Here is a 144,179-nt window from a genome sequence, read left to right on the forward strand (position 1 = left end):
CATTGGAAGTTCAAAAAACGAAACAAGTATATATCCAGTTGTATTTGCTCTCTTGCCAAACAAAAGAAAAGAAACATATATTCGGCCTTTTCGACTTCGTATTTAGGCCATTCCAGAGTGGAATCCAGCGAGAGTGAAGGTCGATTTTGAATCGGCAGCAATTTCGGTCATTAAAGTTTTTCCATCAGTTGAGGTAAAAGGATGCTACTTCCACATATAAAAATGCATCTAGAGTAAAACGTTCAAGATTTGGGACTTGCTTGTAAGTATATGAAGAACGAAGAAGTGAGAAATCATCCGCATGTGTGCTTCTTTAGCGTTTCTTCGACCTGATGATGTTTCCGATGGCTGGTTGGAATTACATTCCAGAGTACCTGACAATGAAAAACTTTCTGCATTTCTGGACTATTTCGTAGAAAGGTGGATGGAGAATGAAGAAGTTCCATTTGAGATTTGGAGTTGTTGCGGCAGGCGTCATCGAACCACCAGCTCCGTCGAGGGATGGCACAACAAAATTAACGCCGAACTTGGAGGACCAAATCCTCGAACTAAAGATGTCATCAAATGTTTAAAGAAGGGAGCAGAGAGCTCTACATGTGCACTGATAAGGGTCCAGCTCAATATGGAAGGTAAACGAAGAAAGACCGCTTACATCGCTCTAGATGACAGATTGGAAAGAGCAGTTAAATATATGAAGAAAGTGGTGATTTTGTCGCTTGTTTGAAAACAATTTCCCATCTCCAAAAACTTCGAAGAGTTGCTATGAAATCCAGAATGTTCATCGTTGATTGACGAGAGTAAATACTGTATTTAAATAGTGTAAATAGGATCAGGGAGAAATGTAAATACAGTAAATGTCCATGCTTACAACTGACGGAGCTTAATTTTAGCACAAAGTAACTGACGAAGCCAGTAGATGATTTTAAACACGCCTATATACAAAAGATATTGTGTATAGCCAGTACAAAGCCTGTATAAATTATAATGGGAGTCAGTTAGTCGTCCTAAACGCAACTGATGGTCACGCACAGTCAGTGTAACACTTGCCCGTACGTAGCTGGCCTCTCCCTGTGTGGTGGGGCGGTAGAATAACACCCACGTCATCCCCTGCTTGTCGTAAGAGGCGACTAAAGGGGGCCCATGGGGTTCTGAACTTGGAAGCGTGGGATGGCGACCACGGGGCCTTTAATTGAGTCCTGGAATTGCTTCCATTTACTTGTGCCAGGATCCTCACTTTCATCTATCCTATCCGACCCCCTGCTGGATTTAAATAGTGAAGAGATTTGTGGGGAAAACCCTCAGGAATACTCCTTAATGAGAACGGCCCTTCTGGGAGCGATTTCCAAGGTGAACGGCTGGACCGGACTGGGAGCAATTGTCACACATTTTACGCTGGGAGCGATTGACAGCACACCGGTTGAGAAGGGGTGAACATGAATGTACAGTAAATATAACGGAGATTATAGATGTATGTGGGTTTGTTCCAGAATAGCTCTCAACGAAATTTGGTACACATATGACTTACCATCTGAAAAAACTAATACTATGGAGATGAAAAATCTGACGTGTAAAAATAATGGAAAATAACCGATATTAATGTCGAAATCCATTGTTTATGTGTCTCTGATACGAACTGTGATGCTGTGGATGCCGTTCAAGTCCACGTTCAGCCTCCATTGGGGCAGGAACTGAGAAGGGCTTAAAAGTATACAGTATAAAATGACCGAGATTAGTGCTGAATCCACTGCTTTTGGGATCACAAGGCTGATTGTGACGTCACAATGGCAGTTGAAATCATGTACATCATATGTATAGTTCGACAGGTAAATACATATAGTTATCACTTATTATTTTTTGAAAGAATCAAATACTCCCCAATCAATTCTAGTTTCCACAAGGAGAAAGTTTTACTCGAAAATGAAATAATCTAAAACTTGATATCACATACATCTAAATAACTCTAAAACTATATAATAGGTCGTAAAATCCCCTGTCCTTGAATCTTAAACTTAAACACTACAATACCGTAGTAAGACCATCTGTACTGTACGCCTCAGAATGCCTAAACATGACCCGGAAATGACAACTCAGAAAACTTGAACTGAAAGAGCGAAAGATCCTCAGAAGGATTATGGGTCCCATTAAAGAATGAGATAGGTACAGAATCAGGCACAACAAGGAACTGTACAGTAAAATAGAGAGCATTACAACAGCTATGAGGAAGAGAAGACTAATGTTCTATGGTCACGTAGTCAGGATGGACAGCCAAAGACTCACTTCAGGGATCTTCAACACTGTATCTAGAGGGAAAGCAAGAAATGCCAAATGGACAAATTTAATTGGAAAGATCCACAATACCTAAACATTGATCACATTGACATTTACAACCGAAATAAGTTCAGAAAGTTAGTTAGACTCTCTCCAGTCACTAACAACTAAATCACTGCGTCCAAGAGTCGGAGTGAAATGGACTCAAGAAAGAATAGACATCCATAGCGCCATAATGAATGAATACTGGGCTAAGAGGAAGAAAAGAGCTCACCAGAGTTAAGAACCACGTGGTCCATCGTAGGCCTAAACGAAGAAGAAGAAGAAGAAGAAGAAGAAGAAGAAGGTCATAAAATCAAGAAGAATTGTATAAGCATTCACTTCACACTGAACCAACAAAAACTATCCGGGCAACGCCGGGTACTACAGCTAGTATATAATTATTAAACACAATGTGCGCATAGTAATATCATGAAGAATTAAACCACACATATTTATAGTCTTTGAGAAGGTCTTTCCATTCGTATGATGACGAAGGGGTACTATAGGGTTAGGACTAGGAAAGAAGCGACCACGTCCTTAATTAAGTTAATGCCCCAACATCTACCTGTGTAAAAATGGCGAGCCACCTTAAACCACTATCAGAACTGCTGGCAGTGGGGTTTGAACCCATCTTCTTCCGATGGCAAGTCAGCGTCTTCACAGCCCGAAGTGCGCAACCACTTCGAGATCTTAGTGGGGGCAAACTTTTCCATATAGTTGTCACATGAATGTGTTATTGGCATATGATAGTGAGTTGAACATTTGAAAGTGAACAAAGTACAAAAGTATAAATGTGGCGCCGTTTGGAAGTTGGGGCCTTTCCATACATTTGTTATAATGGCTTCGGTGTCCGGCTCCATGGCTAAATGGTTAGCTTGCTGGCCTTTGGTCACAGGGGTCCCGTCATTGGTTAATTTCGCTGGCATGAGGGCTGGGTGTATGTGTCGTCTTCATCATAATTTCATCCTCATCACGACGCGCAGGTCGCCTACGGGAGTCAAATCAAAAGACCTGCAACTGGCGAGCCGAACTTGTCCTCGGACACTCCCGGCATTAAAAGACATACCCCATTTCATTTTATTTTCAATGGTTTCGGTACAGTATAATTCCATTGGTATTTGGATGGGGTGTTACGAACGTCGAAGGATGACTTTATGCCTCCCAGGATGAATGTTTTGTTAGCCATTATATAAGCCAACCCACTTTCAGTGAGATTAGAAATCTTCAAATATAATTTTTAATTTTTTCTAATCTTCTTAGGTTCACCTCGGATAATATGTATCATATTAGCTACATGCTGTACGATGAAACCGGTGCTGCTGTCAGTTTGAAGAGTGCCTTATCTGTGCCCGTAGACAGGTGTTGCGGTTTTCGTACTCCGCACATTGATATTTCCTTTACGTGTTGAGTGAAGGTGGACATGTAGCCTGGAGTATGATTCCTAAATATTTGAAGCAGGGAAGCAATTCAAGTGTAGTTACGCCACATATTAATTTGTTGTTCTTTGAGAATCTTCCTCCCCTTCGTTTTGGCATTGTTGATGTTTAATGAATTGCTGCATGCCCAGGTTCTGGAACCTTTTAGTGCTATCTGCAGATCAAGACGACTCCTTGGTAGTGATCCCAAATCGTTAAGATGCATTAGATGTTTCATGTTCATAGTGTTAACAGAGCGCACTACTTCTTGTCATTAGTTTGAAGAGTAAGACGCTCATGTGATGTCTTGGACACTTTTTGTCTACTTGCAATCCTAATTAGTATTTCGTAAAGTTGTGAATTGGCCATGACAAAGAAATTTTGATGACTTATTGGACTTAGAATATATATGTTAACAAAATCAATTTCTCATAAACTTGAAATTTGTAAGGCTCAGATTAATCCATATTATCTTTAAAGGTAGGTAATTGTGCCATTTGACACTGTAGCGTGTGTTACAGTTTGATGGGGTTATTTCTTTACTGAGCCGCACCCTCCTAGCTCCGTGCTCCCTGAGGGAGCTGTCGGTCGTGCCACTCCCACTCCGAAATACTACGCCGTCCAAAAGTCGTAAACGAGGTTGAATGGCCCAGCTGCACAGCCCATTATCGGGCCGTCAATATTTCATTGAACAACTGAGATCTCTCGCTGTGATCACAAGGGGCCGCCCGGAGAAGGTAAATACACTCTCTACTTCCAGTTAGTAGTGCTGATCCTTGCCTTGTACAGCTAGTGGAATACTTACGGAATCCTGATCGATTTGTGCTTGGATTTTAAGGAAAATAATTTCTAGGTTGTCAACCTGAACAAAGACATAGACGAACAATCATGAAAGACAAATAGACAAATGAGATGTGGAAGACAGTACGTCCTTTAATTTCTCTTCCCTGGATCAAAGGTTACAGTACTAAACAACAGGCTCAACATTCGGTTGCCAGCTATTTTTAAGCTTCGATAGAAGATATTTCAACCAGTTTTTGGTTAAAATGGTTTTCTCGCAATATATGATTTTTTGAATACAGTACTATCGTTTTGAATGCATCTTTTCTCTACCCTATCCTCTTTACCGCAGCGAAGTTTTACGGAGTTCAATATTGAAAAAAAATATTCCTAAACTAAATTTTTCATTTTAATAGTGAACGATACTCTGCGTTTTGGAGAAAAAGTTATGCAGCGAACGTTGGATATGCTAAATACCGTAATACTCCCACTCGTATATTTCTTACGAATTTTTCGTTTTGATTGCCATCCTTTCCTGTCATTGCTTCTCCTTTACCTTTCTTTCCATTGATACGTTATCTTCTACTTCGGCATCGCTTTGAACCATTTGAATTTTAACTAAGGCTGAATGGAAATAAGCCGGAGTTGGCGAGGGGGTGGGGGGGTGGAGGAGATAATGTGTCCCAAGCTGGAGTTTTGGAATCTTGTTCGTCAGGAATTTCATACATTAATAATAATAATTTCGTGTGGCTATTTCTAGCCGAGTGCAGCCCTTGTAAGGCAGACCCTCCGATGAGGGTGGCCGGCATCTGCCATGTGTAGGCAACTGCGTGTTATTGTGGTGGAGGATAGTGTTATGTGTGGTGTGTGAGTTGCAGAGATGTTGGGGACAGCACAAACACCCAGCCCCAGGACCACTGGAATTAACCAATGAAGGTTAAAATTCCCGACCCTTCCTCTGAACGGAAGGTCAGTACGCTGACGATTCAGCCAACAAGTCGGACATTTCATACATTGATTTCCCTATTTGAAACATTGCATTAATTATAGATATAAAATAAGTCCGTTAGTTTTATTAGATGTATGTCCATTTTCCCCCTAAGGAATACCTCAAACTGGTGCTTTCAGGTAACAAACAGAGGAAGAAAAAGAATCTCTTGTTAAGTTAGACCAGAAGTGCCAATATTGTAGTTTAAGATACCATCGATGAAAGACTTTTAAGCCTACTTTTCACGACTTCTGTGTGCATTTATTTTCAGTTAAGTATAGTAAAGACTAATGACTGATGAATACCCTTTAAAAAAATATCACTTCTCTTGTTTTAATTACGGCAATAGTTTGTTCAGTACGACTTCCCACCAACTTTCTATTCCCAGGTATACCTTCAAATTCGGTACGAACTATATGGAATGATTTGACCAGTGTTTGTGCTTGAAGAGGAAATCATCGGGATTGCCAGCTGTGGAAACATGTGTTTCGCTAGAAATTACAAAAATATAGGCTTTTTGGGCTTATGCTGTGTGAAAAATAAGGTAAAATTCTGTACGTTTCGCAGATAACTTTTCTCTGAGTTTTAAGAAAAAAAATATCCACTGTTCACGAGGAAAACTTCTCCAAGAATGAAAGTTTGAATTTAGACGTTACTACGAGGGGAGATCAACAAATAAGTTGCACTTCCCAGTTATGGCCATTTATTACACCACCTATACAACAACAACACGACTGTAACGACATACACTGTAACGTCACTTTTCCACATAGTTTGCAAGAGTCTCCAAACACTTCTGCGAACGCACAACCAAATGTTCGATGCCGGATGCATAGAAATTTCCTCCAACGTTCTGCAACCACTCGGAGACAGCGGCCTTCACCTCCTCATCGGTCTGGAAACGTCGACCACCGAACTCCGTTTTGAGCTTACCGACCAGATGAAAGTCACATGGCGCTAGGTCGGGACTGTAGGGTGGATGTTGCCAGACCTCCCACTTGAAACGCTGCAGCAGTTTTCTCGTTTGGCGGGCCTTGTGAGGTGTTGCGTTATCGTGCAAAAGAATCACACCGGCGCTTCTCTTTAATCGCTTTACGCAACCGGTGCAACGTTTGACAATACGACGCCACGTTGATCGTCGTTCCTTTCGGCATGAATTCCACGTGCAGCAAACCCTCCATGTCAAAGAACACCGTCGCCATAACCTTACCGGCTGAAGGTTGAACCTTGGCCTTCTTTCGTTGTGGTGATGAGGGTTGCACCCATTCCAATGATGTTTGCTTCGTTTCGGGGGTTGAAGTGGTGGACCCACGTTTCGTCCCCTGTGACGATTCGCCGCAGAAACCCGTTGCCGTCTGCGGCATAGCGTTACAAAAGTGGGACCCATCTTTGACACAGCTTACGATATCCAAGGTCCTCGTGAACAATAGCGAACACACTGCCATACGACATGTTCATCTGCGTCGCGATTTCCCTCAGTTTAATGCGCCGGTTCTGTCTAATGATCGCATTCACACTGTTGACCTTTGCACGGGTCCTGGACGTTGCGGGCATGCCTTCGCGATGGTTGTCCGTGATATCCGTGCGTCCGGCTTCTAATTGCTGACACCACTTTACGATACCTTGCCGGGAAATGGTCCGCTCCCCATACACAGCACTAATTTCACGATGAATGTCCGTGCAATTCTTCCTTTTTGCCCATAGGAATCGGATTGTCGCGCCCACCTCATATTTGGAGTGAACGTCCAGTTGACGCGCCATTGCATTTGGCCGCTATTCACACAATACTAGACGAGACACCACAGCGACCTGCCTAACAGACGTGTGGGCAGTGTCTGTCCCTTTCTCCGCTGTGCCCACGTTTGCAACACACAGCGCGCTGCTGCGGTGCGTTAGTGCAACTAACGTTTTGATCGACCTACGTACTAGAAGTGTAAGTGGTACGTTCATTCTTCACCCGGATAATTCTTTCACCATCTCGCCGTGGACAGGTGTCATATGTCCAGTAGCACTCACCTGTGTAAGGTTCACCTGCAAGGGCCTAATTCTACACCACCGTGCAACCGTTGGCTTGACGATGGCCCTTGTTGATCCAGTGTCGATTAGCATGCTCCGTACTATCCCGTCGACGACTCTGTTTGCAGTCAGGCTGCTACCGTCGGAGCGTAGTCTCGTTACACGGGCGTAGGCTACTGTAGCCTGATGACATTCCTGAGCCAATCTTCGCCCCTTAGCTAATTGTCGCTTTCCTGACCGGTGGGTTCTCGGTCGGCCTGTTGTCAGCTGGATCTCTCGTCTTCGATGTACTGTGCAGTTTCGGTTTATGTGCCCCTGTTTGAAAAACAAAGAAGAAAGGAAATAGTGTATGCCTTTTAGCGCCGGGAATATCCGAGGACAAGATTGCTTCGCCAGATGCAGGTCTTTTGATTTGACGCCCGTAGACGACCTGCGAGAAGTGATTAGGATGAAATGATATTGAAGACGACACATAGACCTACACCCAGTCCCCGCGCCAGAGGAATTAACCAATTATGGTTAAAATTCCTGACTCTGCCAGAAATCGAACCCGGGACCCCTGTGACCAAAGGCCACTTCACTAACCATTTAGCCATGGAGCCAGACTGGCCCCTATTAGCAGCTGGTGACAGAAACTCGGGGCATCCACTGGCTCGAACTTCATTCCGTTGCTTCGTTACCTGAGTTTCACTTGTCTTCACTGAAACTTCCTGCGGCTTCAAGGAATAGGATTTGGGACTTATCTTCCTTTGGTCGCGGATTGCGGCTTCGTACTCCAACGCAAGGCCGAGTCTCCTATGGTCTTGTCGCGGGCGAGGCGAAGAGCCTGTTAGGTACCTTCTCATTCAATTAGAGAGTTCGGAAACGAGTTTTTCTAATTGTCCATAGGCTAAACGTAGTTAGAAATGTAATAATAATAATAATAATAATAATAATAATAATAATAATAATAATAATAATAATAATAATAATAATAATAATATTTACAATATGCTTTATGTCGCAGTGATACAGATAGGTCTTATGGTGACGATGGGATAGAAAAAGGCTAGGAATTGGGAGGAATAGACCGTGGCCTTAATTAAGGTACAGCCCTAATATTTGCCTGGTGTGAAAACTGAAAACCACGTAAAACATCTTCAGGGCTGCACTATCTACCGAATACAAGCTGATAGCTACGTAATAGAAAGTAATACAAATGTCTATATTAAGTGAAATGCGTACTGCTATCCGTAGGGTCTATTTCCTCATGTCGAGAACGGTATATTATTTTACAAGATTGTTGATATTTTGGTATTTACAGTGACACTGTCGTTTTTTAACTAAAAATATGAAATATTTGTACTTTAACGGTTAATACCGTATCTTTCAATACAATGTTTTGTCAACTAAACAATAACTGAAAATAGGAAGTTTGACAAGGTTTAAAAACGGAACAGTCGTGACAAATTGGACAATTCTGAGACACTTTTATTGCAATTTGGAGGAATGTGTTCATAGTACGTATGTTTATGGAATATGAGACATGAATGTGTCAAATAGGTTATAACAGAATTGGGATAGAAGATTTACAATGAGATGAGAGGGTTGAAAAATTGTAATTGTACAAGTTTGTAACTACAACAAACAAAACCTACAAATCCGTAGTACATACTGTCCACTGAAGTCCTTCCTTTGCAAACATGACTGTTTTCAGCCAGATGGCCAGCAGAAACTGGGACTATAACTGGTCAGCGTAACGACATCAGCAGCTGTATGGGATGGGTTTCGTTACCAATTGCACAGCCTCTCCTACTAGTAAAATTCACGAAACTGAGATAAGCCCGTTCCAACCCTAATCCCAGGATCTAAACCCTTGGTCGAGCTAGGATGCGAACCCGAAATCCTCCACCCCCGGTCCATACATATCTCCTTTCGTAGCATTTCTAAGTTACTTGGAGCGAAGACTAAATCTGATAGTGACTACTTCTGGATCAGTATCGGTATTCATTCATTCTATTATACACTAATGATTGAACTCTCCCTTCTAAAATGCCTGTGCCATGAATGCTGACCAAGGAATAAGATTGATGGTCGTTGTGATGTTGCAAAACACATCCACACACAATTTCAATTAATTAATGATACCTATAAAAATATGCTTTCGGCACAACTGAAAGTTTAAGCAGGCAGTAAAATGTTTCTATCACTCCCATTGTGTAAGAGTATTAACTTTTAGAGCTGATATGTATCTAAAGTATGTCCTCAAGGCAGGATATACTTTATCCAGCCCACGCGCCTTAATAATATTCATCCTACACTCGTAGCGAGACGTTTTAATTTACTGCAACACCTCAAGGATAGAAAAGCTCATTCAGGTAAGTGAATTAGGTCTCTTTCCATTTTAATGTCACCCACACGCCTTGGTAGGCTTTAAAATATATTTGGGTGACGGGAATATAGTTCTTCATGAAATAATCTTCATATAAAACACAACTTTTTGTACAAGTCTGGTTGAGAGTGTAGACTGAACTGCTGTGTACGACATGTGTGGTCTTAATTTCAGTATTTTAATTTCCGTCTCAACATCTTGACTGAGGTCTTTGCTGAGGGTTGTTATATTCCATTGCCCAACGAAAATTGCCTAACCCTTTCACTCTCAAATGTTATTTTCATCACAGGTTTTCTGGACGGTTTGACAATGGCTGAAACCATTCATCACCATCTTCTTCTTCTGGCTCTATCCCCTCACAAAACGTTGCGATCATTATGGAGTAATTTGTCCTTTATTGTGTTTCTCGTATTAGGATTGCCATATTGTGCATGTCAACCACGGTTGGAGGTGAGTATATCCCTCCACATAGTGTTTGCTCCAAGACCAGGACCAGCAAATATGAATAATCACCTCAAGAAGAATCCAGACCTTTTATTCACTCTTATGGTTATCCTACCCCTGATTCTCTGAATTTCGAGAATGGCTGACTCAGATTGGCAAACTGTTTATAATTACAGACGTTTATAAAATTTGTACTCATCAATCATAGAAAGAAAACATTGCAACACTTATCTCTGAGCTGTATTTGCGGAACTTAAGAAATATCTGGTAAATTTCTTGAATAATATTTCAAATTCGCTCGTAACTTCCTTGCTAGTGAATTTAGGGAACTCAAGCTATATTTCTTTGACCACTTTGCGAATAATTTAAAAAGTAAGTAACCGGGCGAGTTGGCCGTGCGCGTAGAGGCGCGCGGCTGTGAGCTTCCATCCGGGAGATAGTAGGTTCGAATCCCACTATCGGCAGCCCTGAAGATGGTTTTCCGTGGTTTCCCATTTTCACACCAGGCAAATGCTGGGGCTGTACCTGAATTAAGGCCACGGCCGCTTCCTTCCAACTCCTAGGCCTTTCCCATCCCATCGTCGCCATAAGACCTATCTGTGTCGGTGCGACGTAAAGCCCCTAGCAAAAAAAAAAGTAAGTAAAAGTGCATCAACTTAAAACAAATGAAACACGTGGGTGTTTATAACAGGTATAGAGAAAAAAGAGATTCAGCATGCAATAAACTGTTTTATTTATCCATTTACGTTCTTCAAGATACTAATATTTCGGCTGTCAGCTTCATCATAATAACACAGATCCGTCTTGGTTGATTGTGCGGTCTGTGGTCAAATATTTTATTGAAGATGTTTCTGTGCGCTATTCTGTTGAATTTACTTAAAAAACAAGTGTACGCAGGTGCGATGAAATGAAGGTGATAGCACGAAACGATAAACGTTTGGTGATATAGATAGCTGTTGATTGAAGTTCCTGCTCTTCTTATACTGGGTTGGACGGTACAGCGATGTATCGAATCGACTGTCCTCTTCAGAGAACACTGTGAGGTAATAACAAGTCTTGTTGATAAACATATGGGTAGCTGCCTGCCTCTCACCCAGACGCCCCAAGTTCGATTCCCGGCCAGGACAAGTTTTTTTTTTACTTGGGCCTGGAAGTTGGCTCGAGGTCCACTCAGCCTACGTGATTACAACTGAAGAGCTATTTAACGGTGAAATGGTAATCCTGGTCTAGAAAACCAAAGATAACGGCCGAGAAGATTCGTCGCACTGCCCGAGCGTCACCTCGTAATCTGCAGGTCATCGTGCTAAGCAGCGGTCACTTGGCGGGACAAGGCCTATCAGGGCAGTAGCGCCATGGGGTTTGTTTGTTTGTTTGTTTGTTGAACAGCATAACTACAGTGTCGGACCAAATTCGAGACGGGGAGGTAGCGGGACATTTGAGTTACCTCGTGGTTGGAACAGTGGAGGAAGTGTTGGCTTTCGAGTTATCATGGGCGTGGTGTGGATAGGACAAGTTCCAGAAAATTTGATTTAGTACGGGGAGATATATTCAAATCTTGTAGCTTCTATAATTTTGATCCTACCTTTATTAACTTCGCACTTTAATTTGGGACATGCTCTATACCAGCGATGGCGAACCTATGCCACGCGTGCCACTAGGTGACACGCGAGCACGATTTCGGTGGCTCACCAGCTGCACATATTAACGTTTTTATGTATGCCTTGTACTGTAGACTATACATATTTATCTCGTGCATCGTATAGTCATAGTATTTTAGGTTTAAGAAATAAATACCGAAAATCTAATTTCTATGGCAACACTGAACACTGCAACAATGATGGGTCCGGAAGTCAAGTGAGATAAATGTCAGATGAGGGCGACGAACCATTCTCTCACCCACATCAGTGTGTGGTTGCCAGCATCGCGTAGTTATTCTTAGTAACTGTTCATTGTTTTGAATTATGTAAGACAAATAGTTGCCAAGAGATTTCCTCAGTTTCGAGACTTGGAGAAACTATCGAACCTGACTTCTAAACCATATATTGCACGAATGAGTAATATTAATGTCAGTTTTCTTGAGTGGTTAGATATTGAACGTTTAAAAATTTCACGAAAGCAGTACGTGGGTGAACAAATTCTTACAACTTAGTGAAGCATTGGTGAAAATCGAGTGTGCTGTTGATGGTGAATACTCTCTCTAAAAGCCGGAAAACTTAATACTTGAACAATGGAACAGACTGCCACAGATGTTTTTGGGCACGAAGAAACTTGCTACAGCGCTACGTACTTTGTTTGGGTCATCATACGCCTGCGAGCAGCTATTTTCAACAATGAACGTCTTGAAGTCAACAGTTAGAAATTGTCTTGGTTCAGGTCTAAGTGCTTATCGTGTGTTACAGAAAACAACAAGTCATAAACCTAAAATAAATGACATGGCTACTAAGTATTTTTTCGGTATTGGCAAAATATGAACACGAACAGTGCAATCAAATGTATGATTTTACAATATATATATAACCTATTAGCTTTACGTCGCACTGACACAGATAGGTCTTATGGCGACGATGGGATAGGAAAAGCTTAGGAATGGGAAGGAAGCGGCCGTGGCCTTAGTTAAGGTACAGTGCCAGCATTTGTCTGGTGTCAAAATGGGAAACCACGGAAAACCATCTTCAGGGCTGCCGACAGTGGCGTTCGAATCCATTATCTCCCAGATGCAAGCTCACAGCTGCGCGCCCCTAACCGCACGACCAACTCGCCCGGCAATCTACATATGTATTAAAATATTATGAAACACAATTTTGAATTAGGAATGGAAGTCGAAAATAACAAGTGGCACAGTGGACAGTTGAGGGGAATAAACCAGACTTAAAATGGCACACTAGTTGCTCTATACTAATTTACTGAGCGAGTTGGCCGTGCGATTGGGAGCGCACAGCTGTGAGCTTGCATTCGGGAGATAGTGGGTTTGAACCCCACTGCCGGCAGGCCCAGGATATGATTTTCTGTGGTTTTCCATTTTCACACCAGGCTGAACTTTTAGGCCATGGTCGCTTCCTTCCCGCTCTTAGCCCTTTCCTGTCCCATCGTTCTATAAGACCTATCTGTGTCGGTGCGATGTAAAGCAACTTGTGAAAGAATATGCCAAACTATGCCTACTTCATTTAGTTCCCATATTACATGTTTTATTACTTGATAATTTGTCTTTGGATTAGAATATATCGTCGTTGCGGTACTAAACTGCGAATGTTACAATGCTATTCTTATCCATTATTTTCCGCAAGACTGATCACGCCTCCCAGCCAAATATTGATTTGCAGTCGATCAGAACCGTTGAGTTCATCACCCTACGATAAAGTGTAAAGGAGAGTGAACTTTAAATTCATCGTACTCTAGGAATGAATAAATATGTCATGCAAACATACTTTCCTACCGTACGGTACAGTAAAGTTCATTTTCCTTTAAACACGCGCATAGGAACATGAACTCAATGAAAATTGTTCTGATGGACTGAATATCAATATGTGGCTGGGAGACGTGAACAGTCTTTAGGGAAATAATGGATAAGAAGAACATTGTCTCATTCGCGGTTTGACACCGCAGCGACGATGTTAGAATGAAAATCTTCAAGGAAGCAGACGAATATTACTACTTATAACTAGTGATACTCGACGGTGTCACGGAAATTTTCTTCTAACTGCCTCTCAAGAGCCACATTCCTCATGTTTCAGAGACGTCGTCGGGGATCGCTTGACTCCGAGGGTAAAAACAGAGACTAACTGAATCGGCAACCTGTAGGAGGACTTCGATATCAAACAATGTGATCTCAACTTCCGAGTTCACTTTGACGGACGCTGTACTTTCGTTCTTCATCACAAGGTGGTATCATCTGAAATGCTCTTCTTAGATGATAGCCGATTCATAAATTTCCTCACCGTATTTTTAAGGTAGTTATGTGCTCTTTGTTCTTTCTGACAACTGTCTTCTGCTTTTCAAGATGGGTGGCAGAAGTGTAACGAAAGCATGAAGCGGTGTTATATTTCATAATTTTAGTGCATGATTATAAGTCTGACTTTTATGAGTATAGTGAAAATGAGTTGAAGTGAATACTGCTGTAGGCATTGATCACACCATTGATTGTTTTTTTTTTTTTTGCTATTTGCTTTACGGCGCACCGACACAGATAGGTCTTATGGCGACGATGGGACAGGGCAGGGCTAGGAGAGGGAATGAAGCGGCCGTGGCCTTAATTAAAGTACAGCCCCAGCATTTGCCTGGTGTGAAAATAGAAAACCACAGAAAACCATCTTCAGGGCTGCCGACAGTGGGGTTCGAACCTACTATCTCCCGAATACTGGATACTGGCCGCACTTAAGCGACTGCAGCTATCGAGCTCGGTACGCCATTGTTAAGTTCTGTAAAAAGAACAAAGAGAAAACTATTGCTAATGTTGTCTTTCCCAGTAGCTGTGTAAGACAATTCCAACCATTGTCGAAACATCACTTAGGAGTGAATATAATAATATACATACTGGGTTTTAGTTTGATGGGATCATTATAAAATTATTCATCTCAAACTTTATGCAAGCTTGTGATTTCTACAATGATATTTATTTACGTGTCTTACTTACTATATTTTTCGTATTTGGTTCACCGAAGAGAGCATGATAATATATACTGTACTGTTTCATCGCTAGGAATGCCACACGACACAGGCAAATACGGAGATTTCCGCTGTCGATCTGCCGTGTGGAGAAAGTTAAACTCGTGTGGGCGTGAAGTGTTGACAGTGTGTTCGATGTTACAAGGACGGGACTAAAGGTTACCGTGGAGGCGACTATGATAATCATACGCCCCCACACACCCCCGCACATCCCACACACCTTGTCCACCTTCAATGGCATACCACTTGATTAACACCTTTAAGTGACTTGTCCTAGCTCTGAACCAACATGTACATTTTTGGTCTCAATGACTTGGAAGTGGATTCATGGGAATTCTTTGCCTGCAGAATAGTCCAGCATTTAGGATGTGGACACTACACACTGCGTGTTTATTTTTTTGGTGGAGGATAGTGTTATGTGTGATTTGTAAGTTGCAAGAATGTTGGAGACAGCACTGCTACCCAGCCCCGGGACCATTGGAATTAACCAATAAAGATTAAAATCCATGCCCGGTCGGGAATCGAACCCGCGACCCTCTGAACCGAAGGTTAGTACGGTTACCATTCGGTCAACGAGTCGGACTTTTTGACTTTGAAGTTCATGCACACACACGATGTGTCATGATACATTTTTATAAAAGGAGCTACGATATCAAAATTACCATCAGAAGGAGATCTTGCAGGGCTGTGAGACCTTAAACTACGTCATACAATGAATAGCTTTATTTAGAATAAAGATGTCAGCAGTGGTCATCACAGTAATGTGTGTGCCGTGGAACTTCCAGATCAAAAAAATATTATTTTTTAAGCTAATTAAAATAGTTTCTGTCATTTTTATTTTTGAACATAGAACAAGTCCGCCTCTGTGATGTAGTTGTTAGTGCGATTAGCTGCCAATCCCGGAGGCCTGGGTTCGATTCCCGGCTCTGCCACGAACTTTGAACAGTGGTACGAGGGCTGGAACGGAGTCCACTCAGCCTCGGCAGGTCAACTGAGTAGAGGTGGGTTCGATTCCCACCTCAGCCATCCTGGAAGTGGTTTTCAGTGGTTTCCCACTTCTCCTCCAGGCAAATGCCGGGATGGTAGCTAACTTCAGGCCACGGCCGCTTCCTTCATCCTTCCTTGTCTATCCCTTCCAATCTTACCATCCCACCCGCAAGGCCCCTGTTCAGCATAGCAGGGGAGGCCGCTTGGGTGAGGTACTGGTCATCCTCCCCAGTTTAACCCGACCCAGAGTCTGAAGCTCCAGGACACTGCCCTTGAGGTGGTAGAGATGGGATCCCTCGCTGAGTCTGAGGGGAAACTGACCCTGGAGGGTAAACTGATGAAGTAGAAGAAAATAGAAAAACATTTCGAAAATTTACTAATTTATTTGTTTTCAATGAAATAATATTCCGATGAGAACTTAGATCTTCTTCTTATTTTATTCGTGTAAGAATGAGAGCAACGTCTGGTTCCTTGTTTCTTTGATTGATTAGCGCCGAAAAGACCCGTTCTTAAAAGCATGTAGTTGAAAAATATAAAAGTGCATTGACTGCTTCCAGTATTATTCTTCTGTAGTCTTTCTTTTTGGGTAGCATCCAGAACTCAAGAGGTGTGATCTCGTTGTGTTTCGGCTGGAGTGTTATGTCTCCCGCAGGGTTTGTCATTTCATAATGTGGTGGACCTCGGAGTTCTCTACAAAAGACAGTATGGCGTAACGAAAAATTGACTGAGAATCCTGGTGCAGTTTTGATTTGACGCCCATAGGAAATCTGAGCGTCGTGATGAGGGTGACATGATTATGAAAACTGCACATACACCCAGTCCCCGTACCAGGAGAATTAACCAATTATGGTTAAAATTCCCGACCTTGCCGGGAATCGAAACCGGGACCGCTCTGACCAAAGACCATCTCGCTAACCATTTAGCCATGAAGCTGGACATTGAACAGATAATAAACAAAAAGAACAAAGAATACAGAAGGTCGTTCGGGATTTCTGGTGACAAGTTTGATGGCCGCTGGAAGCCCTGTTATCAACTTGAGCACATCAAAATGGTTCGTTATGATTCAAGCCAGTACTGGGAAGGTGTGTGTAGAGTTTCATGACATTAGCTACAACGATACCGAAATGGATTGACCCTTGCTGGGAGGGCTACATAACAGCCCTTTCCGATGCTAAATATAGCTATTCTGCAATCCAAGAAATGTGCAAGAAACGTGATTTCTTGATATCAAAGAACGGGTGTATTGAATAAAAAAAAGTCAAAGGCCGACTGGACTAATTCCAGATGCAAGAACAGGCAAATCCAAGACCAGCCACTAGCCGTAGTGCAGAAGTGGTGAGGAAAGTGAAGGCCCTTGTCTCGGGTGGTAACCCTGCCCCCCAAAGGAGTATCGCACGTAAGTTGGGGATGTCACTTTAAACCGTTAACACCATAATCAATAAGGACCTGCAATTAGAAATGCGGTATAAGTTTATAAGCTGTTGCCTCGTCATATTTCGGCACGTCGCACAAACGGAAGAATGCTATATGAGGGCTGTCTGGTAGGAGGCAGATGGTAAAATGTCGCGGCATTAGACGAAGCATACGTGTACCTTAGTGACTATAACAAACCCCCTCCATTTACTACCGCCCTAGAGACAAAAAATCAAACATTGCCTAAAGAATGCCAGGAATGTTTTCCAAGGTGTTTCATGATCATCGCTGGGCACTGCTACAATTGCAAGTTAACCGTTCGCCATGTAGCTGATAATGAGATGGTGAACTCTAAATACATCCATTTACAACATAGATATCCCAGCACTGTACGGGAGGGCGAAAAATCAGGTATGGGTACATGAAGATAAAGAATCGAGCCATACCTCTCGTTCGACTCGTCGGTTGTTAAAAGAGAATGGAGATGGAAACTGGAATCCGTGTAATTCCTTTTACTGACATTCTTGTGAAGGCACCGGATAGGTCACCGCGTGAACCTCTGTCCATTTGGACTCCTAAGAAGGGTCTTAGGAAATAGACGTCCAAGCACTATCAAATGCCTCTAGAAAGCCTATCAGGAGGAATGGGATAAGATAGACATGCTAGCTCTGCGAAAAGGTCTGCTGCAATGCAAATTACGTTGTCGGGCTATAGCTACAAATGTTGGCTTTCCAATTGAGAATGTTCCTTGGTGGAGACACGGCTTTTCAAACAACGTACCCAGAGATCCCGAACGACCTTCTGTACAAGCGTCAACAATAGCGACAAAGCAACGAATGGCGAAACATGAACTAACTAGCAGCGTTCTTGATATCTATCGATTCAGAATCAATCATAGCGTAAGGAGAATTCGAGATTCTTGAGACTTTGGAAGCAGATCACAAACTCTATGACACCGGGATCATTCTCCAGTGCTCTTTATTTTGAAAGTTACTTAAACTTTTTTTGGCTATTTGCTTTACGTCGCACTGACACAGTGGAAGGAAGCGGCCGTGGCCTTAATTAAGGTACATCCCCGGCATTTGCCTGGTGTGAAAATGGGAAACCACGGAAAACCATCTTCAGGGCTGCCGACAGTGGGCCTCGAATCCACTATCTCCCAATTACTGGATACCGGCCGCACTTAAGCGACTGCAGCTATCGAGCTCGGTAAGTTACTTAAACAAAACAGCAAAGAGATTATAAAATTATGTGCACAGAGGGATGCCTTAAATTTTTTCCCAAGTAAATTAAAATATGTACATCTCTCCTCTACATGGAAAAGCATAGAATCGTGGATTTGTTTTTTTGTGCTCAGAAGACGAGAGCGAAAGTACAGATTCTTCGGTTGTTCCACTCTTACTAGCCCTTACGGTATGCAGGGGGCACAGATAATGCATACTTTCACTCCACCTACAGAGGAGAATAAGAATTCCGATAAATCGAAAGAAATATGTGGCATCATGATCTACATCCAACAATATGGCCAATTACGCTTTCCTTTCGAACAAAAGATGGTATGGAGAAATGTCGAACACTGGTTGCCTGGTTACCGTGGTGTCGGTTTTCTGTTCACGAGAAAAGTGTCTACGACTACATTTTTTGACGCTAAATTCAGATAGACCCGCAGCCCAAAAATATATCCATGTTCAAATTCAGGCCGGACATATTTTTCGAAACCAACGTTCAGAAAATCCCTCATTGCAACCTTACTCAACTCTTTAAATGTTAGAGATATCGAGTTGGAGTCTTTCTTATTCGATCCCATGATCCAGAGAATTAGGGACTTTCTGATTTAAAACGTAAATTCTATAAAGTTTATCATATCATTTATAAAATTATATTGAATCGGCAATGGTCAGTTTGAAGAAAGCTCCTTAAAGCGCTCCATCTACTATCAATTGGCAGCAGAACCAACCATCACGAAAGCCACGTCGAGCGACTTAAAATGATATAGTATTTGGTAACGTAACATCACGTGATTTGGTATTACAGACAATTATTCAGTCTGTATTATTATGGTCTAATCTGTGTAGTGTGGTTCCAGCTCTGATTTGCAGGCCTTACAATTTAAAGGGCTGCAAGGTTAAAAATGTCATAAAATCGAACATATTACTTTAAAATAGGAAGTGACTGTCGAACAGGGTTCTATATCTCTTTCCCGTATTAGAAAAACCAACCAACACTTGGGAATTATTTTCGGTTTTCTATCTATCTTAATCTGTTTACCCTCCAGGGTTGGCTTTTCCCTGGGACTCAGCGAGGGATCCCACATCTACCGCCTCAAGGGCAGTGTCCTGGAGCTTCAGACTTTGGGTCGGGGGTTACAACTGGGGAGGATGACCAGTACCTCGCCCAGGCGCCCTCACCTGCTATGCTGAACAGGGGCCTTGTGGAGGGATGGAAAGATTAGAAGAGATAGACAAGGAAGAGGGAAGGAAGCGGCCGTGGCCTTAAGTGAGGTACCATCCCGGCATTTGCCTGGAGGAGAAGTGGAAAACCACTGAAAACCACTTCCAGGTTGGCTGAGGTGGGAATCGAACCCACCTCTACTCAGTTGACCTCCCGAGGCTGAGTGGACCCCGTTCCAGCCCTCATACCACTTTTCAAATTTCGTGGCAGAGCCGGGAATCGAACCCGGACCTCCGGGGGTGGCAGCTAATCAAGCTAACCACTACACCACAGAGGCGGACATTTTCGGTTTTCAGTTAAATAAATTGCCAATACTAATTTTGCTAGAGCCCGTTGTATATTTCCATGCACCGAACTTTATTTCTTGGTACTATCATAACAGAGACAGCATTTCAGAAGAACTAGATGAATGTTAGATTTTTATCTATTGAACACCAGTGTCAATGTACAAATCTTATTTCAAAAATAAGTTGCTCTAAATTTATGAATTTATTACTGTTTTTGGTGTTAGCTGTACCAATAAATTAGTTTCTGTTATACACAGTAATGACGCTATTTGTAAACTGCTAATAATCAACTCATCTACAAGTTGTTTCCTTAATATTAATGTACTAACAAATGTACCCGTGCTTCGCTACGGTATTCTACATTGTATACGGGTATCGAAGTAAATTACTGTACATGCAGTGAATACGATTTTTTTTAATTGCATGCCTCTTAGCCTTATCCAGAAACAGCAGGGAGAGGTTCCCATACGTTGTTTCCAATGTAAAGTGCGAGGTGCGGATTTGTGATGATAACGGCTGCCTCACTTGCCTACTGCCATTCACAATCGAGTAGGAAAATTTTCATTATAATGGACGGCCCCATTACCTACTGCGTGGTCACAATCGATTTGCGGAGTTTTCGTTGCAATGGCAGGCGCACTTTTCTACTTCCAGACAGATTACAGTTGAGGAGTTTTTATTATAATAGCAGGCACTTTCCCTACTGCCAGTCAAAATATAGTTGTGCTGTTATCATTATTATGACAAGCCTCTTTTATTAATGACAGTCACACCGAGTTGATGAGTTTCCATTATAATAGCAAGGCAACTATGCCTAATACCAGTCACATTTTAAATGGGTAAATATTTTTCATAATGGCGGGCACACTTGCCTACTCCCGAACACAATCGGTTAGGGGGGGGGGTTTGAACAAAATTGCATGCTCCCTTGAATTCTGGTAGTCAAATCGAGGAGGTAATTATTAATTACAATGGTAGTTCCTCCTTATTAATGCTAATTACAAAGGAGTTAGAGAAGGATCCCATTCCTACTACCAGTCAAAGTCGATGTGGAGGGTAATGATTACAATAGGAGCCCCCCCTCCTGCTGAGATTCACAATGGATGTAAAATATTAATTATAATGACGAACACACCCTTTCTACATCGCTACAGATCGACTTCAATGAATATATATAGATCTACAAACGAAGTACATGCATATATACAACATTGCAAACCTTCATTTACAGAGTACCTGCTGCTAAACGGTACGTCACATCGACAAACTAATTGTACTATAAGACGCCTCATTTACGTGTCTAAATGGCTGGTCTTAAGACATATTCTCCTATCTCATCTATTTATGGGTGAATTTGGGTTAGAAACGTTGAATAGGGTGAAATTTGGGTAAGGTTTTCTCACAGTGCATTACTTCCGGGCACTAATATGTCAGGTACGAGCATGGAATTTGTTCGTGTAGAATTATATGATTCTACCTTTCGTACAAGTGATTCGACCTAGGAAATATACGTATACAAAGAGCAAAATATAGGTATAATCTTGAAATAGAGACAAATCTAACATATACGGAATAGAGATACGACGAAACGTCATAGGACCAAAGTTGTAGACTACTCCAAATCGAACTGAGATTGTGCCATCCGTTTTGTGATACGACTTACCGTCTAGACGCAAAATACCGCGAAATGAAAGTCCGCACCGACATTAAAATTGCCTCAATATTCTGATATTTTTCGGGGGTAAAACATGAAATGTTTAATGATCATGGAAGCTTTCCGTCGATTACAGGCTAAGACATATAATGTTTTGCCAAAATTCAGTTTTCTAGCTCGTCTGGCAGATTGTTCCTAAATCGTGCTCTGGAGAAAGGGGGGGGGGGGGCTAAAATGAGGACTTTCAGAAAAGTAAAGCTAACAAATATGCACATGGTTATTATCGCACTTGAAACGGATAACTGTACGAAAATTTAGCCAAAAAGGTCACACTGTCGTTACGATTTTATTTATATAGATAAGGAATCACCTCTAAGTACAATACTTTTTGGGCTATGTCCGCTGGACTTATGCCTGCAAAACCGACCGTTCATGATATCTCCCTTATTAATCCTCCCATCGAAAAAATGTACATGAGAAAAAAGATTTGGAAATAAATTTCCATCAACCTTGGTCTGTTTCCAGTCAGGCTGGTCTTGTATATGTTGTGGAAGAGTAAAATCACTGTTTCGGTTCCCTATAAATCCCCAATCCATTCCGGGAATTTGACATGATATGGATCTGAAACTTACCTTTGGACATGTGAATGCTAAATATGAAGTTTGGTTGAAATATCTCCGGTAGTTGTCATGTTATAAGAAATTAACTTTACACGCAAACGATCTTGAATTATGTCCGGTGGGACTTGTACCGAAAACCGGTCCGTTAATGATATCTCCCTTATTAATCCTCATATCGAAATGATGCACTTGTTAAAAGCTAAAATGTAAACTTTTTCTAATTTCAGTTTTCTAGCTCGTCTGGCATATTGTACCACAATCTTGATTTTGGGCGAGGGGGGCAAAATTTAGGACTTTCAGGAAACTATACCTACAAAATATGCAGATGTTCATTATTATCCTTCAAACGGATAGCTGTACGAAAATTTCGCCAAAATAGTCAATGCAGACACACACGGTCAAACGATTTTATTTATATAGATAAGGAATCTGCTCCAAGTACAACAACTTTTGGACAATGTCCACTGGACTTAGCCTGCATAACCAACCGTTCATGACATCTCCCTTATGAATCCCCCCGTCGAAAAAAAGCAATGGGATAAAAGTTTTAGAACGGATTTCCATCAAGGTTGGTCGATTTCCAGTCAGGTTGGTCTTGTATATATTTTGGTAGAGTAAAATAACTTTTCCGATTCCCTATATATCCCCCGTCCATTAAGAGAATTTGATATGGTATGGACCTAAACACATACCTTAGGACAGGTGTATGCTAAATATTAAGTTTGGTTGTAATATTTCCAGTAGTTTTCAAGTTAGAAGAAATACGCTTTACACGCACCCGCTCTTTTGTTAAGTCCGGTGGGACTTGTACCGAAAACGGGTCCGTTAATGATATCTCCCTTATTAATCCCCGTATCGAAATGAAGCACATGAGAAAAAATGGTTTAGAAATTGATTTACATTAAGGCAGGTAGACTTCCATTAAATTTGTTTGTATATATTTTGTGGGAGTGCAAAATCACGGTTTCGGTTTCATATAAACTCCCAGTCAGTTCAGGGATTTAGAAACAATATTGGCCCCATACACCTACCCAAGGACAGGTGGATTATAAATGTGAAGTTTGGTAGAAATATATCCAGTAGTTTTCAAATTATAAACAAACAGACAGACAAAAAGACACCAAAGCTAAAAAAGTATGCAGATGGTCATTATTACACCTGAAACTGATAACTGTACGGAAATTTCGCCAAAATAGTCAATGTACACGGTGTTACGATTTTATTTACATAGAAGATTGCAGCAGATTCCTTACTTACAACAGTACTAATTATCCAGTTGTTTTCTAATATGTTTCATAGCTTTTCCTTTCGGATTATCCTAAATAAAGCACCTCAAACGAAATAATTTGAGTGACCTCACAAGAAAAAATCGGACATTCTCTTATTAATAGAAAGTGACGAATGGACCCCTATTATGTAAACTATATATTGCTATTCTCAAGGTTTGACGTCCCATTTCCTGTTAGTACTCATATTGCTGTGCTTTCACTAAGAATTCAATTTAAAATATAAGAAGAAATTTGTCTTAAATAGGTTAATGTATTATCCGGTTTGGAACTTACGCAAATGTCTACTTCACGCCTCATTTTCACTCTGTCTGACAAAGGTATCCAAAAATTAAATCTGGTCGTTAAGACGGTAGTAAGTCAAGCTGAACAGGCTGTTAAATGGATAATAGCATGAATGAAACATGCTAACGACGGAGAGCTGGAAGCGATGGAGAAATTGTGAGCAGGTAGCGTTGTACCCAGTAGCAGTGACATAACCTAGATCACTCGCCAATTATCTGACAATTACCGCCACGCTATCTGTCTGGCAGGCAAGAAAACACTTTCAAATGGACGGGCGTACAAGTGCGTAAGCGTTCTATAGAAAACAACGTAAAAAACTGAAGCGAGTGAAATTTGATAACGGGGTAACATTTAATGGTCGCAGTGACAGGTAATCAAAACAAATGACTCTTTTACTTAACCACTTTCGAAGAGGAGAGTGCGACAATTTGTCCACGTATTCTATATGCTTTTCATGAACTGAAAAAGTGAATATTATCTCTTGTTCCCTGTATTTTACTTGAATAAAAAAGGTCCACTGGTCACAACGTACAGTACAGGTCAAAAGTTTATGACTACGGCATGACAGAATTTCTATTTACACAATACTTAATTTCTTAACAACGTATCTTACTAAATAAATAGTTACATAAATAAATACTTTGCTGATGATTCCGTTAAGAAATCACGACAGTGGCTCAATCCAGAAGTGGAGTCGGCAGACTTGTGCAGGCGTTATTATTAATGGCCTTATATTATACTCCTGAGAAATAACGTATTCACATTCTATTGTTGTATCATCCCTCTATGAGAATGCAATTTGTTTTACGTCGCACCGATACAGATAGGTCTTATGGAGACGATGGGATAGGAAAAACCTTGAAAGGAAGCGGCCGTGGCTTTTATTAAGGTATAGACCCAGCATTTGCCTGGTGCGAAAATGGGAAACCACGGGAAACCATCTTCAAAGCTGCCGACATTAGGGTTCGAACCCACTATCTTCCGGATGCAAGCACACAGCTAACCGCACGGCCATCTCGTCCGGTCCTCTATGAGACTATTGCATTTCTTGTTCCGGTAAAGATTTTACACTTGACTTTGACACACTCTTTTCTCCAGAAGTAAGCACAATATCATCCAGTATATGCATGTATTAGGTGCTAAGGCAGAACGCGATAAGACATAAAATATAATTGTCGGTTTTATTGCCAGTATGGTAGGTTTTGGGACCAAGGTTATGATGGCAAAACGCGGTATGATTCTGCTACCCTTAGAATACACTGTTGACAAAATGATGATTCCGATACATTCCTTTCTTTGAAATTGATCGGTGGAAGAACCCAGTAAGTTGTACATACCGGGATCTCACATCTTTTCGCAGCAGCCAAGCGATGGGGAATTCTGATATGCCATGACATTTTTTTTTTTTTTTTTGCTAGTTGCTTTACGTCGCACCGACACAGATAGGTCTTATGGCGACGATGGAACAGGAAAGGGCTAGGAGTGGGAAGGAAGCGGCCGTGGCCTTAATTAAGGTACAGCCCCTGCATTTGCCTCGTGTGAAAATGGGAAACCACGGAAAACCATTTACAGGGCTGCCGACAGTGGGGTTCGAACCTACTATCTCCCGAATACTGGATACTGGCCGCACTTAAGCGACTGCAGCTATCGAGCTCGGTCATGACATTTTTATAAATACTCGAAAGTGGAATAAAATCAAATTTTGGCCACAGGTGTAACAATCTCGAAAAAGAAAAAGTGGCGAAACGAAAGGCGTGGAAAAACAGGTATTAGTTACAACCGGCAAAACCACTGCTCAATTTTCCTTGAAATTAGGCGTGAATATCAAATTGGTTTCAGCCGGGAATCAAATCAGGGGCCCTCTGAACTGAAGAAGAATACGCTGACTATTCAGCCAACGAGATTTTTTTCCAGATAGAAGTGTGTAATGGAAAAATAAGTAAAACAATTTTTGATTCTTAAAAACAATCACCGAAGAGGGTTTCTTAAGTTACTTATTGAGGACTTTAAGGCCGAAAGTGCAATGCCACGAATCAAAGACTTTGGTAGTTGGAATGCCCTTCGGAACTTGACGATTCTCGATCAGCAATACTATGAATTCGATCATTTTAGGTAGATGTAGCTTTATCGCACGCTTCATATAATACGAAGAACAATTTTTTCCGCAGCGTAGCTAAATCCAAGTCCTTTTTAAAGGAAACTCTTCAAATCGTAGGACAATATACCATGTCAGGGCTAGGAAATTACAAGTCAACTTCATTATCGCACGAAAGTATGATGATAAATGTTTAAAAGGAACAAACATTGTGTCATCGACCATATTGTATAAAATAATTTTAACATGTTATCAACAAACATACGAGAACTCAGTACGTACATTGTACATTCGTAGAGAGTAACACAGGTGGTCGGAACAAGTTAACCTGCACTGTGAACTACATGGAGACGGATATTGTCGCCGAGTGGAAGGTATGTACAGTGGTCTGGTTTGCCGTTCATTGACAACTTTTTCTACTGCTAGCTCTCATGTAATGCCCTGAGCAAGTAAGTGGGTGCAGTATACGAGTTCAGCAGCTGCCACAACCGCAACACGCTTGTTGATGTCCGTGCGACACAAGTAAGGTGGAGCTAATGGAATACATATACATTGAAATACAACCAACATTAACATCAGCTTTCTTCTTATTATTATTGACTACGATTACGACCAATGTTCTGTTCTGTTTTGAATACATTTTTCCTTGGTCTACTCTCTTGCCAGAGGGATGGTATTGATATGCAATTCTGCCATATTTGCTTGGGTTCATATATAGCACGTGATCTTCACAATCTGTTCCGTGTTTAAATATCAAGTACAGATTCTACCTGCAGTTCTAGGTGAATGTCTTCATTTCGAATCCTGAGAATATTCGAGGATCCCTTAATCCAATCAATCAATCAATCAATCAATCAATCAATCAATCAATCAATCAATCAATCAATCAATCAATCAATCAATCAATCAATCAATCAATCAATCAATCAATCAATCAATCAATCAATCAATCAATCAATCAATCAATCAATCAATCAATCAATCAATCAATCAATCAATCAATCAATCAATCAATCAATCAATCAATCAATCAATCAATCAATCAATCAATCAATCAACCAATCAATCAATCAATCAATCAATCAATCAATCAATCAATCAATCAATCAATCAATCAATCAATCAATCAATCAATCAATCAATCAATCCTGATCTGCATTTTGGGCAGTTGGCAAGGTGGCAGATTCCCTATCTGTTGTTTTCCTAGTCTTTTCCTAAATTATTGCAAAGGAGTTGGAAATTTATAGAACTCCCTTGGTAAGTTATCCCAATCCCTAATTCCCCTTCCTACATATGAATATTTGCCGCAATTTGTCCTCTTGAATTCCAACTTTATCTTCATATTGTGATCTTTCCTTTTAAAGACACCACTTAAACTTATTCGTCTACTAATGTCATTCCACACCATCTATCAGCTGAAAGCTCGGATCATACCACTTGGTCGAGCATCTCGTCTCCTTACTCCCAAGTCTTCCCAGCCCAAACTTTGCAACACTTCTTTCTTGGAAATCACCCAGAACAAATCGAGCTCCTTTTATTTGGATTTTTTCCAGTTCTCGAATTAAGTAATCCTGATGAGGGTCCCATACACTGGAACCAACCATACTCTATTTGGGGTTTTACCAGATACTTTTATGCTCTCTCCTTTACACCCTCATAACTATGTGCAGTTATCTGTACCCTTTATTTACAATCCCATTTATGTGATTACCCCAATGAAGATCTTTCCTTATATTAACACCTAGGTACTTACAATGATCCCCAAAAGAAACTTCCACCCCATTAACACAGTAAATAAAACTGAGAGGACTTTTCCTATTTGTGAAACTCACAACCTGACTTTTAACCCAGTTCATCATCATACCATTGCCTACTGTCCATTCGCAACATTATCGAGGTCATTTGGAATTTTCTTACGATCTTGTAACTTATTTATTACTCTACACAGAATAATATCACCCGCAAAAGGCCTTAGCTATGATTTCACTTCTTTATTCATATCATGTTTTATATATTATATAAGAAAACATAAGGGTCCAATAATACCGCCTTGAGGAATTCCCCTCTTAAATATTACAGGGTTAGATAAAGCTTCGCGAACTCTAATTCACTGAGATTTATTTCCTAGTTTTCAACTTTTGTACCTTATTGTAAATGTCGTAAGATTACGTTGTGCGTGAGTGGAGAGACATATGAGGAAGTAATGTACAATCCAGGGCAGTTTTAAAGCAAGTTCGTTTCTTAAAACTTTCACCTGAAATTTTCAGAGAATGTTTGAAAATGTAAAAGAATAAGACATAGTTGTGCATTTAATTATCATTTGAATATTACCTTCATATTTTTACTCCTAAAATACGACGAAACTAGATTTTTGTCCACTAAATGAAAAATGAAAAGATGTAAAACGTATATCTCCAATAGTTTTTTACCTGATTTGCAAAACCCTGAGTTTTTCTTAAATATATTAGTATTTTTGACAAGTCTGCCAAATTATAACTTAAGAATATGAAAACTGTGCCGCAAAGAGCATTTTCCATTCAACGTATTTGAGCCCTTGTTGAAGAGCTCATTTAATTAATCAGTTATCTATTAGAGCGTATAAAGAAGATTTTATTTTATTAAGTACTAGTAACTGGCAGGGAATATTTACATTCAGCAGCAGATGTCAAAATCTCTGCAGAGAGCTTGGAGCCCGGGTTTGTTTGCTTGCCAGTTAAGTTTAGAAGAAGGAATTTCGACATCACGCACACAAAGCAGAGCAAGGAAACAACAGAACTCCAACGGCCAGACCAACGGACAACATTTCGGAGGCCCGGCGAGAGGCTAGAGGAGCTGCAAATATACGTTCGAAGTAAGCATGGGGTACGCGATGTGTTGAGCTAATGAAATTATTGAGCCACAGTCAATTTGACTAGGCATTGGTCTATGCGAGTTATGGCCGTGATCGAGGATACAACGGTGTCTTAGAGGACGAGTTGATACAACTGATGAGCGCGTGGTCTAGCTACCAATTATTCGGCGAGATTCTGTGCAAGTAACATCGAGAGAAGTATTATTTATGCGAGTGCGGGTCAGTACTTATGTTTCTTGGTCGTTTGGGGACTTGAACTTTGGTTTAATACGCTCAGTCTGCATTTCAGTTATTCAAGATTTTAAACTTTTGAGAATGGCTTTTACTTTTCGATTTCCGGAGGGAAGAACAGTTTCCAGATAGTTATTCAATGTTTAGTAGCTTGCCGGTGTAAATCGATTTTACGAGGACATCAAACTCAGTAAATTCCACTCCAGCATTTAAATGGGAAATATTTGACCTAGTTACGGGATTAGATAAGAAAAGTTCTTCCGTGATTGAATGGGAACTAGTTTCACGGTCAGTGGAAATTACCCTGGCTGTAGTATTGTAGTAACTGGTGGGTTAATCTTGACCTAGTTTTCGACGTTGTGGTCGAGGGGATGTTTTAAGAACAACATCCAGAATCAGCGAGGGAGACTACAAGATCACCGCTTCAACGCCAGGATAATGGAGATCCAATGACTAATCTGGTTCTTTACTGAAGACACCACTTTCGATATGACTGGCTAAAACGATGGGGTGCCAGCTGTCCCGAAAGGCTGGTGGCGATTAATTGACGAAATAGATGAGTACAGAATTTTTAATGTAATTATGTAAGTGTGGACGTGTTTTAATGTTGCAAAAGGGGATAGGTTAGTTTTAATATTTAATTTCAGTAAATTTTGCTTTGTTTGGAAGGAGTACGTATTATTTGAAGTAAATGTTAGGAAGCTTGTTAATGTAAATATAATTGCAACGTAAATGTGGACCGATTGCATAAGGTCGCAGCTTGCTTTCTTACATTTTTATTCAGAGTTGTTGGCTGAGTGGTTAACACCTTTTTACGAGACTGTTTCTTACTTTTGCCTCATTTATTTGGATTTGTTTTGCTTTGATGTTTGAGATGCAGTGTACGTCTCGGGGCTTAAATGTAAATGTAAATAAGATTTAAATTATAGTCAGGAAGGGACTAGATTAAAGTATCAATGGGAGCTCAAAGTGTACGGAAACATGCCGTCACTTTTTCTGGGATATTCTTGCATGATGTGTGAATGAGTATGTGTGATATGGTGGAGTTTGGATCCAAAACGTTTGATAGCGTCATCTTCGTGATCATTTTGAATATCAAGATGAGCGTAAATTAGTGTTTGACTCACGAGTTCCTCGAACGCATTTTCGTATTTCAAGTTCCGAATAATTAGAACCCGTTTTTTGAAAAATTCATTTATTATTATTTTATTATTATTAATGCGAGTTTCTCGAGTTGTCAGATTGAGATATTTCAGTAAATTTCAGATGTTCAGACATGATTGATTGTCTATGTGGCGATTTCTTAGTGTAAGGGCACACAGGAAGCGGCGCGGCGCGGGGCGGTCCGGGCCGGGCCGGGCCGGGGCGATATGAACAAGTACGTACTAAGCTATGGGACTGCACAAACAAATAGCGATTTGAAGCGAGCCGGAGCGGGGCGACGCGGCGCGGGCTAACTTGGAACAGTCGAGTTTGTTTTCTTGAGGCGGGTAGACGCGGGCTGCACGTTGTACCATGGACGGCGAACTACTTATTAACGAGGTATTTGCTAGACCGCCTATTTGGCAATCGAGGCACAAGCATTATCGCAACAGAGGTGTGATTGAGAAGCTGTGGGATGAAATAGGAAGAGCAATGAATACAACAAGTAAGTACCTAGCTATATTTCGTAAAACAACACAGAATATATGGTTATGTATGTTGATGTTAGACTTTTTTAAAGAAATTCTTTTCAATTCAAGTCAGTTCAGTTCAGTTCAGTTCAGTTCTATTCTGACTATTATAAACCAAAAACAAACAAACCCCATGGCACTACAGCCCTTGAAGGGCCTTGGCCTACCAAGCGACCGCTGCTCAGCCCGAAAGCCTGCAGATTACGAGGTGTCGTGTGGTCAACACGACGAATCCTCTCGGCCGTTATTCTTGGCTTTCTAGACCGGGGCCGCTATCTCACCGTCAGATAGCTCCTCAATTCTAATCACGTAGGCTGAGTAGACCTCGAACCAGCCCTCAGGTCCAGGTAAAAATCCCCGACCTGGCCGGGAATCGAACCCGGGGCCTCCGGGTAAGAGGCAGGCACGCTACCCCTACACCACGGGGGCCGGCTTCTGACTATTATAGTTTATGAAATTATAAAGTTAACCACACTTTTAGACACTATAGTCTCCTTTCAAAAGTCTTTGTGTTTTTAAATAGTTGGCAAATTTATCTCTGATCTCTTGTGCTCGAGATGTGTATCTATTATTTCTCCTATGTTTGTGTAGAGTTGTGGCTGGAATTGCATTAAAACGCACTTCTCTGAATACGGGGTCATTTTCACCGTCTTTGTCCCTCACAACATTGTGGAGAACACAAGCACACTTTATTATTGTTATAGCGTGGGGTACTGTCGTTTCAATGTCTTTCTGAAAAATGCGCCATTTTGAGTAGAGTATGCCGAAAGCACATTCAATACACCTCCGAGCTCGTGACAATCGATAATTAAAGGTTGTTTTTGCAGGAGTCAGATCTTTCCGCGCATATGGCTTCAGCAGGTACGTTTTCAGTGGATATGCTTCATCTGCAATGAGAACGTTTGGTAATATTTCGGAAGAAGTAGGAAGTTCGCAGTCTGGGGGCATGTTGAAAGCGTTGTTTTCGAGGCTTGCGTATAGTGAAGAAGCAGCAAACGTACTGCCATCATTTTGGCTACCTTTCGCACCTACATCAATGGCTAAGAATTTGTATTCCGGATCAGACACACTTTGCAGGACTACTGAGAAAAACTTTTTGTAGTTATAGAATTTCGATCCAGAATGTGGAGGACATTTTATTCTGCAGTGCTTTCCATCAAATGCTCCTACACAATTTGGGAAGTTCCATAAGTCCCAAAACCCCGCTCTTGATTGCTTCAATTTTTCAGTAATGGGCACGGGCATATGATCTTCCACTAGGTTTTTCCACAGTAATTTGCACGTCTCTATCACAATAGACTTCACGGTTGAATATCCCATTCGGAAGGAATAAGCCAGCGTTTTAAACGAAGCACCTGTGGCTAAATACCTAAAACAAAAGCAAATTAATATATTAGCAGCAACAGTTGTAATTTGTTATCAAAATATATGTAAAAATCATTTGGTAGATTTTATAGTAACAGGGTGGCAGCAATTGCCGATTCCCTTAAAAATAAAATAAGTTATGACATTAAATAAAACACTAAGAGATAAGGACACCAACGCTCTACTACATAGTATAAAAATGGGGGTAGTGTCTGTTACTCTTTAACTGAAACCCAGCTTGACCTACTATTTTGGGTCTCTTCCCTTAACATATTACACGCTACTTTCCAAATGCATCCCCCACCACGCTCATACCAAGCTACCGCATTAGCTCAGAAAACGAGTTTGTTGCAGAAATGTTTTTACTTTTTTCAGAGGATGAAGCTCGGAGTAAATGGAAGAACATGAGAGATCATTACAGAAAGGAACTGAAAAAGACGATGCAATACAAATCTGGTGATGCTGGCGGTAAAACGCAACTTTCAACCTGGCCATTTTTGGAGTTGCTCTACTTTTTGAAAGATGAGATGAATCCAAGTATAACTTCTGGAAACCTGAACCCGTCCCCTACGATTTCATCGCCGTCTGGCAACGACATGAACTTCGATGAACTTGATGCTAGCGGCGATGGCACGCAGTCACAAAAACAGGACGGTTTGGAGGAGGTAGAAGGCGAGTGTTCGACTGTTTCATCACGTTCTGAAACTCCCTCAAGTATGTCCCACCCTAGCTCAAGTTTCGGTTCTCAAAATCCCCGTAAGAGAAAAGTAAATGTGCAAGATGTCGTGGCAAAGAAAATGTTACTGGTAGAAGAGCAAAAGGTCGAACTCCTTAGAAAAGGTAGTGAATAGTGTGAAGATTATCACTTTTTAATGAGCTTGCTGCCTCATTTTAAAGATATGTCAGCTTTAGAAAAGTTAACAATGAGAAATAAAATTACGCAGCTTTTCATTGATGCGAAAATGACTAAATCAGATCATGGTGGTGCTTCTGAAACATTTCACTACATCGACGAAGGACGCATACCTTCTAACTATGAGACTTCACAACAGCAGTGGTAAAATATAAAGTAAAATATCTACACGAAAACAGTTTGTGTTGTTTTACATAGTCATTCCAAAATGTATTTTTTTTTTTTGGAGAGGATCTTTAATTCTGATTTCATTTGTTTTATCAAATGACGTAGCTTCAATACATTAAGTATACTTTAAAAAGGATGTACTCTAACCTTTATTTACCACCTCTACCGGCTCATTTATTTTCAAATGCAAAAGTAATGTTAATATAATCCATATGAAACTGACTTACCTCAGACAAACAACTAGTCTCTCCTCTGGACCGATAGGTTTTCTCCAGTTGGTTGTTTGTTTTTCCAGATCGTCTTTAACTTTACTAAGAATATAATCAAATGTTGAAATTGACATTCTTGTGTAATGTACAAAGTGTTCCTCGTGCCTCCTTAAAACTGGAAATAAGTGATGATACTCTCCATAAATAGCTCTCCTCAAACACACTTCATTCACCCACTCTCTCCTCCGCCGTCGTTTCAAAATTGTCAATTTTAAAAAGTTATTTTCACAGAGGATACTTATACGTGCAGCTTTGGACAGCGCCATGTTGTCGACTACCGCCTGTATGTTATCGCGTCCTGTGTGTGCAATACCCGCGCAGACGACGCGCCGCCCCGGCCCGGCACGCCCCGCGCCGCGCCGCGCCGCTTCCTGTGTGTCCTTACACTTAGTTTCAGATTATGATATTATTACTGAGTTGGCCACTTTATTATTCATGTTTAATATTACGGGCGCGAGTGCTTTGATTTGTGATCAGAGCGGCCTTGTTTCTTTTCATGCGAGCGAATGTTAGACGACGTATTTTTATATACATATTCAGTTTCGGCAACTTCAGGACATGATCTGGCTTAGTGTGATTTTGAGTAAGAGGACGCATTCCTCATTTGAAAGGCCTGCATTTTTCATGTTTGTGTGACATGCCTTGGGTAGACTCTTGAGCAGCGTGTGTACAAGGTTGGACCCTGTGTTTTGATGATTGCTGCATTATTTTGGGAGACTGAATCTCCACTTTTGAGTCATATCGCCGTGTGTAAGGGTGATATGTGCGTCTACCGAGGAGAGTTTATTTTAGCGGCCTATACTTCGTGATGATATTATTGCTTTTTGTCCATGTCACTACGTGTTGCAGTAGACGAGATGTTTTTATATCACAACGTTTCGTGTTGTTTTTCTCTCATGATATTACTGCGCTGAGGAACATTTGTATCATGTGATTTAATTAAGAAACCAACATAGAATTATGTGTTGAAAGTTAAACCCTACTCTGTTATTTTTCATGAATTTGTGTAATGTAATTTATTTCCGGAATCCACGTTGATTTGTGCGTGTCGTTGTAAAGTCCACCGGTTGATTGCTTTGGCGCCATGTAATTTATTTCAGGAACCTACGTTGAATAGGATGTTAATTTAAGTGTAAAATTATGTTTCCTTATTTTTTCCATCGAGGCTTTGAGTGAATGAGATTTGCGTGAATGCCGCATGCTATCTTGGTGGGCCCTGGTGGTTTCCGTGGTTTTGCGTGGTTTTACACTTCTCTTCCAGGCAAATGCCGCGATGGTACGTAACTTAAGGCTACGGCCGCTTCCTTCCCTCTTCCTTGTCTATCCCTTCCAATCTTCCCATCCCTCTACAAGGCCCCTGTTCAGCATCGCAGCTGAGGTAGCCTGGGTGAGGTACTGGTCCACCTCTCCAGTGGTATATCCCCGACCCAAAGTCTTGGTCTCTAGGACACTGCCCTTGAGGCGGTAGAGGTGGGATCCCTCGCTGAGTCCGTGGGCAAAACCGAACCTGATTGGTAAACATATTAAGAAAGAAAGAAAGAAAGAAATTTACTCAGTTCATTATATCCTATATCTATGTAATAATCTATTTTTTAACGAAAGATCACCTACCTATGGTTCGGATTTCACATACCGCTCCCTGTATGGATTAGTGGTAGAATATCGGCCTCCGGGCCCGAAGATAGATGGTTCAAACCTGGCAGAGGATGTCGGATTTTTGAACGGTGGAATCAAGTTCATTCGACGCTCCACGTCGTGCGATGTCGGTACGTTAAGATCTCTGGTGACACATTTGGAGTTTATCCCACAGAATTCATTAAAACTCAGCCATAGACGCCCAAGAGAGATTCGGTTTACTCTCCTATCTAGTAGGTCTACAGTAAAACGGAACGTCGAAATTGATGAACAAGCAGCCAGATGGCGTCAAATTAAAATACTTGCGGAGGCCATACAATTATTATTATTGTTATTATCTCCTTAACTTAGAAATTTATTGTTTGTGGCCATAATGTCAAGAACACTGTAACAGCATTTCTTATAGCAGTACCATTTCAGCACGCGACACGGTGTGCAAGAAATGGACCTATAAAGGCTGCTAATTAGCCTTGAAGTTGTTCAGCACAGAAGTAGAAGAATTGCTATTAATGAACGATATAACGAGAATAGGGATTTAATTACATTTAGAGCAGAGATGACGTGCTGAAATGTACTTCAAAACTGTTATGTGAATTGCCTTGCTATGAGGGTAGAATGACTGTTACATAATATACTTGAGCTCTTGTGGTTCACAGAACAAAGCTGACAAGCAAAGTTTTAAAAAACGGAGAGCATTTCCTCAAGTGCCTCGTCTCCTCCTAACATGTTCGTTATTTGACCCTGAGTCTAAGAAATGAAATGGCGTGTGGCTTTTAGTGCCGGGAGTGTCCGAGGATATGATCGCCTCGCCGAGTGCAGGTATTTTGATTTGACTCCCGTAGGCGACCTGCGCGTCGTGATGAGGATGATATGATGATGATGATGATGACGACACATACACCTAGCCCCTGTGACAGTGGAATTAACCAAGGATGGTTAAAATTCTCGACCCTGCCGGGAATCGAACCCGAAACCCCTGTGATCAAAGGCCAGAACGCTAACCATTCAGCCATGGAGCTGGACTGATTCTAAGAAAGTCCTATTCAAAGCCTGTTAGATGACTATTAAAATTCCAACTACCCGCAGGGGCTGTACATTGATCAAGATCTTGGTCGCAAGCTTTCCAATCGTAACCCTTTCGTATCCAATAATTGCTTTTGCGACGTTAAGCATTAAAAAAAAGAAACCACTCAGCCTTTGAATTGCACCCTAAAAAATTAATCTTCTTATTTTTTCTTAGCCAAGTACTATCGTACTACTATGGCTACTCTTCAAGGCGGTCGTGTTTCGAATCCCGATTAGAGCACGTGTGGGTTTTGTAAAGAAAAGGCACGTACCTGTGGTAGATGCAGCTCCATCATCAGCAGCGATCAATGAACATTTCTTGCGATCACGTAAAAAATATTGATATAGGCCTAAATAATGGGATTTTCCGCTCTATGACTCCTTGGTCAAATGGTCAGCGCACCGACCTTTGGTCCGGAGGGACCATGGTTAAAGTTTCCCAGCCGTGTCTTTGATTTAAAAATATTTTGAGATATAAGATCTCAAACTAAATGTAAGGGCGCCATCCAATCAGTACTACAGGGTTGAACGGGACACTCTAATCTTTAACTTTAAGGCTCATCATAAAACACACAAATTATATATATATGATATCTGAAGGTATATATATATATATATTCGGATCAAAGGGAAATTATGAAGGCTCCATCCTAGGGATGGGGAAGGATATTTAAACGGTCACCAAGGGTTTACTATTCTACAAGAACAAGAACCTGGAACTGTTTCCTTGCAAATGCTAAAGGAGCATTTTATTTAAGTAAACAAATTAAATTTTACACACAATCAAAATTTGTTGACCCTTGATTTGCCGGTAATTTGGCAAATTATTCCTGAAAAATGATTACATAATATTTATCACTTTTGTCCACCCTTCCATTTGGGTGGTAGAACCGTTGATATCTGAAGGTATCAGATTTACCTTCGTTAACACCATGACCATATTTGATCATGGACCAATTACCTGTTGGCTAAGTAGGCGCGATCACATGGACCATGTTATCGCCTCCACTTTGATTGAGATGAGACCAACCCGGGAAACTACAAACTCTCCCCGGGTTCCTAACCAAGATATGCTAATCGTTAGTTGAAGGAATACGACAAAGGGACTCTAACCTAATGGTCCAGATGTAGGGATTTGCCTTCATTTTACACATATTAACTTAACTTATTATTTACAACCAATTGACATTATTACGTTAATTCGCCAGCTGACTTCCCTAGTATCATCCATCATCAGCATCCGAAATAATAAGAAAAATAAATAAAATTTAAAAATATTTTATATTATATTATATTATTATTATTATTATATTATTATTATTATTATTATTATTATTATTATTATTATTATTATTATTATTATTATTTGTGGAAATCATGATTATCGTAACCCGTAATCATCCCCGGAATAATATTTCAACTTTTCGCGATTTTTATTTTTATCTGAAATAAATAAAAGTAGCTTCTTTGATTATTCTTCTTCTCCTTCTTCAAATATTCTCATTATTATTATTATTATTATTATTAGTTAAAAAACTCAAAATTTTCATTTCAACTCCCAACATCATTATTATGTCCAAAATATACAAAATGTAAATTCTTCTTCAAAGAAGTAGTTTTTTTATATATTTATTATTATTAATTACCAAAATTAATTTCGCCTGTTACACGGTAGTCCACTCTATATATATGCTTAACACATAACCCCTTTTACAATTCCGATTTATTTTGGCACTAATCACTCCAGATGTGATTTACTTGGAATATTATTATTATTATTATTATTATTATTATTATTATTATTATTATTATTATTATTCTTTCGAGAATATTTATTTTTATTCCCCATCTTTATAATTTACGTTCTCTCCCAAACAGAAATCACCACGATCCGAATTCACATCGGTCGGGACATAATAGTGTTCGAACCCGCAACCTTATTTTCGTACTGTCGTTAATTCATGGAGACCCTATGCTCCTAAGACAATTCTCAAATCCCATAACACCTTGCAGTTGGGCAAATACCTACAATCTGTGCAAGTATTAAATTATTCCTTCCTTTTCCATTTTGAAGTCCATTTGTCCTTTGGAACTCTTCAAAACATTTTCACTAATTAACCCTCGGTGTGTGGACTCTATTCTGCCACTCAATACACCGGTATATAAATACAACCTCTATGTGGGCCTTAAGATCCATCTATTTCTTCATCAACATCAGTACAAGTCACTTTCATTTCGGGCCGGATTTCTGTCCCACAAAACTCCAAATCTCAACTTTTGGCTCAAATCCCTCTGGATCTCAAACATAGCGTGACCATATTATAAAAGTGCCTCTCTCGTTTCTACCAAAATTATTTATGATTATTATGGAGTCCAAAAACGTTAAATCAACAATTAGTGTTAAAACCGGATTCACTGCACAAATTATAATTATTCACGGCACATGTGATCTCCACATTTAAATTACTTTAATTTGCGATCATTCTATCCAACTAGGCCCGTGCCTTTATTCCCAAGATTATTATTAAACACGCCTTTACACATTACCAAATTTTAATGTACTACTTCGACACTTGTGCAGATTATTATTATTTTGTCCACTGGCGAACTTCGCGATATTTACAAACAAAACAATGGACTTCATTCCGTCCCACAACAATTTAAATCACTTGGCAATCCTACCTCTGGATTATCTTAACAACATGCCTTAATATCTATAAAAGTTCCGATAACGGAAAAACACTTTGGAAGCACTTCTAAATGAATATTAACATTATCTTTACGTGAAACGTGCTCCATATCATAGCAAACAACTCAAGCACTTGAATGAACAACTCAACCCTACTATACTCTATTTAATAATCAAAATTATGATGAGTGCTCGATCTAATCATGTACATATTAATTTGTCCCTTTGTCTATCTATCTTTGAATTTATACGAGCCGGAAACGGCTCGTTTCACAATCAAGTTACCATGATAAAATAATATGATTTCCTCCCCCTAACGATAGCAATCTACAAATATTTTAAAAGGTTGCTCATCTCTGCCATTGTACTCTGCTAAAACCGGACGAGAAGCACAGGCCCCGTCCAGTCTTTAGCCCTGCATTCCACTGGTATTCATGCCAGCTTGAAGAATTAATCCTTGACCCTTTTCAACTTTACACATTTTGAATAAAAACAAATAAATTAACTGTTGCACTTTGGAATAATTTCCACCCTAAATTCTACTCACAAATTTTACACTCTCGGCCTTGTATCAAGCCGACTTAATGTAGATATACATTCTTCATTCCTTTCCCGGACGCTAGGAACATGGGATACCTCGGGATCCACTTTACAACGGCCCGTGCGCGCACTTGAATTTCCCGTCTCACGTTCGTGTAGCTGACCAGGTATCAGTTTAGAATCTACTGTTTACTAGGTGACATAAACACTCGTGACCGTTCTCATGTAACGCACTTCCTAATCTGTTGGTAGAATCTCACACTCCGTAAGTTATGCTTTACTGAGTCCTGTCTATTTGAAACACTTCATACTTGTATACTGCTCAAGACTGTAATATGAGCTACATCACGTCATGAATCACTGTACTATGTCACAATATAATACTTCGAACCCTACTCCACGAGTAAGTACACACACGTACCCCTGGCGTGGTGACCGCTCGAACGCTTTGTCAAAAGTAGTTACGCACCACTGGCGTGGTGACCGCCCGAACACTTTGTCAGAAGTAGTTGCCAGTCCTTGTCCACGACCTCATATTTATACTTGTATCCCCTCTCTTCCGAGTTCAACGGAGTTCATCTTGGGACGCGCAGTCCCGATATCTTCATACGACACTTTGCGGTTTGGCCCGTGGCTTTAATATATGATCCAATGATGTAATTATGTTCTCAAATGCTCTATATCAATTCTCAACTATTATCGTTCGCTGGTAATGGATATATTCGCGAATTTAGCTGCCGTATCCCGGCTCGGGATTTCGCGCTCTTTTGTGGCTTCCTTTGCCTTCAGCCAATCAACGAATAGCGTCCATGAATTCTCAGAATTACACCATGCAATCTCCGGCAATTATTAACTTTTTATAAGTTTTATGATATAGTAAGGCTCCTAAATTCCACTTTATTCTGAATTGATAATTCACTTCCTTCTATCAGTTTAATCCACGGAGTTAGCCTCGCTAGTGCTTCTTACAATACGGAGTTGTCGCCTTGCTTTGGTCAAGTGAATTTTTCCATTGGTCCACCTAAACCACGTGACCGGGAAGGCTCACATTTTTTCTTCCAGTGCCAACTCCGCGTTCAACTCCCGCTAGTTACATGGAGATACCCGGCCATCATTTTTCAGAAATTTTCACCCGGCTCTCTGCGCTCTTGTCACTACCTATTCGGCCCGGGGCTATGAAAACCTTCCGCAACTAGTCAACAACTCGTGCCTTTCTCTTTCCCCATCGTCACGATTTCTGAGAATTCTAATTCTGCTGTTCATTGTTTTTGTTAATCTCAATGGAGACAACAGTCTGTGGTATGGTGAAACCTGCCATCTCGGCCTGGCCTGCCCTTACTGTATGTTGATGATGATGATGCTTGTTGTTTTAAGGGGCCTAACATCGAAGGTCATCGGCCCTTACTGTATGTTCAGTAAGATACTATTTATTCTGAATATGAAATATATATTCCTCAATAATTCACCATAATTATAATTGCATGACGCTAATCACACCCCCACCAGGGCGCAATGACTCCTTGGTCAAATGGTCAGCGCACCGACCTTTGGTTCGGAGGGACCATGGTTTAAGTTTCCCAGCCGTGTCTTTGATTTTAAATTCCTCTGGTTCGGGGTCTGTGTGTATGTGTTTATCTCTATACACATCTTCATCTACACTCATCGCACTACGTATACATTACAAGCCACCACAGAACCATGCAATAGTGAATACATGTGAACTCATCCCTACACACAGAGTTAGCGTCGGGAAGAGCATCTGGCCATAAAACTGGGTTGAATCCATACAAAGTGACGATCTCAGGTAAATGAGAAAAGGTAAGAAGAAGGAATAAGGTTATGATTTTCCTTTAATGTTTCTTTCCATGTGAAAGCACCTGCTAAGCCCGCCTTGTGGCTCTGATCGCTAAGCTGTAGAAGTGCAAACAGTCTGGCACCATGGTTAGCCGGTTAGATTTCCGTAGGTCGAAATCATTTTCACCATCAGAATGTTGGTCGGCAGGGCAGGGGAAGTGGTGGTATACAATTTCTAATCACTAGATGAGTAAAACGGAATGTGGAAGTTGACGCGCAGGTAGTCCACATGCGTGAAACCGGAATGCCTGCACACGGTACAGTAGCTGACGCCAAACGATTACTATATTACTAGTACCCAAGGCGTGGATCAAATCCCAAACCTCTCCGCAGTGCTCATATGGAGTGAGGGCATATGACGCTGTTGATGGTATTTCGTCCGTCGGTTGGAGACGTTAAAGCTTTGAGCAGACCCCTTGGTGCTGCTGGACAGGAGTAGGCTATGTGCCAACACAGGGTTTCACCCTCTCCCTTCCTACTATCATATTTCACGCCATTCAATTCATCTTATTAACTCCTCTGATGAGGTTGACGTGAGGAAGGGCATCCGGTCACAAAAACCCGCCACGAGAGATTCATCTCACCGCATACCCGACCCCGTAGAGAAACCAGACAAGGGTTGAACACACAGCAAACAAACGAAACACCTGCTAAGTACCGCAACACAACACACTCTCGAGTATGCAGCTGGTGCGTGTGGCAACTAAAAATTGAGCGGAGTATGTATCTGAAGCACCTGGCACACAGTTTACAGTATATACTCTATTTCTGTATCACGACTGACAAGTGATTTTTAAGCGTTTCCGCACAGACTAATATTTTGCAATTCTTATAATTCCCTCTCCCGTTTCTACTTAGACACCTTCACAATAAGTCGTGACTAATATCTACTCATCATGACTTGCTGATGAGTAACATCCGACATGCACGTCACATATGAAACAGTATAGCACTAATGTGAACCCAAAGCAAGTACACAATGAATTTGCCTTTTTCAACACTGCTGGTCTGATAGATGAAATTTTACTTTTACGAAAACATTCAAAGGTGGTTTATGTATGCCCATTATTCATAATTTCATGGAAGAGGTGAACACATTGCCCACGAGCCTCTTAATACTGTTGAGGAATATGAAAACACTATAAGTTTAATATTTCTGGAGATATATCAGATGTATGTTTCTATCCACTCCCCCTTTATATTTAATACAGAAAACCCCCTGTGTATGGGGAACGCAGACGAAGAAACACCCACCTGTCGTAGAAGGCTACTAAATGGAGCAACCAAGGAATGATGGACTTAGAACCATGAGACTAATTTTGTGATTAGTACAATTACCTGAGGAACACCACGGATCTAGCCGGCGACCGTAATTTGTCCCACTATGTGAGGAACACATTGAGTTTGCGTTCCTTGTGAGTAGTACCCTTATGTGAGGAAAACCATTGGTCTGTGTTACCTGTGAGTGGTGCCGTTATGTGTGACATAGCATGTGTGTACATTACCTGCGATTAGTACCATCATGCGACGAACACCATGAGTCTACTTTACCTGTGATTAGTACCACTATAGGAGGAACACTATGGTTCGGTTTTACCTGGTTTGTACTATCACGAGGACCCGGTGGCCTCGATTTTGGACCCCTCTGGACAAAAAGCATCATCTCAGAAGATCAGGCATTGTGAATTGGATCCATTGATCGTTTTGAATTCACGGTAATTTTTTCATCTACACTCGTTTAATATTCTAGTCAGTCGATAAATTTTGAAGTTTTAATTATCGTTACATTTCGTTGCACCTCTTACCATTGGGGCCGATGACCTAGCTCTTAGGCCCCTTTAAACAACAAACATAATAATTTTTAATACAGAAATGTCCAATTTCTCAAATCAATTTATCACATACATATTTTCTATGTACAGTATACATAGTTTATGACAGAATATGTCTACAGTTTCGGAATCGTGCTAGGACGGTGAGCCTTACAAAAATATAAATGTTTTAAAATCGAAATAATTTTCAGAAAACACGCACAATGACAGTATTCAATGTCTCATTGTAAAGACGAATGACTAAAGCAACCAGCAACAATGATCTGACACACGCGTGTGACGTGATCAGGAGTGGCAATAGCACCGCCATCAGGTTGATTTGAAAATCGCCGTGCCGTGTGAGTTGTCACTTTATTGTTCAGTGAGTTCCACAAGTATACAACAGAAAGATAAAGTAGTAAATATCTGACAAAATGTTTGTGAGTAGAAGTGAGCAAAATGTCCCTCTTTCGAGAAGTGTTGCGACGTTATGAGCAATAAATGGCTTCAAAATTATCGAAGACGCATTCCAAACGACAGAGCGGCTAATCATAATTCCGAGAAGTATAAAATCACCAATTCTGAGAGTCGTAAGCCTTATTGGTAGTGTCTGAGAGTTACGGCGGCCGGACAACTTGAAACAAGTTTCATGCTACTGGAGAACCTGTCGAGTACATCTACTGCCCCAGTGGTGAAAAAATGATTTTGAATTCATGTATGTGGATACTGATCATCTTGTTGTTGTTGAAGTGAACCTGTGCAGGTATATTGGTCAAAATACATATCGTTCATCAAATCTGGAATTAATAAGGGATGTTTGGTGAACATAAATGACCAAGAAAAACACAGATTTGTCTCGGGGTGTGCGTACATTCATCCATTTCTGATTTGTAAATGTTGATGTGCAGAGGAATGATAGCCTATTCCAAGACTATGACGAAAATCAGTGGAAAAATTATAGTCGATGTTCATGTGCCTATCACATTGGATAGAGAGCTCACTCTTGATGCAAAATTGGAAATATTTCTGCAGAGAAGAATGGAGGCCTATTCTAACATTACGAAAAAAATCAGTAGAAAAATGATAGTCTGTACCTAAGTGCCTCTCGTACTGGTCAGACATTTTCATATCGATGCTAAACCGAACTTTCATACTATGAGCATCATGAAAAGGCAATCCAATCTACATTATCTGCCCGTCGAAGCTCCAGTGACTTCTTGCAGTACAAATATAGATTTACCTTTCTCCCGTAATACTGACGTCGATCTTTTATCATATGTATGTTACTTCTCATGCCACAGACCCCATTGCTTCAGTAAGAATATCCACCTCAAATGACCACAACACTTAGCCTACAAGAAGAACAAATCAACGTCATGAAACATTATGTTAGAGTGACTATTGATTAATGAATATAACGTATAATATATATATAACAGATCCTTGAGTGACTCCAGATATCTTAGACTTCCATTCTGTGGTCGACCTGTTTGATTCAACTCGCTTTCGTCTATTTTTGAGATATGAGTCCTAGAGCTGATTAGCAGAGCGAGCTATACTAACTTATCTTACATTACGTCTATATTTAGTGTCAAAAGCATGACTGAAATATGTAAGGTTACGTATAGCCAGTTTCCATTCATTCATTGTCAATCTAATGTAATCCGTGATCTTGATTGTTTTTTGTTCTTTTAATTTTTGCTATGGGCTTTACGTCGCACCGACACAGGTAGGTCTAATGGCGACGAGGGATCTTGATTGGCGTTGTGATATTACAGTGTCCTTTCTTAAAACCAGACTGTAAGAGATCAAGTAAACAATACTTTTCAAAGTATTTAAAGATTTGTTTATACCTTATATTTTCCAATACCCTAGAAAGTGATGTAGGAATGCAAACAGATGGGTAGTCAGATGTATTGCTTGCTGGATATATTTTGTGGACTGGAACAATGAGTGAATCTTTTCATTTAACTGTGAAGTAAGGCATGTATTACATAAGCTGTTCAGAATTAACAAATAAAACGTTAAGATTAAAACTTCAAACCCATAATGACTAAATACTCTACTTCGACAGTACGTATCACGCGTAACGCATTTTAAGTCACACATTTCAGCCGTGACCCCAACACAGCTCCGTTTGATATGTTTCAGTCATAGTTGCTCACTGTGTTTGAAATTTTTCAGTGCTTTTTTTCCCCAATAATTAATTTTATCCAGTTTACTACTCTATGTCTTGTTTTGAAGAAATGAGGCTTTGCTGAAGGTCATCGAGCTGATGTTTCCTTCGCCTAGTGACCACTCAAATAGCAGGCGCAGAGTAAAACATTGTCATAAGAATCGATTAATGGTTCTTGAAGTCATAAAGATAAGTCGACCAGGGCGCAGCTAGGGAGTTAATTGAAAGATATCGATAATTATAGGTTAAACACGTCGAGCCTGTGACTTACAAAGCTTCATCAGTAATTTCTCTTGATTTACTTCGCAGCATGCCTTAATCAATACCTTGGCGCGTCAATAGGCAGTTTAACAAGGACCTTTGCACGCTAATTTCATGCTGATTTATGATGTATCAAAAACAATATCTGGGATGGAGTTTAATGAAACAACCAAGCTATAAGTTAACATTTCTTAAATTGAAGATATAGCAATAACGATGATAATAAAATGTATTAATATAATAATAGTGTTATTGTTTTGACGTCCCGCTAACTACTTTTCTGACGGTTTTCGGAGACGCCGAGGTTCCAGTAAATCCACCGACACGAGGCAAACGTATCTGAGCACCCTCAAATACTAGTGGGCTGAACCGGGACCGAACCTGCCAAGTTGGGGTCAGAAAGGTAGCACCTCAACCGTCCGCAGCACTCAGCCCGGCATTATTATTATTATTATTATTAATTAAGAATATTATTATATTATCCGTTTCAAGCACTAGATCGCATCACCGTAATGAATGCTACAGTTGGTACTAGTGGTTGGGAATTAATGAATTGGAAACTTGATTAGGAGGAAGCTTTGACAAAACATTTCGTTAAAACTATAAACGGCCCTGTGCGTAATGAAAACCCGAAAGCAGGTAATAAGCAAAGTTTTCGATCTGCACTGAAGTAACTCAATTTAACGCATGGTTGCTGGAAGAGCAAGAGTATCTGTGGGCGGGATAACTGTTGGAGGTCCTTTGAAGGTTCAGAATGAATTATGCCGAAATAGGCTAATGAACATTGCGACGAATGTGCCCTTCCCATATTATATTGTAAAATTCAGTCGAACATTTCCATAAGAATCCATCGTTTCCTATTCGGATATTTAATGTGAGAGAAAGTGTGTTTAAACAGTTTAAATCTCGCCAAAATTGATCTCTTTAGTAGGGAACAGGCGCGGCTCCAATTTACAGTAATGCAATTCACCTCAGCATTTCCATAGATTAGAAGCCAAGATGGTATGTAAATTGCTAAGTGGAGACATTAAGTAAAATACTCCACGTTTCATCCTCTAACCGTCCGCTCTTAACAATAGTGTATGTCCGTCTATTTCCTTGTGCTACTAATGGAGTATGCAATCTTACACCCACAATGTAGTGAGAATATTAAAATACCTAATCTACAACACGAAGCTTCAAATAAAGCACCTTGCCTATGAATTCCAATGAGCGGAGACCCATAAACATGGAAAACAACTAAACAACGCAAAACCTAATGTTATTATAACGTAATGGGAGAATAGCCAAAAATTATAACTAGTTGAGGTGCTTCCTCTTTTCTTGAAAATTTCTCTGCAGTTAGACACGACAAATTGGCATATATGATGAGTGTCTGTTCAAAAGGTGCTATTTCCGCTGCAAAACTATTTGTAATATTTCGTCCACTTGAACTGCAGTAGTGCAATGCCATGAGCAATCCAGACCAGAAAGATGTCATTCTTTAAAAGTAATACTATATCCGAGCATAGGCACGTTCTATTTGCCATTTATTATATGTCTCCTTGTGTTTTTCTACAACTTTATTTACGGTGGAAATAGCGCCTATTGAGTAGACACACCTCATATTGAGTTTATGATTCACGTTCACTTCATCCCTATTTTTTCTGATCTTTTTATCCTATTTCATGGGGTCAGCACTTTGTGGATTAAGGCTAGTTTTTCAGTGGATTGAGGCTAGTTTTTCAGTGGATTAAGGCTAATATTTCAGTGGATTAAGGCTAGTTTTTCAGTGGATTAAGGTTAGTTTTTCAGCCTGTGCCTTACCAAATGTCAACTGTACCAGGAGGGAAGTATTCACTTGTGCGTGTTACTGTTGTAGTTGATAGTCTGAGGTGTAGCATGTAAGTGCAGTTGCGTACTAATACGAGAACCAACACCGAGCCCCACAGTGCGATGAATTAAGCAAATATGAGTAAAATCGCCGTCCCGATCAGAAACTGAACTCGGGACCGTATGAACTAAATTCCAATAGCTAGAATTTCGCATTTACTTCTGTCAGATAACATACATTTTCAAGTATCCAATCCCCTTTCTCTGCTCATTTCCAAGAGAATAACATCTCCATCAGAATCAAACCTATTATAAACAATCACAGTGACCGCCACGCAATAGTTAACGGCAAGCACGATGAAAGGCGCATAGTGATCTGACGGAAAGGACAGGATTTATTCTCCCACTCATGGGACGAGCAAGGAGCTGTCTGGTGAGGGACAACAAATTCTTTCTCCCATCCTATGTCTGGAAGGCTCAGTCATTAGTAGAGCTCTGTACTTGTCTTAGCGAGACTCGTGATTTACTTGACGCACTCAGTGATTCTGATTATAATGTGCACAGTATCAGTTATACATCATGGTTAAGTACACGAAGAATAACAGGACGTATATTATTTTATGAAACCCTGGTCCTATCGTAATAATGTCATTTATTTATTTATTTTATTTAGTTTATGGCTAACACATCACATTACATACCGTATAACTACAGTAGTAATACATAATATTTACAGTTTGAAGTATTTACAGGTTCAAGTTATTTATATAGTCAACACACAAAGGTGAGAGCAGAAAAACGTCTCTAGGGTTTCCCTGGTAGGCGGTGAGAGGACACTGCTCCACAATGTGCCGAACTGTTTACTTCACAGCATCACAACTGCACGCTGCCGAACGAAGTATTCCCCATTTATGGAGGGAGTCGGCACGTCTGCCATGGCCAGTGCGTATCCTGTTGATGGTAGTCCAGCTCTTCCGTGGAAGATCAAAACCCTCTGGTTTGTTTTTCAACCATGGTAGATTGTGATATTCTGATGGAGCACTGGATATCCATACTTGCTTCCAGGCCTGAAGCAGATTTAAGTTAGCTTCTGCTAGGTTTCTGACTGTTCTAACGGGTGGGGATGTCTAGATTTTAGCCTGTTAATAAGAGCATCATTCATATCACCATGGATTGGCAACTGACTGTTGTTAGTTATTTTCTTATAATCTCGTAGGAGAGCATTTTACGGACGGAGGTTAGGTGGTGGAATATGGGATAGAACAGGTAGCCAGAAAGTGGGAGTAGATCTAATTGTCCCTGATAGCATACGCATAATGTGATTCAGATGAGTGTCAATTAATTTGGTGTGACTGTTGTGCAGCCATATCGATGAGCTGTATTCTGCAGCAGAGTACACAAGACCAGGAGCTGAAGACCGTAGGGTAGATACTAATGATCCCTAGGTGGTACGCAGTTGCTTCACGTCCGTAGATTTAAGCTCAAAGTGTCCTACACATGACTTCTGGGTAATGCCAAGAAAGTAACAACATTGGCAGCCAGAAAATCCTTCCGATCTCCTGGCTTAAGACATACCACAATAATGTCATTTCTGGGGGCAGTTGAACTCCAGACCTTTCTTGGTAGCGATTAATAAAGTCCCCCGTCGTCATAGCAGTACTGAGTCTCCTGCACCCACACCGCGGCAACCAAACGCTGTTCAACAGAATACGAACTCAGAGAATACGAACCGCCATCACAAACAGATGTTCTAGTTCGTACTGATGCATGCAACTCTTGTAGAGGTGGTGGGGCTAGTGAAGTCAAATGATCCTGAGAGCTATACCTACAATAGCTTGTAGAGTCTACCATGCTGGGTAGCTCCAAGGTGATGATCCAGACTAAATGACATATCCTTGTTCCCAAGGTAGAAAGTTGGGCATAGGGCTAACAACTCATCCCGGAAAAAGTACCCGTTAAGAAACATAACGACAGAAGCCGGACGAATTTTTCGAATATAGCCAGGCAGTGGATAAAGACAAATATTTGAGGGTAGTAAGACTTAGAATTTGTTGAGCCAAACAGAATCGCACCGATGGGGAAGTTTCAGTGTTTTTTTGCGAAAATATGGAGTGAATATGGCTGGTCGGATCTAATGATGGATTGTAAATATCCTTTTCTTTTTAATATAGGTCACATAAACCACATTATTGGCAGAGCATTCATCGTCGAGAAGTAATTGAAACATGCAGGGATCAATTTTGAACCTGTTAATGAGAGAATATGTACACTCGCTCAAAATAATTGGGCATACGGTATTGTAAATTCCTCGTATTTTATATTTTATTGTTCTTAATTTTAATTATTATTAAAATACAATTCCCATCCCATGTAGATACAAACCCTGTGGCTATCCGTAACAAACATTAAATCTACATGTTAAATTTTTCTCTGAAAAGTGTAAATACGTGGAACTTGCGTTCAATAATATGCACTCATTCTACTTTCAGCGGTTGTAGCCTGCATTGAGGATGTAAGGAATATTTTTCAACATCTTTCTAATGCGTGACCATGTGTCCTCTGAAGAAATTTAGCAGATGCAGAAACTGTTTCATTAGAAACAGGAGTGATAATCGACAAACGACCGAAATATGGCGTACACTTATTCTGGGAGACATGGATGCCACGGTAGGGAGAGAAGATATATAAGCCCATTATCGGTAAGTACAGTACACACGAAGAATCGAGCGATAATGGAATCAAGCTGATATATTTTTTGACAAGCAGGGTATGAGTCTTATTCTTCTAGTAATCATTCCTTCACGTTTCACTTCTCATTTCCACAGTAATTTCATTATTTTCCTGATATTTGTACACGAAATATCTTTAAAAATATAAAAATCGGCATTAATTGTATAATCTCTTTGTCAATAATCCAAATTAACCTCAACTCCCTGTAAACTTTTGAAATTTATTTTTGTACAACTAATCATTCACTTAGTCTGTCAGTGTATGCCCGTGTCTGTACATAAATATTTAGATATTTCTCACTCAAAGAATTAAAAGGCATTAATCGTCAACTTAGGTAGAATGTAATCCTAATCTGTACATCGTCATTATGCCTCGAAAAAACCCGTTATGCGACAATGTAGAGGAAAGCAATACTGTCCCGCAGCACATGCATCACTTAGAATGAAAATTATTTGATACAGTTCATGCAATATTGAACCCAAGATAACAAAACCTTTCTGGTCAGAGTTCCAAGTTCTTTGATATAGTTCATGCAATATTGAACCTAAGATAACGGAATCTTCCTGCTCAGAGTTCTAAGTTCTTTTATATAGTTCATGCAATATTGAACCTAATACAATAGAACCTTTCTGGCTAGAGTTCTAAGTTCTTTGACATAGTGCATGCAATATTGAACCTAATACAATAGAACCTTTCTGGCCAGAGTTCTAAGTTCTTTGACATAGTGCATGCAATATTGAACCTAATACAATAAAACCTTCCTGGCCAGAGTTCTAAGTTCTTTGACATAGTGCATGCAATATTGAACCTAAGATAACAGAACCTTTCTGGTCAGAGTTCTAAGTACTTTGACATAGTGCATGCAATATTGAACCAAGATAACAGAACCTTTCTGCTCAGAGTTCTAAGTTCTTTGACATAGTGCATGCAATATTGAACCAAGATAACAGAACCTTTCTGGTCAGAGTTCTAAGTTCTTTGACATAGTGCATGCAATATTGAACCTAAGATAACAGAACCTTTCTGGCCAGAGTTCTAAGTTCTTTGACATAGTGCATGCAATATTGAACCAAGATAACAGAACCTTTCTGCTCAGAGTTCTAAGTTCTTTGACATAGTGCATGCAATATTGAACCTAAGATAACAGAACCTTTCTGGCCAGAGTTCTAAGTTCTTTGACATAGTGTATGCAACATTGAACCTAAATGAAAACCTTTCTGGTCAGAGTTCTAAGTTCTTTGATATAGTTCATGCAACATTGAACCTACATGAAAACCTTTCTGGTCAGAGTTCTAAGTTCTTTGGTATAGTTCATGCAGCATTGAACCTAGGAGAACAGAAGCTTTCTGGTCAGAGTTCTAAGTTCTTTGGTATAGTTCATGCAGCATTGAACCTAGGAGAACAGAAGCTTTCTGGTCAGAGTTCTAAGTTCTTTGGTATAGTTCATGCAGCATTGAACCTAGGAGAACAGAAGCTTTCTGGCCAGAGTTCTAAGGTCTTTGATATAGTTCATGCAATATTGGACCTAATATAACATACCCTTTCTGGTCAGAGTTCTAAGCTCTATTATTATATAGCGGTTTCTATAGACCCAACGACGATACACGAAACATTTTAAAAATCTATTGTTTAATTTTGTGATATTTTCCCGCTTATTTTCATTATAATGGTATACTTTTTAGCCTGTTGTAATTGGAGTGCAACTCTGTTACAGGCATTAATTATAAATAAATACCGGTAAATAAATAAATAAATATGGGCTGATTACTCCGCGATTTTGAACTATATAAAACAATCATGACAGAAACCACCAACATCGCCAATTAACTCTTTACGATGTCGATTGATCAATGTCTCCAAGTTAGCGATAAATGACTTGAACGACATAGCAACAGAAATCCAAATGCGTGAATATCTCCGTTTTCATGGCCCATACGGTAAAACTGTAAAAGTCAGGGAGGTTCAGAAATAAAATAGAATTAATAAGTTATATCGAGAATTTGTGAAGAGTATCATATATTATTTTGCACCGAGCAAGTGGCTGCGGGGTTTGGGTCATGAAACTATCAGCTTGCATTCGGGAGATAGGTTCGAGACAGTTTGTTAAGAAGGAAGCCTCACTTTTCAGTGTTTACTAGGTTACTGTAACACTAAAGCTGGAGACAAATAGGTAACCATAGAAAGATTTCTCAAAGTTACTAAGGTGACAGTCGAGGACTACTACAAACATAGCTTGCCACACTTGTTAATATCATAATTCAGAATTATTGACAAGTTTGCACAATTTAAACCATATTGTACACGTACACCCCACGATATAGGCCTAAAATGGTTTAATAAAATTTGAGAGTGTTTTTGTTAGACGAAACATGCTATTCCTAGTTTAATAGCGTGTATAATTCTTACAGGTATGGTCTAGTATTATATGTGTTGTGATCAGTGTTTTCGATGGACGGAAAAACTTTACAGGTACATTAAAAATATGATCATTTCTTATACCTCAATTTCTCGCACAGAACAATGCATGAGGCACAAAGGATTGGAAACTATATTTTACAAAAAAATCCTATGTACATTTCTGTATGACTCATTGGCTGAGAGGTTAGCGCAGAGGCCTTTGGTTCACAGGGTTTCGGGTTCGATTCCCGACGGGGTCGGGGATTTTAACAGCGTCTGACTAATTTTTCTGGCTTGGGGACTGGGTGTTTGTGCTTGTCCCAACACGTTCCTCTTAATATTCAGAGAACACACCACACTACCAATCACCACAGAAACACGCAATAGTGATTACATCTCTCCATACAGGGCTGGCGTCAGAAGGGCATTCGGCTTTAAAACATGGGAAAATCTACATGTGCGACAACGTTCGTACCCGCGACCCCATAGATGTGAGCAAAGTGGTAGTAGAAGAAGAATAAGCAGTCTATGTGCAAATTTTCTCAGTGACTCTAATATTAATAAAGAAGTTTGACATTTGTCCCCTTAATATTTATACTCCACTGTGTACCAGACTAATAGGCAACATTTAGGATAGTACGCATCCCGGACACTCTTAAACTTAAATACCGAGTTTCAAGAAATTTATATCAGCCATTTTACGGTGATATCGTGTCACACAGAGTCAACATTTAACTGGATCTATTTTCGACTTTCGTACACTGAAACATAAATTTAAAAGGAAAAAAAGAAACACGAGGAATGAAGCAAGAATCTGAAGTGTACAGACAAAATTAAAATTTAAATTATATAGATGGGAGATCATAAATAGTCCAAAGTCGGTCACAACTAGGTTTCTCCAAACACCTTAAGGTGCTCCAGTTTCACTGCCATACAGAGTGGGATTGTAACGTGATTATCCTCCTACAGGGCTATTAACAGGCGACATTTCGCCAATAACGAGACCCAACTCGTCTTTAATAATGACTTGAAATGAGATCTGGAACAAGTATTATTTTTACTATGTAGTGATGGCTGAGATAAAAGTGTATGTACTGTCCGCGCGAACGTGAATTTAAGATCCCCGAGTCCAGCTAATAAAATAAAGTTGTCTATTAAATGTCCAGTCCGATTTAACAAAGGGCGTAACTTACTGTGTAATGTGCGATTCGAGAACCAGTTTCGTGCTCACCATTCTCATATTGAGACATAAAGTTCACTTGATTGATGACTCTCAATGCTGTCATTTAAGGACCACGCAGGCGAACAAATGTGCTCGCAAACTAACGAACACAATGGCCAGTTCAATGTACGAACACCCTGGTTATAATCAATTTCAAAGCTGCTGAATTCGTATTGTAGTTCAACATAAAGGGGTAAAATAAGGTGTTTTGTGTGTGTGTCCAACTCTTGCCCCGCTTCTCTACGTGGTCGGGTTTGAAGTGATATGAATCTTCGAAGCGAGTTTTTACGACTGGTTACCCTTCCTGACATCAACCTCCTAAGAGGAGTAAATGGTATTAAATAAATGACGTGATATATAATGGTGGTTGGAAGAGAGGGTGTGAAACCTGGTACCGGCATGGTAGCCTACTCCTGAAGAATAGCACGAAGGAGTCTTCTCAAGACTTAACGTCTCTATCCGACGGATGAATCACTTTCAACAGCGTCATATGACCCTCAGATTGAATATGATGTTTTCGTGCTCAGTTCTGTGTGTTGACTCTGATATTAAAAATTATCAGAAAAAGAGTTTTCCTATACCTACCTACGAATTGACTCATTTTTATGAATTAATTTATATACGTAGGTTTTTGTTCTGCAGTTAGAAAAAGTTATTGGTCATATATTTTCTACAATTCTTACAATCAGAGGCGTGTACGATAAGTTTAAATCAATAAAAACAAGTGAGTGACTTACAACCACGTAGAAATCACAGTACTTTCATGATTTGCTGGTATCATTTAGGATGTTTCATTTGTAATTAGTGACGAAAAGTGAATCACTTTTTTATAAGCAAATAACTAACATATATCTATTCTCAAATTCTGCAATTAGTAACACCTAAATAAATGATTTCCTGCAGCTTAGTCACAGGTGAATGATCGAGAAGAAAGAAAAGGCTAATGAAGCATCAGATGACAAGCCGTAATTTTCTTGAATGACGATCAGGTTCCGTACTTTGGAGACATTTTTGTTATAAGAACAAAGAAGCATTGTATCGGTATAAATAACTAAAACGAATTCAACTTCGAAAAAACAGTGAATTAATTTGTAAACATTTGCGTTTCTGCCTATAACTCAAAATTAATGTTTGGCGTTAAGACACTTCTTGCATAACACGGTCTAAATAGTCGGTCTCGTTATTATCTAAAATGAATTCTTAATAACCCAGTTCCTATCAGGTAATGAGTAAGGCAAGAATGTCCCCTCTCCCAAATGCCTTCTCTCCGTATGGACATTGCGTAGGGGTTTGTAATTGAATCGAAGCTTTAGGGACGCAATCTAGTGGTTATAAATTGTAAAGGAAATTCTGATAGTAAAACGTTTTCCGACCAACGGGACTCGAACTGGATAATCACGGTGTCAGATCATATACACTTGACGTCTAAACGATTACGGCCAAGAGGCTGACTTTACAGGTGTAATGTAAGATAAGAAATGTTTATGTTTCCTGGCCAAATTAGGGATATATTTCCTTTCTAACACTTAACCAATCTAAATTTAATATATTCTTACTGCTAGCAACAAGATTTGAATAATGCGAATAATCATAATATTCAGAAGAAAATAAATATAATTAAAATAATAATCAAAATTGTTACGGGGTTACCCGTGGAATGCAGAGGTGAAAGAAGGTGCGGGCTGGAATGGGTCTAGCTACAAAGCTGAGATATTAATTAAAATTTCAAAAAATATATTTTCACAAATAGAAAAACTTTACAAATTTCACATATAATTTCAACAAATAACAACAACTCAACCACTATCCACTAATCAGGTACAAGGTATAATTTTACAAACGAAAGCCCGAGTTTCGGGGTCTTTACAAGTTCTGGCCTTCGAGCCCCAATTACACAATCCTTGAGCTACTAGCCCAACTTTACCAAGGTACACTCATTTCTTCAAAGGGCAGAAAACCCCTTCATTCAAGGAGCACTTGCTCCCAACTTTTAACCTCAAGCCTCCCAGAGGCACTTTTCAAACACAAGAAAGAGCTGACCCGCTCTCAATTTTTCAAGCCTATTAAAGGCAATACCAGACTATTACACTAAATTGTCATCAAGGCACCGCTTACATCAAATGAAACGGGGGTATCTCGTACCCAACCTACTGGGCCTCAGTGAAAAAGAACTGATTAAGTAAATGGCCCAAAATACCAAGATGAATGGAGGCGTTGCTTGCACTCCTACATGAAATCTTTTAAAACCTAAGGGGCACTAGGCCAAAGAAACAGGGGCTAATCCCAAACTATGGAGGTGACTCGTATGAGAAAACTTTAAGACATTACAGAAGGGAAGAAAGAGTAGCAAAACGTAGTCACCCCGAACCAAAAATGAAGGGGAGCTCAAGAGGGTAAAGCACTCACTATTCCCGTTTTACAGTTAAAGATATGTGAAGTTTTACAAAAGCGACGGCTAATTACAAGTTTCAAGATAGGTTACATAATAAAGGTTTCGGATCTTCCCCGCGGTTTAGATTACTGAGCTAGCGAGAAATAAAGATGTTAAGTGGCCATTACCTTGTAGAAGAGCTGCTGCCGGATGAAAGAGGCGCTTCCCGCCTCCTGCTACACTTCCATACACTAGACTAGATGTTGTTCGAGTGGCGAGGAGCCGTGAAAATCAGCAGTTTTTATACACTCAGGGAAGATTCGAGACGTTTCATGAATAATTAAGACACACCCACTCAACTTTATAGGCTGGCGAAAAGTTACACATCAAAATTGAAGAAGGACACGATTGGTCAAAAATTAATTACAGAAATTCTGGATTGGCTAAGTTCAAAACTGGCGGAAAGAAAAGATTTATATTGCCAACCCACAAATGAAAGAACAAAATTTAGTTATAGGAAAACTTATGAGTAGGCCTACAAAAATTTTCAAGAAAAGTTCCTTCACTTCGCACCAGGGTGCATGATCATAGATTTTAGTAGAGCCATCTATAAGAGAATGTCCACACTTCTTGATTAATGGAAAACAAAACAAGTTGAACTCCACACAGTATTGACAACTTTGCAATCACAAAATTTATGGTAGTGCCATCTTCTGAGAAAACTTATAAGTTGATACAGTTGTTAAAGTTCAGAGTTTCTCTTGTAGAGGAGTACTTAACGGCGGAAAATTCAAATGTGCGGCATATAGGTGTACCAGCCGGTACAAAAATAATAATATTTTAATGTAATATCAACATCTCAGCAGACATTGTACAGGACAGATGTAAATTCAGAACCAAAATCGTCTATCACCATTTTGAAGATAAACCCAACACCAGAGCTACTATAACTTGGACAGAAGAACGAAGGAAGAAGCTCAGCGAGAGGATGAGTATGAGGATGAAGAGATTTTGGGAGGAAAAGAAGGCCAACACATCAGCTAAGCAAGTTCAACAGTGCTCCTGATTAGGGCGTGACGATGTAAAAAAAGTTAATGTAATACAATTCTTTATTGTTCATTTAGGTGAATCTTAAGTAGTAATATCTAGATTATTTGAATTAATCAACTAAGTAAGCAAGGAGTTAGATAGTGAAATGATATATTGATTTTACGTCTAACCAAGTACTTTTGACGGTTTTCAGAGGTAGACCGTAAAACGAACATTTACAAAATAGATCATGATCATCAGCCAGCAGAAAATCGCCAACACTGTTATCACAATAACAGGAAAGTTATTAAAAAGGTGTTACATTTCAAGTATCTAGGATAATGGTTAACACTAGGATGGAATCCGTATGTAGAAATCAAAGTCTGCATCTCATTACCAAGAGTGTGTTTCTGAAATTATAGGAATGTGATTATCAAAATAATATCATACACTGAAGCAGCTTCTACTTTAATTTGGAACTTCAAAAGTACATCAGTTTGTCAATCTGTCATCATCCACTGTATAGATATGTACAACATTCAAATTTACTATTTAATTACTTAGTAAATTATTATAATTAACTAATTATTTAATTCATTTTTATTTTTAACACTTCGACTAAATTTGAAGCACAGTATGACTAATTCCGCAGTAATAAGTTAAAAGAAGATATAAAGTTGTTCAACCTTTCAATAATATTAAAATAAGACATGTAAGTTTACATTCTTATTTAATTAAAATTGGTACCGGTTTCGACCAGTATTTTTGGTCATCATCATCTGATCACAAGTAAGTGTAAAACAATGCACAGATTAAAGGAAAGCGAAGTTAATTTAATTCTGTTAGTTCCTGTTAGTGAAGCACTAACATCTTTAGGGAGCACTGTGAGTTCATGTTTAGTCAAACACAAATAAGAAGCACAGGTAAAAAATATGAAGTTAAGGTGAAACCGTCAGATGGAGTTAACGAAGCACTATAACACACTAAGGAGCACTGTTAGTTGAGTTTTCAATGCTAAGAAGAAGTCTAAAATCAAATACGTATTCTACAGTTTCAGTTCAATATACACAGTATAATTTTAAGGATCAGCACTATGTGTCGATAGTTCTAAAAATCATGAAGAAGTCGTAAATCAAATTCGTTAGTAAGACATATTTGTTTGAGTACTGTGCGTGAAGAAGTCTAGAATCAAATAAGATTTTAAATATAGTACGGAGCAAGTTCTTGAAGAGTTCAGTTGCAATTCATAAAGCACTGTTAAAAATTAGGGATCACCGAGCTCGATAGCTGCAGTCGCTTAAGTGCGGCCAGTATCCAGTATTCGGGAGATAGTAGATTCTAACCCCACTGTCGGCAGCTCTGAAGGTTTTCCGTGGTTTCCCATTTTCACACCAGGCAAATGTTGGAGCCGTACCTTAATTAAGGCCACGGGCGCTTCCTTCCCACTCCTAGCCCTCTCCTGTCCCATCGTCGCCGTAAGACCTATCTGTGTCGGTGCGACGTAAAGCAACTTGCAAAAACAAATTAGGGATCAGCACTGCGTGTCGATAGTTCCAAAAATCATAAAGAAGTTGTAGACCAAAAACAGTGACTCACATAATTATTCGGACACGTTAATCACAGCCTTTGCTACACACTGGCCCTATGGTTCGGAGAAAAAAATATTGCACACGCAAACTAGTTTCTGACAGAACCCAATTTGACAGATTCAACACGGCGTTGAAATGTGTACTTTTAGAAAACAGGAGAGAACCAGTGACCCTGGAACCCCCGAACTCAGTTCACATACTTCAACAAAATTATTCGGACACAAGTCATTTGTCATGTAGAGGTCGTGTGTAGAAGAGCCACGGACAGTTTGATCGTAAACATTCAGTGAGTTAGAGTACTGTACACAACTTAAGAGAAAATGGCCCGGAGAGGAAGAGAGAGTACAATCGAACATCGGCAGCTAGTAATTTTTCCACCATGTCAAAGGTAAAAGTTGTCGTAAAATTGCTGAAATGTTACAAATGAAGAAAAGTACAGTCTCTGATATTACCACAAGATTCTGGGAGGAAGATAGAATTGAACATCTACCGCATGCGGGACGTCCAAGAACTTTTTCTGTGAGAGAAGTAAGTTATATCACCAGAAAGACAAAAAAGGAACCCAAGTTTAGTGCTCCAAAACTCGTTACGGATATTGCCGCAGACACCGAAAGAAAGTGCATCCCGAAACAATACGGAGAGTGTGCTCAGAAGAGGCAACTTTCACGGCCGTATTGCAAGAAGGAAGCCCTTCATAAATCAAATAATTCGAAGAAGGAGAATGCTGTTTGCCAAAGAGCATGTTAGAGAGGACAATGAGTGGTAGAATGATGTTATATTTGCTGGTGAGAGTAGATTTAACATATTTCAGTCTGATGAGAGGATAACAGTTTGGTGGCGTCCTAATACTGACGTTCAAGAGAAAAATCTCAAAGAAACTGTGAAAGAGGGCGGTGGACATGTAAAAGTATGGAGGTGCATGTCGACGAATGGAGTTGGTGAATTGGTTTTTATTGAAGCTAAAATTGACCACTTTAAATACCTTAGAATACCGAGAGACAATATGATAAGGAATGCCGAAAATATGGGGATTGGTGAACATTTTAAGTTTCATCAAGATAACGACCAAAATCATATGCCTGGAATGTAAGGATGTGGTTATTGTTTAGTTGCCCAAAGGTGCTCCATTATCACCCTTAATCACCAGACTTGAATGCGATTGAGAACCTTGGAGACAAACTTCATAAAAAAATAAGAAAAGTAACAATCGCATCTAGAGAAGAGCTGAAAACCCGACTTCAAGAAAAGTGGCAGAACATATCTCCCGATTACACTCGAAAATCAGTTGAGAGCATTCCAAATCGACTCAGGGAAGTAATTGAAAGGAAAAACAATCAGGCGCTGAACCTTTAGGATCATACGTTAAAAGGAAAGTGTCCGAATAATTTTGTGCAATATTGGTTTGGGTTTTATATTTTTTTAAATTATTATATTTTCATTGACAGTGTTCATTAGAAGAATGATGGGCGTTTAGTTTTTACATTCCTTACAGAAACATATTTTCAATTTATATCACTGATTTATTGTTACTGAAATCACTAATGCAAAGGAAAATGTAATAAATCATGTCTGTCCTAATAATTATGCGAGTCACTGTACGTGAACGTAGTGCGTAGCAAGTTCTTGGAGAGTAGCAAGACGTATGTGTCGATTGGCACTGTGCTTCCAGAAGTCAGTGGAAATGCGATGAAAAATTAAAAAAAAAGACACAGTATCAAGCTTTATCCCTTTCAGACCGTGTACGCACAATTGTGCGGGTTCGTATTTTATTTATGTCTGAGCTCATTTGACGTTTTCTTGGCGCTAGACCGGACTGCAGTGATTGTGCGGGACACGTAGCATGTACTTCAGTTGTTTTTATTTAGCGCTTGACCACCAGAGGGCAGGAAGAAGAGTTTAAAAATACAGTTCATCGGCAAGATGGTGGGAAGCAGTAATGCCTAAAATAAGTATTTATTTATTGCATTCATATTAATCTAGAAGCTCTAGTGATTATCAGAATATAATCAATGAAGTGTGTAAATTGTTTAGCGAACGTCAATTGTGAACTTTCAACATCGTACATAATACCATGAGGTTTTGAATGTTGATATGCACAAGTGCGAAGAGAAAAATATGTTCCTTATATGTCATGTTTCAATAACTTCATTAATATACATACGAATATGTATGTATGTATTAATATATAATTCTTTCAACAAATAATATACAACTATATTGTACTATTTCACTCATATCAGTATATAAAGCTTGATACTTTGTCTTTTTTTAAATTTTTCATCGGAATTCCACTAACTTCTGGAAGCACAGTGCCGATCGGCACATACGTCTTGCTGCTCTCCAAGAACTTGCTACGTACTACGTTTACGTATTTGGTCTACAACTTCTTTATGATTTTTGGAACTATCGACACGCAGTGCTGATTCCTAAATTTAAACAGTGCCTCATGAACTGCAACTGAATTCTTCAAGAACTTGCTCCGTACTATATTTACATTCTTATTTGATTCTAGACATCTTCACGCACAGTACTCTCTAAAAAATATGTCTTACTAACGTATTTGATTTACGAGTTCTTCATGATTTTTAGAACTATCGACACGTAGTGCTGATCCTTAAAATTATACTGTGTATCTTGAACTGAAACTGTAGAATATTTATTTGATTTTAGACTTCTTCTTAGCATTGAAAACTCAAGTAACAGTGCTCCATAGTGTGTAATAGTGCTTTGTTAACTCCATCTGACGGTTTCATCTTATCTTCATATTTTTTACCTGTGCTTCTTATTTGTGTTTGATTAAAATTCAACGCACAGTGCTCCCTAAATTTTTTAGTGCTTCACTAACAGGAACTAACAGAATTAAATTAACATTGCATTTTATTTATCTGTGCATTGTTTTACACTTACTTGTGACCGGCTGATGATGACCAAGAATACTGGTCGAAACCGGTACCAATTTTAATTAAATAGGAATGTAAACTTACATTTCTTATTTTAATATTATTGAAAGGCTGAACCATTTTATATCTTCCTTTAACTTAATAGTGAACTCACTTCAATACGGAACACTATGAAATTATCTCTTAATTCCGCAGTACTCAATGCGTACATTGCCAATAATATCACACACAATACTACTCGATAGTAATACGTAAGTTTATTATAAAAATACTCAGCTCACGGCGTAACTAAGCTGAAACACCGAATCCCCTTAAGTTTCCGAAGTTAAGCACTACTTGGATGGGTAGCTCACGTGCTGTTGGCCGCTGGAGCAGAGGAAAGGATTTCGCCACCCTACCGAAAGGAAACTCCGGCTCAGGATGCTTGTGGCCTAATTAGAGGTACTGACTAGGTCACATAGCCATACGTGGCTGGGAGGCGTGACCATTCTTAAGGAAAATAATGGATAGGAGGAAAATTGTCAGATACATGGTATTAGAACTACGCCATCGACATATGACTAGTAAACTCGTGTCCTCATCCCGAGGTGGTGCAGCTCTTTTCGGGCACACCCCCATTGGAGGTGAGCTGCATGTACCATTTCAACCACATACCAGCCCTCCTGCCATTCTTAAATTTCTGGCAGTACCGGGAATCGAACCCGGGCCCCCGAAGACGGAAGCTAATAACACTAACCGTTACGCTACGGAGGCGGACGACATATGACTTACACTTGAAAACACTGTAGTTCGAAATGTCTTCGATGTTAGTTAGGGATTCAAATGTGCTGGATTGTACAGTCCCAAACAGAAAAACATGTTGACATTACGTCACCTTAAGCTTCTTGAACTCCTCTCTAATTCGAGATGGATTATGCTCCTCATAACATTTTGGAGTGAATGGAACAAATCAAATTTCCCTGCAAGTTCTACTGTACTGGCCGTACAATGCATCTTCAACATTTTTGGACTTCTTGTATCAATATTCTTACATCTGAGGATGCCCGTCATACAGACGAAACAAGTACTGTTGATAAGTATGTAACTGTATTCTGTTGATGAGTAAGCAGTATTGAAAAGGTGGACTCCTATTCTATTTTTATTCACCAAAAGGATCTACTAGCCCTCTAATTATATTCAGCCACGGAACGAAAAGTGACAAAAATATTTTACTATGAATATTCTGCTTCCTCTTTGTGGCAAAGAGAGCCTCCGTGGCTCAGGCGTCAGCTCGCCGGCCTCTTACCACTGGGTTCTGTGGTTCAAATCCCGGTCAGTCCACGTGAGATTTATGCTGGACAAAGTGGAGGCGGGACAGGTTTTTATCCTGGTACTCTGGTTTTCCCTGTCTTCATTGCAGAAATCATCATCATCATCATCTGTTTACCCTCCAGGTTCGGCTTTTCCCACCTCTATCACCTCAAGGGCAGTGTCCTGGAGCTTCAGACTCTTGGTCGGGGGATACAACTGGGGAGTATGACCAGTACCTCTCCCAGGCGGCCTCACCTGCTGTGGTGAACAGGGGCCTTGTAGGGGGATGGGAAGATTGGAAGGGATAGGCAAGGATGAGGGAAGGAAGCGGCCGTGGACTTAAGTTAGGTACCATCCCGGCATTCGCCTGGAGGTGAAGTGGGAAACCACGGAAAACCACTTCGAGGATGGCTGAGGTGGGAATCGAACCCACCTCTACTCAGTTGACCTCCCGAGGCTGAGTGGACCCCGTTCCAGCCCTCGTACCACTTTTCAAATTTCGTGGCAGAGCCGGGAATCGAACCCGGACCTCCGGGGGTGGCAGCTAATCACGCTAACCACTACACCACAGAGGCGGACCATTGCAGAAATACTATCCAATATCATTTCATTTCATTCCTATCCTCGCCGCTAGAAGGGGGCTTCATTCATTCCATTCCTGACCCGGTCGAATGACTGGAAACAGACCGTGGATTTACATTTCATTAAGGTGAAGAATATGGGTCATTATGACCTTCTTAATAATTAATTATTAATAATCCTTAATAATTAAATATTCTTAATGATTCTTAACATTGCATTCTTAATAAGAATTTACGTATATATTGTCCACTTGTTCAATAGAATAAATGTTACCACTTAAATTAAATGGCCTGTCTAAACATTATATCTAAGGACATGTTTAGACCCGTGTTAAAGTCATCTTCAGCTTGATGTACAAGAAATAAGACATACATATAAAATAGTAGTACATGAAAATAAAGCTAATAAAGCTATTAGGGGGAAAAATTAACATTATACAATGTCAAATCAATTTTGTTTAAAATATTTATCATTCTTCAGTCTTGTGATTAAACTTAGTGCTGATTTGGCTGGAAATATGTCCAGAGTTGAACAAAATTTGGTTGACTGGAAGAGTATGGTTGAAATCACGTGAACTGTTTTCAAAGAAAAGTCAAATATTCACGGTCGTCACAGTCGGAGCAGAGTGAATTTTAAGCTCCGAATTTCTTCAATGAAGTATAAGAATATTGATCAGGTATTCTCTCCTCCAGGCCCGTACGTAAGTTGTTCAGGTCTGGTTGATATTAACTTTTATAGAAGTCAATGCGGAAACGAAGATGAAATTTGTCACATGTAACCAGATTTATGTTACCAATTTATTTTAAAATCTCGAGGGGCATACGAATGTTTTCACTTTCAAGGAGATGCTTGGATTCGAATGTTTGTAAATCTTCGTTCGGAGGAATTTACAAGCGAAAGGTAACAAGGTAATAACATATTAAAGGAATTTAGTCCAAAATAATAGTTTATTCACTATCTGGACTACGGTTACGATAATTTTGTGCTAAAATAAACTGCAAATAATACCACTCCAATCTCCATGATTTCTGAAATAATGTAATAATTCGGCTTTGAGTGAAAAATAAACAAACACAAACAAAACCAACTGGTTATATTTTACTTTAGACAGCATTGGAAGTATTATCTCCCGAAAGGTATCGCCTCGCCTGTGATGGTCACGTTTTATGCAAATCCATGTCACTGCAGTAGCTAAAACTGGTAGATCTTTGTGCTCCACTTAGTGATTTTCTTCCGTAACTGAAAGAACATAATAACTTGGATTCAATCATAAAACTGTCGCGACGTGCGTGGAGCGGGTACAAACCAGAATAGCATAAGTGACAGTTGTTCCAGAGTAAGAAAGTTAATTGAAACGTTCTTATGACTTTCAGTTTCGAATTAAGATTTCAAAGTTCTATAATGTGAAGGCCTACACATTTTATGTACATGTTTAAAAAGAGCATAACAATGACACGAACGATTATTTAACGGCTTGTAGGTCAGTGTCACCTTAAAACACACTAAACCCTCTTAAGATCGAAGTAATGAGTAGAATTACTATGACCACACACTGCGTGTGTCAGTGTCCCCTGTGTGTATGAGTGACCATACACTTGGTTCATCTGTCTTACAGTCTGACCTCTGATGACACCTAACATTCCAACCAGGCCTCTTCTCTACGACAGAACTGCATCCATCATCGCCCACACTACCCAGCTTCTTCTCTGAATTGAATTCCCGCAAATTTTTTAACCTACAGCTGAGGATTCATGCAGTGTTCCACACACAATGGAGATCAACCATAAAATGCTGTCCTACTTACACACATACTTCTGAAAAGCTATTGAAGTCTGCATGTTCTTAGTAGTCGATATTGATTACGTAAGCTAAGTTCATTTAAAGCTCTCACATTCCGTACGTTCTTCAGAGCGTAATAGACAAATGGAATCATCAGTGGCTTCTCGGGTAGGTGATCGTAGTTAAAATCTTGGAGATAAAAATGGGATTTTTTATATGAAAATTGACGTCCCAATAGTTCGGATACGACGTAAATCTGTAGACCTTGTGGCTATGTAAAGTAAAAAGATATATTTGCTTAACTTACTACAATAAAATTACATAGCAACAACTTCATACATAAGGAAGAAAGGTTAAAAAGGTTGTGATCCTAATACTCAGAAAATGGCATTAGTTTTAACAGGAGATATACATCTTTATATTTAGTAAAACCGAGTATGTTGGTTGCGTGGTTCAGGTCGTGTAGCTTTTGGCTTGCATTCGGGTGGCCACAGACTGATCTTTCGTGGTTTCACACCAGGCTGTACCTTAAATGAGCCCACGGTCGCTTCCTTACCATTCCCAGCCTCGACCTATCCCATTGTCACCAATGTTGCCCTCGCCGGTGAGACGTAAAACCACTGACAATTTATTTTAGGAAGATTGAAATGTTCATAGCTCAGCACCTACGAGTACTAAGCAAAATGTGGCTCATTAACATACATTTCTTGCCACTATCGGAAAACGTAGTATTTGTCAATCAGGCTCTTCTGTTTTATAGTTGGCGTCGGGGCCTTCGGTGTAGACGGTCCCAGGTTCTATTCCCGGCCGGGTTGCTATTCTATGCTAACTGCGTCTGGTTAATTTCCCCGACTCGTGGACTGGATGTGTCTTCATAAATACACAAAACACCACATATAACCCACCATACAAATACAAAATAGTGACCATCCCTCCAGATAGGATTGGCGTCAGGAAGGACATCCGGCCATAATATATTGACAAATTCGTATGTGCGACACAGTTCACACTCGTGTTCCCACTGTGATGGAGGGAAAGTATAATAATAATAATAATAATAATAATAATAATAATAATAATAATAATAATAATAATAATAATAATAATAATAATAATTGTACCGGAGGTACACCCGCCCCGTGCATTTAAAAATAGCTCCTTGTAGAAGGCCATCTAGTTCAGGAAATCTGAAACTCATTTTGGAAATTGTGTGAACATTTCTCAATTTCTCAACACATGTCGCTACTATCAACTTATGTCGCGCCCTCTGGGTCGAAGATGAACTATTGAAATTCAAGATAACTTTAGTGTGTTAAGGTTTTGTAAACTGGAAGGTTTAGTGTTTGTTTTTGATGTTCAAAAGTTATCAACACTTCTATCTCTTCCAGCCAACTTAAGGCGTTGGCCAATGAGAAATTTTGTACACTTATTTATCTACCAATCAAAATTTTCTGATATTTATTAAATTAACCAATAAGGATTAGGGGTGTGTCAGGGTCTTGGCCCAGAGTTTTCTGGAACCTTCCTCTCCGCTATAAAAGCCGAGGGCTGGTGAGCCATGTTGTTTTTTGTGATCGCTCCAGTCTTGAGTGTATTCTTAACGGAGGTGGAGGCTGTCTCATCCATCTTCGGGAGGTCCTCCAGCTCAAGGTAATGGCAGATTCCGATTAACATGTGATAGTATTTCAAAGCTAGCTCGAGGGGAAGGTTTCAAATCTTTAATAATATAACGTCTGTTTTCTCAAATGTAAATTTCAAACTTTAAATGAATATTCCAAATTAATCGAAAGAACTTAACCAAAAACAGGGAATAGAGAGTGAGGTACCCTCTTGTATTCCCTCCCAACTTGATCTTGAGGTGACTATGATTTTGTAACCTTTAAATATATCTAGTAATTTCTGTAAGTTAAATATTTTCTCCATCTAGTCACCTCCGTAGTATAGGCTTAGCCTCTGTAACGTCGGGCCATAAGCCTAAATAGGGTTTTAAGCATTTAATGTAAATTTCAAGGAGCGCACGTGTTCTCCTCCTCATCAATTTGATTTTTGGCCAATAACTTTAACCTTTTCCTTTTACCAAAGGGCAGGTAGAATGCGTTCTTGTTACGCCTGTTACAGTTAAACTTATTCATTGCATTTTAAGGCAAATCAAACTGTTGAGCAGTTAAGACGGTGAATACTGTTTAATTTTGTTAAATGTAGGTTGTGTCTTTGATAGGCCTGGAACTTGTAAATTTCGAGAATAGTTTCCTAAAATGTAAATTTGTAGAGCGAAGAAGCTCTTCCACTGATGTAAAAATTTGGGAGATCCGCCTCCTTGACTGTTGATTGAATGGAGCAGTAGTGCTCAAGTAACATTTGTAATTAGGGAGCTTCAAGCTCATATTGTCAAATTATTGTTATCTGATTATTCTATACCTCTCTATAAAAGTGTTATTCAAGCTTATGAGCTATATTTTTGTACATGATTGTTATTTGCTTGACAAAAAAACTTTTTTTTAGAAAAGGAATGGTTAAGAAAGGCAATTTTAAAGTTTTAAATCAATCTCTCGATTTTCGTATATCCACCCATTCATGCCCGCGCCTTCTTTCACCTCTATAAGCCACAATATTTCCGTAATAATAATAATAATAATAATAATAATAATAATAATAATAATAATAATAATAATAATAATAATAATTGAAGGAAAAATAAAGTATTCGTCAGCAAAGTATTTATTAAATACATTATAATTCTTAGAACCTAAATGGGCTTTTCTCTATAGGCCTACACACTACAATCCATTGAATATTTACGTGATTACTTTACTGGAATGATTTATTTATAGCAGGGATGAACGGGTTGCATTCTAACCTTGAAACTTCGGCGTGAAGCGACCGTCATGCATTGTGCGGTCTACCTCTCTGTATTTCACAGTGTGTTCTAATGTGAAAAATACACTCTGCCTCTACATCCAATTCTACGGGACGAGCATCAATAGAGTTACCGGTTATTCCCTGAGCGAATGTATGATACAATAGTCGTATGATCCATATAGTGATACCATGCTCCCTGCTAATCTGCGATAAGCTTCCGTACAGCGAGAAGTGTGATTGCTTCTTCTTCGCAGTGAAATTTTGAAGTTTTGTGGTTCTGAATTGCAGAGAGTGAACCAGTATATCATCACACGCTACAAGGCCCATTTACAGGATGAGAGAGACCATTTTGAACACTTCCTGTGATGTGTTGAATTTGATTATTTATATATTTATTTTTCAATCTGATTATACATTATTCGAAATTGACGGGTTTTCTACGGGCGTACGGGAACCGTATGTCGGCGAGTGCACTCCTCTTTACCGGCAAGTGTTATGCAGGAAAGATGGCAACTCTTGCGGCACTCGCGCTTTATTAGTCCAATTGCATCATGGTAAGTCAAGATTTATCACTGCCGCCTCGTAATGAAATGTGAAGAGGATCCGGGCGATTTTAACGAAGTGTGTGTTGTTGACATTACAACACACAGCGAAATACGGACTACATGCCCGTTACAGCCACTTCACACGATAGTTTCAAGGTGAATTACGCATGATCACCCCTGATGTTCATCAACAACATACTCTAGAATCTTTAAAGCATTCCTTCAGAAAATTTCCTTTTCGTAATCATAAACTCTCATATCGACTTTTGCATTAATATTTGTGCTCAAAAAGTAAATTATTCGTATAAATAGTGCCTAGGGCATGTTTTATTATATAAATTATACACACCACGAAGCAAAATTTCAAGCAAATTCTTAAAAAAAAATTGAATTAAGGAGAAAACATGCGCAAATATGAAAATGAGTCACAAGAGAATAAAACAGAGTGGATCATTGCAAATGTCAAGCATGGACATTTACAAATATATTTTTTAATGTTTGTAGATATTTAAAAAAATTTAAAAACATATTCCACTAGCGTTTACCCACAGCTCCGCACATGTGGCATTTCTTCCTTCTATGTTGATACGAAAGTCATCCAACAGTAGCTCGCATCTATTATCATATGAATGACAACAAACAGTAATTCGCGTCTATTTTGATAGAAATGCCAACCAGAAGTAGTTCACGTCTATTTTGATATGAATATTAATCAACAGTAACTCACGCCTATTTTGATATGAATCTCAATCAATAGTACCTCGCGCCTATTTTGATATGAATGTCAATCAACAGTAGCTCACGTCTATTTTTGTATGGATGATAATCAACAGTAGCTCACATCTATATTGATACGAATGTTAATCAACAGAAGCTCTCATGTCTATTTTGATATGGGTGTTAATCAAAAGTAGCTCGCGTCTTTATTAATACGAATATCAATCAACAGTAGCTCGCGTCTATTGAGATACGAATGTCAATCAAGAGTAGCTCGCGTCTATTGAGATACGAATGTCAGTCACCAGTAGCTCGTATCTCTGTTGGTATGAATGTCAATCAACAGTACCTTGCTTCTATATTGATACGAATATCAATCAAGAGAACCTCTCATGTTTATTTTGATATGGGTGTCAATCAACAGTAGCTCGCGTCTTTATTAATACGAATATCAATCAACAGTAGCTCGCGTCTATTGAGATACGAATGTCAATCACCAGTAGCTTGTATCTCTGTTGGTATGAATGTCAATCAACAGTAGCTTGCTTCTATATTGATACGAATATCAATCAAGAGAACCTCTCATGTTTATTTTGATATGGGTGTCAATCAACAGTAGCTCGCGTCTTTATTAATACGAATATCAATCAACAGTAGCTCGCGTCTATTGAGATACGAATGTCAATCAACAGTAGCTCGCGTCTATTGAGATACGAATGTCAATCACCAGTAGCTCGTATCTCTGTTGGTATGAATGTCAATCAACAGTAGCTTGCTTCTATATTGATACGAATATCAATCAAGAGAACCTCTCATGTTTATTTTGATATGGGTGTCAATCAACAGTAGCTCGCCTCTTTATTAATACGAATATCAATCAACAGTAGCTCGCGTCTGTTGAGATACGAATGTCAATCAACAGTAGCTCGCGTCTATTGAGATACGAATGTCAATCACCAGTAGATCGCTTCTCTGTTGGTACGAATGTCAATCAAGAGTAGCTCGCACCTCTGTTGGTACGAATGTCAATCAACAGTAGCTCGCATCTCTGTTGGTACGAATGTCAATCAACAGTAGCTCGCATCTCTGTCGGTACGAGTGTCAATCAACAGTAGCTCGCATCTCTGTTGGTACGAATGTCAATCAACAGTAGCTCGCATCTCTGTTGGTACGAATGTCAATCAACAGTAGCTCGCATCTCTGTTGGTACGAATGTCAATCAAGAGTAGCTCGCATCTCTGTTGGTACGAGTGTCAATCAACAGTAGCTCGCATCTCTGTTGGTACGAGTGTCAATCAACAGTAGCTCGCATCTCTGTTGGTACGAGTGTCAATCAACAGTAGCTCGCATCTCTGTTGATACGAGTGTCAATCAACAGTAGCTCGCATCTCTGTTGGTACGAATGTCAATCAACAGTAGCTCGCATCTCTGTTGGTACGAATGTCAATCAACAGTAGGTCGCGTGTATTGAGATACGAATGTCAATGAACAGTAGCTCTCGTCTATTGTGATACGCATGTCACTCAACTGCAGCCCCCGTCTATTTTGATATGAATGATAACCATCATTAGCTCGCGTATGATTGCTCGGGTGTGTTTCAGCGCTCTATGCGAACACTATGCGATATTTTTCATTTTTAAGGTAGCTGGAGAAAGCGACAAGTATGACAGATCGTCGAGGGGATGGTTGAGAGAAATCCGAGGAAATCGCGGATTACCAATTTCTACTGTTTGCCTCCCTCACCTCGCAACTAGGGGTGATGGAATCTTCTTTGGTTTTTCATCTCCTCAGCCGAATGCAACGTGCTGAATCTTCCGTAGCAGGTGCGTGTATTACTTGTTCTGTAGTTTATCTTCTGAATATCTTGAAGTTCTTTACTATATTGGACCATGAGTTTTTTCAACAAAATTTTCAGACTCTGCACTGGACGTGTGAGCACTCTGAGTCGCATGCTCCTGCAACGCTTAAAAGTACAATAATCTGAAAAACGGTTGGAGTAAGAAAGGAAATGAATGTGAACATATTGCAGTAAAATTAGTTCCAAGTCGTGTACACATGCTCCTTTTAAATTTAAAACTAACATATTCTCGTTACCTTCGATTTGATTGGTTAAAGCACGAGACAAGACACAGAGAGCCAGTTTTTTTTTGTTTTTTGCTAGTTGCTTTACGTCGCACTGTCACAGATAGGTCTTATGGCGACGATGGGACAGGAAGGGACTAGGAGTGAGAAGGAAGCAGCCGTAGCCTTAATTAAGGTACAGCCCCAGCATTTGCCTGGTGTGAAAATGGGAAACCACGGAAAACCATTTTCAGGGCTGCGGACAGTGGGATTCGAACCTACTATCTCCCGAATACGCCAGTTTTTCCTGGAAAACTTTTAGAGTTAGGCAAAAAAATGTATCAGTGCTTTCTTGTAAAAAATTAATTTTAAGCACGGTTGGTGGGCTGCATTCCTTAAGAGTAGCAACAGTTCAGACAGTGCAATTCACCTTCAATTTTCCAAATGTACAGCTTGTCTGACTTGCTGCACTTTGTAAATGTACCTGCTCTCCTGATAAGTCTCTATTACAGCCTATATTAACAAGGGACCGAGTGAGTTTGCTACTGCACCCTTGAAAATTGGTTATTTTTAGTATGGGAAGAATATTTTATTACTTGGGTGGAACAACGATTAAAATTATCATCCAACAAGGTGATTGCAACTCTGCACTATCTGCTAGCCAGCAGGAAAACAGGTTTTCCCCGTGCCGTGTGTGCGAGTCTGGTTTTTTTTGTGCCTTGTTGAAGACATCAGAAGGGTGGCACGTGGACAGGAACCCGACCAGATTAAAAGCGATCAATACTTTGAGATTTTGACCTCATGATATTTAACCAATTGGACCGCAAGGTTAGCCTGATCGCAAAATCTCAGCCAATAAAAATTAATTAACAAACACACCTACGTCTTGAAGAAATAAATACCCATGTACTTGGGGAAATCTTTCTCTTTGCTCATTTGCATTCGCTAAGTGCTCATTTGGTCTTTGCTCATTTGCATTCTGTTCTGCTCAGTTGCTCAGTTGTCTACGGGAATAATTGTTCGAGCACATGTGCTATTGGAAACGACGTATCCGACGTGGAACATTTCCAGCATTTATTTGATGGGAAAGACGATAAATTTTCTGCTTCTGAGGAAATTTTACGACATAGAAATATCGGAAACGCCGCAGTTCAGATTTCTTTAACTTTATAAATCTGAAGAAAATTTTTAAAGTAGGTAAAAACTGTGCCATCTTGAAGAATCGAGTGTGTGTTGAGTACTTTTTCTAAGATAGATCTGTTAGTTTCAGCTTTCACCAGAAGACGCAAGATCCCCAGCAATCCTGAAATAGTTCGGAAGAATGGAACTTCAGCATTACGACGGAGTTTGTAATTGTCCTAAGTCCTCGCCTGCTGCAGCCATGTATCATTAAAATGTGAGGCATAATTCAGCCCGGGAGAGAATAACATCGGAGATGGATTTTGGTTAAATATTCACTGATCATCAACCGAGTCCAGAAGCCAAGTCTACTACAGCTAAGATTTTAAATTATACTTTTCTCTATTTTCTGTTGTAATCATTATGTAGACGTAGTCCTTGCTTGAATATTTGAAATAATTTCTAATAGTCTTTGTAGTTAGGAATTTCACTCTTCTTTCACTGGTGTTGGTAGATTTGATGTGTGTGAGAGTGTATTTGGGACCTATAATTTGTTCTATTTGAGTGAGTGCTTCGTGACATGTTCTCACTGTCCCATGATAAGTCTAGAAGTGTTAAAAATATTTGACCCACGCGATAATAATTATTAATTTATAAATTAATGATGGAATGATTTTTTGAATTATTTGGGACAGAATATCGACGTGTTCTCTGAATTTAGGATTTTTCCTTGATGTTTTGTGGTTTACCATAGATTCGAGATAGAATAGAGTCATCTATGATTTCATTAAACCATAGCCTGCGATGACGCGACCGCGCGCGTATAATAATAATAATAATAATAATAATAATAATAATAATAATAATAATAATAATAATAATAATAATAATAATAATTGACATTATTACGGTCTAATATAATGTTTAAAGATCATGAGTGTAATTATTGCTGTGCTTATAAGTGATTAATGTGTGCTATATTGAAGTAGATGTTCGCCTGGAATATTGGTCGTGGCTTGGATGTCCACAAATTTTGCATTTACTGTTATTGGTATTTTTGAGACTTGTAAATGGATCTTAAGATAGGATTTTATTTGTGTGTCCATTACATGAGTCAGTTAAGGAAGAGAGTGTGTCTTTGAACATAATTTCTTCTTATGTAGCACATGTTGATCAATAATTTGTGATAATAAGAGATTAAAAATAACGCAGTCGTGACTCATAGACCGTATGCGCGAATGTTTATTTATCTGTGACTGTAGGCAGTTCTATGGAATTTTTAGTGATGATTTCTACTGTAAAATTATCCTGGAACATCGTTGTTGAATCTATTTCATTGGAAAAGTGATAATCCTATCACAATCACACGTCAGACGATCGAAATGGTAGCCCTTGTCTGATATTGTCATCGAGAGAAGCTCTCATATTTCAAATAAAATTTAAAACTAAAAATCAAGAGATAGGATTCGATAAATTTGTTTAATAATATTACCGTGGACCAAAGCTTGAATGTGAGATGGATGAATGACTGATTTTACTTGTAATTGTGATTTCCATGGTTATATTTCGTCATGTTATGTGTACGCTGAGCGCGTAAAGTTTCGATTTATTTTGTTGTTTTGTGGCGAGCATATTTGGCTCAATTATGAATCTTTAAGTGATTTTATGACGGAATAAGATAGATTAGGATCTTTGCTTCGAGGGAAAATACTTAAGCAAGGATCGCGTCAATGAACTAAGCTCACAAAATGTAAAATGTTTAACGCTACAATGCGAGAAATTTAAGTCTTTATTGTGAGTTGTGCACAACACTAGGACAATTGACATAAAAATAAGAGTTAAATGAGTTGGATATTGGATTTCAAAATAATTTTATTATATAATTTGAAGCTTAAATAATTAATTGAAATAATATTTAATTAATAGAAATGAGTTATTGGATTTTTCGTGTGAGGTAGAATTTTGACTCACGGTTAAATGAATCGCAGAGTATTGTCAATTTAAATTATAATTCAAAAAGAAAGATATAATTCAGAATTTTGATATTTTGAGATAGGATTTTCTCAAATAATAATTTATTTAATTTCTTAGGACGATTTATTAAGACTTAATTTCGTATTTTTACAGAATGAAATTTAATGGAGAACTGCGGGTGCATTCCAGCAGGGAAGAGATAAATAATTTATTTCAAGATTTTGGAAAATATTTATTGAATCTGGAAAGTGCTAATATTTTATTTAATAAATGTTAAAACCCATTTCTTTTTAGTGTTTTCATTTGTCGTCAGTCCTTAGATTGTCCCTGTCCCCTATAATTTAGCGTCGCCTGTAAGCGAACGTTCCGCCTCTGGGAACTTTTGCTTACCGGCTGAGCTGCCCGGCAAAACGGGGGCACTACGTAGTTTGGGTCACGTAGCTGTGAGCTTGAATTTGGAGGTAATGAATTAGAACCCCGCAGTCGGCAACCCTGAAGATGGCTTTACGTGGATTTCCCTTTGCACACCAGACTATTGCTGGGACTGTACCTTGATTAGGGCCATGGTCGTTTTCTTCATGGTCCTTTTCCAGTACTATATCATCGCCGTCATAAGATCTATCTGTTCTGGCGCAACAAAAAATAATTAAAAATAATAATAGTATGGAATAATAATATTCTCGAATAGTGAAATCGACAGTTCAGGATTTCGTGGGGTACAAACAAAAATATCACAGCGATAAGAACCTTTTGGGTTATTAGGCCAAGTGGATGTGCAGTGTTTTGCCCACAGCATGCTAATGTAACTTCTTAATCTGCTGCCGCGAATGCCTTACTTTGTGTTACACCCCCACGGGGAGTTCATTTTTAATAATGGAGAATGATTTCCCCTCCAGAAGGTTAGCAGTTTCTGACTAGGTGGAACTGTATAGATGATCTGCCACTGTAAGACAGTTTGTGGAAGGGTGTGCCAGTACAACCGACGAGCCCGCACACACACACACACACACACACACACACACACACACACACACACACACACACACACACACACACACACACACACAGGTGTGGCTTAATAACCTGAGATGTTATTACAGTTGCGATTTCTTAATTATGGATATCGCTAGAGTGATTTCAGATATTAGGTTCCACATACAAATAAACTCACACATTTCTTCATTCATTCTTCTTCCTTTTCTACCGCTTTTCCCACACCTGTGGGGTCACGGGTGCGAGCTGCATTGCACTTGTGGATTTGACCCTGTCTTACGGCCGGATACCCTTCCTGACGCCAACCCCCACGTGGAGGGATGTAATCACTATTGCGTATACCTGTGGTAGTCGGTAATGTGGTGTGTTGTCTAATGTGAAGAGGAGCATGTTGGGAAAAACACTCAGTCCCCGAGCCAGAAGAATTAATCAGACGCGGTTAAAACACCAACCCAGCCGGGAATCGAACCCGGGGCCCTATGAAACGGAGGACCCAACGCTGACAATTCAGCCAAGAAGTAAACCTTCTCTCTTTATAGTATTGTGTTGTATGTCCAACCCTTGTCCCGTTTCTCCACGGGGTCGGAAATAAAGTGAGATAAACCTTCGTAGCGAGATTTTACGACCGAATGCCCTTCCTGACGTCAAACTCCTCAGGAGAGTTAATGAGATAAAATGAATGATGCAATGTCCGGCTCCATGGCTAAATGGTTAGCGTGCTGGCCTTTGGTCACGGGAGTCCCGGGTTCGATTCCCGGCAGGATCGGGAATTTTAACCATCATTGGTTAATTTCTCTGGCACGGGGGCTGAGTGTATGTGTCGTCTTCATCATCATTCCATCCTCATCACGACGCGCAGGTCGCCTACGGGTCTCAAATCAAAAGACCTGCACCTGGCGAGCCGAACATGTCTTTGGATACTCCCGGCACTAAAAGCCAAACGCCATTTCATTTCATTGATGTAATACCTGGGAGTAGGAAGGGAGAGGGCGAAACCCGACGCTGGCACATAGCCTACTACTGTCGAATAGCACGAAGAGATTTATTCAATTCTTAACGTACCTACCTGACGGACGAATCATCATCAACAGCGTAGTATTCTCTCACTCCATATAAACACTGCTGAGAGGGGTGGTATTGAATTCAGGCTCTTGGCACGCAATCTAATGATCAGTCATTTTATACTAGGCCTACCTTCTCTCCTACCTTGGCGGCCAACACTCTGATGGTGAAAGTTCCTTCGACTAATGGGATTCGAATTCGAATCTGTTAATCACGGTTTCAGGCCATATAGACTTCTTACCTTCGATCATCGCCACCAGGTGCGCCTTTATAACATTAGTATAGATAACGATAACTTTTTTGGAAAAATACTGCTTTTGATTCTTAAATATGTACCTCCCTCTTAATTGCATTCTCATTCCTACAGAAAGGAAATTCGAAATACATTTTCTTGAGCAGTGTTGTCAAGAGTTCTTTTAACACTTTTCGCCGGTGAGTGATTGAAATAGACTCGCTGGTAACTTGCTTCTTTCGTTGTCTTGACCTCGTTGGACTCTGCGAACCAAAAGTAATATTAGACTACAAATCGGCAAAAGGGAATTGCTAAAACCAGATGAAGGAATGACTGTGTAATATTTCATTGTTGTTGTGTGGTCCATTAGTCCACAGTCTGGTTTGATATAGCTCTCCATGCCATACTATCTTCTGCTAAACTTTTCATTTCTAAGTAACTACTACATTCTTTACCTACTCTAATCTGCTTGTCATATTCATACCTTAGTCTACCCCTACCGTTATTACCTCCTAAACTCCCCTCAAAATCCAACTGAAGAAGTCCTATTTGTCTTATGATGTTTCTATCTCTATCATTCTCTCTCTTCTTCTCGTCAAATTTATCCAAATTTCTCTCCTCTCAATAATTTGATTCAGCATCTCTTCATTCGGGATTCGATCTACGCATCCCACCTTCAGCACTCTTCTGCAATACCATATTTCTAAGGTTTCTCTTCTCTTTCTTTCTGAGCTACTTATCGTACATGTTTCACTTCCATACAATGCTACGCTCCAGTCGAAAGTCTTCAAAACCATCCTTCTATGTTCTATATCAATGTTCAACGTGAACAAATTTCTTGTTTTGAGAAAGGCCTTCCTTACTTGTGGTAGTCTGCACTTTATGTTCACCTTCCTTCTGCCATCGTTCGTTATTTTACTACCCAAATAACAATATTCATCGACTTCCTTTAATACTTAATTTCATAATCTAGTATTTACTACATCACCTGACTTCGTTCGACTGCACTCGGTTACTTCTGTTTCTGAAATTGGTTTTCATCTTGTACTTCTTTTCCAAGACTCTGTCCATAACTTCTCCAGATCTTCTGCAATCTCAGATAAAATAACAATATTATCGGTAAATCTCAGTGATTTTTACTTCCTCCCCTTGGATTGTGATTCCTTTTCCAAATTTTGTTTGATTTTCTTTACCGCCTGTTCTATGTAAAACGGAGAGGGGACAAACTTCATCCTTACCTCACTCCTTTCTGGATTCTCAATATTCAATTGCCACGGTAAATAACTTTTTCTCTATCGGCACAATTTCGTGCACCCGGCTTTATGTATTGCTTGCTTGAATGAATCCAGCATTATGTAGTCACTGATATAAACAAAGCGTTTGCCCATAGTCAATAAATACGTTGTACTGTTTATTACGTTTATTTATTAATATTAAAAAGTTGATGAAAACTAAGGCCAGTCAGTACGCCCATTCTATCCGGTCGATGTCCTTCATTTTTTAACTGAAAGGTATTCATGCACAGATTTGTCATCAGGCACTATAAATCACTTAACTTTCGCCTTCCTCAAATTATTTGATTTTTTTAATTTTTTGTCTCTTTGAAGCTATCATATATTTGGCTCTAATTGAGGTACGGAGTTCGTTTTGATCTAAGAACGCTCAGTGGATCAAGATCTTTCATTTCAGCTCTTAACTATTCAAAGTGGTTGATTCTGAGGAAAGTTATGAGTGCACATTCAATTTGACGCCCCTTTTCTTCAACATTTTTTCTCATTGAACCAATCATGTCTTTCGTTCTAATTGAGGTTCGCAGTTCGTTTTGGTCTAAAAACGCTCAGTGGATCAAGCGCTTTTTAGGTAATAACTACTTACATTGGTAGATTATGAGAATAGTTATGACTATATTTGTCTCCATCTTTGAAGGACTTTTTAACAGTTCGGCGCGTAGTGTTGTTCCAAGGAACGTTTAATTCAATTTCTTTGTGTGATGTATTTTCAAGTGTTTTCTTGACACAATATTACATTCTATTACCGCAACAGATCATGTGCTTTATTTCATTAATTGGGAACTGTGCAAATACATCCGTGAGGATAGTAACGAACAACACCATACATTGTACATTGCGGGCGGAGCCAGCGGGAAACTGCTAGTGTATTATAACTTTATCTGCGATTTCGGGAATGTCAGATATTCATAAACAATGCCTACGCGAGTATAAAATGAAAATGTCATGAGCAAAGGAGGATTCGAACCGTCAATGCTCCGGGAAGTTAGGTATATATGCCATACATAATTCCACACAGATATTTAAAGCGAGCATTTTTCACGGCATTATAACACTATCTTTATTGGGAGACCGAAAGTTCTCCCTTCGGAGAATTGCTCATGTGGTACAACATTCTGGCCCGTTTTAAAGCTCTATTGACCGCTCTAACAGTAGTAATTGCATGGCGCAAACTACCACGTCCACTGCATACCACTTACGTGTCTTAATTTAGACCATAGTTAAAAACACTTTCATAACAATCGTGATGAGACAAGACAGTCCAATATGGTAGCGAATATAAATGTACTCTATGTAAGTGGTCTGATCTTCTGTGATGAAACTCCATTATTTTATCTCAAAAAGAAATGGCTGCTTGGGCCAGGTGGGTAGGTAGTTGGATTGCGAGAGTTGTATTGTGAATATATCTTTCAGTACAGTAATATTCATAAAAGTGGTCAGATAATAATAATCATTTTTGTTGCAGGGATACCGTGGTTAACAGAGGTGTAAGACGGTGTGGGTATGAATGGATGGATAAATAAAATATTAAATTATAATTTAAAACTCTAAAATTCGAAATTTTGTTACATTCCTAGGTTTTTCTTTTCAGATTTTAAACTTTGTTAAAAAATAAGAATAGTACTAAGGTTAGATCGTGAAACGATATTAGAAAAGCTTAGAACAACCAGACAACAACGATTTAACAAAGTGAGCTTGAAGTTCCCACGCAGGTAAAAATGTTTTAATTATAGCCAGATAGTGGTCAAGATTCGAGTCCGCCTTGTAGTCATGATCGTTAAGGTGTCAAATCTCTATGGTCCAATATCGTGCTTAGCTGGTTCGAATCCCGTTCGTGGAAAAAAGAAATCATCCTCTGAACAGTGTTCTCCCTAGGACCCTGCCGTTTTAACAGACCACCCGGCTAACATAACCCAGATACGTATACTTACATAGCGTTAATACTATTTGAGTCATTGGGTTCTACAAATTAAAATGTAAATACTGTAAAATCGTTTATTTAAATGATAAATCATTATTGTCAGCACCATTGCTCCCTTCAGTGAATTCTCAAGGAGACTGCGCTCCAAAATATACCACATTAAAAAAATAGCGTCTTTCTTTTACATGCAATTTCTTTCTAGGAGACTGCTCTCCAAAATGTATAACATTGAAACCTCTCCAAGCCACAATCTAACTTTTACAAAACAAACAGTAGCCACTGTCTTATCCGCGCAACAGTCTAATTTACATTTAAATATAAATTGGATAATAGTAGTAAACTTTAACATGGGTAATAAGTACCCATTCTACACGGCCTTAGTGAAAAAGAAAACGTTAAGGTTACTGGCCAAAAATAAAAATGTTAGGAGGCGAACGCATGCACTCCTCCGAAATTCACTTGAAAATACTTAAAACCCTATGTGGGCTTACGGCCCGAAGTTACAGAGGCTAAGTCTATGCAGGTGACTAGATGGAAAAAAACCAAACCAAACCCCATGGCACTACAGCCCTTGAAGGGCCTTGGCCTACCAAGCGACCACTGCTCAGCCCGAAGGCCTGCAGATTACGAGTGTCGTGTGGTCAGCACGACGAATACTCTCGGCCGTTATTCTTGGCTTCCTAGACCGGGACCGCTATCTCACCGTCAGTTAGCTCCTCAATTCTAATCAGGTAGGCTGAGTGGACCTCGAACCAGCCCTCAGGTCCAGGTAAAAATCCCTGACCTGGCCGGGAATCGAACCCTGGGCCTCCGGGTGAGAGGCAGGCACGCTACCCCTACACCACGGGGCCGGCTGACTAGATGGAGAAATGATTAAATTACAAGGAGAGATAAATTTTAAAGATTACGAAATCCTTGTCACCTCAAAACCAAGTTGAAGGGGAATACATAAGTTACCCTAAGGTCTTTAGACTTGTTTGAAAAATTACTTTTTAGATTACGTTACGAAATAACTTGAAACCTTCCCCTCAAACTAGCTTTCTGAGACTGTTATATGATTACAAGATGTCTGCAATTACCTTGAGCTGGTGGACTTTCCGGAGATGGACGAGGCAAGCCCTCCCCTGCCTCCTCTATGAACATACTTTACTGCCGGAATGGAGCGATCGAAAGACAATATGTCCAAAAGTTCCCAGATTTTACAGCGGAGATGAAGGTTCCAAAATTCTCTGGGCCGAAGCCCCGGATACACAATTCCCATTGTATAATCAAATAAATATAAAAAAATTCTGATTGGTCAAACACTTAGAAAAAGAAGCAAGGAATAGTAGTGCTAATAACCTAAGAACACAAAAAAGAATTTACAACACTTCAGTGCTGAAAACCTCAAAATTACAAATTTCTTAAAAAATTAATTGTTCATCTTCCCACCAGACGGAGCACCTAAATCTACAGTAGAGACATCTGATGAAAAAACTTTTAATTTTTTTCTACTAAAGGTTTCACTGTTCATATTATAGGTGGCTTTCTAAAAGGTACTTAGTTTGAGTGTACGGAGATGGTGTACCTCCGGTACAATTTTAATGCCTTTACGGCCCGCTAACTACTTTTACGGATTTCGGAGAGGCCGAACTGTCGGAATTTAGTTCCGCGGGAGTTCATTTACGTGCCAGTAAATCTACCGATGCGAGTTTCAGCACCTTCAAGTACCACCGGTCTGAGCCAGGATCGAACCCTGCCAAGTTGGAGTCACAAGGCCAGAGCCTCAACCGTTTGAGCCACTCAGCCTGGCAAAGTGGTCAGGGAAATGGACTCAGCTCTACATGAACCGAAACAATGTCATTAAGTTGGTTCTCACTTACTTCCTCTTCTAAGGATTTTGCATTGTGTGGGTAAGCCTATATCAGGCTCTAAATAAAGCTGTGGCAGTATTGATAGAACGCAATATTTAATACACTAACAAGTACAATTATTGTATTACATTCCTTCACTGTAGACACCCGCAAAGTCCATTACCTTTTGCCAAATATCGGGAAGATTTGGGGGACGGTTGGCGAGGCGTTGTCTGTTGTTGACAGCGACGGAGCGCCGTACTGCCCGGAGTACACATGCCACGTCTTGAAATCGGCGGTCTCCGAGTGGTTCCTTCAACTTCACAAAGTCACAAGGATTCATGTATGGTAAGTATGGAAAGTGTTTCGAGACCACCCAATGCCACTGTTGCAATAAGAGCTTGACATTGGTTGATATTGGGAACGCACTTCCCATACAACACGATTGGGCGGTCGTCTTGAAATAAACGTGTAATACATTCTGATGCCAACGGCAGTAGCCGTGTTGAAACACCGGAAGCCGTGAGATCTCCGAAGTTAAGCAACATTGGGCGTGGTCAAGATTTGGATAGGTTGCCACGCGCTGTTGGTGAGGGGTAAGGCAATGCAGGAGCGGAAAGGAACTGGCCACCCTACCGCAGTAAACTCCAGCTCAGGCACACCTCTGTGGAGGTTCGGACCTGCCTTCGGTCAGAATACACCCTAAAAACATTCTGATGCATTTTCACCACGGACAACCTGGATTTTAATTCACGAATGCTGATCACGTTTTAAGAACACGCTTTAGAGCGGTGAAATCGCCACTCTTTACTTCAATGCCACACAGCAACAACACTTCCAACTGGATGCCCGTCAAACGCACATTACACATCGACAAAAAGCGCATGCCTGATCTCCTGAAAGTCTCTGGACAACGTTGCCACTCCTTTATTTACAAGCCTCGTATATATAAGATGTCTCGAAAAATACGGCTAACAGACATTTAATTCGTAACAGCTTACATATGTTCAGGAAGAGATAGGAGCAGCTGATTCACACCCTGTTCTCGTAACTATACAACATCTCATTTCTTGGCAGCATCATGTAAGTGAGGGCTTCACAGGTATACCACAGTAATATGCTATAAGAGCCTCAGTCACGGGCTGTGTTCGTTATAAATGGAAACATTTTAACTTCATGCTCTCTTTCTGCCACACACATCTGACTGAAGTATTTATAACACAGAACATTGAAACTATCCAATAAGGCAACGAAATTATGTTCGACTCAATTTCCAGTATTTTTGAGTGAGGTCATTTTAGCATGTGCTGATTCAACTGACAAAAACACAGAATTGAACTGATCCCGACGTTGGCGATTACATACCTGTCACATTTTGTCCCATTTAAAAATCAAGTATCGGGTTAATATTGTGACCTTATCGGTCATGTACATATTTATTTATTTATTTATTATTTGGCAGTGAAAAACCTTTGTAAAGCTCCCTCGTACTTGTTACAAAAAGTTGCATTAGGTTGCACATGCTTACACAACCTTTGTAACCTGCTAAACACCACTCCGTCTTAACTAAAAGGATACACAGATAGAGAGAGAGGGGAAGAAAATCTCAAGCCAGAAAAATCGATAATGATACCGTCACCCGTTGAAAAAATGGCCGAACACGATGTTGCCAGCTCGCGAATCGCATTATTATGATGAGATTTCGAGACATGCATAATATTTAATATGGGAAACCTCGGGATGTGATATGATTTAATTATAGACATCTGCCAACATTCTAATTCTTTATAATATATTAACGTGTGGAAGAATACGCAATCGTTGCATTATATAACACGCTCAGCGTCCCTTGTACGCAGCACCTTCATGGAAGACATTGTTGGGGCATTATTTTGATAATTAATTTTAAATAAATGGCCGAACATTTCAGGTTCCGCACATAACCAGACTACTTAAGAATCTGAGTCACACGTTTGAGTGTATTACCGATGTCATACGACACATGGAACTATTAATTAAAAAAAAGTAGTGGGGACTATCCATTGTCTCTTGCATGGAAGGGGAAAAGTTTATAAAAGGAACCGCGATGATGACAACCCATTCCACTTCACGCGAAAGATCCAAAGCAGAACCACGGTTTGATGGTGTTCTGTTCTATTTAGTGTTTCAGACTATAAATGTACAGTTTATATCTTCGAGAATATTGTAATTGTCTACAAACAATAGTATTTAAAAACAGGTTGAAGTTATGTGATCGCAAGAACGGTATAATTGTAACTTTTTAAATGATGCAACAAGTATTAATTTCATTATAGTGCAATTAATTGTATTTTGTGTGTTAAAGTGACGCAACAAGTCTTAATCTCATAAATACTCTTATAAGTGTAGATGATAACCATTGGAATATGAACGAGCTCAGCGGGAGTAGCAACGGACATGAACCCGTGACCAACGTCAACACCATGGAAGCTTAAAAGGAAAGAATAAGGGTCTTACCCGGGACCCGAACCTTGGATTGTTACGGCATGATGATAAGTACTAAAATGAAATAATTTTTTTAATAAATGCGCGGTTATTCATTATGCAGATCACGTAAATTAGGTTAGACATGTAAATTGCATGTATTTCTTTTTAATTAGAAAGAGAACTTGTGAGTGGTCTTCATATTCATTTATGTTCATTTCATGGAATTTATAGTCTACTCCATGGGCTTAAATATATATATAATTAACGTAATGCATGTATTTGACGTGATGATAAAATATTAGTTAGTCAGAGTGCTTAGATTAGGTAAATGTAATAGATAGTGGATTTGTTTTTGGCACTGAGCCGAGCCGTAATTTTGTATAATTTATTTACGTGATATCCAAGCTTATTATCATAATGCATGGTGATTATGCTTGTAAAAATGTATTATCGACTGTTAACATTAGGATAGCAAGGCACTCTTATTTTCATGTAATTCGCATGATGATATATTTGTAAATGGCTGTATTAATTATATGCGTAACTTGTGACATGCCTTGACATCGAACAGACGCCTTCCTATTGAGATTAGCGTTTTCCTTTAATGTCGAATAATTTCCCTTTCTGAATATGAGAATATCCTTATGGATATGTTTAAAATCCATATTTGATTTTATTGATTTGATTTTAAAATGTAGGAAAAACCTAGGCTGTATTCTGTAATCGGATGGAATCGAAGCTGGTCATTCTGTGTTGAAGGATGTGAATATGAGACAATGAACAGTGGATTGATATTGTATTATATAATTGTGGCAGGACAGTGAATTTATAAGCCAGTGGAGCTTTGGAAATACGATATGAGAATATATAATGAAATAAGATTATTTAACAAATATGTGTTCCAAGGGAAACGATTTGCTTTCACCTTGAGATGTTGAAAGGATATTTCTGCCACACCGAGCCATTATTAGCCGGGCTTTGACGTCCAGAGATTTACAATGAGGGGAGAGTGAAAAAGGGCTTGGCTCTTGTAGAGGGTTACCGTATGCTGTATTGTTCGAGCTATTCCATTTAGAATGAAAGCTGTGCGACACCGATTATTGTTTAAAGGGTTCTTTGACTTTTTCATGTATGATCTTATAATAATATTTAACTAACTGGAACGCCAGTATTATCATTTATTTGTTGACCATATGATTAATTAAGAAAGGCAGTTTTATTAGTCCCGTTTGTCGATGCCATCTTGGATATCATTGGTTCGAATTCTGAGGCAACCATGGATTTTTTTGTCACATTTTTTTTATATACAGCCAATTGCATGTGTATATTGTTATTGATTATTTTTCATATTGTGTACATATTTTCCTTTTTTATACATTCTTTTAGTCGTGTTTCACTCTTTATGTGGATGACAAATCGAGTTTTATTTTCGTAATTTTTGTCATTGGATTCATTGGGATGTGGGTTCGATTTCTGGACCCGACATCAGTCATTTTATTTTGATTAGGATTATATCGACTAGCATTCATTTATTCTTTGTTTATTTTTGTAATATAATTAATTTAGCTAGGTGACCACTTCAAGTTATCTTCAATTTATTTTGTTGTATAAATAATTGCTTCTTCTGATAGTGAAGAAAGTTCGTAATGATAACCGTCGCATTTATAAGGATATTTCTGATTTTTTTAATTTGAAAAGTATGTTATACAAATTATGATATAATATTTATCATCATGTCGGGAAGAAGAAAGAGGTAAAGGAGAAATAAATTTTTTGACACTTTACAATTTGTATTTAGTCCATTGGACATTGCATATTCAATATTAATAAACTATAAATATTCAGGATCAACCTTTAATTATTTTGATTTATCAAGGCTCAATAAATAGGTATTTAAACTTTTGTCTGCCTGTCATTTTGCCGAATAACATTGTATCCCAGGTTTCCTTCCGTTCATTTATGCCTTTAAGCTAGTTATGTGATATTTTCTTTGATCTTCTGCCGCGAACGCACCATGGCCTTGGGAGGTCGGTGGTTTGATTCTTTGGAACGGAAGGGTGCAGTAGACCCTTGCACGGTCGGAAGAGCATTTGCTCACCCATCATTATGAAATTTTTTGTTCCTTCCTGATGAGGTGGCATTTGACTCTAGACTAAAAAGGTCCCTTTCCATCAGGCGCTTTGGCGTATGGTGCTATATGGCGGTATCCCGATTTTTTAGGGATTATCATGCAGTCATTTGGTTCTATGCGGCAAATGGCGTTGGGGTGGAAAGGTTGCAATATTAACATGCACAAACATAAAGATGACTATACACAGAGCGAAGACAATGACCGGTCTTTGTCTCTTCATTCCACTGTAGCACATCGCTAATCTGAAATTACTCGTTCCAATGGAAAAACTGTCGTTACTTGTCGAAAGGAAAAGGTAGGTCAGGATTCAGCTGAATGACATGCGATCAATTATTACACATGGTTAGTCAAGAGGAAATATCTCTGCGGCCACGATTACCGTATCTGAGAACGGATTCCAGATCGTACAAGTGATTGCATTCTGGGAAGTAAACTGTCTCCGCCTAACCCCCAGATACAGTGTAAAGGAGAATGTGAACAACATGCGGGCTTTCTACGTGTTGCACTATTACTTCATACTTGAGTAGTATACCAAGGATATCTCAGAAATCCAAAGTCTGTCGACATTGTCGAAGGGCGATTAAAACACTTTTCCGTGTTATGGGAGCCTATCCATATTGTGAACTTTTACGGAACTCGCGTCATCATATAGGCAGATACGCAAGGTTCAACGTGTATCAAGAGATACAGGGTCTCTCCACCGATATCAGCAATAGAAAGTCTAAAATCGCCTAACAACACAACTAAAGAAAATAGTCCACTGTTTGAGACGATAAAGTACATTCGTTTCTTCGTCTGGAAGTGGTGTGTCCCTGTTTAGACAAACCCCCAATGAGGTGCGCTGCATGTACGCTACCAGACGATGAACACCCTAAATGAAAAATCTATGATTGCAGTAAATCTGACAGCAAATACCAGCGATGTGCACAGGTTATTGTGGCAGCTAATTAAGGCCGTATTGAACCATGCAGTTCAGAATTTTTTGTCCAGTCTTTCCAATCATCTTTCAACAGCATTCATTATTTGCAAGCGAAAACACTAAAACTTAACGGCATTCCTTTTATCATCCTTACGATGAAAATACATATGTGTGTCTTGATTCTGAGAAACCGAAGTTCTAGCACAATAATTGAAGCAGGAAATCTGTTATTGACGTAAACTTATCACTATAGGGTTCTTAATTACGATATCCTATTTCATACTATGGTGAACGTATTTATTTTATATTACTTATTTATTTATAAATAATGTCATGACGCCACAAAAATCATCCATGTTTAACTCATTGTCACTCTGTTTATAACGCAACAGCGAAAAGTAGGTAGAGTCGGGATATATTAGCATAAACTAGAATTTAAAAGTATGAGAGTTGTAAAGATGATTTTGTTCTGTTGTGTGTGTGTGTAAATGTGTGTGTGTGTGTGTGTGTGTGTGTGTGTGTGTGTGTGTGTGTGTGTGTGTGTGTGTGTGTGTGTGTGTGTGTTGGTATGAATGGTATGAGCGATGTCTACATGGAACTATGTGTCAATAAAAACATCAAAATAAATGTTGTCTGAAACAGTGAACAGTCCACTATGTTATCAGAGTCGTAAACATGGTCCTCCGGTCCTGGATTAATGAAGATAATACAAAATTTATGATATACTGCGATATATGCGATATTCATGTCTCGGAAACGGATTAGCCTACACAATAGTGAAGGTGGGAATTCAGAGAATCAATTTCATGTGTAGGTGGGAACATAACCACAGTGCTGCAATCAGGTAGGGAAGCAATACAATAAGGTTAATTTTGCTGTTCACTGATTCATATGCTCATTAACTATTCGTGTTTACATTAGTCTGAAGCGGTTTTCAATCAAGCAGAGGCGGTTTCTAATAAATTAGCCCGGGGAATAGCTACAGTACCGTAAAGTGCCACTTTCTGTACACATTTGAGTACGGAGAGAAGTCAATTACGCCATAATATTAAATAATATATTTAAAAGTATTTATTACCAACAAATATACATGCATTTAGCTTTTATATCATTCTTTATTTCTTTGCTAGTGTGTTTACGTCGCATCGACACAGACAGGCCTTATGGCCACGATGGGATAGGAAAGGGCTAGGAGTGGGAAGGAAGCGTCCGTGCCTTAAGTAAGGTACAGCCCCAGAATTTGCTTGGTGTGAAAATGGGAAACCACGGAAAACCAAATTCAGGGCTGCTGACAGTGCGATTCGAACCCACTATCTCTCGGGTGCAAGCTCACAGCTGCGCGCCCCTAACCGCAAGGCCAACTCGTCCGGTTATCATTCTTTCATCAACAGTATAATTATTAACGTATTTCAATGAATAGTTAATCTGTTCCTCCTCCTTCCTTACGGTTCACACTAAGAATCACCGGGCCGATGACCTTCGATGTTAGGCCCCTTAAAACAACAAGCAGCAAGAATCACCCTTGCAACCCTCATACGTTTAAACTCTAGTTTTTGCAAATATATCTGGACAATTTTCGTTGCAGTATTGCAAAGTAATCAAAATGATGTAAGGATTATTTCGTCTGAGAACTCAAATTCTTCTTTAAAATATCCTTGATTGCAATTTTGAACTCACTACGTTAGATTTGCTGATTAGAGTTTTCCCACTATACCACATAAGAAGATTGTTAACTGTCCATTGACTGTATCAATAAAAATCAGCATTACACCAATCCCCACAAACGACAGTACTATCGTATTTGGACCATGTTACGCGAGTATCAAGTGACCAAGAGACATTTTGGAGATATTTTAATTTTAACGCCATCCTTTAACCTAAACTGTGAACTATTATGCAAAAAATCGACTCAGCATTTTACTATTAGTGCTGTACCTAAAATAACGTTTCGGGTCAAAAAAAAAAAAAAAAAACAATTTTCGTATATTAGAATCTGAGTTCTGCGTTAACTAACTAAAGACCACATTGTGATTTCAAATTCCGTATAAACTGGCAAAGTGACAATAAAATGTCGCATTATCACTTGATGCGTGTTGGTGATGTTTGGGTAGAGATTTCACGCCAAGTACTGAATTTTCTCTTAGTTCTTGTTGTTACCGGGTTATTGTAGACTAGATATAAATTTATTATGCTGGTGTTTATCAAGAGCGTATCTCGGTGAAAGTTTTTGAAATATACCAAAAATTGTGGAACATCACCTTTCACGTGCGGAAAGGTTTATGTTACTTGTCAGTCGACAAGTTCCACTACAAGAGATTAATTTCATTTTTCATATGAGTATAAACTGGTTCATAATAAGTCATGGTGTGCTGGAGTCTGCTTCTTGTAAAATTAATACTACGGTTACCCCAAATTTGTTACAGTTTTACGACGAAAGACTTGATCAATCTATATCCACACCAGTAGTACCAAGTTCATCGGCCAGAGATGACCTTCCGTATAGTCACGATATTTGTATTTATTATTTCTTCAGAATAGAGCTTGTTACATTTGTAAAAGCGTTTTCACTGTACTCCATTTTTATATTTTAATATATGTTCACGTTACTTTGCAACAGGATTAGGCTCAAGTGATGGGATCCTCTGCACCCATAACCAGATGAGGTATTACTAGTCACTCGAGACACTCCTGAGGATCATGTAACGTATAAGGAAGATTTCCTAAGCACCGAAGATCGTCACCAGGAAGGTAAATACAACGAATGTGAAGATAAAATCACTTTAGATGAAATAAGTTGAGGTGAAAAATCATATTCTTCAAAACAGGTTTCGATGAAAAGAGTTAAAAGTGAATATACTGAAGCCTGCACCCTGTCATCGTTCGGAAAATAAAAATACTACCATGGTTCATAAATTCTGTATTCCCTAAGGACACAAGGGAAGCCTATCTGAGGACAATGACTTCCTGTCACTCATAAAGCTTATAGCAAATGAAATGAGGCATTCTTACGGAGATTGAACGAATGGCCTTATGTTTTGTGACAAATTGCATTTGGGAGATAGTGGGTTCAAACCCCACTGCCGGCAGTCCTTAAGGAAGTTTTCCGTGGTTTCTTATTTTCACACCAGGAAAATGCTGGGGATGAACCTTAATTAAGGCGACAGTCGCTTCCTTCCCACTCCTATCCCTTACCTATCCCATCGTCGCCATAAGACCTATCTGTGTTATTGCGACGTGATGCAAATTAAAGAGAAATACTGAGGACTACCAAGCGACCCTCAAATTGACTATGATGTTTATGGGTTTACATTTGAGTGTAGACTCTGATATTAAAAATTATCAGAAAAAGAGCTTTCCTATACCTACCTAGAAATGGACTCGTTCTTGTTAATAAATTTATATACGTGGTTTTTGTTTTGTAGTTGGAATAAGTTATTGGTCATGTATTTACTACAATTCGTAAAACCAGAGGCGTGTACGATAAGCTTAATTCAATAACAAGTGAGTGACTTACACAACCACGTAGAAATCACAGTACTATCAAGATTTGCTGGTATCATTTAGGATGTTTCATTTGTACGTATTGACGTAAAGTGAATCACTTTTGTATAAGCACATAACTAACAGATATTTATTCACAAATTTTGCAATTAGTATCACCTAAATAAATGATCTTACCGCTGCTTAGTCACAGGTGAATGATCGAGAAAGAGAGAAATGCTAATGAAGCATCAAATGACAAGCCGTAAGTTTCTAGAATAACGATCTGGTTCAGTATTGAGGAGACATTTTTGGTATAAGAACAAATATGCATTGTATCGATATAAATAACTGAAACCAATACACTTTCGAAGAAACAGTGAATTAATTTGTAAACATTTGCCTTTCTGCTTATATCTCAAAATTAATGTTCATCGTTGGGTCACTTCTTACACAACACAGTCCAAATAGTCGGTCTTGTTATTATCTAAGATAAGGTCTTAATTACCCAGTCCCTATCAGGAAATTGGTAAGGCAAGAATATCCCCTCTCCAAAATTTATGTTTAATTGTTTTGATGTGTTGATGGTGTCGGAAGTTCTCAAATACACAAGACTAGGAATAAAAATCAACGGAATGGTCATAGAAGTAACTAAGTTTCTAGATGGTCAGGCCATTGTAACTGGATGCCTTGCAGGCATTGCTGTCAAGAAATGCATCAAGGAAGTGAAAATATGGTATGAAAATAAATACCTCAAATACAAAATGCACGATTTCGAAATTCAAAAAATCATCTTTCCTTACATAATGATAGATCAGTCAGATATAAGAATAGTCAAGTCTCTCACTTACCAAGGTCGGAAGATTACAGAAGGTGGAAAGCTTACCACTGAAGTTAAGAATCGTATTGTTCATTTCAAAACCGTTTTCATGAAAAATAAGAGTATATTTTATGCCATTCTTTTCCTCCGACTGAAAATGCTACATGCATTAATATGGGCAGTTACATTGTACGTCTCTGAAATGTAGACATGAAATAAAAATGGAAAGAAGTCTTAAAGATGTGATATTATCATAAGATGGTAAATGTGACGAGGAGAGAGAAGATATCCTAGAAAGCGTGAAAGAACTGAGATCAATGCTTCACGCGATACAGAACACTCAGTGCACTACTAAAATTTAATAAGAACTTAGGCAGAAGACTTCACGGAAGGAAAGCATCTACGAGGAATGCATTCCTCAAACCTCTAACAACTTCTAAATGACATCCAGGCACAGAATTATGTATCGATGAATGTAGCCGCAAATAATATGAAGATCTATAAAGGTTTTATGGCAACTGGTCAGACATAGCATTGCAAACCAATGATAATGATGGCCATTATTATGAGAATACGTGATTACCGACAGAATGGGACAGTAAAGGAACCGTCACGAGGTAGTTTATAGCTAACATTACTCGCCTCATTCAATCACAGGTGGTCAGTGACCTTCCGTAAAACAATTTACATGGTGTTTAATAACTTCTCTAGCGCATGACTAGTTGTTTTCTTCCTATTAACTATTGGTTAATTCCGTATCGTGAATGATTTATCGATATTCATATAAGTCAAGCATTACACCACTGATTGGCTTCGGTGCATCCTCTGTTACTACCGTACCCTGAAGCACACTACTCATGTACTGAAGTATTCTTTAGACTCTCGAGCATCTGACGCAAAAGTTGCAAAATAACTCTTCAACCTGTTAGTCGGAAAATGTTATATTAAGATGGTATAGGCAACAGAACATTTATACAAATAATAATTTTGTCATGTTGAAAAATATTGAAGGAGTGGGCAAAGAGTTTGAAATGAAGGCCAACATTGACAAGTCCAAGTTGATGAAAGTAGGAAAGGAAACTGCTGTTAATGTAAATTTGTTTCTTAATCTGTTTACCCCCCAGGGTCGGTTTTTCCCTCGGACTCAGCGACCTCTACCGCCTCAAGGGCAGTGTCTTAAAGCATGAGACTTTGGGTTTTGGGGGATACAACTGGAGAGGAAGACCAGTACCTCGCCCGGGCGGCCTCACCTGCTATGCTGAACAGGTCATTGTCGAGAAAGAGGCGGCCGTGGCTTTAAGTTAGGTACCATTCCGGCATTTGTTTGGAGGAGAACTGGGAAAACACAGGAAACCACTTGGAGGACGGCTCAGGAGGGAGTCCAACCTCCCTCTACTAGTTGACCACCCGAGGCTGAGTGGACCCCGTTACAGCTCTCGTACCACTTTTCAAATTTTGTGGCAGAGCCGGGAATCGAACCCGGGACTTCGGGGGTAGCAGCTCATCACACAAACCGCTACACCACAAGATGGACTGTTAATATAACACTAGAGGGAAATAAATTGGAAGAAGTAAAGTCATGCAGATATGTGAGAGTTTGTTAACATGAAATGGAAGCTGTACAGAAGATCTATGAAGCACGATATCTAAGGGAAAAGAAGCTTACGGAAAGGTGAGAGGGATTTTGACGTCTGAAGTTATCCCTTTTTCATTTAAGAAAGAGGTTCGTAAAGTGTTTTGCGTGGAGTGTGGTGTAATACGGAGCTAAAACATGGACATTAAGAAAGAAAGATACAAGTAAATGGACAGTTGTGAAATATGGTTGTGGAGAAGAATGAAAAAAATGAAGTGGACAGATAAGGTGAGAAGTGATGAAGTGCTAAGAAAATCAGGGGAGAATAGACACCTGATGAAAACGATAACCTGGTTGGGTCACACATTACGTAGAAACTGTTTTCAACAGAGGGTGATGGAGGGAAAAATAGATGGAAGAAGGGAAAGAGGGTTTGGAATGTAAACAATAATGTCAAGAAAGATTGAAGCTATGAACGGCTGAAACGCGATGGAGGATGTCCAGTTGATATCTATCTCTAGACAGATTCACAGAAGAAGAAGAATTCATTTTTTATCTCTGATTTGGTATACAAAGGTAGGTATGTCCGCAAATTTATTACAGCATTGGAAAATGGTGGTAACATCAAATATTTAAACATTTGTTCTCTTCCTACTACGGTGACATGTTAGATTTAAAAGGCCTTAAGTTGTAATCACACCTTTAGTGGATCTTCCCTTTCTTTTATTGACACATTTATTATTTGAACAGCGTTGATCTTATCCACTTTTATACTATGTTACTGAGGGGACGTTTATAACCTAGTATAGCTTGCCAAAGGACTACTGCGTAGTTTAGATGAGGGAATCCTGCTTAAGAAAAGTGATATTACTGGGAAACAAATTTATAAATGGACGGCAGGAGACCACGAAATAAAGTTATCCGAAGAATGTCCGACTCGTTGACTGAATGCTCAGCGTACTAGCCTTCAGTGCAGAGGGTCCTGGGTTCGATTCCCTGCCTGATCGGGGATTTTAACCTTCATTGGTTAATTACAAAGGCCCGGGGGATGGGTGTTTGTGCTGTCCCCAACATCCCTGAAACTCACACACCACACATAACAACTATCCTCCACCACAATAAAAAGCGGTTACCTACACATGGCAGATGCCGCCCACCCTCACCGGACGGTCTGTCTAACAAGGGCTGCCACTCGGCTAGAAATAGCCACAGGAAATAATAATAATAATAATAATAATAATAATAATAATAATAATAATAATAATAATAATAATAATAATAATAATAATAATAATAATAATCCGAAGAGTGAGATACGTAGAATGACAAACAACCAGAGTCGAATGTAACATCGGAATAACACTAGTAGAATTCTGTAAAGTAAGTAAAAATATGACAGTAAGGACAGAAATGTTAGATAACAGGGAATTTAGAGGGAAAATTTGGTGACTGATAGAATATAAATATAAATATAAATATAAATATAAATATAAATATAAATATAAATATAAATATAAATATAAATATAAATATAAATATAAATATAAATATAAATGTTACGGAGTTTTCCGTGGTAGGTAGAGGTGAAAGAAGGTGCGGGTGTGAATAGGTCTCCAGCTACGAAAGCAAAATTAATTTAAAATTTAACAAGGTTATATTTTCTTTTCAAAAACAAAGAAATAACAAGCATGGCAGGTACAAGGTAGCAAATCAAAAAGGGTAGTTACAATATTTACAGGAATTGGGCTTCGCGCCCTGATTTTACACTGCTTGGGCAATCAGCTCAGTTTTACCCCAAACACGAGTTTTAACAGAGGGGCAGAAAACCCCATTCATACCTAGGAGCCCTTGCTCCAAATTACACAGAAAAGCCTCCACGAGGCATACAACACTCAATTTTCAAAAGAGCCACTCGCTCTCAAAATTTAAGCCTCTCCCAGGCCACACCAAACTCCACCTTCAAGTTGTCCTCACTGGACATAGACACAGGGGTAAAATACCCAACCTACTGAGGTCTATTAAATAAAAATGGGCAATTACATGACCTCTAAAATAACAATTTGAGAGGAGGCGATCTTGCACTCCTAATACACTTGTTTTTTAAAAACCTAATCTGTCTCTAGGCCACTAATGCAAGGGCTAATCCCATACTACCGAGGTGACTTTAGAAAAGAGCAATTTGTTTTACATTAACGAAGAATAGGTTAAGAAAATAAGTTCACCTCAAGACAATGTGAGTGGGAGCTCGAGAGGGTTAGCACTCTCTATCCCAATATGCAGCTTAAAAGAGAATAGAAGAAAAGATCGTTACATTTTAGGAAAAGGTTACATGGAGGAACGCTTCGCACCCGCCCCGAGAGTTAAACTGCTGAGCTAGCAAAGAAAGAATTTATTAATCGGCCATTACCTTATTGATGACCGCTGCCGAGGAAAGAGGCGCTTCCCGCCTCCTGCTATGTACTTTATACACTGAAAGATGGAACAGAAGTGGCCCGGAGACCCTAAAGTCAGCAGTTTAAATACTCTCGCAGAAGGTTCTAGGCGTTAGGGGAATGAAAACACCCTCCCGCGATGATTTTATTGGTAGATCAATAAACCCCCTACACAATACTAAGAAGAAACACATAATTGGTGGAAAATTAATTCAAGAAATTCGGGATAGGCTAGATTTAAAACAAGGGGAAAGAAAGGGGTAATACTGCCAACTTAACCAATGACAGAAAGAAATTTAACAAAGAACAAACTTTTGAAATAAAATGTTCTCCAAAGAACAGTTCTTTTTCTTCACACTAGGGTGCACTATTATAGTTCTTCAGTAGTGTCCTCTAGAAGAGAAAGTTCACACTTCTTACTTCAAGCAAAACAAAAACACATCAAAAATGACACAGTTCTAAAATTCCGAAATTTACAGGTAGTGACCTCTTCTGAGAAAGTAGAAAATTAATACCGTCAATAAAGTTCAGACTTCCTCCAGCAGAGGAGTTTCAACTGGCGCACATTTTAAATTAGCGGAGTGGAGGTGTACCGCCCGGTACAGACCTCCTCCCCCCAAAAGTTCCTCCCGGGGTGACACATGAAATTGTTTGAAAACAAGGTCCAAGTTTTGATGTAGATATGGAGATTAATTGCCAAAAAATTTATAAGATTTTCTTAATTTGGTTTGATTTAGTTTCAAAATTTTGTTGTTGCAGATGAAGAATAGTTTTTAAGTTTGTAGAAGTAGAATTCTGAGGATAAACTTTTAATACTTAAAAGTGATGAAAAATTTTGCAATGTCCACCAAATATTGCTGTTGAATTCCCGAGTGTAGTCATTGCTTATCGTAACTGTCCATGTAGTTGAGGTTGATGAAGTTGGATGGCCAGACCGGCCGTTGCAGCTTGCGTCCAAAGGAGGCCGCTCGGACCCCTCAAGTACCCTGAGATACCGCTCGCCCGCACTATGAGGGGAGCAGAGGTGTTGAAACACGCCGCGCCCGCGGTGAACATATACAGGCTGCGGGCAAGTAGCAGGTCGTGCGCCGCACATCAGCCTTGGCCGGGAGGAGAGCTCCGGCTCGCCGTGCACATGTCGTCCTCGCTGGGGCCGAGGGGGCCCTTCCTCAAACCCAGTTGCGGCGTGGCGCCGCGCGGCTGCGGGGGCACTGAAACATTAAAGCTAGGCGGCAGAATTGTGTTGGACCATCATGTTTCTTTTGAGGGCACAGGCATGTAGAGAGATTGAGGGGCCAGCGGCGTGCAGATATCCATGGCATTTCATCTAAGCCAGCCACTGTGTGTAGTGGAGCAGGAGACGGGAGCGTGGTAATGGCCGTGGCAAGGACAGGATGGCAGTTTAACAAATCGGGGGAGGTTTCACAGAAATGCTTACATATAAAATAAAATAGAAGGAGCAGAATGCCTTAAGAGTGGAACTCAAAAAAAAAATATAACCTTCATATTCCTATCAAATTATATGAAGCAAGTTGACACAAAATTTACACCGGTTTCACCTGGGACAGGTGAACCCTAAATATCCTCTCGGTGGCTGGATTGCTTACTAACAATGTAACCGGCGTAAGAAAATCGAGAATGATGCATGGCCCATGAAATTTGGGGGCAAGCTTGCCCGCGGGAACAAAATTCTTGACCATCACCTGGTCACCTACCTTCAAAGTGGTGGGTCTCCGTCCACGATTATACTTTTCCCTAACCTTTTCATGAGATACCTTAAGATTGGCTTTAGCCTTCTTCCAAAGATCTTTAATATTATCCGGATATATTGTCTCGGGTAGAATGTCACTCAGAGACCAAAGGTTAGAGAGCGGCGTGTTGGGAACAAACTTGAACATCAAGGAAGCTGGAGTGAACTTATGAGATTCATGAACCGCCGAATTCAAAGCAAAAGCTAACCAATGCAGGGACGTGTCCCACCTGGAATGATCTTCATGATGATAGGCAATAAGTGCGGACCTGAGATTACGATTAACCCGTTCAGCCAGAGATGGTTGAGGGTAATAAGCAGAAGTAGTTACATGAGAGATGGATAAGTCAAAACAGAATTTACGAAATAAGTTAGATGTAAAAGCCTTAGCATTATCAGATACAATATATTGGCACGGACCAAAAGAAGCAAAAATAGAATTTAAGCAAGTAATGGTAGACTGAGCGGTAGCCAGCTTAGTCGGAAATAACCAAGAAAATCTGGTAAAACCATCTACACACACAAGGATGAACTTGTTGGCATTACCCTTTGACTGGGGGAATGGTCCTACATAATCAATATACAGGCGTTCCATGGGGCGCGACGCTTGCTGAGAAGACAAGAGGCCTACCTTGGTGGACATGGTCGGTTTACTAAGCAAACAGGTTTTACAAGCCTTTACTAGTTCACGGATTTCACCGTCCATACCTTTCCAGATGAACATTTCACGAATCTTTTCACGAGTTTTAAAGATACCCAGATGCCCTTATAATGGGGTCTCATGATGATACTTGAAGATCATAGGTACAAGAACCGCTGGAACAACAACTTTCATCATCTTATCATGCCTCGAAGGGCAACATAGAACACCATTCCTCAGAACATAAGGGACAACATGTTCCCCAGAAGAAAGGGTTTCCATTATCGGAGCCAGCGTCGGATCTTCACGTTGGTATTTCTCGATATCCCTAAAGAGCATGGGAGCATCTGTTAGGATGGCATTAACCTTAGATAGTATGGACTCGGAAGGTGATGAACGGTCGACCGGTTCGTGGGTCTCGACGTCGTTAGAAAACATACGGCTGAGTCCATCTGCAACAACATTTTCGGTACCTCTGATATGTCTAACATCAAACTGGAAGGCAGAAATACGGATGGCCCAGCGGGCTATACGACCAGTACGACGCGGCCTACCTAAGACCCAGCTTAAGGCTTGATTATCTGTCTCCAGGTCGAATTTGACATGTTCCAGATAGAGACGGAACTTCTCTACGGCGAATAAGACTGCCAAACCTTCGAGCTCATAGATGGAATACTTGGCTTCTTGAGCCGACAATGTCCTAGACGCATAGGCGATGGGGCGCCTCCCTAGTTCAGTCTCTTGAAGAAGGACTGCAGCTACCGCTGACGACGATGCGTCGGTTTGGACAATGAATTTCTTCGAGAAATCAGGCATAGCAAGTACAGGGGCATTACAAAGAGCTAATTTAAGGTCTTCAAAAGCGGCTTGTTGAGAAGGTCCCCACTCGAATTTGATGCCTTTCCTACGAAGAAGGTTTAAGGGCGCCGCTCTATTAGCGAAGTTAGGAATAAACTTCCTGAAGAAATTCACCATACCAATGAACCTGGCGATACCTTTAATGTCCTTGGGAGGTTTAAAATCACGGATTGCCTGTGTTCTAGAATGATCGACTGCTACACCATCAGGTGACACAATATGCCCTAGGAATGACATAGAGGGCTTAGCAAAGGCAACTTTGGACAACTTGACAGTTAACCCAGCCTTACGAAGGCGATCGAGGACTTCTCGCAGATGATCTAGATGTTCTTCAAAAGTCTCTGAAAATACGACGACATCATCCAAGTAGTGATATAAGTACTCAAATTTGATGTCGGAGAAGACCCTATCTAGTAGCCTAGTGAGTAAAAGCCCGAAAGGCACGCGGTTGTATTCGTATAAATTCCAGTCCGTGGCAAACGCTGTAAGATGTTTAGACTCTTCGGCCAGGGGAATTTGATTATAGGCCTGATTCAAGTCCAAGATAGTAAAGAACTTGGCCTTACGAAACCATGAAAAACAAGAAAGAAGGTCGGGAAGGGGCACAGATTGTAACACCACCTTCCGATTGAGAGCCCTGTAATCAATGACAGGCCTGAAGCCTCCTTGGGGTTTCGGGACTAAAAAAATAGGCGAAGAATACGCTGACTTAGAGGGCCTAATAATACCGTCCTTCAACATCTGATCGATGATTTCTTTTAGAGCCTTCATTTTAGGTGGAGATAGCCTATAAGGTGGAAAACGGACAGGAATCGAATCCGTGACCTCAATTTTGTATTCAATAAGGTCAGTAACACCAAGAGTATCAGAGAACACCTCGGGAAACGACTGACACAATTTGCGAATACTATCAGCCTGCTCCTCAGGTAGATGTCTAAGGTCTAACAACATCTCATCCTGGGTAGGCGAAATAGAAGGACATGATGCAGAATTACACTTTAATAGAGGGATATTACAATTAGAAGCAAATTTGAAAGTGCAAGACCTACTCTGAAGATCGAGCATAAGACCAGTGTGAGAAATAAAGTCCGCTCCCAATATTATGGGGCAAGACAAATGCTTGGCCACAAACAATTTAACTTTCCATGTGAATTGAAAAATACTAATTTTGACATATAAGGAACCGAGAATTTCTAATGGAGAGAAATTAGCCGAAACGTATTGGATCGCCGACAAACAATAGTTAGGAAGCTTACAAACAGATTTCAATTTTGAATACCAATCAGCCGAAATAATAGAACAAACACTACCTGAATCTAAGAGAGCTGTTATAGGCTCGTTATTTAACTCAATTTTGAGAAAGGGGACCGGTGCGGGGGAATCCGCCGCAATCCTAAGACACTCTTTGGGACCTTCAAAAGATGAATTTGAAAATTGCTCGTTCCCTGAATTTACAACCTGTTTACCCGGGGCTGAGTCTCGGGAAGATGGATTAGTCGACTCAGCCGAAGCCACTAGTCACTTTTTATTATTGGCATAGGTGGAATTTGCACCAGAAGTTGAGCAGGAGGGGGTGCTATTCGAATTGGGACAATTCTTGGCGATATGTGAGAAAGCCCCACATTTAAAACAGCCTTGTGATGACCCGGCTCCATTCCTTGTCCCACTTGACTTGATCAGTGGACACTTGTTGCGCAGATGGTCAGGCGACCCGCAAGCATAACATTTACGGGGATTGACTGGTCGGCGAGGTGGAGGCCGAGTATTACTAAAGGAAGGCGGGGGTTCTTTCGCGACACGCAAATAATCGGCGTATCTAACTCCTTCCGCTGAGACGGCCAATGCTTCAAGTTCAGAGAAAGTTTGCGGGCACGCCGCGAAACACAAATATGACCTGTAGGGTGGTGAAATCCCTTCCACAATAGCTTGTACAATCTGATCCTCAGGGAAATGAAGAGCAAACACCCTAGTATAAAACTTAATGTCCTGTATGAAATCAGCCAAGTTTTCATCCAAGCGTTGTACACGGTAATAGTACTTCTGAATAAGGCAGGACCTGGCCCTAGCCGGGATGAAGTTAGCTAGCAAATGGGCATGGAAATCCTCAATAGATGATTGCTCGGCAATGGCTCTTACGATTTTATCTGAGAGAATACCAATAGCATACGGATAGATAATTTGCAAAATTTGACATGGAGAAAGAGAAAACACAAGGGCATGATCCTGAAATTCAACTAGAAATCTTAAAAAAGAAATTACATCACTGGTGGTATTAACGGAAAACTTAGAGATACCTCTGAGCAACATTGCCAATGGATGAGGCAAGCTGCTAAACCCGGGTGACATAGTAGGTAAAGGTTTCAATGGCAAGGAAGTTAATTCAGAACGGATGTTACTCAATGATGCACGACATTCAGATTCGTTGTCCAATGGGGCAGGGATAGTTTTGAGCAGCAACGGTTATCCTATTAACTTCTCCCTTGGGAGGCGCTTCCTCACTACCTGCATTCACTGTGGTGGGTAGATCGTTTTTGGGAGGAACCTCCCCTGTTAACAATTGAGTGACCTTGCTAGATAATTCAGACATATTTTCAAGCAGCGTACTAGCTTCCTTCTTCTGAACGTCATTCAACTTTAGAGACAACAGATCGTTAACCCTATTCGAAAAATGATATAGCCTAGCTTGCACACGCTTAATTTGATTAGGAGAAGGATCATTTTCATCAAAAAAACTAACTACAGAAGCTAGCCCAGTAATATTCTCCGTGACCGTGGAAAGAGAGTCGTCAATTTCTTTCTCTCCCAAATTGGGGATGGAAATGGGCAAATCTAGGGACTCTCTATGCTTGTTTGTGTCTACTGCAACCGTGCCTCCAGATTGTACATTTCTAATAGTCAATTCAAAGATCAACTCCTCCTTGCGCAAATAGTTAAGATGGAGAACATCGCGAGGGCCGGGCATAGTGACAGAACAATTTTGAAAAACTCAAAAAATTCCAGCAACTGGGAAAATAGTTAGAGTTCGGAACAAACAATGTTTAGCCGTCAAAAGGGGCTAAATTGAGACCCATTCAACCACGCTCTGCTACCACTTGTTACGGAGTTTTCCGTGGTAGGTAGAGGTGAAAGAAGGTGCGGGTGTAAATAGGTCTCCAGCTACGAAAGCAAAATTAATTTAAAATTTAACAAGGTTATATTTTCTTTTCAAAAACAAAGAAATAACAAGCATGGCAGGTACAAGGTAGCAAATCAAAAAGGGTAGTTACAATATTTACAGGAATTGGGCTTCGCGCCCTGATTTTACACTGCTTGGGCAATCAGCTCAGTTTTACCCCAAACACGAGTTTTAACAGAGGGGCAGAAAACCCCATTCATACCTAGGAGCCCTTGCTCCAAATTACACAGAAAAGCCTCCACGAGGCATACAACACTCAATTTTCAAAAGAGCCACTCGCTCTCAAAATTTAAGCCTCTCCCAGGCCACACCAAACTCCACCTTCAAGTTGTCCTCACTGGACATAGACACAGGGGTAAAATACCCAACCTACTGAGGTCTATTAAATAAAAATGGGCAATTACATGACCTCTAAAATAACAATTTGAGAGGAGGCGATCTTGCACTCCTAATACACTTGTTTTTTAAAAACCTAATCTGGCTCTAGGCCACTAATGCAAGGGCTAATCCCATACTACCGAGGTGACTTTAGAAAAGAGCAATTTGTTTTACATTAACGAAGAATAGGTTAAGAAAATAAGTTCACCTCAAGACAATGTGAGTGGGAGCTCGAGAGGGTTAGCACTCTCTATCCCAATATGCAGCTTATAAGAGAATAGAAGAAAAGATCGTTACATTTTAGGAAAAGGTTACATGGAGGAACGCTTCGCACCCGCCCCGAGAGTTAAACTGCTGAGCTAGCAAAGAAAGAATTTATTAATCGGCCATTACCTTATTGATGACCGCTGCCGAGGAAAGAGGCGCTTCCCGCCTCCTGCTATGTACTTTATACACTGAAAGATGGAACAGAAGTGGCCCGGAGACCCTAAAGTCAGCAGTTTAAATACTCTCGCAGAAGGTTCTAGGCGTTAGGGGAATGAAAACACCCTCCCGCGATGATTTTATTGGTAGATCAATAAACCCCCTACACAATACTAAGAAGAAACACATAATTGGTGGAAAATTAATTCAAGAAATTCGGGATAGGCTAGATTTAAAACAAGGGGAAAGAAAGGGGTAATACTGCCAACTTAACCAATGACAGAAAGAAATTTAACAAAGAACAAACTTTTGAAATAAAATGTTCTCCAAAGAACAGTTCTTTTTCTTCGCACTAGGGTGCACTATTATAGTTCTTCAGTAGTGTCCTCTAGAAGAGAAAGTTCACACTTCTTACTTCAAGCAAAACCAAAACACATCAAAAATGACACAGTTCTAAAATTCCGAAATTTACAGGTAGTGACCTCTTCTGAGAAAGTAGAAAATTAATACCGTCAATAAAGTTCAGACTTCCTCCAGCAGAGGAGTTTCAACTGGCGCACATTTTAAATTAGCGGATTGGAGGTGTACCGCCCGGTACAATAAATATAAATATAAATATAAATATAAATATAAATATAAATATAAATATAAATATAAATATAAATATATTTATTTAAAGTTAATGACAAGTAGGACCAGTGATCACGTTGGCTGTAACTAACTAAATTTATCAGTTAACTAGCTGATGTACCCGTGCTTCGTTACGGAATTCTACATTGTATTCAGAATTGTAGGTTAGGTAGAGTACACGTTGTGAGCAAGACTGTATTAAAGGTAACCTGGAAATGCGACGGAGAAATCACCAAACGCCTTTTCTCATATGAAGACTGCGTTAGGGAATTTTATTGTAATTGTAGGCCCGCTTGCCTACCATCAGTCATAATCAGGTTGGGGGTTTTCATTATAATGGCAGACACTCACTCCCTACCTGCCTTTCTACATCTTCACCGGGCGAGTTGGCTGTGCGGTTAGGAGCGCGCAGCTGTGAGCTTGCATCCGGAAGATAGTGGGTTCGAACTTCACTGTCGGCAGCCCTGAAGATGGATTTCCGTGGTTGGCCATTTTCACACCAGACAAATGCTGGGGTTGTTCATTAATTAAGGCCATGGTAGCTTCCTTCCCATTCCTGGGTCTTTCCTATCCCATCGTCGCCATAAGACCTATCTGCCTCGGTGCAATGTAAAACAAATAGCAAAAAAAATACATCCTCAGAAAAACTGTCTTAGTGGTTTACCCAAGTGAAATGAAAATAGGTCATTACAATGACGTCAGTAGGAATGGCGCGAATAAAAGCAATGATTTCACATGAAATACTCGATCAAATGAAAACCACACATTTTCTCACTTTTAACGAACAGTACTACGCTGCCGATCTAACAGTCCAAAGTCCCAGAGCTGGAATGGCCAGGCCGCAGACTGCCGTGATCCGTGAACACTCTTAGGCTTTTTTTGGAGGGGGGGGGGGTCTATTCGAATAGTGGAGAGTCCCAGGGCAAAAACTATGCCCTTGTACTAATCTGTTTCCTAGGAGCACCCGATGAGTCTGAAAATATCAATTCACTACACTGGCGGCGGAAAAATCTATCTGACTTAGAGGCAATTTTTTCCTCCAAGCCAGAGGAGAAAACCCCTCTTCGCTGATAATTTGGAATAAAATGAATGTAGAATTTCATAAAAGTGAAGAGGAAGAAGCTGTTTTTAAGAAATGGCTCTTTTCAGGGATGAATTTTGAGTTATTTAATGAATTGTGGTGCTATAATTTGGAATATGCTTAAATTGCAATTCTAGACCAGGTCATACTACTACTATTACTACTACTGCTACTAAGTGAGCCTCGGCCTTAGGAACGCACACTGCTCATTCAAACAGCGCGTCAGAGTAGGGATGGAATAGCTGGAATACTATGATGAGCCAGTGAGTTACGTACCAGCATTACGGTATCAGAAAATGTATGAACGAGAGGAATGACATACTAAAGATGAAAGTTTTGTAACTCCCCAGCTATTTCCCGCCAATATTTAGCCAGGCTGTTACACTCGGTTGAGCGGCAGCTTAAGAGGCAAAGAACATCACCACAAACAATGGTCAATGTAATGTTATTGTTGATCAATTTAATGCGATTTCAATATTGTAGACCTTCACATTTAGTTTACTTCTGACTCTGAAATACCACTCTTAACATAGTCGGTACGGTAAAATTGAATAAAACATAAATGGCCGGAATTGTACTCTCTATAACTTTTGTTATGTAGTACTTTTCGATAGGACCAATAAACATAGGTATTTAAAAATTAATTTCAGGCGCCTTCCCCTAAACTACAATTTCACACAGGGCGAATAAAATTGTTTATAACTTAGACTGTAGTTTCTTATTCCCCGACTCTGTACACCGACTTTCATTAAATACTGTTTACCTATTTTTTCGTGGCTGAACGTTGATACGGACTTGGCAACACAAATACGAATTCATGAATATCTGTTATCAAAGCCGGTACGGTAACAATGTATGACATAAATGATCGGAAATATAATTCTATATAACTTAAGTTATGTAGTATTTATCGACAAGACCACTAATAATATAAATATTTGAGAATTACATTTTTGGCCTTCCCCTAAACAGCCACTTCACTCAGTGTGAGTAAAATGATTTATAGCCTAGATTGTAGTGGCTCATCCCTCGACTTCACATACCGATTTTCATGAAATTCTTTTCAGCCGTTTCCTCGTGATGCGTGTACAGACAGACAGACAGACAGACAGACAGACAGACAGACAGACAGACAGACAGACAGACAGACAGACAGACAGACAGACAGACAGACAGAAATTACGGAAAAGTAAAAAGTGAATTTCCTTGTTACTGTGGACATGATCGATACAGAAATACCATTCTTTTCAAATTCTGAGCAATGTACAGACAAAACTCTAATTTTATATATATATATAGATATACAAAAAATAAATAACAAAGAAGAGAACACACTAAAGAACCTAACATACGTTTCAATGCTAAGAATAAATTAAAATTAAAACTAAATATCTCAAACATATTTAGGAGATTACAATATTTCTTTAAAATACCAGAAACATAGAATACTTTGGTAAAAATTCACTTATGAGGTTTAATAAATGGAAAGATAATGGTATTTAAGACTTTCTTTTTGAAAGTTGACACTACTTTGCTGTATTGCATATAGTTGAAGGTCATTGTATGTATAATTGAGAGGCAGTGACAATAAACGACCTCCTTCACTTTACCGTACGATGCTGTAGAACGTGAAGGGTGTTAGCTGTAAATCTATTGTCCCGATCATGCTCTTGACTCATATGAACAATGGACTTGACCAAAAAAATACGGCAGCATTAGATTTTAAAATTCTCAGCAGTAAGCAAGCATCTGACTATGACCGCCTCTCCGTGAGTTTCAGCCACTCTGCAGTCGTGTTGTGGTAAAGTGTCGACCTCCGGATCCCAAGATAGTGGGTTCAAACCCAGCAGAGGTAGTCGGATTTTTGAAGGGCGGAGAAAGTCCATTCGACTCTTGGCATGTAAAATATCTCTGGTGACACAATCGGCGTTAACGATATAACCATTAAATTTCACCCACAGACGCCCAAGAGAGATTCGGTTTACTCTGCTGCCATCTAGTAGGCCTACAGTAAAAGAGAACGTCGAAATTGGCGAGCAGACAGCCAGATGGCGTCAAATTAAAATGCTTGCTAAGGCCATACGATTATTATTATTATTATTATTATTATTATTATTATTATTATTATTATTATTATTATCATCTTTACGAATATTGAAGATGAAACGCACATAGGCATGCTGAACTCACTGGAGTTTGGTATTGTATTTCTCTGAGATATTGCCGTAAATTACAGCATTGTAATCTAATAGGAAATACCATGGTATGAATCAACAACTTTCTCACTGAAAAAAGGAAGATACAAGTTTTGACGAAAGTGATGTAATGGATGGGAGTATAAATATAATACAACCATAGAGAAAATACGGAAAGTTGATGCATTTAATGCAAACAACGATATGTAGGTAGCTCACACTCCAAAGAAGTTTGACTCGTTGGCTGAATGGTCACCGGACTGGCCTTCGGCTCAGAGGGTCCCGGGTTCGATTCCCAGCTGGGTAGGGGATTTTAACCTTCATTGGTTAATTCCAATGGCTCGGGGGCTGGGTAATTGTGCTGTCTCCAACATCCCTGCAACTCACACACCACTCATGATACTACATCCTCCAACCCAATAACACGCAGTTACCTATACATGGCAGATGCCGCCCACCCTCATCGGAGGGTCTGCCTTACAAGGGCTGCACCCGGATAGAAGTAGCCACAAGAAATTAATAATACTCCAAAGAAGCAAAAAATAAAAAAAGGATGAGAAAGAAATAAGAAAAATTATAATTAACTTAAACTTTACACACTTGTTGAGCTATTAAAGAGAAAAAATCCAGCTATGAGGAGTTATCCTAGATTATATGATTTAGTTAACGTAGAGAAATATTTCAAATGTTTATGTTCGGTAAATTAATGAGGATCCGTCCAAGAAGGATTTAAGTTGTCGAAAAGGATTCGTTACATTTGAACTATCTTCTGCAACATTTCGTCAATGTGATCATGTTTAGTATTTTGGATGATAAACAGCTAACCGCATAAATATTAAAAGTGATAAAAATAAATTAGTGCGCCCATTTTCTAAACCATTCTGTTAAAATAATGATGACTGCTACTATCATCACCTGCAATTTTTTTACAATTTGCTTAACGTCGCACCAACACAGATAGGTGTTATCGCGACGACGTGATAGGAAAGGTCTAGGAGTGGGAAGAATCGGTCGTGGCCTTAATTAAGGTTTTTTTCTGGTGCGAAAATGGGAAACCACGGAAAACCATCTTCAGGGCTGCAGACAGTGGGACTTGAACCCCTGTATTTTAGGACGACACCTTTTTCTAAATGAAAGTCCACAGACACCAAGGCGTACATCGTAGTAACCCTCCTCTTTGCTATTTCCACGTCCACACGTTATTTAGAATCATTCAAAAGGGCTGATATATTCTCTCGATTACGAATGTATTTTCTTCAACGAGTATTATTGCTTTCTTATGCTAATGATTGTTAGGGAATGAAGGAACCGTGGAGTTCCGAATTATAAATACATGCAGAACATAGAGATCAGAGATCAGATAAGTTCCAGAGGCAGAATCCTAACCTTCCCCGTATCTTCCGGGGATATTGGTTGCACTAACGGCACCTGCTATCGGAAACAAGTGCGATGACCTGACAAGTGTGGCAAGGCCGTGGCACTGTGCCCGGGTCGAATCGCCACTTTCCAGCAATCACAGCTCCTCGTTCTTTATCGTCCGATCACACGAGATACCTACGTGAAAGAAATAACTTGAGTAACTATGTGATAGTACTTTATTTCATCTGTCGACAGCTTCAAATGAATGCTAGTTGTGAAAAGTATGGCCCCAGGACGCCTACTACGTTAGATAGCTATGACGTGTCACAAACTTTTGAAATGCAAATTTAAAAAACCCATTAGTTACCGTTCTCCGTAGAATTTCACTGTTTATCATCAGTGTAGGTTAACTGTCACTGAAAAATCATATTTGAAACTCTGATCACGTGATAGCAATTGGCATAGGGGAGACCGGGGCATGTTGTTACAATTGTTGGTTCTCATTTTTTTTAAATTTTAAGGTGAATAGTAAATGAAATTTCAATTTTGCTGATAGAAGGAACAAACTTTTATCATAAGAATAGCAGTTGAAAAATTCTAGAACATGCACACATTTGTCAATAAGATACATTATTTTCAGATTAGGTATTCTGTAACAACATGCCCCACAGCGGGGCAGGTTGTTACATGCGAGGGGCACTTTGTTACATAGAGTAAAATGTCACTGAAAATATGATAAATATTTATAATTTTCATTTTATATTCAAAATATGTTTAGCCCATTCATTAAATATAACATACTTATCTGTTCAGTCTTATCCTTGGCTTTGACAATATGAAAGTGACTGAGGTATGAGCGATGCTAGTAATGTCATTTCTTATGCAGCCAGTCCCTGCTATGAATGGTGTGAAACTGTTGCTCATCAGGTCTGTTGGTGCATGCATTTCAGCGGGCTTGGCAGACTGATATGTTTGTGACTCCTGGCTCGGTGAAGAAAGCAACGGTAAACTACCTCACTCCTCATTTCCCTTGTACGCCTCTTCAGTGATGCCTAGGCCAACCATGACAGCTGATGGCGGAGTTGTTGAGGATCCAACCAGGCTTATGGCTTAGGACTGATCGTACATACACAATTAATATCATAGGTTATCACCTGCCCCTATGACCTAATTAACATCATTTTAAACCAATACTCTACTAGTTTATAATGGTCTGAGCTGAATTTTATTCACGTAGCCTACAGTGAAGACAAAAAATATGAAAAAATGCTCCTCTAAAATTATTTATGTCTCAAACATGCCGTAATGCTGAATTTCCATCTTCTAATGTTTCTGGTAATTTGAGACTGTCTGTGCTAATGGTAACTGTGGATATACTTGAGCCAGGCTTGTTCCACGAAGAATCGTTACATGTATCAACGTGCCCCGCGTGGTAAGTAACAACTAGCCCCAGTAGCCGCCATCTTATATTTTGTGTTACAGTTAATCACAGAGGAAAGATAGAATTATCTCACATTAGAAAACTAATGCTTATGTCTGAGGGTTTAAATCACAAACAGAAAAAATCTGTTTACCTGTATATTTGATCACGTGGTTAAAGATCGGAAAGGTGCAAGACGCTGCCTGAACACACAGCGAAAATAAACTTTTCCATTTTAAAAATTTCACAGATCCACACGCAGCCTGAGACTCCCTTGGATTATGAGGGACGGCAAGGTCAACACATTATATGGAGAGGGGTGCGCTGCTCCTATTGGTTTTTTCAAAAAGATGTTTGTAACAACCTGCCCCTGTAACAACTAGCCCCGGTCTCCCCTAGCTGCTGAATTTCCATTCTGACGACCGAGGTTCGATTTCTTGTATCTGAGCATTGGAATTTTCAGTGAAGAGTCAGGAAGGACATAGAAAAAATAATCGTATGACCTCAGCTACCGTGTGCAGACATTTCAATTTGACGCCATCTGGCTGTCTGCTCGTCAATTTCGACGTTCCATTTTACTCTAGACCTACTAGATGTCAGACCGAGTAAACCGAATCTCTCTTGGACGTCTATGGCTTAGATTTAATGAATTTTGTCGGGTAAACACCGAATGTATCACCAGAGATCTTTTACATGCCGACATCGTACGACATGGAGTGTCGAATGGACCTTTTTCCACCCTTCCACCTCTGCCGGGTTTGAACCCGCTATCTTGTGATCCGGAGGCCGACACTCTACCACTGATCCACAGAGGCAGCTAGGAAGGACATGAACCCGGGAGACTCCAATAATCCTGAAATAACTAGATTATAACAAATGCACATTCTTATCCTCATTCTGAAAACATTTCTTTCCCACTATTCTCAAAAGAATTTTGGGTCATCACGGGCTTGAAATAATAAAACCTGCAGATGTGAATCGGAAGGAGAATTAGTGCATGTTCATAATGAATGTTTGACGAGCAGATAGCCAGATGGCGTCAAATTGAAATGTCTGCGTACGGTAGGTGAGGTCATAATAATGAATGTAAGAAGATATCGTGTGCCTTGGAATCGCCGTTGTTAAATTGGAATAAAATTTGCAGCTTCCTTGGTGATCCAGGTTGGAACGTCCGAAGAGAAGAAGGAAACACTGGACTTTCTCTCTAAATTCCTGACTACTACTTGCTTCTTTCTTCCGCTTCTACCATTGCGTTACATTGCATTACATCATAGCACGTGCGGAAATATCTCCCAGTATATATACATCTATGCTAATATTACTACTTCTTCTTATTATTATTATTCTCTTCGGTTCAGATGGCCCCGAGTTCGATTCCCGAATGGGTCGGAAACTTTAACCTTAAGTGGTTAATTCTCTTGGCTCGATGACTTGTATATTTGTACCCTCCCTAAAATCCATGTAATTCACACAATACTACCCTCCACTACAATAACACGCAGTTTCCCATACACGGCAAATGCCGCCCTCCCTCACCGGAGGATCTGACTTACAAGGGATGCACCAAGCAAGAAATATAAAAAATAGCCATACACAATTATTATTATTATTATTGTTACGGAGTTTTCCGTGGTAGGTAGAGGTGAAAGAAGGTGCGGGTGTGAATAGGTCTCCAGCTACGAAAGCAAAATTAATTTAAAATTTAACAAGGTTATATTTTCTTTTCAAAAACAAAGAAATAACAAGCATGGCAGGTACAAAGTAGCAAATCAAAAAGGGTAGTTACAATATTTACAGGGATTGGGCTTCGCGCCCAGATTTTACACTACTTGGGCAATCAGCTCAATTTTACCCCAAACACGAGTTTTAACAGAGGGGCAGAAAACCCCATTCATACCTAGGAGCCCTTGCTCCAAATTACACAGAAAAAGCCTCCACGAGGCATACAACATTCAATTTTCAAAAGAGCCGCTCGCTCTCAAAATTTAAACCAAACTCCACCTTCAAGTTGTCCTCACTGGACATAGACACAGGGGTAAAATACCCAACCTACTGAGGTAATTGGACAGTTCGGGCGCCACCTCCACCTCAGGCTCCCAGTGGCCACCTCCACCTCCACCTCAGCCAGAGGCCTCCCAGTGGCCACCTCCACCTCCACCTCAGCCAGAGGCCTCCCAGTGGCCACCTCCACCTCCACCTCAGCCAGAGGCCTCCCAGATGCCTCCTCCACCTCCCGCGGGAAATTTGAATTTGTAAACAAAGCCACGTGCTTTTTGACAGACAACAACGCACCGCTAACCTCAGTACTGCCATCTTGACGGGCCTAAACCTCAGTAGTGCCAACTTAACCTCACAAGCGCGAGGTAAACAAAGCCACGTGCTTTTTGACAGCCACGTGCTTTTTGACAGATTTGTAAACAAAGCCACGTGCTTTTTGACAGACAACAACGCATCGCTAACCTCAGTACTGCCATCTTGACGGGCCTAAACCTTAGTAGTACCAACTTAACCTAACTAGCGCGAGGTAAACAAAGCCACGTGCTTTTTGACAGCCACGTGCTGTTTTGACAGCTGTCATCCGCTATTTTTGAGCACTGTGCTGCCCTCTATATCGCAGTAGCTGCAAAATTCAAACAAAGCCACGTGCTTTTTGACAGACAACAACGCATCGCTAACCTCAGTACTACCATCTTGACGGGCCTAAACCTCAGTAGTACCAACTTAACCTAACTAGCGCGAGATAAACAAAGCCACGTGCTTTTTGACAGCCACGTGCTTTTTTGACAGCTGTCATCCGCCATCTTTAAACTACAGAGCACCGTGCTGCCCTCTTTCGTCACCTGTCATCGGCAGTGCTGCCATCTTGACGGGCCTAAACCTTAGTGCTACCAACTTAACCTCACTAGCTCGAGATAAACAAATCCACGTGCTTTTTGACAGCTACGTGCTTTTTTGATAGCTGTCATCCGCCATCTTTAATCTATAGAGTACAGTGCTGCCCTCTTTAGCTACTTACCTTTGAAATGTGGTGGCGGATAATTTGAAAAATGCTTTTCGACAAGCAGCCATCTTTAATCCAGAGAGAACAGTGCTGCCCTCTATGTGGTGGCGGCAAATTGAAAAATTCCACATGCTCTTGTTTGAAAACAAACTCACGTGCTTTTTTGACAGCTGTCATCTGCCATCTTTAATCTATAGAGCACAGTGCTGCCCTCTTTAGTTTGAAATGTGGTGGCGGTAAATTCTACGTGCTCTTGTTTGGAAACAAAGCCACGTGCAGCTGTCATCCGCCATCTTTAATCAACAGAGCACTGTGCTACTATGATGCGGGCAATTTCATCACCTGTCATCCGCCATCTTTAATCCACAGAACACCGTGCTGCCCTCTTTATGGCTACTACCTTAAGCACGTAGTAGCGGACAATTTGAAAAGTTCTGTTAGCTATCATCCGCCATCTTTAATCAAGAGAGCACCGTGCTGCCATCTTTAGCTAGATACCTTTGAAATGTGGTGGCGGCAAATTGAAAAATTCCACGTGCTCTTGTTTGGAAACAAACTCACGTGCTTTTTCGACAGCTACCATCCGCCATCTTTAATCAACAGAGCATAGTGCTGCCCTCTTTAGTTTGAAATGTGATGGCGGCAAATTCCACGTGCTCTTGTTTGGTAAACATAGCCATGTGCTTTTTTGACAGCTGTCATCCGCCATCTTTAATACAGAGAGCACCGTGCTGCCCTCTTTATCGTAGTAGATGTAAATTCGTCACCTGTCATCCGCAGTGCTGCCATCTTTAGCTAGATACCTTTGAAATGTGGTGGCGGATAATTTAAAAAGAAAAATTCTACAGCAGCCCTCTCTCGACGCTAATTGCATAAGATGGCGGCTATACATGACTCCTTAAGGGTGCTTACGCAAGATGGCTGCTATACACAGGTTCTTATGAGACGCCCTTGGGATGCTTGCGCAAGATGGCAGTTATACATGGCTCCTTATGAGATACCCTAGGGATGCTTGCGCAAGATAGCGGCTGATCTTATGGGACGGCTTAAGGGTCCTTGGACAAGATGGCTTGAGACGCCCTAAGGATGCTTGCGCAAGATGGCGGACACAAGATGGCAGCTATACATAACTCCTTATGAGACGCTTTAAGGGTGCTTGCGCAAGATAGTTGCTACTCTTAGCTTAGAGGCTAACGTGTCATGCTAGTTCGATTCATTAAATTTGGGGCTTAAATGCAAAATGTTAAATATATCGAAAACGGTGCACCGTAGAGCAAAACGGACAAAATTTTTCTGCCTAATACCTCGGTTCGCAGTATGAGGAACAAGAAAAACATAGTCTAATGATGAGATCAACGGTTCGGTTCCTACTTAGGCCCTTTGGCATTCACTCTGTTTTAGCTTGTATTGAAGCGAGTCTTCGTAACATGATCAGGTTTAGCTATGGTAGAGAGTATAACGTACCGTGCAGGTTCGATTCATTAAATTTGGAGGCTTAAATGCAAAATGTTAAATATCTCGAAAACGATGCATCGTAGAGCAAAACGGACAAAATTTTTCCGCCTAATACGTAGGTTCGTAGTATCAGGAACAAGAAAAAACATAGTCTAATGATGAGATCAACGGTTCGATTCCTACTTAAGCCTTTTGGCATTCGCAGCTATCTATTTCCACAAGATGGTGGCTGCTCTTATGAGAAACAAGATGCCTTGAGACGTCCTAGGGATGCTTACGCAAGATGGCAGACACAAAATGGTGACTATACATAGCTCCTTATGAGACGGCCTAGGGGTGCTCGCACAAGATGGCGGCTACTCTTATGAAGAAAGCTAGCTTAGAGGCTACTGCGCAAGATAACAGCTGCTGTTATGCATGTGGTGGAGGGCAATTTGAAATTCTATGTGCTTAATCAACAGAGCACCCTGCTGCCCTCTTTAGCTGAAATGTGGTGGTGGATAATTTGAAAAATTATTTTGACAGCTATCATCTTTAAAAACAATGGCGACTATACATAGGCTGTTAAGGCCTTATCATTCTCCTCCTCCTCCTCCTCCTCCTCCTCCTCCCCCTCCTCCTCCTCCTTCTCTACCTCCTCCTCCGCCTCTTATGTCAAGGCATAGCTTTATATCGAACAAGTTTAAACCTGCATCGCGAAGGCAAGCGTGTGCAGCGATAACATTATTGTGCATGTTTAGACTTTCGAAACATAAGAAGAGTAGAATCAAACGCTGTACTCGATACGACATGTGATTAGAACATTGATTGATGCGTTCAGAAAACAAAATAAGTGATCAAGACTAGAATCGAACGATGTACTCAATACATCATGTGTTTAGAATATGTCAGGGGATACGCTTGTTCTAAGAAGATCAGATTGAAACATAACAAGACTAGAATAGAACACTGTAATCGATGTTGTTAACTTCAACATGTGATCAGAACATTGATTGATGTGTTCAGAACACAAAATAAGTGATCATGACTAGAATCGAACACTGTACTCGATACAACATGTGATCAGAACATTGATCGACGTGTTCAGAACACGAAATAAGTGATCAAGACTAGAATCGAACACTGTACTCAATACAACATGTGTTTAGAACATGTTAGGGAGTACCATTGTTCTAAGAAGATCAGAATGAAACATAACAAGACTAGAATCGAACACTGTAATCGATGTTGTTAACCTCAACATATGATCAGAACATTGTTTGATGTGTTCAGAGCAAAAGTACAATTTTGATGATTTGCTTAGTGTAAAATCAAAAACTATGGAAACACACTGTGCACATATCGCGTAGCTAACTCGCTCAGTAAGCAATATCGCAAAACTACAACTTCAATGATTTGCATAGTGTAAAAATCAAAAACACACTGTACCCATACTGCGCAGCTAACTCGCTCGGTAAACGATATAGCCAAAGTATAACTTCAAATGATTTACCTTCCATCATTCGTCTTGTGTGTAAAAATCAGTCGAACAAGTTATCGCATAAACATGGCTGAAAAAAAAATCGTGATAGGGTATGGAACCCAGGGGTTACATCTTATCAGAAGGGCAAAAAGGATGAAAGGACTCTTCCTCCTCCTTACCGCACATTCCTTGAAGGGCTAATTGGCTGAAGGGCTAATGGGCTAAAGGGCTAAAGGGCTAATGGGCTAAAGGGCTAATGGGCTAAAGGGCTAAAGGAGCAACAACCTCGTCGATCGCTATCAACAAGAACGCTTGTACTTTGTTAAGTGTAGAAAATTAATCTTTATTTGTAAATGGTTTCATGTTCCGAACAAGGAATGGAAAATCCCCGAGGTGCGATGAGTTACGTTTTTCGAACTAGTGTTTGGAACACTGAACTTTTCAAGATGATAGCAGAGAGTTTAGCAATGTTCTGTTGTTGGATTTTAAATTCCGCGCTACAACATGCATAAGGTGGTAGCCTTGAGGTTTACCGCCGTAAAGATGGCAAGAGTGAGGTTAACAATGTTCTGTTGTTGGAATTTAAATTCCGCGCTATAACATGCATAAGGTGGCAGCCTTGAGGTTTACAAAGGGCTAAAGGAGCAACAACCTCGTCGATCGCTATCAACAAGAACGCTTGTACTTTGTTAAGTGTAGAAAATTAATCTTTATTTGTAAATGGTTTCATGTTCAGAACAAGGAATGGAAAATCCCCGAGGTGCGATGAGTTACGTTTTTCGAACTAGTGTTTGGAACACTGAACTTTTCAAGATGATAGCAGAGAGTTTAGCAATGTTCTGTTGTTGGATTTTAAATTCCGCGCTACAACATGCTTAAGGTGGTAGCCTTGAGGTTTACCGCCGTAAAGATGGCAAGAGTGAGGTTAACAATGTTCTGTTGTTGGATTTTAAATTCCGCGCTATAACATGCATAAGGTGGCAGCCTTGAGGTTTACCGCCGTAAAGATGGCAGCAGTGAGGTTAGCGACGCTCTATTGTCCTTCAAAGTGAGGTTAGGGTTCGTCAAGAAGACAGCTGTCAAAAAAGCACGTGGCTATGTTTACCAAACAAGAGCACGTGGCTGTGACGTCACGGTCACGTAATCAATCCTTAGCTCGACGTCGTTAAGAGCAGTATTAGGGTTAGCTATGCTTAAAAGTCTTGGGAACAGAGCAGCAGTATGAATTGCTATGTTTCAAAGCGTGTACACATGACCTATCGATTTTACATGCATCGACCATCGAACTAAACTTCATCCGCTAGATCGTGCAGCTATCTTAGCATAACCTATACCCATAAAATTAAAGTACAATGCATAGCCATGTTTCAAAGCGTGTACACATCACCTATCGATTTTGCACACATCGACTCTCGTACTAAACTTCTTCCGCTAGATTGTGCTGCTATCTTAGCATAACCTATACGCGTGACCTTAAGGTACAAAGAATAGCCATGTTTCAAAGCGTGTACACATTACCTATCGACTTTGCATGCAACAAATATCGTACTAAACTTCTTCCGCTAGGTTGTGCTGCTATCTTAGCATAACTTATACACATGAACTTAAAGTACAAAGAATAGTCATGTTTCAAAGCGTGTACACATTACTTATTGATTTTGCATGCATCAAATATCGTACTAAATTTCTTCCGCTAGATTGTGCTGCTATCTTAGCATAACCTATACCCATGAACTTAAAGTACAATGAATAGTCATGTTTCAAAGCGTGTACACATCAACTATCGAATTTGCATGTATCGACTCTCATACTAAACTTCTGCAGGTAGATTGTGCTGCTATCTCAGCATAACTAAGACGCATGAACTTAAAGAACAAAGAATAGCTATATCTCAAAACGTGTACTCATTACCTATCGATTTTGCAAGCATCGACTCTCGTACTAAACTTCTTCCGCTAGATTGTGCTGCTATCTTTGCGTAACCTATACGCATGACCTCAAGGTATAAAGAATAGCCATGTTTCAAAGCGTGTACACATTACCTATCGACTTTGCATGCAACAAATATCGTACTAAACTTCTTCCGCTAGGTTGTGCTGCTATCTTAGCATAACCTATACCCATGAACTTAAAGTACAATGAATAGTCATGTTTCAAAGTGTGTACGCATCAACTATCGATTTTGCATGTATCGACTCTCGTACAAAACTTCTTCAGGTAGATTGTGCTGCTATCTTAGCATAACTAAGACGCATGAACTTAAAGTACAAAGAACAGCTTTGTTTCAAAGCGTGTACACATTACCTATTGATTTTGCAAGCATCGACTCTCGTACTAAACTTCTTCTACTAGATTGTGCTCAAATCGTGTAAGCGTGCTGCTATCTTAGCATAACCTATCGATTTTACATGCATCGACTATCGCAAGCATAACTAAGACGCATGAACTTAAAGTACAAAGAATAGCCTTGTTTCAAAGCGTGTACACATTACCTATCGATAATGTATGTATCGAATATCGTACTAAACTTCTTCCGCTAGATTGTGCTGCTATCTTATCATAACCTATACGCATGACTTTAAGGTACAAAGAATAGCTATGTTTCAAAGCTATCGACTTTGCATGTATCGACTCTCGTACAAAACTTCTTCCGCTAGGTTGTGCTGCTATCTTAGCATAACTCATACACATGAACTTAAAGTACAAAGAATAGCTATGTTTCAAAGTGTGTACACAACACCTATCGATTTTGCATGCATCGAATCTCGTACTAAACTTCTTCCGCTAGATTGTGCTGGTATCTTAGCATAACTTATACCCATGAACTTAAAGTACAAAGAATAGCCATGCTTCAAAGCGTGTACACGTCACCTATCGATTTTGCATGCATCAAATATCGTACTAAACTTCTTCCGCTATATTGTGCTGCTATCTTAGCATAACCTGTACGCATGAACTTAAAGTACGAAGAATAGCCTTGTTTCAAAGCGTTTACACATTACCTAATGATTTTGCACGAAACGACTATCATGCTAAACTTTTTCCACTAGATTGTGCTAAAATCATGTAAGTGTGCTGCTATCTTAGCATAACCTATCGATTTTACATGCATCGACTATCGTACTAGACTTCTTCCGCTAGAGCATGTAGCAATCGCTTTTGTGTATCCCTAACCCATGTGCACGAACTTAAAGCATAAAGATGAGCTATGTTCTAAAGCGTGTACACATCACCTATCGATAATGTATCGAATATCATACTAAACTTCTCCTGCTAGAGCGTACGAGTATCGCTTGTGCGTGCATGAACATAAAGCATAAAGAATAGCAATGTATAAAAATCTTGTAAACAAAGCAGCAGCATTACGTATAGTCAAGATTAAATGCGTGCACACATCATGTATCCATGACGCACACAGTACTAAACTTATTCCATTAGAATGTACAAAGTTCGCATGTGTTTGTACTGCTATCTTAGCATAGCCTATGTGCATGAACTTAAAGCATAAAGAATAGTTATGTGTAAAAAATCTTGTGAACATAGCAGAGTGTTAACTACGTAGGTGTAGACATTGAACTTTACATGTTGAGGCAACATACTACGTGACCGTGACGTCACGACCACGTGCTCTTGTTTGGTAAACATAGCCACGTGCTTTTTTGACAGCTGTCTTCTTGACGAACCCTAACCTCACTTTGAAGGACAATAGAGCGTCGCTAACCTCACTGCTGCCATCTTTACGGCGGTAAACCTCAAGGCTGCCACCTTATGCATGTTATAGCGCGGAATTTAAAATCCAACAACAGAACATTGTTAACCTCACTCTTGCCATCTTTACGGCGGTAAACCTCAAGGCTACCACCTTATGCATGTTGTAGCGCGGAATTTAAAATCCAACAACAGAACATTGCTAAACTCTCTGCTATCATCTTGAAAAGTTCAGTGTTCCAAACACTAGTTCGAAAAACGTAACTCATCGCACCTCGGGGATTTTCCATTCCTTGTTCTGAACATGAAACCATTTACAAATAAAGATTAATTTTCTACACTTAACAAAGTACAAGCGTTCTTGTTGATAGCGATCGACGAGGTTGTTGCTCCTTTAGCCCTTTGTAAACCTCAAGGCTGCCACCTTATGCATGTTATAGCGCGGAATTTAAATTCCAACAACAGAACATTGTTAACCTCACTCTTGCCATCTTTACGGCGGTAAACCTCAAGGCTACCACCTTATGCATGTTGTAGCGCGGAATTTAAAATCCAACAACAGAACATTGCTAAACTCTCTGCTATCATCTTGAAAAGTTCAGTGTTCCAAACACTAGTTCGAAAAACGTAACTCATCGCACCTCGGGGATTTTCCATTCCTTGTTCGGAACATGAAACCATTTACAAATAAAGATTAATTTTCTACACTTAACAAAGTACAAGCGTTCTTGTTGATAGCGATCGACGAGGTTGTTGCTCCTTTAGCCCTTTAGCCCATTAGCCCTTTAGCCCATTAGCCCTTTAGCCCTTTAGCCCATTAGCCCTTCAGCCAATTAGCCCTTCAAGGAATGTGCGGTAAGGAGGAGGAAGAGTCCTTTCATCCTTTTTGCCCTTCTGATAAGATGTAACCCCTGGGTTCCATACCCTATCACGATTTTTTTTTCAGCCATGTTTATGCGATAACTTGTTCGACTGATTTTTACACACAAGACGAATGATGGAAGGTAAATCATTTGAAGTTATACTTTGGCTATATCGTTTACCGAGCGAGTTAGCTGCGCAGTATGGGTACAGTGTGTTTTTGATTTTTACACTATGCAAATCATTGAAGTTGTAGTTTTGCGATATTGCTTACTGAGCGAGTTAGCTACGCGATATGTGCACAGTGTGTTTCCATAGTTTTTGATTTTACACTAAGCAAATCATCAAAATTGTACTTTTGCTCTGAACACATCAAACAATGTTCTGATCATATGTTGAGGTTAACAACATCGATTACAGTGTTCGATTCTAGTCTTGTTATGTTTCATTCTGATCTTCTTAGAACAATGGTACTCCCTAACATGTTCTAAACACATGTTGTATTGAGTACAGTGTTCGATTCTAGTCTTGATCACTTATTTCGTGTTCTGAACACGTCGATCAATGTTCTGATCACATGTTGTATCGAGTACAGTGTTCGATTCTAGTCATGATCACTTATTTTGTGTTCTGAACACATCAATCAATGTTCTGATCACATGTTGAAGTTAACAACATCGATTACAGTGTTCTATTCTAGTCTTGTTATGTTTCAATCTGATCTTCTTAGAACAAGCGTATCCCCTGACATATTCTAAACACATGATGTATTGAGTACATCGTTCGATTCTAGTCTTGATCACTTATTTTGTTTTCTGAACGCATCAATCAATGTTCTAATCACATGTCGTATCGAGTACAGCGTTTGATTCTACTCTTCTTATGTTTCGAAAGTCTAAACATGCACAATAATGTTATCGCTGCACACGCTTGCCTTCGCGATGCAGGTTTAAACTTGTTCGATATAAAGCTATGCCTTGACATAAGAGGCGGAGGAGGAGGTAGAGAAGGAGGAGGAGGAGGGGGAGGAGGAGGAGGAGGAGGAGGAGGAGGAGAATGATAAGGCCTTAACAGCCTATGTATAGTCGCCATTGTTTTTAAAGATGATAGCTGTCAAAATAATTTTTCAAATTATCCACCACCACATTTCAGCTAAAGAGGGCAGCAGGGTGCTCTGTTGATTAAGCACATAGAATTTCAAATTGCCCTCCACCACATGCATAACAGCAGCTGTTATCTTGCGCAGTAGCCTCTAAGCTAGCTTTCTTCATAAGAGTAGCCGCCATCTTGTGCGAGCACCCCTAGGTCGTCTCATAAGGAGCTATGTATAGTCACCATTTTGTGTCTGCCATCTTGCGTAAGCATCCCTAGGACGTCTCAAGGCATCTTGTTTCTCATAAGAGCAGCCACCATCTTGTGGAAATAGATAGCTGCGAATGCCAAAGGGCTTAAGTAGGAATCGAACCGTTGATCTCATCATTAGACTATGTTTTTTCTTGTTCCTGATACTACGAACCTACGTATTAGGCGGAAAAATTTTGTCCGTTTTGCTCTACGATGCATCGTTTTCGAGATATTTAACATTTTGCATTTAAGCCTCCAAATTTAATGAATCGAACCTGCACGGTACGTTATACTCTCTACCATAGCTAAACCTGATCATGTTACGAAGACTCGCTTCAATACAAGCTAAAACAGAGTGAATGCCAAAGGGCCTAAGTAGGAACCGAACCGTTGATCTCATCATTAGACTATGTTTTTCTTGTTCCTCATACTGCGAACCGAGGTATTAGGCAGAAAAATTTTGTCCGTTTTGCTCTACGGTGCACCGTTTTCGATATATTTAACATTTTGCATTTAAGCCCCAAATTTAATGAATCGAACTAGCATGACACGTTAGCCTCTAAGCTAAGAGTAGCAACTATCTTGCGCAAGCACCCTTAAAGCGTCTCATAAGGAGTTATGTATAGCTGCCATCTTGTGTCCGCCATCTTGCGCAAGCATCCTTAGGGCGTCTCAAGCCATCTTGTCCAAGGACCCTTAAGCCGTCCCATAAGATCAGCCGCTATCTTGCGCAAGCATCCCTAGGGTATCTCATAAGGAGCCATGTATAACTGCCATCTTGCGCAAGCATCCCAAGGGCGTCTCATAAGAACCTGTGTATAGCAGCCATCTTGCGTAAGCACCCTTAAGGAGTCATGTATAGCCGCCATCTTATGCAATTAGCGTCGAGAAAGGGCTGCTGTAGAATTTTTCTTTTTAAATTATCCGCCACCACATTTCAAAGGTATCTAGCTAAAGATGGCAGCACTGCGGATGACAGGTGACGAATTTACATCTACTACGATAAAGAGGGCAGCACGGTGCTCTCTGTATTAAAGATGGCGGATGACAGCTGTCAAAAAAGCACATGGCTATGTTTACCAAACAAGAGCACGTGGAATTTGCCGCCATCACATTTCAAACTAAAGAGGGCAGCACTATGCTCTGTTGATTAAAGATGGCGGATGGTAGCTGTCGAAAAAGCACGTGAGTTTGTTTCCAAACAAGAGCACGTGGAATTTTTCAATTTGCCGCCACCACATTTCAAAGGTATCTAGCTAAAGATGGCAGCACGGTGCTCTCTTGATTAAAGATGGCGGATGATAGCTAACAGAACTTTTCAAATTGTCCGCTACTACGTGCTTAAGGTAGTAGCCATAAAGAGGGCAGCACGGTGTTCTGTGGATTAAAGATGGCGGATGACAGGTGATGAAATTGCCCGCATGATAGTAGCACAGTGCTCTGTTGATTAAAGATGGCGGATGACAGCTGCACGTGGCTTTGTTTCCAAACAAGAGCACGTGGAATTTACCGCCACCACATTTCGAACTAAAGAGGGCAGCACTGTGCTCTATAGATTAAAGATGGCAGATGACAGCTGTCAAAAAAGCACGTGAGTTTGTTTTCAAACAAGAGCATGTGGAATTTTTCAATTTGCCGCCACCACATAGAGGGCAGCACTGTTCTCTCTGGATTAAAGATGGCTGCTTGTCGAAAAGCATTTTTCAAATTATCCGCCACCACATTTCAAAGGTAATAAGCTAAAGAGGGCAGCACTGTACTCTATAGATTAAAGATGGCGGATGACAGCTATCAAAAAAGCACGTAGCTGTCAAAAAGCACGTGGATTTGTTTATCTCGAGCTAGTGAGGTTAAGTTGGTAGCACTAAGGTTTAGGCCCGTCAAGATGGCAGCACTGCCGATGACAGGTGACGAAAGAGGGCAGCACGGTGCTCTGTAGTTTAAAGATGGCGGATGACAGCTGTCAAAAAAGCACGTGGCTGTCAAAAAGCACGTGGCTTTGTTTATCTCGCGCTAGTTAGGTTAAGTTGGTACTACTGAGGTTTAGGCCCGTCAAGATGGTAGTACTGAGGTTAGCGATGCGTTGTTGTCTGTCAAAAAGCACGTGGCTTTGTTTGAATTTTGCAGCTACTGCGATATAGAGGGCAGCACAGTGCTCAAAAATAGCGGATGACAGCTGTCAAAACAGCACGTGGCTGTCAAAAAGCACGTGGCTTTGTTTACCTCGCGCTAGTTAGGTTAAGTTGGTACTACTAAGGCTTAGGCCCGTCAAGATGGCAGTACTGAGGTTAGCGATGCGTTGTTGTCTGTCAAAAAGCACGTGGCTTTGTTTACAAATCTGTCAAAAAGCACGTGGCTGTCAAAAAGCACGTGGCTTTGTTTACCTCGCGCTTGTGAGGTTAAGTTGGCACTACTGAGGTTTAGGCCCGTCAAGATGGCAGTACTGAGGTTAGCGGTGCGTTGTTGTCTGTCAAAAAGCACGTGGCTTTGTTTACAAATTCAAATTTCCCGCGGGAGGTGGAGGAGGCATCTGGGAGGCCTCTGGCTGAGGTGGAGGTGGAGGTGGCCACTGGGAGGCCTCTGGCTGAGGTGGAGGTGGAGGTGGCCACTGGGAGGCCTCTGGCTGAGGTGGAGGTGGAGGTGGCCACTGGGAGCCTGAGGTGGAGGTGGCGCCCGAACTGTCCAATTATACTACTTGAATAGGTCTCCAGCTACGAAAGCAAAATTAATTTAAAATTTAACAAGGTTATATTTTCTTTTCAAAAACAAAGAAATAACAAGCATGGCAGGTACAAAGTAGCAAATCAAAAAGGGTAGTTACAATATTTACAGGGATTGGGCTTCGCGCCCAGATTTTACACTACTTGGACAATCAGCTCAATTTTACCCCAAACACGAGTTTTAACAGAGGGGCAGAAAACCCCATTCATACCTAGGAGCCCTTGCTCCAAATTACACAGAAAAAGCCTCCACGAGGCATACAACATTCAATTTTCAAAAGAGCTGCTCGCTCTCAAAATTTAAACCAAACTCCACCTTCAAGTTGTCCTCACTGGACATAGACACAGGGGTAAAATACCCAACCTACTGAGGTCTATTAAATAAAAATGGGCAATTACATGACCTCTAAAATAACAATTTGAGAGGAGGCGAACTTGCACTCCTAATACACTTGTTTAAAAAACCTAATCTGGCTCTAGGCCACTAATGCAAGGGCTAATCCCATACTACCGAGGTGACTTTAGAAAAGAGCAATTTGTTTTACATTAACGAAGAATAGGTTGAGAAAATAAGTTCACCTCAAGACAATGTGAGTGGGAGCTCGAGAGGGTTAGCACTCTCTATCCCAATATGCAGCTTAAAAGAGAATAGAAGAAAAGATCGTTACATTTTAGGAAAAGGTTACATGGAGGAACGCTTCGCACCCGCCCCGAGAGTTAAACTGCTGAGCTAGCAAAGAAAGAATTTATTAATCGGCCATTACCTTATTGATGACCGCTGCCGAGGAAAGAGGCGCTTCCCGCCTCCTGCTATGTACTTTATACACTGAAAGATGGAACAGAAGTGGCCCGGAGACCCTAAAATCAGCAGTTTATATCCTCTCGCGGAAGGTTCTAGGCGTTAGGGGGAATGAAAACACCCTCCCACAAACTTTTTATTGGCTCGGGTACAGAAACATATCCAAGTTGGGGGAAGATACATCGGATTGGTCGGAAATAACTCAAAGAAATTCAGGATTGGTTAAATGCAAAACAAGAGGAAAGAGAGGGGTATACAGCCAACTTAAACAATAACTGAAATTTTTTTTAGCAAAGACAAACATTTGAAATAAAAATTTCTCCAACAAAATAGTTCTTTGACTCCGCACTAGGTTGCACTATTGTTGATCTTCAGTAGTGTCCTCTAGAAGAGAAAGTTCACACTTCTTACTTCAAGTGAAACAAAACCACATCAAAAATGACACAGTTCAAAAACTCAAAATTTTCCACGTGGTGACATCTTCTGAGAAAGTAGAGAATTAATAGCGTAGATAAAGTTCAGACTTCCTCCAGCAGAGGAGTTTCAACTGGCGCACATTTTAAATTAGCGGAGTGGAGGTGTACCGCCCGGTACAGACCTCCCCCCCCAAAAGTTCCTCCCGGGGTGACACATGAAATTGTTTGAAAACAAGGTCCAAGTTTTGATGTAGATATGGAGATTAATTGCCAAAAAAAAATATTTATAAGATTTTCTTAATTTGGTTTGATTTAGTTTCAAAATTTTGTTGTTGCAGATGAAGAATAGTTTTTAAGTTTGTAGAAGTAGAATTCAAAGGATAAACTTTTAATACTTAAAAGTGATGAAAAATTTTGCAATGTCCACCAAATATTGCTGTTGAATTCCCAAGTGTAGTCATTGCTTATCGTAACTGTCCATGTAGTTGATGTTGACGAAGTTGGATGGCCAGACCGGCCGTTGCAGCTTGCGTCCAAAGGAGGCCGCTCGGACCCCTCAAGTACCCTGAGATACCGCTCGCCCGCCCTATGAGGGGAGCAGAGGTGTTGAAACACGCCGCGCCCGCGGTGAACATATACAGGCTGCGGGCAAGTAGCAGGTCGTGCGCCACACATCAGCCTTGGCCGGGAGGAGAGCTCCGGCTCGCCGTGCACATGTCGTCCTCGCTGAGGCCGAGGGGGCCCTTCCTCAAACCCAGTTGCGGCGCGGCGCCGCGCGGCTGCGGGGGCACTGAAACATTAAAGCTAGGCGGCAGAATTGTGTTGGACCATCATGTTTCTTTTGAGGGCACAGGCATGTAGAGAGATTGAGGGGCCAGCGGCGTGCAGATATCCATGGCATTTCATCTAAGCCAGCCACTGTGTGTAGTGGAGCAGGAGACGGGAGCGTGGTAATGGCCGTGGCAAGGACAGGATGGCAGTTTAACAAATCGGGGGAGGTTTCACAGAAATGCTTACATATAAAATAAAATAGAAGGAGCAGAATGCCTTAAGAGTGGAACTCAAAAAAAATATAACCTTCATATTCCTATCAAATTATATGAAGCAAGTTGACACAAGATTTACACCGGTTTCACCTGGGACAGGTGAAACTTAAATATCCTCTCGGTGGCTGGATTGCTTACTAACAATGTAACCGGAGTAAGAAAATCGAGAATGATGCATGGCCCATGAAATCTGGGGGCAAGCTTGCCCGCGGGAACAAAATTCTTGACCATCACCTGGTCACCTACCTTCAAAGTGGTGGGTCTCCGTCCACGATCATACTTTTCTCTAACCTTTTCATGAGATACCTTAAGATTGGCTTTAGCCTTCTTCCAAAGATCTTTAATATTATCCGGATCTATTGTCTCGGGTAGAATGTCACTCAGAGACCAAAGGTTAGAGAGCGGCGTGTTGGGAACAAACTTGAACATCAAGGAAGCTGGAGTGAACTTATGAGATTCATGAACCGCCGAATTCAAAGCAAAAGCTAACCAATGCAGGGACGTGTCCCACCTGGAATGATCTTCATGATGATAGGCAATAAGTGCGGACCTGAGATTACGATTAACCCGTTCAGCCAGAGATGGTTGAGGGTAATAAGCAGAAGTAGTTACATGAGAGATGGATAAGTCAAAACAGAATTTACGAAATAAGTTAGATGTAAAAGCCTTAGCATTATCAGATACAATATATTGGAACGGACCAAAAGAAGCAAAAATAGAATTTAAGCAAGTAATGGTAGACTGAGCGGTAGCCAGCTTAGTCGGAAATAACCAAGAAAATCTGGTAAAACCATCTACACACACAAGGATGAACTTGTTGGCATTACCCTTTGACTGGGGGAATGGTCCTACATAATCAATATACAGGCGTTCCATGGGGCGCGACGCTTGCTGGGAAGACAAAAGGCCTACCTTGGTGGACATGGTCGGTTTACTAAGCAAGCAGGATTTACAAGCCTTTACTAGTTCACGGATTTCACCGTCCATACCTTTCCAGATGAACATTTCACGAATCTTTTCACGGGTTTTAAAGATTCCAAGATGCCCTCCTAATGGGGTCTCATGATAATACTTAAAGATCATAGGTACAAGAACCGCTGGAACAACAACTTTCATCATCTTATCATGCGTCGAAGGGCAACATAGAACACCATTCCTCAGAACATAAGGGACAACATGTTCCCCAGAAGAAAGGGTTTCCATTATCGGGGCCAGCGTCGGATCTTCACGTTGGTATTTCTCGATATCCCTAAAGAGCATGGGAGCATCTGTTAGGATGGCATTAACCTTAGATAGTATGGACTCGGAAGATGATGAACTGTCGACCGGTTCGTGGGTCTCGACGTCGTTAGAAAACATACGGCTGAGTCCATCTGCAACAACATTTTCGGTACCTCTGATATGTCTAACATCAAACTGGAAGGCAGAAATACGGATGGCCCAGCGGACTATACGACCAGTACGACGCGGCCTACCTAAGACCCAGCTTAAGGCTTGATTATCTGTCTCCAGGTCGAATTTAACATGTTCCAGATAGAGACGGAACTTCTCTAAGGCGAATAAGACTGCCAAACCTTCGAGCTCATAGATGGAATACTTGGCTTCTTGAGCCGACAATGTCCTAGACGCATAGGCGATGGGGCGCCTCCCTAGTTCAGTCTCTTGAAGAAGGACTGCAGCTACCGCTGACGACGACGCGTCGGTTTGGACGATGAATTTCTTCGAGAAATCAGGCATAGCAAGTACAGGGGCATTACAAAGTGCTAATTTAAGGTCTTCAAAAGCGGCTTGTTGAGAAGGTCCCCACTCGAATTTGATGCCTTTCCTACGAAGAAGGTTTAAGGGCGCCGCTCTATTAGCGAAGTTAGGAATAAACTTCCTGAAGAAATTCACCATACCAATGAACCTGGCGATACCTTTAATGTCCTTGGGAGGTTTGAAATCACGGATGGCCTGTGTTCTAGAATGATCGACTGCTACACCATCAGGTGACACAATATGCCCTAGGAAAGACATAGAGGGCTTAGCAAAGGCAACCTTGGACAACTTAACAGTTAACCCAGCCTTACGAAGGCGATCGAGAACCTCTCGCAAATGATCTAGATGTTCTTCAAAAGTCTCTGAAAATACGACGACATCATCCAAGTAGTGATATAAGTACTCAAATTTGACGTCGGAGAAGACCCTATCTAGTAGCCTAGTGAGTACCGCTGCTCCGGTGGGGAGCCCGAAAGGCACGCGGTTGTATTCGTATAAATTCCAGTCCGTGGCAAACGCTGTAAGATGTTTAGACTCTTCGGCCAGGGGAATTTGATTATAGGCCTGATTCAAGTCCAAGATAGTAAAGAACTTGGCCTTACGAAACCATGAAAAACAAGAATGAAGGTCGGGAAGGGGCACAGATTGTAACACCACCTTCCGATTGAGAGCCCTGTAATCAATGACAGGCCTGAAGCCTCCTTGGGGTTTCGGGACTAAAAAAATAGGCGAAGAATACGCTGACTTAGAGGGCCTAATAATACCGTCCTTCAACATCTGATCGATGATTTCTTTTAGAGCCTTCATTTTAGGTGGAGATAGCCTATAAGGTGGAAAACGGACAGGAATCGAATCCGTGACCTCAATTTTGTATTCAATAAGGTCAGTAACACCAAGAGTATCAGAGAACACCTCGGGAAACGACTGACACAATTTGCGAATACTATCAGCCTGCTCCTCAGGTAGATGTCTAAGGTCTAACAACATCTCATCCTGGGTAGGCGAAATAGAAGAACATGATGCAGAATTACACTTTAATAGAGGGATATTACAATTAGAGGCAAATTTGAAAGTGCAAGACCTACTCTGAAGATCGAGCACAAGACCATTGTGGGAAATAAAGTCCGCTCCCAATATAATGGGACAAGACAAATGCTTGGCCACAAACAATTTAACTTTCCATGTGAATTGAAAAATACGAATTTTGACATATAAGGAACCGAGAATTCCTAATGGAGAGGAATTAGCCGCAACGTATTGGATCGCCGACAAACAATAGTTAGGAAGCTTGCAAACAGATTTCAATTTTGAATACCAATCAGCCGAAATAATAGAACAAACACTACCTGAATCTAAGAGAGCTGTTATAGGCTCGTTATTTAACTCAATTTTGAGAAAGGGGACCGGTGCGGGGGAATCCGCCGCAATCCTAAGACACTCTTTGGGACCTTCAAAAGATGAATTTGAAAATTGCTCGTTCCCTGAATTTACAACCTGTTTACCCGGGGCTGAGTCTCGGGAAGATGGATTAGTCGACTCAGCCGAAGCCACTAGTCACTTTTTGTTATTGGCATAGGTGGAATTTGCACCAGAAGTTGAGCAGGAGGGGGTGCTATTCGAATTGGGACAATTCTTGGCGATATGTGAGAAAGCCCCACATTTAAAACAGCCTTGTGATGACCCGGCTCCATTCCTTGTCCCACTTGACTTGATCAGTGGACACTTGTTGCGCAGATGGTCAGGCGACCCGCAAGCATAACATTTACGGGGATTGACTGGTCGGCGAGGTGGAGGCCGAGTATTACTAAAGGAAGGCGGGGGTTCTTTCGCGACACGCAAAGAATCGGCGTATCTAACTCCTTCCGCTGAGACGGCCAATGCTTCAAGTTCAGAGAAAGTTTGCGGGCACGCCGCGAAACACAAATATGACCTGTAGGGTGGTGAAATCCCTTCCACAATAGCTTGTACAATCTGATCCTCAGGGAAATGAAGAGCAAACACCCTAGTATAAAACTTAATGTCCTGAATGAAATCAGCCAAGTTTTCATCCAAGCGTTGTACACGGTAATAGTACTTCTGAATAAGGGAGGACCTGGCCCTAGCCGGGATGAAGTTAGCTAGCAAATGGGCATGGAAATCCTCAATAGATGATTGCTCGGCAATGGCTCTTACGATTTTATCTGAGAGAATACCAATAGCATACGGATAGATAATTTGCAAAATTTGACATGGAGAAAGAGAAAACACAAGGGCATGATCCTGAAATTCAACTAGAAATCTTAAAAAAGAAATTACATCACTAGTGGTATTAACAGAAAACTTAGAGATACCTCTGAGCAACATTGCCCATGGATGAGGCAAGCTGCTAAACCCGGGTGACATAGTAGGTAAAGGTTTCAATGGCAAAGAAGTTAATTCAGAACGGATGTTACTCAATGATGCACGACGTTCAGATTCGTTGTCCGATGGGGCAGGGATAGTTTGAGCAGCAACGGTTATCCTATTCACTTCTCCCTTGGGAGGCGCTTCCTCACTACCTGCATTCACTGTGGTGGGTAGATCGCTTTTGGGAGGAACCTCCCCTGTTAACAATTGAGTGACCTTGCTAGATAATTCAGACATATTTTCAAGCAGCGTACTAGCTTCCTTCTTCTGAACGTCATTCAACTTTAGAGACAACAGATCGTTAACCCTATTCGAAAAATGCTATAGCCTAGCTTGCACACGCTTAATTTGATTAGGAGAAGGATCATTTTCATCAAAAAAACTAACTACAGAAGCTAGCCCAGTAATATTCTCCGTGATCGTGGAAAGAGAGTCGTCAATTTCTTTCTCTCCCAAATTGGGGATGGAAATGGGCAAATCTAGGGACTCTCTAATCTTGTTTGTGTCTACTGCAACCGTGCCTCCAGATTGTACATTTCTAATAGTCAATTCATAGATCAAATCCTCCTTGCGCAAATAGTTAAGATGGAGAACATCGCGAGGGCCGGGCATGGTGACAGAACAATTTTAAAAAACTCAAATATTCCAGCAACTGGAAAAATAGTTAGAGTTCGGAACAAACAATGTTTAGCCGTCAAAAGGGGCTAAATTGAGACCCATTCAACCACGCTCTGCTACCACTTGTTACGGAGTTTTCCGTGGTAGGTAGAGGTGAAAGAAGGTGCGGGTGTGAATAGGTCTCCAGCTACGAAAGCAAAATTAATTTAAAATTTAACAAGGTTATATTTTCTTTTCAAAAACAAAGAAATAACAAGCATGGCAGGTACAAAGTAGCAAATCAAAAAGGGTAGTTACAATATTTACAGGGATTGGGCTTCGCGCCCAGATTTTACACTACTTGGGCAATCAGCTCAATTTTACCCCAAACACGAGTTTTAACAGAGGGGCAGAAAACCCCATTCATACCTAGGAGCCCTTGCTCCAAATTACACAGAAAAAGCCTCCACGAGGCATACAACATTCAATTTTCAAAAGAGCCGCTCGCTCTCAAAATTTAAACCAAACTCCACCTTCAAGTTGTCCTCACTGGACATAGACACAGGGGTAAAATACCCAACCTACTGAGGTCTATTAAATAAAAATGGGCAATTACATGACCTCTAAAATAACAATTTGAGAGGAGGCGAACTTGCACTCCTAATACACTTGTTTAAAAAACCTAATCTGGCTCTAGGCCACTAATGCAAGGGCTAATCCCATACTACCGAGGTGACTTTAGAAAAGAGCAATTTGTTTTACATTAACGAAGAATAGGTTGAGAAAATAAGTTCACCTCAAGACAATGTGAGTGGGAGCTCGAGAGGGTTAGCACTCTCTATCCCAATATGCAGCTTAAAAGAGAATAGAAGAAAAGATCGTTACATTTTAGGAAAAGGTTACATGGAGGAACGCTTCGCACCCGCCCCGAGAGTTAAACTGCTGAGCTAGCAAAGAAAGAATTTATTAATCGGCCATTACCTTATTGATGACCGCTGCCGAGGAAAGAGGCGCTTCCCGCCTCCTGCTATGTACTTTATACACTGAAAGATGGAACAGAAGTGGCCCGGAGACCCTAAAATCAGCAGTTTATATCCTCTCGCGGAAGGTTCTAGGCGTTAGGGGGAATGATAACACCCTCCCACAAACTTTTTATTGGCTCGGGTACAGAAACATATCCAAGTTGGGGGAAGATACATCGGATTGGTCGGAAATAACTCAAAGAAATTCAGGATTGGTTAAATGCAAAACAAGGGGAAAGAGAGGGGTATACAGCCAACTTAAACAATAACTGAAATTTTTTTTAGCAAAGACAAACATTTGAAATAAAAATTTCACCAACAAAATAGTTCTTTGACTCCGCACTAGGTTGCACTATTGTTGATCTTCAGTAGTGTCCTCTAGAAGAGAAAGTTCACACTTCTTACTTCAAGTGAAACAAAACCACATCAAAAATGACACAGTTCAAAAACTCAAAATATTCCACGTGGTGACATCTTCTGAGAAAGTAGAGAATTAATAGCGTAGATAAAGTTCAGACTTCCTCCAGCAGAGGAGTTTCAACTGGCGCACATTTTAAATTAGCGGAGTGGAGGTGTACCGCCCGGTACAATTATTATTATTATTATTATTATTATTATTATTATTATTATTATTATTATTATTATTATTATTATTATTATTATTATTATTATTATTATTAAGGGCTGCCTGGCCGAGGCGGTAAAGGCGAGTTCGTTTCGCCCGGAAGGTCGTGTGTTCGAATCCCCGTCAGGAAGTCGTAAAATTTTAGAAACGAGATTTCCACTTCCGGAGGTGTATATGGCCCTGATGTTCACTCAGCCTACTCCAAAAATGAGTACCAGGTTAATTCCTGGGGGCAAAGGCGGCCGAGCATAGAGCTAACCACTCTACCCCATCAAGTGCCGAGGTTAGGGATAGTGGAAGCCTTTACCTTCCACCCCTCCAAGGGCCTTCATGGCCGTTGCGGATATGACTTAGCTATTATTATTATTATTATTATTATTATTATTATTATTATTATTATTATTATTATTATTATTATTATTATTATTATGCCATATGACCTCCATACAGGCCTGGGGCTGGCAATTTTATTTGACGTCTTATACGCGTCTGTGAAGTTGGGGCCTTACTTAGGAATTATAACTCTAAAAACGGCACACACAAGCAGCCCCCCCGTCATGTGCATTAAACAATGAACGTTAAAATACCAGCCCCGGCCGAGAATCGTATTCGCGAGCCCTTGGACCGAAGGCTAGCACGCTAACCATTTAGTCATAGAACCGGACGTTGTGTGCTAATTACCAAGGTAGGTATAACTATGAAAATAGACATGAATTAATCAGACACGTGTACACTTGAGCTTAAGACATTGTACCTGAGGATCTGTCACCTCCAGTATCCCGATTTAGACCGCGTCAGTTTATTTTTAACTAACCATACCTGTGCATTTCGCTACGCGTAAAAATTGCAACCAATTTTTGGAAACGAGTCAAAAATAAATGCATTATATTACTAATGTATTGCACAATAATAATAATAATAATAATAATAATAATAATAATAATAATAATAATAATAATAATAATAATAATAATAATAATAATAATGCACTTTGATATTTATGACCGGGTGTACCAGTCCAAAACGTTCTTGAAATAAGCCCCAGAAATACCAAAATATTTCAAATAATTTGCTATCTGCAGGCGGGAAAGTGACCGGGAGGCATTTTGTGACCATTATTTGTGCTATAATTTAGATTAAAAATTAATACCGTAACAGGAAGCAGATCAGGGGTATCGGGAATCTCGAAGAACTGTCCAAACAACTATTGCAACTATTTTAACCCCACATTGACGAAATTAGTTCCTGACAAATATTTTTTTTCGTATTGTTTGCAAAAACATACCGACACTCCATTGAAATAAAATGAAAATGCTATTTGTTTCGTCTTCTGAGGCGTAGCGCCATCACAACAAAATATGCTTGCTACAGTGTATTTGTACTATTCTGGGGTGTCCATATGTAGTTACAACTTCCTGGAATCCTCCTTTGTCTTCTTCTTCATCTCCCCACTGTTGAGAATCCTGAAAATAGTTTCCCATGGTTTCCCATTTTCACAGCTGCAAAATGCTGGATCTGTACCTTAATTAAGGCCACAGCCGCTTCCTTTCCTCTCCTACCCCTTTCCTGTACCATCGTCGCCATAAGACCTATTTGTGTAGGTGACATATAAAACTAATTGTAAAAAAAAGTCCCTTCTGGATATTCATTGATGGATATTGTCCACAGTATGTTGCATTACTGTCCGAAAGGCTACCGAAATTTTACAAGCTCAAATTAAACATTACAACACCGCAGGGAAACAAAAAGGACTGTAGGGTTCGGAGTGGTTTTTTAACTGAATGAAGAAGGAGAGAAACAACAATTACAGAAGAAGGAAAGTAAAATTGGCAAAAGTCTAGGAACACAGAAAATTACAGACGGGGCAGGGAAGAAGAGGTTAAACGAGGATCTCTACAAATACTGTACACGGAAGAGATCACGAATAAAATACAAAACGAAGGTTGCAAATATACGTACTTTGAGTGCGAATGGTTAAAAACTGCCTGAGCAAAGGTATTTTCAATTAAATCGTACGATTAAAGAAAATAAAAGGTGGGCGGAAGAAATCGAGGACGACACTGAAGAGTTTGGAGTCACAGCAGAGTTGACTCGCAAAGCAAAGGAGTTTAGGAATCAAATTGCCAACCTCAAAACTTTCTAGGAAAAAATACTTAAAATGTAGGCCCAAAATGAAAATGATCGACGAACAGAGAAAGTTAAAAAAGAAAGAATGAACAAGTTCTATTAAAAAATAGTATAAATGTTAGAGCCGTGAATAAAAGAGTGGCAATATTGATTGAACACAATATTTAATGAACGAACAAATACAATTGCGTTACATTCCTTCATTGTAATAACCCACAAAGTCTATTACCATTTATCAAGTTTTGGGAAGCCGTTTGGGCCGTTGGCAAGGCGTTCTTTGTTGATGACAGCGACGGGGCGCCCTACTGCGGGGAGTACAGATGCCACGTCAGGAAATTGGCGGCCTCGGAGGAGTTCCTTCAAATTGGAAAATAGGTTAAAGTCACAAAGACTCATGTCTCGTGAGTACGGAGGGTGTTCCAGGACCTATCAATGCCACCACTGCAATAATAACCTGCGACATGACAACGTGTGTTGTCACGCAACATGTTAGGGCGATCATCTCGAAATTAGCGTGGATGTTTACACCGCATGGCTGGACGCTCCTGAAATCGGCAATAGTAGTCAATGGTGATGGTTTGTTCATGATGCACAGCGTCCGTAAGAATAACATCCTCGTAGTCGTATGCCATAATTAGGCGTAAGCTTCACCCCCCACTTTTTTTTTTTTTTGCTATTTGCTTTATGTGGCACGGACACACAGATAGGTCTTATGGCGACGATGAGATAGGAAAAGCTTAGGAATGGGAAGGAAGGGGCCGTGTCCTTATTTAAAGTACCCCCAATGGCACTACAGCCCTTGAAGGGCCTTGGCCTACCAAGCGACCGCTGCTCAGCCCGAAGGCCTGCAGATTACGAGGTGTCGTGTGGTTAGCACGACGAATCCTCTCGGCCGTTATTCTTGGTTTTCGAGACAGGGGCCGCTATCTCACCGTCAGATAGCTCCTCAATTCTAATCACGTAGGCTGAGTGGACCTGAAACCAGCCCTCAGGTCCAGGTAAATATCCCTGACCTGGCCGGGAATCGAACCTGGAGCCTCCGGGTAAGAGGAAGGCACGCTACCCCTACACCACGGGGCCTATTTAAAGTACATCCCCAGCATTTTCATGGTGTGAAAATGAGAAACCACGGAAAAACCATCTTCAGGCCTGCCGGCAGTAGGGTTCGAACCTACTATCTCCCGGATGCAAGCTCACAGCTGCGCGCTCCTAACGGCACGGCCAACTCGCGCTGTAAATCTTCACCCGACTGGACTCCTGTCGAAATTTCTGTGGACATAGCGAACATGGATGATGGCATTCATTCGACTGACGCTTTAATTCAAGTTCGTAGTCTCGTGCCAACATCTCATCAATGACGACAACACGCTGCAGAAATGCGTCTCCTTCGTTGCGGTATCTATCCATGTGGATGTCAGCCAGTGCATACCGGTGCTATTTCTGCATGTCGGTGAGCTGATGTTGAGACATTTCGTCAGTATATGCTACACCGTTTGATGACTGAGGCCAACCTCTACGGATAATTCCCGGACATTCCATCGATGGTCTACGGAAGCAAGACCACTCATTCTCATCTTGACCTGTGCGGTGCAAATTCGCATTCTCGTTCCGACCCTCGCGAAACGCCTTGACACATCGTGCAACTACCCTGTACGGTATTACATGCTCGCCATAACCTTCATGTAATCCTCGGTAACATTGTGATGTATTTTTGCAACGGGCAACCTTGGTTTTAATCCAAGAACGCTGATCACCTTTTGAAAACTTGCTGTAGAGTGGTGAAATCGACACTCTTCACTTCAACGCCACACAGCAATAACACTCCCAACTAGATGCCCGTCAAACGCACACTACACATCGAGAAAAGCGCCACCTGACCACTCCCATATCCTATTTCTGTATGCCTGATCTCCCGCGAGTGTCTGGAGTACGTTACCATTACTTTATTTACAGCCCTCGTAGCTGGCCAGAAATTCTTGAGTTTTATACCAAGTGTATGCATAATTCTTTTCCGGTTTCACTAAGAGATTGCACCAGCGAACAGTACGCAGCGTATGAATTTGACACATGCATAAGTTTGCTCGTCCGACATCAACCTACCAACATGTACAAGTTGACAATAGCGTCCGTGTTGTATCGTTCAGTGATAATGCCGACATTTGTGTCTGAAAAAGGACATTTGGGGCAGGCATTTCTTATTTAATCAAAAGGAAAGGTAAGGTAAGGGTTCTGCCGGAAGGCAGGTCCGAACCTCCGCTGAGGTGTTCCTGAGCCGGAGTTTACGTGCGCTAGGGTGGCCAGTTCCTTTCCTCTCCTCCATTCACTTACCCCTCACCAACAGCGCGTGGCAACCCATCCAACTCCTGACCACGTCCAATGTTGCTTAACTTCGGAGATCTCACGGGATCCGATGTTTCAACACGGTTACGGCCGTTGGCAATCAAAAGGAAAAAGGCTGTGAAAAGTGATCGTTTGCTGGTAGAAACATGCGGTGAACACACTCCATCGATTAGAACATGTGAAACAGCACTTCAGCAATTTGGAGGAATTTGGAAAAATCGCTCGACGAATGGTTTGCCGCAAAAGACAGGCAATTTTCCTGGCATGGTATTCATTACTTACCTGAAAGATGGGCCAATATTTTGAACAAACAAAAAATCATTTCCTTTGAAAATTACATGCATACATCTGGAATAGTTTTCGGTAGACCAAAATCGGAAACAAATATTATACATTGTTCAATGAAAACCGTCTGTAAAGAAACACAGGCTGTAGTGAAGGTGATGAGGGTAAGCAAAATGTGCATAGGAGCCAGCCATCCAACTGCTATATATATTTCACCCAGCATCTACTGGGTGAAAGTAGGCCTAAAGCTATGTAGTTTTACTGCAGTAATTTATGACGTGGGTGTCTCCACAATCATTCCGCTTGGTCTCAGTTCGAACTGCGATGTGAGTGAAATGAGTATTGTATTTATGAAAAGTTTCGCCATCCGGTTTTTAACGGATTTTAATGTTTCATGACCCCAGACAGCTAACAGGTGTGTTTGAAAACTTAATTGTGGCAAGGTGTCGTAGGAGCTTTTTCCGAGGCTTTTGAAAGTTGCTAGCCCCATTTGAGTCTGGACGAACATATTCAGTTAAAGGGTCGTTTCCTATCGTCATTTTAAGTAGTCTCCTTTAATACGGTCTAAGATTATAAGTCCAAGTTTTTCGTGAACCCTGTATTCACCAACTGATTACACAAAGTACTTACCAAAATCCTTCATACGTTCGCGGAATATTCACCGAAATTTAATACAACTAGCACAGTGCAGGAGTAATATAATTACACCCCTAATTTCCAATTGATTGTCTTTGAACACGCGTGGTTACTTAGTGTGTCTCATGTTACGGGGATATTGCCAGTGAGTCCTGAAGTTCACTTTTAACGAATTCCGCTAAAGTGATGTGTTAAACAGTATCTCTCAAGAAAGTCATGCCTGCCAAGATATTTGCATTATAGTGTCTAGTGACCTCAGGATGGCCTTGCATCTGTCACTGGGCGGCCAGTGACAACACAACGGCTAGGGATTCCGTTAACATAACCCATTCATCCAGTCATCCATGTTTCCAGAAGTAATTAGGATCTTCTTACATCTCCGTGTCTCAGATTGACTGATGGAACAATTGAGTCTTTTATCTGGCCGCGCACCATCACTACAACAAATGCGCGAGTACTTATTTCTATTTGCGTCTATTTCTCCGTTTGCTGGCGACTTAACTTGGCGGTCAATTAAAACTCTTTCGCTCAAACGCTGAGGCAATTTAAATTGACACTAAGACCACTTAGTGTCCGGTACTGAGCTGTAACGTGTCCATGGTACTGAAGAATGGAATACTGTTGTAAGAGGTGATGATCAAATGAAAGCTACCATATAATTTCTAACGTGCTACTCTGTTAAATAAAACATTGATACCTACTTTAACCCAACAACGGGCCAGTTCGTCCTTAGATCCAAAATCTCTCTTCTTCGGCGACGACAGCGACGACGACGATGAAGATGAAGATGATGATGATGATGATGATGACGATGAGATGTCGATACTTCTAAAGATATTATAATACCGCGAGAAGTTTCAGCCACGAAATCTTCTTCACGATATTCACCCTAGTTATTTCACATCCATAGAGTTTCCCTATTAACACCCTCTAGTCAGCTTGGGCACCGCCTTAATATAATGATTACCATTTAGGCTTCCTTCATGTCAATTATGTCTTTCTGTTTTAATGTGCCAGATGGCAGGGAAATTATTACTGTGTGGAATAACCAACGCTGAATTTTTAATTGTGTTTTAAGTTATTGTTGGATGAACACCAAATCCGTTCCAAGTGTTCCAAGGGTTCCAAGGGTTCGTGGGGTGTCGAGTGGACTACTTTCTATCCTTACAAAATCCCACAGCCTCTGCCGGGTTGTAACCCACGGTCTTAGGACCCGGAAGTCGACATTCTACTGCTGATCGGCAGATATATATATTACCTCCCTTTACATACAATATATAGTGGCCGTTGCTTGAAAGGTAAGACGGATAAAAATAAAATAAAAGCTTCCAGAATAATTCTTTAGCGGAGACAATGGTACATTTCCAATCAATCAGTTTCGTGAGCGTGTAAAGCTCCTTTCAATGTCGTTACAACAGATTACAAAGTAACAGCTTATATTTCGATTTACATGAATAATGTCAATGTGCTACTGGAAATATACGGTTACTCTACATAATAATCGCTTAACTCGTTTATAACGCTTTAGTTCGCGGTAATGACTGTAGTTTATGACTTCTCTGCCGTATAGCAGAGAGTGTGAAGTATTACTTAATGTCTTTAAAGGCCAGGAGGCGACAGCTTTCTCTAACAAATATGGGCTACCAGCATATTGATTGTATGAATTACTCCCATCAAAGAGTGTCAATAACTAGTTATTTGTAGAGAGTCGGTCCACTACACTGGACAGAATCAATTTCTGTGCTAAATCACAAGTTAGCATGTATTGTAAATCATGGACCTTGAGGCAGTGCGTTGGGTGATTGTATGACAGCGAGAAATGTAGCGAAGTTATCAATCATTTAAGGATCATTAGCGGATATATTTCTTCCCGTGAGGTACTTCTACACCTTCCATTCTACACGGTGTCCGTTTATTTCCCCTCGTGTCAGAAGTTCTCCTGTTGTATTTTCTTTTATGACTCACTAAGTTCTGAAACCTTTAGCATGATAAAATCTCCGACCCTATTGCTTTTTGCTTTGGAAAAATGGGCTAAGGATAAATTATGATTTCAGAGAACAGCGTTGTGACTCACAAATTAGGGTATTCTGAAAGTGTTTGTCCTCTTTCATGTATGAGAATGAAGCACATTTTACGCGGTTAAGTATATTTTTTTACCCAATCAAGTAATCTTAATTTCGTTTCCATCTTTCAGACTATTTTAAAGATCTATCCACTTATTGCTAATTTGACGTGGAAGCGAAGAAATTAGCCAAATGTTTTCTAAGAGCATTCAACTCACCAAATGTCCGACTCGTTGGCTGAATGATCACCGTACTGGCCTTCGGTTCAGAGGGTCCGGGTTCGATTCCCGGCCGGGTCGGGGATTTAACCTTAATTGGTTAATTACAATGGCTCGGGGGCTGGGTGTGTGTGGCGTATTCAACATTAGAAATCATCCTAGGTAGGGCCCTCATCTTCACAGACATGCAGGTCGCCTAATAGGCCGTCTACTAGAAAAAGACCTGCATCAGGCCTCTCCGGAAGCCATACGCCATTATTATTATAACTCACCAAATGACGCTCTGTTCCAACCATTCTACAGAGCCACATACAGGTTTAAATCAAATCAAACCGAACTCGATAGCTGCAGTCGATTAAGTGCGGCCAGTATCCAGTAATCGGGAGATAGTGGGCTCGATCCCCACTGTCGGCAGCTCTGAAGATGGTTTTCCGTGGTTTCCCAATTTCACACCAGGCAAATGCTGGGACTGTACCTAAGGCAACGGCCGCTTCCTTCCCATTCCTATCCGATCGTCGCCATAAGACCTATCTGTGTCGGTACGACGTAAAGCAAATTTAAAAAAAATCAAATCATATCAATTAGATAACATATTTTGCAATTGCGCCTACTTCCCTAGTGACAAACATAATAGATCATGATTTCATTACACACATTGATCTAATATTTACAGTCACTGGTAATACATCTTCTTTAATACTTGTACTTACATTTCGTTTACCCTTTTCTTAAATACTTGTGAAGATTTGGTAAACGGTCAAACAAATCTCCTGGTAAAATGTTCCATTCTATACACCCTTTCAACAATTGAATATTTTCCTCGGTATGTTCTTGTATTTCCGCCTCTGTGGTGTAGTGGTTAGTGTGATTAGCTGCCATCCCCGGAGGCCCGGGTTCGGTTCCAGGCTCTGCCACGAAATTTAAAAAGTGATACGATTGCTGGAACAGGGCCGACTCAGCCTTGGGAGGTCAACTGAGTAGAGGGGGGTTCGATTACCACCTCAGCCATCCTCGAAGTGGTTTTCCGTGGTTTCCATTATCTCCTCCAGTTACATGCTGTAATGGTATCTAACTTAAGGTCAGGGCCGCTGCCTTCCCTCTTCCTTCTCTATCCCTTCGAATCTTCCCATACCCGACAAGGCAACTGTTCAGCATAGCATATAAGGCCGTCTGGGCAAGATACTGGTCCTCCTCCCAGTTTCATCGTCCCGACCCAAAGTCTCACGCTCCAGGACACTGGCCTAGAGGAGGTAGAGGTCAGATCCCTCGCTGAGTCCGAGGGAAAAACCAACCCTGGGGGGTAAACGGATTATGAAAGAAAGAAAGAAAGAAAGAAAGAAAGAAAGAAAGAAAGAAAGAATAATCTTGTATAATATTATTTTAATTTATATTTGTCTACCTACCGATGTGTTGATCTGGCTGCATTCAGTCTTGTGCCCCTTCAAAAGCGTTCCGTAGTTGATATATTCGTGTATTCGAATACTCGGATTTCCTTTCCCTCGAACAGGTGGATATGCTGTTGTATATCCCCTTAAAGCTATTATGACAGTTACCATCACCACCACCATCTGATCCTTGTCCACTTTATAGTTTTCTCTAATACCGACTTTGTTTGTTGTGTAACATTTACGGTGACATTTATTTCCACAGTTAGTCTTACATAAACTTTCTCTAGCAGAATTGTCTATCTGCACCATCTCTTGGGAACTACAACCCTCCCTAAAATTGTAATCAATTATAAATTCTTACATGAATCCAAGCACCTAAATAATTATTTTTTTCATAAGGGATCCCGAAGTACACACACTTTCAGAATGACCAGCTAGATAGCTTCTGTGCTGAAGAATGTAGGATCGAATTGTGGCTAAGGGGCTCAAACGGTAGATGCACTGGTCTTCTAAGTTTGAGATGGTGCGTTAAATCTCGACTTAGTCCGGTTGTAATTAAAGGTTTTCAAATATGCTTGTTTCATTTCAGTAGATTTATCAGAACGTAAAAAACTTCTGTAGGACGAACTTCGAGCACCTCTGCATCACCGAAAACCATAATAAGTAGTTAGTGAGACATATTCTATCGAATTGTGGCACAGTAAGCTGACATTTAAGTACAAGAAACCTGAATTATATCATAAAGTTTATTTGATTGTTAAGGAAGTGCATTTCAGGACAAAATCCATACACCTTGATATGACTGATAAAAATGAGGTATATCATTGTATTCTCCGTAGACTATAGTATGAAATTACATATGCCTGCCACCCAAAGACATCACATCTAATCCTCAGAGCGTAATTTCACGAAATTCTGCACACACATTATCAGTTCAGTTTCGAAATTTCCGAAATAAAGTAATAGTTTAAAATTAGATAGTGCCTGTTTATTTCTCGCTCAATTGCGCCTAAACTACTGGACCAATTGAGCTTAGATTTGGTATGAATATGTACATCAGGTCTATGAATATTGAATTTTTACGACCGCATTGTAATCTAAATCGACTTTCAACCTATTAGGCCGTGTTATGTACATGCAGTAGGTGTTGAAGAGATGTTAAGTACATAAGAAAAATGGCCAATCGGATAGCAGTGGGATCGAAACCAACAAACGAGCAACTGACGTGAAATCGGGTGGTTGTGGATTCTGATCCCACTAGTGTCTGGTTGGCCATTTTTGTTCTGTACTTAACATCTCTTCAACATCTACTCGCAGATCTGTTCAAATATGAGTTTATTCTCAATTGTCAATAATAATTTATCATCTATAAATGGTGGTCATTAACAAGTAGGTATTTACTGAACTTTTCTTCTGTCTATAGTTTAAACATAAAACCAAACTATTGGGAAAATAAATCCCCAAAAATATACTTAAAATGTAGCTTTCTAAAGAAATCATCATGCGCATTTTCTTTGTAACGCTAATGATTCTGCAGGAAATTATACTTTGAAGTGTTTCCAGAGCCTCTAGAACTAATCAACAATAGCATTACATTGGCTGCTATTTGAATTCCTCTCTGTCTCTACAGCTGCCACTCATCTCTGCTAGATTTAAAGATTGTTGCAGCCGTAAAAAGCTAACCCGCCAACAAAGGATACACGATGTAAATTTGGTACTTTTAACATGGATATGTTTTTGGGCTGGGGGTCTAATTAATGTCATCAATATTTAGCGTTGACGAGTTTACGTGGACAGACCGTAGTAACCAGGTAACCAGTGTTTGTCATCGTCTTCTTCACGTTATTACCGTACGCCATAACTCTGCCTTATATACAGAGCAGGCACAAATGGCGCCGTTTTTTTAAAAAAAGTTTCCATTGTCTTTCACTGGCGTTTCGTCTAGGTCAAAATAATGTCACAGAAGGAAGCAGAAATTTTCTCATAACACATATCTGTCGAATATTTGTGACAATTGTGTGCTAAATCAGCGTACACTTTGTTGGATGTAGATTCTGATAGGTGGGGATATTATGTGACACAGCATTGGAATGTTGCATGCTGGATCAGCTGTCATATTGCTGGACGTTATGATGCTACAGTCTTTATCTCTTCTGTAGGTGGAGTGAAAGGATGTACTATCTGTACCCCACTGCATGTCGCAAGAGGCTATTAAGAGGGGAACATCAGAATAATCTCGTCCTTGTTCTGCCAAAAAGGCGAATGAACCTTACTGTACCATACTGAAGGAATGTATTGAACCCATGACCTTTGTGCCCTAAGA

Source organism: Anabrus simplex, chromosome 5 (assembly GCF_040414725.1).
Source record: "Anabrus simplex isolate iqAnaSimp1 chromosome 5, ASM4041472v1, whole genome shotgun sequence".
NCBI classification, from domain to species: domain Eukaryota; kingdom Metazoa; phylum Arthropoda; class Insecta; order Orthoptera; family Tettigoniidae; genus Anabrus; species Anabrus simplex.